Source organism: Columba livia, chromosome 1, assembly GCF_036013475.1.
Source record: "Columba livia isolate bColLiv1 breed racing homer chromosome 1, bColLiv1.pat.W.v2, whole genome shotgun sequence".
NCBI lineage: Eukaryota > Metazoa > Chordata > Aves > Columbiformes > Columbidae > Columba > Columba livia.
Window position 1 is genome coordinate 110,117,959 of NC_088602.1, and position 144,179 is coordinate 110,262,137.

General features: G+C 40.8%; 2 long non-coding RNA genes across 4 annotated transcripts; one reads left to right on the forward strand and one right to left on the reverse strand.

Annotated features, from left to right (window-relative positions):
• Window positions 1-32,133: 32,133 nt before the first annotated feature.
• Window positions 32,134-73,181, forward strand: LOC135580137 (uncharacterized). Of its 2 annotated transcripts, none has more exons than XR_010474405.1 (3): window positions 32,134-32,405; window positions 51,203-51,970; window positions 71,306-73,181. It is a non-coding gene; the product is annotated as an uncharacterized LOC135580137 (long non-coding RNA). The 2 variants fall into 2 exon arrangements; XR_010474406.1 differs by lacking the exon at window positions 71,306-73,181 and adding an exon at window positions 61,605-64,366.
• On the reverse strand, window positions 46,100-88,122 carry LOC135580135 (uncharacterized). 2 transcript variants are annotated; one of them, XR_010474402.1, is made up of 7 exons: window positions 88,006-88,122; window positions 77,879-77,993; window positions 72,901-72,957; window positions 60,801-60,943; window positions 58,899-59,531; window positions 53,741-53,856; window positions 46,100-50,662 (listed from the first exon to the last, which is right to left on the reverse strand). It is a non-coding gene; the product is annotated as an uncharacterized LOC135580135 (long non-coding RNA). The 2 variants fall into 2 exon arrangements; XR_010474403.1 differs by lacking the exon at window positions 88,006-88,122 and adding an exon at window positions 78,101-79,382.
• Window positions 88,123-144,179: the final 56,057 nt, after the last annotated feature.

Genomic DNA, 144,179 nt, shown 5'->3' on the forward strand with positions numbered 1-144,179 from the left:
AGGTATAACATAAAAATATATTGATTGTCTTAGTAGACCTGTGCCCACATTTTTCTGCTACCATTCTTTCTCCTTGCTGACAACAGTGTGACATTGTTACTGCTGGGAACTTCGGGCTCTGTAAGCAGTTTGAGATTTGAGTCATTTTGGGTATGAAGACCTTGAGGAATAATACCTTCCCTGAAGGGCATCCTTTGTGGAAAAAGGACCAAGATTGTGTAAGAAGATGTCTATTCATGCAAGAAATTCTTGAAGAAGGGATCTCCAAAGACAGATTTTTAGTCACATTGGTTCCTGTGCTAATAGGAGACCCTCTGGAAATGTGATCTGTTGTTAAGCCAAGTGTGATCCACATAGATTGTTCAAATATTTGGGATGACTTATTTTCTTTCTCTTAGATAATGCCCTTTAAGAGAAGAGTGGAAGAGAATTTCTTTCAGACATTAGCACTTGTTAATGACAATCCTCAAAGTATCCCTTTGCAATTCATCAAGAAACATTCAAAATACTCTTCAGATTTTCTGCTTTTGGGAAAACAGACCATTATGTATTTCTCAGTTGGTCCATGATTTTCTCTGCCACTGAGGCAATAAACAGGAATAATACTAATAAATAAATAATAAATACACATTGAGACTTCAAATTCAAGATTTTCATTGCAAGGTAGGAAACAAAAAGTTATAGATGAAACAAATAAATACAGTCAGAGCTGTTTCTTAACAACAGTATGTTTTTCTCAATGCTTATTTTCTCTTACCTCATAGTCCCAGGACACATCCTGGCAAAATAACTGGATGTTTTATACTAATGGCAAGTTCCTCTCCTCTGAACGCTGTCCTTATTTCTTATAAGTAATATTTCCCTGGAAGGGTATATACACTGTATATTAATGGCACAGAAGGTTGCAAGCCTTAAGAAGAACAACTGTATGCTCAAGAATTCAAGTTTTCCAATGCCAAATAGAGTTGACAAGGTAAGTTCTATTTTACAAGCAAAAGGAGAACTATACAAGCTTGGGTTATTAACTGGTGTCCTAATAAGAGACTAGAACAACCATAGAAAGAACCTGAAAATGTCTTGAAGGGTTTTCTGAAGTATAAACACAAGCTACATGGCTGTGACGTACAATAGTGGGTCATGGACTGACAAACACTAAAGCATTGTTGCTATGGTAAATGTGTTGTCAAATGGGGTTTCAGACAACTATGGAAGAGCTATCAACATGGCTCCTTTTGTGTCACATAAAAGCTAGCCTTGAGGGTGTTTTTTAAGCTATATTGAAGAGAATCATGACTGATAACTGATAGTTAATAAGTCATCATGCAAACCGTAGTTTTACAATCAATCAGCTTCATCTGTCTATTGCAGCAAGTGGGAGCAGCATCTTGAACACCCACACTTTCTCAGGTATGTGCACAATTATTCTTGACCTTAAAATACAAGTAATTAGCAAAGATGAGTGCAGTCTTCACTGGTGAAAATCTGCACTCTGCATCTGCTGACATTCAATCCATTCTCATAATATTTTATTTTTTAACCTCTGCTCCACATGCAAGAATCAAAGAAAAATGACCACTAAAAGAAGAAGCAGAAAAATTATTGCTCTATAGGGGACACCTTCTGGGTATATGCTCCTCTAAATTACCCTTCTGCTATGAGGAAAGTTTTTACATATAGGTTATGGTGAAGCAGGAATAAAGAATTTTCCTTTTTGGCCAGCTCAACACTCTCTTGCAGCCACCTCTGAGGATAAGGGTGACTTGAGCTCTCTCTTCCATCTGAGAGGATTTAAATCCTTCAACTTTATGTCTTTGGATGTATGAGCTAGTCTGTGACAGAAGAGGAGTGAAGAGAAGAAAGGGAACGTGGTTCACTTCATACCTGCTCTTCATCACAGAGACAAATGGTTAGATCTGGATGAACTAAAGTAGGATTTCAAAACATGACATTTGGCTTTTTGGTCAATAAGAAGTCAATTTTTATTGTAGGAATTAACATTCTCTTGTTAGTTGTCTCTTAAAGTATCATCTGAGAGTTGCTATTCAGATTTATTTGGAGGAAAAACACAGACATTTGGGAAAACAGAGGATCCTGGAAACACCAGCTAGGTTTTGAAGTTGATCCCCATCACTTTGGCCACTGTTTGGAAGGGAGAATGTGACTTGTAGCAGATGAATACAAGAAGTCCTGCTTGATAAAGACATACATGAATATTTTGAATTCTGAGGCATAGAAAATGCCCTGCTAAACGTTCTCATGGAACTATGATAAAATCTCTATTTAGGGAAAAGCACCAATACAGTTCTCAAGGGAAAGAGCAATTAATGGAGAAAAAAACCTAAAAAACTGGCCTCACAGTCACAGCAAGGAGGTCAATATCTTCTGAAGCAGTATGCAAAACACTGGATTCACAGTCCCACCATGTTCAAAGCGTTTATTCAAAGTGCTGCATGTTAATTAGAAGAAAGTTGAAGGGCTGTCAGATAATGCTAAGCTTCATTAAATATTGGCTGCCTGGCAAAACCTAGGAAAGAGATATGATGAATTTGTTTTCACTTCTTCATACTTTTACAGCTTCTTGGCCACCTTAAATTTCAACTGCCTACACAGATATGAATAACCAGGCATAAGGCAGAAGACAGGAGGGGAAGCTCACTCTCTTGTCAGGGGCTACACAAAGCCAAGAACATTGTTAGTGAAAGTATTTTTGTTTACATCAGACAGAGAGACAGATGATGTAACAATGAAGTATCCCCAGTACCCAATACGTCTTTCATAGAGTGAGGAAATGAGACATATGACATGTGATGAGCAGAATTAAGCAGGATGAATTTGTCCTCTAACTTGAATAAAATTAACTGATCTTACTTTCTTTAGGCTTATTGGAACTTTACTTGCTTGTTTGTTTGTTTTCTCTGTACACTCCATTCTCTGCAATCTGAATAAAACTTTGGAGAACCAAACAGGATTTGGATGACATTTGTAGTATGTGGGCAAACGTGGATGCCAGCTGAAGACTAAAGCAAGTAGCAGAAGGGTAACAGTGCATGAACTCAGAACAGTCATGGGATCAGAGAAAAGTGACTCATCGCATTGGTTTTTAGGACTTTTAGATCCATAAATCCATTCCCATGGCTATTTCTGCAGCACATAGATATGGTAATTAAGAAGAGCAAATCACTTCTCAGCGAGCTGCAGTACACAACAGAGAGGCTTACTGAAAAGCATTTAGGGCTCTGCAGATTTAAAATGGTTGCAAACCACATGTTTACTACAGGCTAACAAGAGCAGCAAGAGTGCCTGAACGTCTGGGGTCTTCTACACATTCGTGGCTGCAATTTTGAGCAGGCCGACCATATACACACATCATACTCAGCACCGATGGAGAAATATCCCCTTACTAACGTTTGATTTGATTTTCAAAATAGATCTTTGTGGGATAACATGCTTTGTTTTTAGAAAGAAAATAATTTTTAAATTGACAAAATAAGTTCTTTGTTCATTTATCTGTACAAATCATATTGAGTGTTTACTCAACGACTCCTGCGTGAAACCTCTTGACTTGGTTTCACTAAATCATCCCCTCCAGAGAGATTTGAAATATAGGGGAAAAACTTTCAAAATACAGGGAATCTGCCACATCTCTAGCTAGGTTGTTGCAATGCCTCAGTGGTGATTAATTGCACTTCAATTTCAAGTTGAATGTGCCTAGTTTTTGCTTTCAGAAGAATGTGTTTTCCCAAGGCCCTCCCTCCACCCCGGCATTTCCAGATACTGTCAATTACTTATTTTAGTAACTAATGCAAAATAGTTATTCAAGATGCTAGGATTTGGAGGGGTTAAGGAACAATTCATAATGTGTGCTTTAGGAGGAAAGTGATCTCTGACCTCAGGGATGGTGCAGCAAATTGTAACCTCAGCTCTGAAACCTTCTGAGATAAATTATACCATAGCAAAGTTACAAGTTACAGCTTTGACTTTTTTTTCCTATCCACTGCTTGGCTCAGCCTTGCCTTTATTGATAAGCTCAATAGGCATCATTGAAGACTATGTGCAAATCCTGGCATTCAGTTCGAAAGAGAACAACTTATTTGATAGAAATTATATTTAGATACAAGAGAACAAGGAAAAATACTTCCCCTTTCTGATGGTTTATGTGGAGTTTGTCTAAAGCATATAGCATTTGCTTACAAACCTCTGGTCATCTCCATCTGATTTTCCTGCCAGGTGTGGCACTGTTACTCTTTCAGGAAACACCAAGCCTACTGCTTTGAATCAGGTATCTCAGAGAGAGCTCATCCCTGATAAGCAGCATATACCTGAAAGAACCCACTGTGTCCCTCTCCCTGCAGGGACATGGGGAGAGGCCACACAACCCAGAGCACCCCAAGCAGAGCTTGCTCTGCTCACCAGTATCATCTGGTGCTGTGGGACCAGCCCGTGGCACTGCAGCTCTCCCCAGGCTGTGCCAAGGGGTCCCACAGCTGGGTCCCCTCCAGAGCACTGCTAAGTGGCAGTACAGGCAAAGCCACTGGGTTTTATGTATAAAGTCACTATTCCTTGGTCTCTGTTGGCAAAAACCACTGCCTGCATGACCATAGCGTGACAGGGTTACTCAGACTTCCCCCCACCTCTCCCAGGGAAACAGGTCATGGTCTTCTGAACATCTGACTCATTCACCCTCGGGGGCAAACAGACAAGAAAGTAGGGGAGCTTCTGGAAAGAGATTATGCCAAGGAAGACTGGATCTTACTGCACATGTAAAAAGTTAAGTTGGTAAAATTACCCTGATGCTTTTGATCTGAGTGATACATTTTGTAATTCACTACTAATTCAATGGCTAGTGTCCATCCATGTGGCAGTGTTTTATCAGAATTATGTTACCCTGGGGAATTTGGGGCCAGGGAAAAAAGGAGGGCTTGTTTTCCAAGGAAAGTCAAAGACCTCTTCATATCCCTAGTCAGCACCGAAGGATCCTGGCATCCAGAGTAGCAGGGCTATGGCAGTGCACACATTTCATGTGGATGCAGGGACATTCACACTCTTGTCAGACAAAGAGCCATCCCCTCTCTGCTTGCGCAGTGACTGGGGAGGTTCTACCCATGGGCATCTTCCCCACCAGTAACAGGATGGGTAGCTCAGGTCCCATGGCTCATGGTGACATGGAAACACCATGCATGGGGAGGGCACAACATTGGGCTTTCCACAACAAGCTTTTCATACCAGCGTTAAAAAGCCAAAGTGTATTCTGGAGGGCAAACCTGACCAGCTCTGCCATGCAGCTCCCAGTGGGGACCTGTAGTCCAACCAGAAAAGTTACCCCTACTTATTGATCTGGGGATGGCATTTTCACTCTGAGCAACTGTGAGTTTCTGACTTGCCTTGTCACGTTGCCATCATTATCAATGACAATCTGCCCTTCAATAATCCCCAGTGAAAGTGCACCAATAGCTGCTTGCTTTATTAAGTGGATGAATCCATGTGTGAGTTAATTCAGCCTCATATTAGTCAGAAAATCTTAGCAGAGAATACGGCACTTAGAATTTTTTGATTTTTTTTTTTTTTCTGTTTTGTGTTGCACTTCTCTTCCCCCTCACCAAAGAGCATTGGGTGGAACCAGATACATGCTGTGCAGTTCTTGCTTGAAGAATAAAAAGTGGTGGGTTTTTGTTTTGTTTTTTTTTTGGGGGGGGTCTGTTGTTGTTTTTTTTGGTTTGGTTTGGTTTGATTGGTTGGTTGTTTTTCAGTTTCCTAGGTGACAAGCGCCTTGTGACACACCAGGCAAGATACCATTGGCCAGGGAGACATGTGAAAGGCCTTTGCCAGTTCAGGGGAGTTATCCTGGAAACATGGAACAAGCATGGTTCTCCTGAAATTTTAGGCAGATGAGGGTTGGTGGTGCTTACACCAAATAATTTCTCTGGAGATTGAGAATCTAGGATAATAACTTCTTCTGTGTTTATTGTTTTATTCCTGAGGGTTATGTTATTTATTCAGCCTGTGGTGTCCCTCATGCTTATTGAGCGATGAAGATCTAGTAGAAAAGTGTTCTTGAAGAGTTCTGTGCATGCACACAGAAGAGATTTAAAGGTATTATATAGTAAAAGAAAAAAAAAAAAGAATAGCGTAAATTATTTGTTATCAATATGAGTCTAACAAGACAAGAATATTCTACTTCAGTGCTGAAAAATAGAGAAAAAGGATGATGTCTTGTAAAGTACCTTGTAACTGTCTCCTGTGTGGCCCTTTTCACACTTAACCTGAGTTGCCCACGTCTGCCAGGTTTCTTTCTCTGCTGCATGAATCCTGATCCAGCATGTACTGTTGCCTGTCTCGGTGCCGGTGGGTGCCCTGCCACCACTTGGCAGAAGGTGGTAGTAAGGTTCTGAATGATTTTGGCATGGGGTTTTTTCGTTTGCTTCCCTCCATCCCCACCCTGGGTAAGAGCACCCTTCTGTTCAAAATGAGAAGTTACTCCTGGGCTTTTTGTTTAAAAAGATTTAATGTCTCTAGGTGGAAAGTAGTATCCACAGAAAATTTAGCAAATTTCCCCTCCCAAACCATCCGTTTCATAGTCTGCCATGGTGGTTCCTTTGACTACAGGCACACAAAGCCATGGAAAGTCTTCAGAAGTACCTGGTGACATGTACTGAATTTTAAACTAAGTTTTGTATTTTTGTATAGTCATTTTAAAGAAGGATTATTATTTTGTTTAACTGCCACACGAAGGACAAGCTTTCTCTTAGTTTTTTTTTTTTTTCCTAACTTTATTTAGATTCAGAAAATACCTTTTATATCTTTTCCTCATATATTTAAACAATCACAGATTTGTGAGTCTGTGTTCCTTAGAGATTATTTTTTATTAGATAACCTGCAATCAAGTTGAACCCAAGGTCATGGATGAATGCAGCTTATGTCTTCATCTCAGTTTTCATCTTGTGAAAATGCCAGCAGTGGAAAACATGAGAAAATGAGGATGTCTCAGGGCAGTGTTCTCTGCTACCTGACTTTTCAGATTCCTGACCACCAGAATGGGGTCAACTACTGTGTAAAACAGAAGAGTGGAAAAACAAGGGCTCTCAGAGCAGGATATTCAGGAACAATATGTATGTTGAATAATAAGGCATTTAATGTCTCCACTAGGAAATCCAGAGAACAGAAATAGGTCTTAAATCCCAACGCGCTGTGCAAGGTAAGCATCCCCCTCTTGGCCACAAGTGCCTGCCCAGCAGTTTCACATTAAACCCACCCTTCAGATCCTCCCTTCTCCCCAGTTAAATGCTTCACCAAGATTTGCCATAAGAACTCAGCTGGATCATCAAGGCAGAATCTTTTTCTCCTATGCAGTAAGACTAAGAGTATTCAGGTTGTTGGTTTAAAGGCATACAGGCTACTCAGGGTATTGTGGGTTTTTTGTTTATTTGTTTTGAGTTTTTTTCTTTCTTCCAAACTAATAATCCTAACCTACAGGCTATTTTGTAATCTGAGTTGTGCTTTGAACATGACTGGAGATATGCCTGTCGAAATACTTCTATCTTCAGAAAGTCTGAGCCGGTACCTGCTCTAGTAGCTAGACAGCTGGTTTTGGAGGGGGAGAACATAGCCTGGGTCAGAAGAACACAGTTGTGTTGCCACATGACTGTCACCATGCTGTACTGTGATGATCCTTAGCTGACCAGGTATAAGGATATTGGGCAGATTGGGCCCCTCTGCTAGCACAGAGAGAGAGGTATCTAGCTCATGACTGCCAGAAGGATGCAAAAATGATCCAAGAGAGGGCAATCTGTGCTTTCAAGGCTTGGAAACACTATTTCTACTTGGAATACTTGACTCTACCTTGGATTCATACAGATGTTGCACTAAATTTGTATATGCACTTCCAGGCTTTCAGCACCGGATGAGATGGGTTTTAAAGGGTCGCAACTTTGGACTTAAGCAAGATTAAAGTACTAAAAGCCTTTCATGGCTCTATTCCCAAGTCATTTGAAGTAATTGGCTGACTGCTCCCCATGGAAAATGAAGAGCAGCAGAGGCTATATATAGAAGGTCAGCAGCTACCCGTTAATCATTCTCAGTATGGCTTGTAATGTAAGAAAAGCTAAGCATTATCCCCTGTCTTAATTTCTGTGAATGCTAATCTCATCTGCAGACTTCTGAAGTTTTTCTGGCACCACATCCTAGGAGAAGTTCCCTATATTTATATATCTCTTATTGCCAAGTGATTGCAGTATACTCATTGTCTGCAATAGACATATGGGACATCATCTAACACAGACATATGGCACTTTATACACAAGCCAACCAGAAAAGAACACCAATAGTAAACAAAATAAGTACTCTGGGTGTGAGTGGCCAGATAAGATGACTGTGGCATTTTATCAGTTTGATGGAAATGACCTTTGGGGCTTTTTACATTCCTAGAAATTCCACTGTTAAATGGAGGGGAGTAGGAAACTGAAGTAGTAGGAAACAGAGAAGGAAATTTTGCACTGAAACTTAAGTTTTGTCAATTGTAGAAAGGATGCAAGACATATCTTGAACACCTATATTTTCAAGACAAGTTGTTAAGTCTTGCCCACTGAGAACAGAAGCCACAAATTTCAGTGTAGGTAGCAGCCAAGAGAAAAGCCCAATGTTTGTTTATATTAATATTTTACTCTTTTCTGTTGGAACTATTCATTTAGCCTGAAAATAAAAATGATTGGATCTTTGAAATGTTTATTTGTAAGTATTATACCTATTAGCTTTCATTGTCCAGTACATCCTGAGGCCTTAACTTTTATTTAAAGATGTTGTAACATTTTAGAATTAATCAGTCAAGGCACTTCCATGTTGAGGTTTTATCAGTGGATAAACCAAGATGTCCTTTCAAAGTTGTTTTAAACAAAGTGCCCAAGACTGAATATTAATATAAATATAAATTCTGCTGTACAAGTATGACCATTATTTTATATCTCAAAGGTAATGAAATTACTTTCCAACTCCTTTCTCAGGCCTTCTGCAAGCTCAAGGTAGTAAACTCTTATGAATGCAGGTGACTGAGGAATGGGGAGAGCAAACAAATAGAAATTGCCTAAATAAAACATAAATAGGAAGCTTGCATTGTTTCATGTTATTTTAAAGGACTACTCTTCATCAAAGCACTGGAAAACATGTCAAGTAGATAAATCATGCAGCCCCAGTTGATTAGAAAGCATTTTGATGTAGTAAAAAATCATTACATACTAAAGAACATACAGCTTTTATAGACTTCTGGATTAAGATGGAAGTAAATACCATTCATTGAATCTGTTATTTAAATGATTTTGGTATAATACTCATATCATTCTAATTTATAATGTGGTGTTCCTTCAGACGTGGTAATGGCTTGCAGATATTTTAACACAATCATTTTAGGTTACTGCTTCAAACTGCCATTAATGACATTATGATGTTACTTTCGTTAAAAAGACTTTTAAGAAAGGCTTTGTAAGTTTGACAAAAGCTAAAATACATCAAGAATTATTGAGAACTCTCTTGGAAACAGCTGAATTCACAGCTGGAAGAAAAGGCTATAAATGAGTCTAGTTTTACCCCCTATGCATCTGAGGTCAACACCAACGCTTTAGTAGAGCACGTTTGCTCTATCAGTCACCACTGGAGTCCAGGGCATTGTCAAGTGCCTTGAAATGGCTACTGAAGTTGCTCTACATGGGAGATCAATAGGGTTTGTGAAAGGCAGGTCCTGTTTGGCCAACCCGATATCCTCCTATGACAAGGCAACCCATCTAGTAAATGAGGGAAGAGTTGAGGATGTTGTGTGCTAAAGCCTTGAACTCAAGTCTGCACTCAAATAAACAAACTTTAGTGGACCCTCTGTCCTTCCCCTGGAAAACCAAATATGGCAGAACACCGCTGCTCTCTTCCTTTGCTTCTGCCAGAAAAGGCTCATTTCCATCCCACATTGGCATGATAATTAAAAAGTAAAATTCTCAGTTGCATCAGCAAAACTGTGTTTCCATTAGATAAATAAATATTTTGTGGTCATTTCAAATTAGTTCAAGTTTTAAGTAAAAAAAAAGAAAAAAATGCTACAATTAATCTGTTGCCACTTTGAAAGGAAAAAAACACTTAAAACCAAACTGAGAATCATATTTTGGTAGCTTAAATTCTCCTTTTCATTGTTTTCCTGTGAAACTAAAAAGCAGCAAAAAGTGACACTTTCCTAAGAAATTTTGGTTTCCACAAGTCACAGTGGAAAGTTCAAGCAAGCTTTTCTTGAAACCTTTTAGTCTTCCCCATAGTTTGCATTGCAATGCTGGTGTCAGGACATACGTGCAACCAGAATGGTAAACTAGAACTGATCACTGGAGTTTGGTGGGGGTAGACACATGGTGAAAAGTCCTGCAGTTTTAAGGAAACAACTGCTCCCTTTTCCAGAAGTACCGAACTTAAGGCCTTCTAAATAATTTTGAAACCCTCGTTCTTAATCTCATTAAGACTTCTGTCACTAGGCCTACTTACTCCAGCAAAGTAGGTGGGTAAGTACTTTTTTTTACAGTTGCACATTTATTACTACATTACAATAGTGAAATAAAACAGAAGAATATATTCAGCTTTGTTCTTTCTATTACTTGGAATTCTCTCATTTACCACATTCAGTAGTCTAGAGGAAGGTACATGCCCCTGTTAAGAACCGGTTTCATCAGACAGCCCTTCAACTTTCATCCTTTTTGGAAAATGCATTTATGTAGACAAGGACACCACCAGGTTGATCATAAGTCCATCCTGTGCTGATAATTTTCAAGGGTTAGTGAGTCAATGGTGGGTCTTTGTGACCCAGCTCTTGGTTGTTTTTCTGTTGTGTAATGTCTGGGAGACAGGCAGCTGAAAATGATTCTTATACTATTTTTATACTGTATCCCATCAACAATTCAGCATGGACAATAGAAGGAATCAAATTCTGCCTTCTTGGTACTTACAGCTAGTATTTGGTGTACTGACAGTCAGGTCAATAAAATTATGTGATGGGCAGATTGTGACCCTTTCTCTCAAGAGTTCTTCACTCTTAATTAAAAGTCATGGCTGTTATAAATACATACAAAAGTGATAAGTGCGTATCTGTGTGCATGAGTACAAGTGCGTGCATGCATCAGTTACATTCTCTTCCCATCTTAACTGAAGCTTATTTTGCAGTTGTCAGGAATATTGACTTAAAACTTTGTGAGAAGAAAGTGGGAAAGATTTGAGCTATTATACAATGAAGGGACTACAGTAATTTAGTGACCTGGGATTCACATAGAGAGTTATATAGCTAATAAAATAGGTTATTGGAAAAATAAGCATGCTTGTATTTTATAATCACTGCACTCTGTTGTTGGAGAATAAATGAGTTTCCTGCTCCTCAAGCTGCCTCTTTGACTTCTACTATATAATGTTTTGCTCTTAATATACTCCATTCCTCTCATCACTGTCAACTAACATGAGTGCCCTGTGGCTTTTCCTGGACTGCTTTCCTAATGGAGCTTTAAAAATTAGTTTATAGCTTTCTCTTTTAATTTTTCTTCACTTCTCTGAGTGTACTTTTAATTCATCTCTGAGCAGTTTTAGAACTTGTGTGTTAAAGTAGAAAGTATAACCTTAGAAAGGATTTTTTAAAACTACTTGGTTGTATTCCCATGTAAGATATGAAATAAACTTAGAGTAATAGCACATAATAATTGTTCAAAATAGTGGTTAAGGTTCATTAGAAGATACAAAGGCACCAATAAATATACTCATAACTAGATTAACTCTGTCAGCCCCACCTGTAAGAACACACATGGCAGAATTACAAATTATAACTCATGAACACAGAGCAGAGTTACAGATTTATTTTCCAGGTTATTGGTATCTTGCTTGGACTTTAAAGACTTTTATGTCTGTAGGAAAAAACTGGAGATTAATGATCAGCAATTACAACTGATGTTACAACAGAAATTATTTTGCCACCCACAACACTTCAAAGGTTTTGGAACGTATTTGTTCTGTGCTGACTCCAAACACTAGTGAGGAATTGTCTCACCCTGCAGAGACTAGGCTTTTATGTCAGGAAAAAATATTTTTTCTGGTATGATTTGGCAAATTCAAGTACTACAACAATATACAGAAAATGTTAAAAAATAATGACCTGCCTAAAGAACAGAAATGAAAACAATTCTAAAAGGAGAAAAGTAAATTTATAAACTCAGGGACAGCCAACATTTTGAAGAAATTAAAAAGAAGAAAATAGATATGTAGGCATAAATCTTATGCCTCCTACTTAAATTCAGCAACTAATATGGGTGATGATATCTTCAGATGAGAACCCCTTCATGGAAACACATTCAAGGACAAAGGAATGAAAATGGGTTCTGGTCCTTCCTTGCTTTCATTATCTCAATCAATATTAAGAAACATTTTTATTAGGTACTTGGATATGATCAAGCCATTTCCTCTTAGTCTAAAAAGGTAAAAAACATTCTTATTGACTTTCTGGCATTCAGAACATTTCTTTTAATCTATTGCCCATAAACAACCCTGGCTCATCATTGTCTCACACCTCTATAATGCATACATCTTGTAATCACCACTTAGTTTAAGTGTAGTTAGGTTGATGTATGCATCCTCTAGAAAGTAAAGGAAAACTGTTAAACTAATCACACACTTATTTATCGACTAATGGTTCTTATACTCCATTTCCTGCATTGTCTCATATTAAATATTATCTCTTGGCCTACTGAAGGAGAAAGGCTACATTTGTTTCCCCTGAGCTCAAGCAGAATGAATCAACAGCTGTAAATTAGGGCATTTACAGTAAAGACTTCAGTCTGTCCCCTGCATCTCAGCAATGCACTGCTCAGTGGGCGGTAGACTCTGGCCCAGAGAGCTTATATATACACATATATATGTGTTAAGTCTCTCCGTGGTTTTCAGGGGGAAGGAGAGTCTGGGGAGGTGGCAAAAAGGGCAGAGAAGATACTAGTCATTGTAGGTCTCTTGATGTCCTGATGACACTCCCATGTCTGAAGGTCATTTTTGTTGGGCACACTTTGTTGGGAGCATTTTGTTGGCCAAGAAAAGCCAGCAAAACAAAACTTTGCTAGTGCCTGAGGGCTCAACCATGTTTATAGGATTAGATTCAGAAATCAGCAACTGATTCACATGCTTGAACAGGATAGACCTTTCTGCTAGAGGACGTGTCTGTTACATCAAAGGTTATTCTGGTTTCCATGTCCATGCTGCACCACTACTGGTGTCCCCTCCAGTGTAAGAGACACAGAGTGCTCCCAGACTCCTGACTTGCTTTGTCCAGTCAGTGCTGCTGCCAAGGCTGTCAACATGTTGTTATGGCCAAGGCACACTGTCAAAGCAAATACAGAATGCTTTTATTAGGTTATGAAAATGTTAGCTGACAGTGGGAGATACGATTATGGTGCATAGCACAACACAATATGTACAGGCAGAGCTTTTTATGGATGAAGGAGCTCATTTGTATTATGACCTTTGACTGAATGATTCAGGAGGTGGAATTCAGTAATGGATGAATGAGACATGCTTATATAGGAAGGGATTTCCATGCCCTGCATATCACTCTTGATGGTGCAATTCAATACAGTTACACAGATGATGGTTAGCTTTTAGAAGAAAAAGGTAGAGGGATGTGTGGTAGCCTTTCTGCAGGAAAAGGAGAGGAGCAAAACCTGGGCTTTGACAAAAGAGATGTAAACCTTTGAATATACATGCAACAGGTTTGTACTTCTTTGATTCATATAACCCAAGATAAGAGCAAGAGTATTAATTGTCTTTTAACCCGTGTTAAGGAACTCCAGCTGTTACAAATAAAAACTATGTGTGATTCCATTTCAATGCAGGACCTGTGAGATTCTTTAACTTTCAGACAAAGCTCAGTTCAGTGAACAGAAATAGAGGGTTTCTCCACCAAAGAGAATTAGAGGTAAGGCTCCTGCATACAGCATTTCCATGTATCAACATGTAGGTCTCTTCGCTGAACATGAAACTCCTGAATGAGATTCTCCCCTTCTCTTGTCAACTATATCTCAAAAGGCTTCTCAGCTAAACATTATGTTCATTTTCTAGCTTTTTTTATAAAAAGTTTCACTTGTTTGCCAAATCAAAATGTTTTCTGACGTCATTCTAGCTAAATGCTTTGCCACATCTGCCTGCCACAAACTTCCAGTTTTAAACATCTTTTTTTTGGTGATGCACACTTCAACAAAAGCAATCCACCTTCCTTTTGCTGATCTATATCAAACAGTAATAGGATTTCTCAAACACCTTACTGAACAAGATTCAGTCATGCACATTTCAATCTCCTAGTTTCACCTTGCAGTATACTAAGCCTTTTGATCCCTCTCCCTCAATCATGTCCACGCCAATTATGTCACCTGATTCTTCATCTTTATTGAGTTTTACATCACTTATCCATAAACCACTGGTTATTGTTGCACAGTTTGAATCTCTGCCCAGGTCCTTCTCAGACCATGGGCATCATTTAGTCTGAAGGTACATATGTATCCGGACAAACTCCCTCCAGACATCCACCAGTGTATCTTGGACAGGCACACTGGCAGTGAGAGAAAGAGGAGGAAGTGATGCAAAAGGAAAGAGCTGTGATGTTGTTTCGTAGATGAAATTAGTTGTAAATTGTATTGAAAACTTTCATGGAGAATTCAATCTAGTCTGAAGGTTTTTATCACCAAAATTCCAAACAATTTGTTCCATTGACTACATTAAAAGGGCAAAACGGATTATAACTGATACAATTTCAGGAGTTATTGGAGCACTGCATTTCTTCTGTTATCTTCTCCTTGCAGGATAAGTGCTAGCTTGTGGTGGCTGGAGGGAACTTTTTTCCCACAAGTCAGTAGTCAGCAGCATCAACTGTCCACCCCAGTCCTTCCTAGACTGGCAGCAAATAGCCTTCAGCTCCTACCAGGAGAGCATCTTTATTTTTATTCACTGCACACAAGGAGACAATGCTTTCTACCTTTATTAGTTTGACAATGATTCTTCTTGCCTCGTCTTTTACCCTTCACTCAACAATACAGGAAGTCTTAATGGTAAAGAAAAAAACAAGATTTATTTGACAAAACTGAAAGGCAAACTTTTTTTTTGGGGAAAAAATATATTGCGTATATAGCTGCTTTTGTGCAAGTTTGAGACTCTTGTAGCAGTGCAGGGTACTTCACTATCTCTCACCCATGGTTTCTTCAGTACATAATAACTATGAAAGTTGTGAGTGTGGGTTTGTAAAATCTCTCCAGCCTTCCAGGTGGCAGCCTGAGCCCTAAGTGCCTTCCACTTAGTGTTTCCCCACCTCATAGACCTCTGAGTTTCCTTTAAGTATCTAACACTCATTTCCTAGGATAGTTACTTAAATGGAGGAGTAAGACTGGAAGGAACACATCTAGCACCCTGAAGTGGTCGAAAGCTGCTCTCTTGGACATGCCTGTAAATGCCTTCCCTCTCCATTCCTCAGCCCTCAACTCTTACTGAGTCCTTAGTCTCAAAGGTGAAAGAAAACAATATAGAGAAAAGGTAAGCTGAATAGCAGAAGGCACATTTTTGCCAAAGATGTGAACTGCAAATCCTGTAAGTCCTGAACATTTTACCCCTTCATTGCAACAGGTGGGGTTTTTTGTGTGTGTGTTTGTTTGTTTGTTTTTAATCTTGTACAGTTTCTCTGTTATTTTCTCTGGCTTTGGAGGTAGTGGGGAGTTAGAGGCAGACAGGCAAGTAGGGGCTGTACAGTTTAAATCTACTTCAACATACTTTCCCATCTTTCCCCAGTCTAAAGTAGAGCTGTGGGTTTTGGTTTTTTTTTTTTTTTGGTTAAGAGGAGATCACCTAAGAAAGCTTTTCTTCCAAAAGTTCATGCACATTTAGTTCAATTTCACTACATTCCCATACAAATATTCTTCTTTCAGGGTGGCAGTCATCCCAATGGACTGAGTAAGTCACTTTCAAAGTGTATTATAATAAAATAAATTAATTCTACGTTAGGTCTTTCCGTACTGTAGGCAATATAGTGGTACATCAGGGTATCCAAGCTTACTTGGGTGCTGGAAGATGTGTAATCATATCTATGTGAAGTTCTGTCCCAGGTGATTAGCTTCACTGAGAAACAGCATCCATCAGCTCAGGTGAACAGGAGTGCAGCAAAATTGCTTCTGGTTCCTGAGCCTACCTGAGGCATGCTGTGCAGTGTCACTTTGGGCAAAGGGAGATGTAACCCCTTAGTTCTGAGAAAGAGTCTCAACTGGTGTTTAGTGAAGTCCTCAATCTCTGAAGATTTGCTCCTTTGCAGTAATTGCTTCATTTCCATAGTGGGGAATGAGGGCATCACCCCAGTGTGAGAATGGCTGATTACACTCAGCCAGCTTAAATTCCAATTTAATTTTACACTCACTACTAATTTGGATCAGCTTCCACAAACGTTCCTCAGTCCCACTGTGAAAAAAATGAGTTTTGTGTTCAAACAAAGCAACTCTATTTCAGACAAAGGAGCCGATGTCTCCATCATATTGATCTTCGTATGGAGTGTGAATGAATCACAGGGAGGAATGAATAGAACAACTCTGTGGAGACAGAGTACAAGACTGCCCTATATTGTATGTACCTGATGAAAATTTAATAAGAACTGACCCTTTGTTCCCACTTTACTAGAATAGGTTTGGAATGGCAAAAAACAAGGCCTCTCAGTCAGGCACCACAAGCATGTGAACACAATTAGCCTGCCTGACATCTCTAACTGGAGCTAGTTAGAAGGCAGACCTTTTGTTAACACTTTGTTCTGAACTGGAAAACAGGTTTGGGGTTTTTGTTTTGTTTTGTTTGTTTGTTTGTTTGGTGGTGTTAGTTGTGGTTTGTTGTTTGTTTGTTTTAGAAAAATTCCATTAGAAGGATACAGAAGTTAAGTCTGAGAACAAGTTTATTTTTGAATCAGACTTGATCCTAGAACATCAAAGCCATAGTGCCCAGATGCCTACCTACATGGCAAGGAAACTGGAAGGCCAGTGAACTCTGGGAACCTCAGTGCTCCTAGACCATCTGCTGGTCTGTGGGAACCTACGTCCTACCTCTCACCAGATATCTCCCCAGATGCCAGCTCAATAAGACACAGCCTGGGTGACCCAGGACTGACCATACAGAATCCCAGACACTTCAGAAACCCTGCAGGGGAGCTGGCAGAAAGGCAGGACACAACTGTCTCCCAGTCTCATGGGAATTTTTGTAGGCTATTGTTCTGGTTTTGGCTGGGATAGAGTTAATTTTCTTAACAGTACCTGATATAGTGCTATGTTTTGGTTTCGTGACAAAACCACTGCTGGTAACACAGGAATGTTTTAGTTATTGCTGAGCAGTGCTTACACAGAGTCAAGGCCTTTTCTGCTTTTCACACCACCCCACCAGTGAGGAGGCTGGGGGTGCACAAGAAACTATAGGGGACACAGCCAGGACAGCTGATCCCAACTGACCAAAGGGATATTCCATGCCATATAATATAATGCTCAGTATATGGAGCTGTGGGAAGAAGAAAGGAGTGACAGTGTTTGTCTTCTCAAGTAACCATTATGTGTGATGAAGCCAGGCTTTCCTGGAGATGGCTGGACACCTGGCTGCCCATGGGCAGTGGTGAATGAATTCCCTATTTTGCTTTGCTTGCATGCATTTTTTTTGCTTGATCTGTCAAACTGTCTTTATCTCAACCCACGAGTTTTCCTACTTTTGTCTTTCTGATTTCCTTCCCATAGAATCATTTACTTTGGAAAAGACCTTTAAGATCACCAAGTCCAACCATTAACCTAAGACTGCCAAGTCCACCACTAAACCATGTCCCTAAGAACCTCATCTACACATCTTTTAAACACCTCCAGGGATAGTGACTTAACCACTTCCCTGGGCAGCCTGTTCCAATGCCTGACAACCCTTTCCATGAAGAAATTTTTCGTAATATCCAATCTAAACCTCCCCTGGTGCAACTTGAGGGCACTTCTTCTTGTTCTGTCACTTGTTACTTGGGAAAGGAGACCGACACCCTCCATGATACAACCTCCTTTCAGGTAGTTGTAGAGAACAATAAGGTCTCCCCACAACCTCCTTTTCTTCAGGGTAAACAACATCAGATCTCTCAGCCTCTCCTCATAAGAATTGTGTTCCAGACCCTTCACCAGATTTTTGCCCTTCTCTGAACTCTCTCCATCACCTCAATGTCTTTCTTGCAGTGAGGGGCCCAAAACTGAACACAGTGTTTGAAGTGCAGTCCATCCCACTGGGGGAGAATGAGCGAGCAGCTATGTGCAGCTGAGCTGCCCACCAGTGTTAAACCATGACATCTAAGAAAATAAGAAAGCGACTGTTCAGCAAATGGACAGGTTAGATAAGACAGGAGTGGATTTTGAAGCATAAAATATAGATAACTGTGCTTACTGGACACCCAATACTTTTTCTGCAGGTGATTTGGCAGAATGATGTAACTAATTCCAGTGAAGCGAAGCCCACCATAGTTTAGGAATTATGGGGATAGAAAACAGCTTATCCTCATCAAGCTAAAGTGGGCAAACTACAGGGAGGACAAGTATACCTTAACTGCCCTGGAAATTAAGGCAGCTCCCTGACTGCAATTGGGACTCATTAAGTAACATTTATTTGCTTTTATTTTTTTGTTTTGTTTTGTTTTCTTAAGGCTGAGGTTAAAATGTCAGCTATATTGCATTCGTATAATAGTATGGGCTAGGGCATGAGGCAAGGAGATCTCAGCTGTTCCTTGCAAATCACAAAACCACAGGTTTCCTCAGGACTTTCCTCCTCCCCAACTTGGCTCTGTCACCTGGGGAGTCTTAACAGGAAGGTAAGTGGATCTCTGTCTTCTTACTTACAGAAAAAGGGCATTTGAACCACATTAAGAGGGAAGCGATCACCAACTAGTAGAAATGAAGAGAGCAGTCTTCCAAACAGCTCCAGAACCAAAAGCCCCAAAGAAAGCTACAGGCACCTGGCTCCCCTGCAGCTCAGTCTGTGTTGGTGCTGCAGGCATTTCATGATGCTTGTGGGCTATTGGGTTATGTGACAGCTACTCCCCACACCTGCAGTTCAACATATCTCTCTAACTCAGCAGCTGTATGAGCATTAAAATTGCTGCAATTCTTCTGGCTTATGCAGTATTAACACAGTGGTTCTATTTTTTTTTTTTTTTCCCTAAATTAGTCTCAAAGCTTATCTACCCAGCTAACAGGCTACTAAATTATGACATTAACAAATTGTCCTCCTACCACTCCTAGAATCAGCATTATCCACGAATTGGGCAATGGCTTTTGCACAGCTGCCTTCTGTGTGTGCATGCCAGGTTGTGCAAAAGCAGATTCCCCAGCGCAGCCGGAGGCCCAGGAGATGGCACTCTTTCATAGCTCTTGTACACACCTGGTTGCTACTACTGCTGATAATACAGCAGTCAGAGTAAATAACTTTCCTTCAGAAGTGATAATTTTCTGGTAAAATGATCAGCAAACAGAATTCTCTGAGTTCAGAAGTCTTAGTGGAAAAATACCAGATGAGTCTGAAGCTTTACTTTCTGATGCCAGCATATGAGGACTTTTCCCTGACTGACTGAATCAATTCCTTTACTAACTAGTGGTGTAGAAATAGCTTTTTTCTTTATTGGCAAATAATTTCCTCAGCTGCTAGTTTCATTCCAATACCCAAGGTTGGCTGTTACAAAAATATTCCTGCAGATAAAAGCAAAATGTAATACTTGGACTGCCACATAAGACACACCAGGAGAGATAAATAAAAATATATGTTGTCTGATTCCCATGTGCACCATTACGTGGAGCTTAGAGGGATTTAACCAGCTAATCCCCATGTTGGTTTTGTTATCATGCCATTACAGGGAGTGTGTTCAGGTAAGGCTGCCACAACAGAAGATGAGGAGGCATTCTCTGAAGGTGAGGAAGAGAGAACAGGAGCCAACCTTCTGTCCACAGGTAAGCAGGGAATTTGGGGACCAGGGGAACAAGTCCATACCTCTATCTTACTTATCTGTGCTGGTCTGGGGTATGGGTGATGCTGGGAAGAGAGACTCCTGCTGTGGTTTCAGGTAGGGTGACAGAAAATGGTATTTGTTTGGTTTGATTACTCAGAGGGTAGATGCTTGGTTTGCTAGGCCGCAGCATCCCTGCCAGCACAGCTCAGGCACCAGGCACACACCCTTCAATTTTGGGGCCAAGCACTGCAGATCTGTGTTGAAAAACTTGGTCTGGGTGTGCATGAGATCTGTCCTGTTGACCAAGGGCAGAGGCAGCTCAGGAAGGGACAGCTGGTTACACCACCCCACCTTGGTGTCTGTGGTGAGGACAGATCCTGTACATACAGCACAAGCACTGGCCTTTGTGCTTTTCAAAAGGTTTTGCCCACCTAAACCCATCAATGGCTTCTGCAAAAGCCCAGAAAACTGCCAGAACTGTGTGAGAAGCCACAGCTGAACTCACCATTCAGGGCCTGTGACCTCCCCCCACCACCACCCCTCAAGGCAGCTTGTCTGAGAAAACCAGCACACCATATAGTTGGGAGCAGTTATCCCAAATATGCACAGTGCTACAGAACAAAAGAAAACCAAACTGATCCTCCCTCCGCAGTGCTTGTGTCAATATAGAAATGAACATGATTTCTCCTTTGCTAATTGCAAATACTGGGCACAGTCTTAATAAAACCATCTGCATCTGTTACTTAATTAGACCACAGGTTTTCAAATGGAGGAAAAATAATTCACTGAGAAACAAATCTTTCCTTTGGGCCAGTTTCCTGTCTTTCAATCTTGTATGCTGTTGAGTGTTATAAAAGAGTTAGTTGTCATACTCTCTCTAGCCTCTGAACCTACTAAAATCATCCATTAAAGATAAATGTTAGATGTATTCTTTGCCCCTGTCTGCCCTTAACACAGTCATATGCAGTGTCTGCCCATGCCCTCTTTTGAAACAGAAGATGGTGGTAGAAGGTGATGGCTGGAAAATTAATTATGTGGTACAACCCTAACTCAAATTGAGTGATACAACACTTTTCTTTTTTGTTTTTAATAAATCACAGTATCATAGTATGTTTGGGATTGGAAGGGACCTCAAAAGATCATCTAGCCCAATCCCCAAAATCTTTGTTTTAGTGTGAATTTCTGAAGAAAGCTCAAAATTAAAAGATTTTTGAGGATACAAGCAGAATTCCTGACTTACACGGATTGATTTTTCCCAATTCAGCAGCAGAGGAGACATAAGCTACCAAGAATATGTTTGCAATACAATCAAACCTTATTGCTGCGCACATTGTATGTAATACTGCATTACAAGAGTGCTTTCTTAGACCTTGCCAACTTTTTCCAAGGCCACAGGAACTGAAACAGCCTCATTGCTTCCGAATTTGTGAATAAAAAATAAAAAGATAGCTGCCTTTTATTTTAGCCCCAGGATTTTTCAGTGGGCTGACACAGTTGTCAGCCCACTGTGTGTACATTTAAGAATCAGATGTTTTAACACCAGCAGAGATGGGCAGGGACTGTAACAGGTCAACAAACACATACCTTTGAGCATGTAATTAGGATATTGTGTAACAAAGGATCCTCAAGAAGGCAGGTACTAGGTCATTGTGGGTGGGACCTCTCTTCTTTGTCAATGAATGTAAGTCTACCTTTTGGGAAGTAAGTTTACCATCCATCTCTTTGGTTGCTGTCATAGCTCAGAAGTACCAGAGATACCTCTTGGGCTGTACAATCATTACCCTGTACAATCATTGCCAGTTCTGTAGTGCAAATCATGGGATCACAGGCTAGAACGGGTTGAGAGGACCTTTGTAGGCCACCTAGTCCAGCCTCTCACCCAAAACAGGTCCAGCTAGGGTAGGTTCCACAGAATCACAGAATGTTAGGGATTGGAAGGAACCTCGAAAGATCATCTAGTCCAATCCCCCTGCCAGAGCAGGAATGCCTAGATGAGGTTACACAGGAATGTGTCCAGGCAGGTTTTGAATGTCTCCAGAGGAGACTCCACAACCCCACTGGGCAGCCTGTTCCAGTGCTCTGTCACCCTCACTGAGAAGAAATATTTCTTCTCAAATTTAAATGGAACCTCCTGTGTTCCAGTTTATACCTATTGCCCCTTTACCTGTCATTGGTTGTCACAGAGAAGAGCCTGGCTCCATCCTCATGACACTCACCCTTTATATATTTATAAACATTAATGAGGTCACCCCTCAGTCTCCTCTTCTCCCAGCTAAAGAGACCCAGCTCCCTCAGCCTTTCCTCATAAGGGAGGTGGATGCTCCACTCCCTTAATCATCTTTATGGCTCTGCATGGACATGCCCAGTTGCATTTGTGTATCTCCAAGGGTGGAAATCCCATAACATCTCTAGGCTCCTATTCTGAGTTTTTCCCTCATTCCAGCTTGTATCCATCATCTTTCATCCCATTAATGTTTATCTCTAAAAAGATTTTGAACATCTTCTTTATGGGCTTCCATCAGGGAGTTGTGAGATCTCCCCTGAGCCTTTTCTTCTTAAGACTGGGCAGACCCAGCCTTCTCAGCTTCTCCTTCTGTGCCCATAAACCATATAAACCTTTTGTAAAATTTCATTAGCAGTTCCTTGTCTCTGGACCTACTGGTTTTCTTATCTTCATTCCCGATTCACTCCCCAACATTTCTTACAGAACACCTTGCTCTGATTAATCACAAACTGCAAAACAAATGTACTTTAAAAAGTAGTTATTACAATTTGAGCACAAATGCAGGCAGCCTGGGAATGGCAATACAATGGCAGTAGTAATGTGATTGTCCTGGTTTTGTTTAAAACAAGACCAGTTCTCTTTCTGTGAATTTTCCTTTCAGCTAAGTTCTTCTAAGTAACTGCACTTTTCTGAATTTGTCTGCATGTTTTTTCAGACACTGTTCATTCTGGAGCTGATAATGGCAGCAACAGTATGCAGAAGAGGCCTAGGTTTAGATTTATTGCTGTGACAGCCAAAGTTACTGATAAATTTTGCACATCCTGTAAGTGAGAGTTGCGTATTTGCAAGGAGAGGTGGACAGGTGACTAAAACTGACCAAGTGTTCCATCCCATACACATCATACACCCTATAAAAGTGGGAGATCATGAGGATCTTGCTCTCTTTGATCATGGCTGACATCTGAAGAGGACCCTGACAGTTCTGCTCGTGAGCCTAGGCCTAGTTCCAAGCCCTGCACCCTTGAATCCAGTTCCAGTTTATTGCGGAGTCCAGCTCAGGGCTTCCGGGTACTTGCCCTGTAGCCACTGGAGCAATGCCATAGAATTCAAGATTGGTTTTGTATATTATGTATTATTTTCTCTATTTATTAGTTGTATTAGTAAAGTATTTTTTAACTTTCCAACTTGTAAGCCTCCCTCTCTTTTCCTTTTATTACCTTTCCTTAGTGTGGAGGGCAAAAGGTTAACAGAGGGCACCTGCCACAGTTTATTGTTGCCCTGCAGTAAACGGTGACAGTGATCAGGGAATCCAGCCCTGTGTAGCCAAACTGTTAAAAATCTACTGGAAGTCGCTGCAGTTTTGGTATTATTTCTCTTAATAAAGCATCTAATTAAAAAACTATTAAACATGCATCCATTAATAATTTGAGTCCCTTAGATCATTTCTGCTAAAATTAACATTTCAGTTGCATCAAGGATCTTTTAATGAACCACCACTAACAGGAATATCTTTCTAATTAACTCAGTGTCTTTAAAACAACAAGGCAATTTCTGGAGTAGTTTGCTCTTATCCCTGCCTCAATTATGCTCGAAACTCTGAGATTTCATAAGAATGGTCATGCCTATTAGAAAATAAAAAAAAAAAGTCAGAAATTAAAAGAAAAATCATATTAAAACTCACTCAACTTTAATACTTTGCTGTTGTTTCTGAAATAATATGTGCTATTCGTGGGAGCAAAAGTTTTAGATAAAAATGAAAGGGATTCAGCCCAAGTTTGAAACTTATGCTTTGCCAGAAGAGCATCCAGCTAGGGAGGGCTCAAGAGGCTGTAGAATCTTAGGTTTTGGCCAGTAAAAAGGCAAGAAAAGGTGAAAGGTATACCCCTTTCTCTGAAGGACCACCAGGCATCTTCATTTTCCTCTGCAGCCTTTCTTTGGGATTCAGGCTGTTCATCACAGCATGGATGTCCCAGTATTGTAGGGTTTTTTTTAGATACAAAGACCTTGCATCAGGGAGGCATCCTCACGCAAGCACGGTGCTTAAACACACATTTTCCCCTTTCTCAAGCTGGTAGAATGGCTGCATTGCTCTTAACAAGAGGCTTTGGGAGCCTCTTCTGCTGCTCAACCTTTCCCTTCACAGCAGGGATGGACGGGCAGGCCACTCACTGGTGATGTGAGTGTCTGTGAGAAGCCCGTCCTGCTCTGCTTAGCTGACAGCATGCTAATGGGCTGGGATACTGAGGGATCTGCAGGGCCTGATGCAACCCCCAGGTGCTTCACCAGTTTAGATGAAAGGGAAATCTACCCATAATAGCAGTTTTGAGATCGCTCTTGGAAAACTCTCAGTCTTGGACTGAGACTTCAGACATGGTCCATTCCATGTCCTTTCTGGAACAGAGCTCAGCCTCATTTTGTGTCCGGATGTGCTTCTAGACTAAGACTAATTCACCAGGCTGATGATTGTAAAGTTTTAAAATTAGAGATTTAAATGAAGAATTAGGCAATGTTCAGGCAAAGAAAGAAATGGAAGCTGGCATGGAGATTTATTTTCCCACCACTACTTAATTTAAATGGAGTCGTAAGAGTTTTCTTTGAAATGAAATGGCTGTTAACAATCCTCAGCATCTCATTCCATTCTCTAGCAGGGCATTACCATTTTCAGCTTAACACCTTGATGCTTTGATCTTGAAAATATATAACTTGAGGGTTTTATACCCTCAAAGACATTTAGTCATATAAACAGAAGATTACATTGGCATTATTGATCACTTGAGCCCTAGTTTGAGTGTAATTAATAAACCCTTGAAATGACGTGTACCTCCTTTGATATCCCTTCTTTCACAGACAGGGTTTAGCTGATGCTGTGGCAGCCATGGGTCACTTGATTATGAAATCCAAGAAGATTAGCATACCGTTTCCCCACTAGCTCACACAGACAGACCCCTTCAGAGAAGAAAGAAGTCAGAAATGAAGACAGTCTAATAAAAATTCCTACTGGCACTTCTTGAATATTGCATGCATTACAGCTAGATGAAGCCTATTTCCATACAATCACCTAGTTCTTTTCAAGTTTCTTTTCAAAATCACTACAACCAATTCTTTTGTAATTCAAGGTCTGCCTATGAGCGGTCTTCCTAAAACTGCTCATCCATTATCCAAAAACGTTTAAAGGCCTGCATCTGAAAAAAAATCACTGAAATTCACAGCTTCATTTGTCTCAGAGTTTTTATCACTGCTTGGAGAGTAAGATTTTAAGGACAGAAGCTTTGTGTTTGAAGGACACATTCTAAAAGACTATCAAATACATACGTGAAAGGTGCCTCTTTTATAATTTGCTTTGTGAGTCCCAAGGGATTTACACATTTTACATGGAATAGATGACATTTTTCATACAGTTAAAATCCGTTTGTAAGCAAATGCATCAAAATATTAGACCAGCTGACTTATATGTAATGAAAAAGAGAAATAGAAAACATCCAAGCAGTTAAGGACCATGGCTGAAAGTAGAAAAAAAAAGTTATCACAGTGCACACCAGTGTCCCTATTCCATATATCCTCCTTCCCACCTGGTTTGGTACAGCTTTTTCACAGGAAAACAAATCAAAGCAACAAAGAAAGCACAAGGAAATACACAAGTAGGAAAAATCCTTGGATGCTTTGGGAAAACTCTTTCTGTTTCTGCCAGTTCCTATATGAGTGTGAGCCACCCTAATGGTTTATTTTGCTGTGTTTTTCTGCTTAAAATGAGAATATGTGCTTGAAAATTAAGAGCAAGCCACCTCCTTGAAGCCTGTCTGCCTGCGCTCAGGTCCCTGAGAACTAGACAGCCCAATCAGTCATTGATGTTTCAGGTCAACCATAACTCTTTGACCGCCACTTGTAAAGCTGCTGGCAAGCACCACTGCTGCCTGTGGAGCACAACTGAGCTGGTCTTGCTCTAGAACCTCTGATTTTATTAGCAGTCAAAGACAGTCTGAGCAAGCAGAAAAGTCCCCGTGACTGAATAATGGAGACTTTCACAGACAGTACCGCAGATAGATGTAACTGTAGTGGAAAAGTCATTGCCTAACCATGGAGTGGAGTACTGCCAAGGAATGGTGTAACTTACCTGTCAAATGCAACAGGTGTTCTGGCATAGGATCGCCTGAAAACAGTGTATTTGTACGATTACCACCCATCAGCAGAGCTGTTGCAGTTCCTAGGCTTACTTTTAAGCCACCTTGATTGTCTGAAAAAAATTGAATTACTTAACCCACTTTCACAGAACTTTAAGCCAATGTTTTTTTCTCCTCCAGAAGTGGGGGGCCCAGCACCCACATGTTTGGTAAAGACAAAGTTGCCACAGAGTTTAAAAGGACCTCTTACACCATTTACTTGCTGTGTCACAATTAGGAAACAACTGCATGGAAAGAAACAAAGGAAAAGCAATTTTCTGCATGACCAAGCAAGACAGTTCTAGGAAATACTGATCCTGTTCATTTTCAATAAAAAGTGGCAAAGCATTTAAATATATGGGAAAAAGGAAAAATAGTTCAGACATTTTCCATCATTTTACAATTAAACTTAAGGTTCTACTCTACAACATAAACTACCAGTTCTTTGCAAATAACTGTACTTCAAGAATATTAGAACTAGCTGCCGAGAAAATAATTTTAAAGCCATGGCAGAATTTCCTCATCTGTTGTGTGGGCTTGGCATTTACCTAGCTTTCATCCAAGACCTATGAGCCCCCTCTGACATGTGATGTTTATCTTAATCTTATGTTAGGAAATAGACTGCCTTAGTTTATTGAATTACTTGGTATATTGCTTCTTATAGAACTTCTTTAGAAACTGCTTATATAGAATTTGCTTAACATAAAAAAAGTTTGCTTAGAATAACTTCTGCAAGCTGTGAACTTTTGAACTTTCTGCCTTGTAAAGGAAAAAAAAGGTCTTCAATATAAGGGGAGCTGTGTCCCTGAAGAGTAGAGGAAGGAAGTAAAGGAACAGGATGGTGTCTAAAAAAGACAAAACAGAAGAATGTTTTGGTTTGCTAAGAACTTATTTTTTTCCAGCTGCAGGTGCAAAAGTGCAACTGAAGGTCAGGACTTTGATTGATGGCCCACATGATGAAAATTGGGAGATCCAATGAAGAATGGGGAGACCCCAAACTCTAATTTTGCAGTTGGCTCAGAGTGACACACAGTCGATGGGAGGCTTGGACTGTGAGAGTAAAACTGTCCAAGATATTTTGCCAAAGTCCCTCTTCAGGAGGCACCCAGCTCAAACTGCTCTATGCTATACCTTGCAAATAAATTATTTTTTTTGAAGGAATTTCTGGAATCCATGCCTGAGTCTCTGTACTGGGAAACCTATAGAAAAGAAACTTCCTTAGCATCTTTCAAACACCACTAATAAAATTGATGAAATTGATGGGTTTTTTTGCTAAGGGTGCACCAAATAAATGGAACACATCTGTCCTGTGTTCTGTCTGGACAGGGAAGACATGTTTGATGACACTGGTGTCTCGCTGTGTGAATTAAGTTTAACCAGCCTGGCTTGTGATTAGGTTTTTCATTTTTATGGCTTTCTTAAAAATGAACTCTGAAGATTGATGTGTGATACCCATCTCACTGAAAAGTGTACAAATACAACCAATTAGCTGGGCTGTCAAAGCCAAAGTTTTATGATTAAGATTCAAGAGAGTTCTTATTCACTTCTAATAAAACTATGTACCTCAGGCTATATTTAATTACCAGACCCTTTGGCTCCCACTGCAGTCAGAGTTGATGCTTCTCAATTATCTGATCTATATTTCCTTTCAGCTCTTGTGGAAGACAAGTTTTTACCATCTCCACTTGCAAAGTCCATCCCCTGAGAAACAGCATCTAAGGTGAATATGACATTTTCATGTATTCTCCTTGGAGCACTTTCCATTGATTTCTCCAGGAAGACGATCTGACCTACCAAACTGGGGTTTTCCAGAATTCTTCAATGCCATCATCAGCAGTCTGATTGTCATGTAAGCAGTGAAATGCTATTGTCACATCCCAATATGTTTAATTTTAAAGAGGTTGTTATGGACACAGTTTGAAGCATGCATGAGGAAACATTTCTAACATGAGGTTTGCAGCTTCAAGCAGTCCCACTCACATCATCTCAGGCCGCAGCCACCCACGCTGGGGCAAGGACAACAGGGGAGGTTACCCAGAGAGGTGGTAGATGCCCCATCACTGGAGACATTCCAGGCCAGGCTGGACGGGGCTCTGAGCAACCTGATCTAGTTGAAGATGTCCCTGCTCATTGCAGGAGGGTTGGACTAGATGACCTTTGAAGGTCCCTTCCAACCCAAACTCTTCTATGATTCTAAGAAGTGGTTTAGCACAGGCTGGAAGGAGATGGACAGTGGACCCTGCAGAGAGCACAGAGGAGAGAGAGGAGATGTGGGGATGATTATGATGTCCGCCAGAAAATGATCTTTTCAATACCTCTAGCAGACTCCAGCCTCAGAGGCAGTGGAAGGAGCCAGGGAAAGCTCTGATATGAGTAGGCTGACACAAATGCAGTGAACTGTGTGATGGTGTCTTAAACAGCAGTATCCAGTGCAGACCCCCAGGCTTCCAGCAAAGCAGCCTTTAAATTTGCCAAGATTAGCAGATCTGGGTGCACATTATCCCCCTGCTCTAAAGCAGTCAGAGGCCTGATGGCATCCAGCTTTCTCACAGAGGGAGAATTTCACCTGTCCTGTGTAGGGGGAGCCCCTGTGATGCTGAGCATCCCAGAAATGTAGGGATGCAGAGCTTCCCAACACGGGGCACAGGCTGCAGCTCACTCTGCAGCCCTGGCTGGGTATTTCACAGCTTCTCCAAAGTGGGCAGATGGGGCTGTGTGTGCGCTTCTGGTTCTCCTCTCACTCTCAGCTGCTGGTGTATTATAATAGCCCTATTTCTGCAAATTACCTTTAGGCCCAGAGAATCTTTTTCCTAGATGAATCAAATGTTTCCAGGTTGACCAGTCCTTTCCTACACCTGCCCTGGCAATACCAATATTCACCTATAAGCCCTCAAAAAATGCAGTGAATCTGAGTGTCTAAAATTGAATTTTAAAATTGAATGTTCGGAACATCTTGCCTATAGCTGTCATTAGCCACCTCATCATGGTACATTAAAGAATATTCCTTCATCTGTTCCTTATATGAATAGTACTGATGAAGTTTAATGCCCTTTCTACACTAAGAACCCTGCTTTTGTGTGTGCTGTTAGACTGTGTCCTTTCTGTGGCTTTAGATCTTGTGAAACTAAACTCCTGTCAAACTTCTCAAAGACATAACAGAAGCCAGGACACTCTTGGTTCTCTCTCCTCTGGTATGGATGAGGTGACAATGGGAAGTGCACATTGCAGAAGACTGGCTGAGATAAAATTTCTCTGTTTATCTGCCAAGCGTTGCAGCATCCCGTGAGCTGGGCATGTGCAGGGTCTACTCTGTTGTTCTTGCTGTGTCTACACAAACATGTAAGCTCAATTTTACATTGTCACTGGCAAATGGTGTAAGGCTAAGCATATGTATATGTAAACACACATACATTCCTTTATTTATTTTTTCTTTGTTCATGCATCACACAGTTTCTTCTCCAGCAAGAATTTTATTTCTTTGTCTCAGACTGTGAGATATATAAGGATATATGTAGATTTAGATTATTTTTTGCAGAGCAGCTTTCTGTGGAGGTAATTATGACCTACATATGTTCCTTCACTCCTATTTGTGGCAAACCTGACCTTTTTCCTTAGTGCAAGGTGTGGAAATTATCAGTTGTTTTGATTATACTTCAAACTCCAACTCTAAGTCAAAGGCTTCTGTGTGAACAGAGAACTGAACCTTGCACTGTGAAAGCAGAAGACAAAAGAAACAAGGCGCAAGCACTAACAAATGAATCAATTAGCCAACAGCACACACCACCAAGGTGAGACAGTAGCATGTACTGACTAGAATGAGATATGAACATCTGATAGTAACCTCTTCTTTTGTCTCTTCCATGTACTTTCTGTGAGGCCTTTCACAGATTAATTATTAGTACAATACAATTAATACCCTCAGCATTTCCCATGTCTAGGTCCTGCTGTGGTTTCCTCTTTGCTCTCAGGCTTTAGGTGCATGGGCTGCCGAACGCAACTCCAACCTGCATGTGGATGTGCAGAGTCCTTCTCCTGAAGAGCTCAGTTTCTCATTTTCTTGCAACAAACAAGATCATAGAGGCCCTTTTGGAAACTGTTTTAGATTCTCAATTCGTGTGATTGGAAAGTTGAAAAACATTTTATGTTACTTGTATGTTTAAGTTTTCTAAACACATATCCTGCTTAGGTTTATAAACTGTGAAATCTAAGCAAGTGTAATAAAATGCATGAAATTTCTTTCTAATCTGTGAAGAACAATTGGTTTGACATTATTTAGATTTTTATAAGCCCTCACATTTCAAAGGCTCAGCAATGTAGTATATAAATGCCAGTACAAGGAATCTAATATCTTTATATTTCTCCTATTTTTCCTTTTTCCCTGTTACTACTGTAAATGAGGTAGGACTCTAGAAAAATTAACAAAGATAGCCAGATGCAAAACTAAGAGTCAAGGAAATACTTAATTTGTTTAACTGTGAACAGGAGAATCATATAAGTGTATTGCCATTCAAGTGAAGAAGCAGCGAAGAATCCCTTCCAGCACTAGAAAGATTCTTCATATGCTTATGAAAGCTGCAAGGCAGGTTTGCTAAATCTATTCAGTCTAGAAAAAGTAGAAGACTTTAGGAAATGCTGGAATTCTCAGTCCAGCCAGCTTGCTGTGCCTGTTGGACTTTTGGGAAGGCACATGAAAATGAGGGCTTACCCCCTTGAAAAATGGAAGGGAGTGAGGGCACTTCGTTGGAGAGGATGGTCTCTGTGTCTCCACAGCCTCTGTTGATTATGACTTCGGTGTTGTTTGGGTTTGAGGCAACATGTAGGGAGAAGGGCCTGGGAGGTTTTGGCTGTGCCAGTGGATCTATGGTGGTGAGCCCTCTGCGAATTGGGAAGATGGACCAGCTCAACACAACAACAGGCTGAAGCCTGGCTAGCATGCTAAAAATGCCTGGTAACAGATCGTAGATCACACTGCACCTCTGTCCAGGATATGAAGGAACATATTTTGCAGTGTGACTTAAACACTGATTTTGAACCCTAATTATGGCAGAAGGGGCTGTTGTTTAAACCCACTGAGCTCTTGTGCATGCAGAACTGCAATAAGTCACTTCATTCTGACATGGACTTTCTTCTTAAGCTGCACAAATTAGAGTGTTTGTTGTGACTGATGTAGGTGTGTACTTACACAACTCAATGGGAGAGGGTCTCCCATTGCTGTGACAGACCAAAGGCTGAAAAATGAGCCTGAACTGTATTTTTTCAGACAAGCAGTGCTGACACTCCCTTTGTGTTCAGAAACCACAGGTTCATCTGGCATTTTTTTACGGTTTTGAGCCATGGTGTTTCTTCTGAGTCATTTTTTGAAACTTTTCTCATTAGTCGCAACAGAGAAAAACCTTACCCTTTCAAACAGAAGTGCCTTATTTAAAGAACTGGACTTTAAGAAACAAACCAGATGTCATAATATTGTGACTTAGTAGCTAGCTGGAGCTGCAACAGAGCTTGGAGGAGAGAAGCTTGCAGGAGTGGGACAAGAACTGACAGATGGTAGTTCTTACTGCTGGAAAGGGTGAGCACCCATTAAAGTCCATGTTGGTAGAGAGTAGTCTCACACCACATAAAGACACCTCAACCAGCTTTGCATGAACTAGTTTGGCTAGCAGAAGCAGCACAGCAATGGCATAATCACAATGTCTCTGTGGTCTGAAAACCAGTTAGTTAACCCAGGAAGAATACCACATGAGAAGGGCTTCTTCCAGGATCCAGGCTGCTTTCAGTCTGGCTGGGTATTGGCATGAGGCACTGTACAGCCTTAACCTTTCTCCTGAAGACCAGAAACTATACACCTAACGAGAACAGCAACGATTCACTGCCCACCCTTCTCCCTCTGTGGGTGAGGATGGAGAAAATCTTATAGTGGGATACACTTTGGCTATCAGTCCTGCTGCCTTGGGTGCCTGCCTGACACTCCTTGAAATGGTGACACAACAGAGTCCTTTTGGGTGCTGCCAAAGCCCTGCTGCAGGTAGGAACGGCTTGTGAGAGCTGAGGTTTTCTGTTATATGCCTCCCACCTCAGAGAGATGAATAGGGCTCAGGAGCTCTGGAAATCATTCTAGCCCAGAAATGGTTTTGGTGGCAATTTTAGTTTTAACTGCATAACACCTTGCCAGATGGAGAAATTACACCGGTGCAGTTCTTTGTTAAACCAGTATGAATTGTAATGCAGCCAGGTCACAGGAACAGACAAGTGTTTCAAATATGTCATGATTCTGTTACTAGATCCCTTTTTCACCTTGTGGAGAATGTAGCAATTAAGTTTGAAGTCATTAAAAAAGAAAGAGGCACAGGAACTTTTCAGTCGTTATCATCAAGTAATTACTGAAGGTTCATTACTTGCTCAAGCTACACTTCCTGTAATACAAATTTGAGCAAGCAGTGAACATTTTGAGCAGGCTTTGGATGACCCTGCACTACCTGTGGCTGGGGAGAAAAGAATGGGAGGACACAGTTTTGGCTTTTCTAGTCTACTTACTCTGCTGATAGGCTTTTTCCTTATGATGCTTAGACACTGCGATGAGGAAATCCATTCACAGAATCACAGAATCACAGAATGTCCTGAGTTGGAAGGGACCCACAAGGATCATCGAGTCCAACTCCTGTCCCTGCATATGACAACCCCACAGTTCACACCACGTGTCTGAGGGCGTTGTCCAGTCTCTTCTTGAACACTGTCAGGCTCTGGGCCGTGACACCTCCCTGGGGAGCCTGTTCCAGTGCTCCACCACCCTCTGGGGGAAGAACCTTTTCCTAATGCCAAGCCTAAGCCTCCCCCGGCACACCTTCCTGCCATTCCCTTGAGTTCTGTCATTGGTCACCAGAGAGAAGAGCTCAGTGCCTGCCCCTTTTCCTCCCCTTGTGAGGAAGCTGTAGCCACCATGAGGTCTCCCTTCAGTCTCCTCCAGGCTGAACAAACCAAGTGACTTTAGAAACAGCTATCAGGACTTCAGCTATAGCTTAGTAATATATCATAATAATAGTTGGAGATGGAATATGGTTATTAATCTACAATTATATATTCTTTCAAAATCCTTCAGAAAATATTTTATTTTGGTTAACTTCATTGCATGCATGTTATACAAGACATCAATTACTTGGAACTCAAGAGGGAAAAAGAGAAGTCCTTGCATGCTTATATTTGAGTGATCTCATGGATGTTTCTTATCCTGTTTATCTTGCTTGTGTTTGATGCTTCTTGCAGGCACAAGGTGATGGCATACGTTATTCATGTTTTAAATAAAACTTTTTTTACTTTTATGGAGTTCTACAGATGGAGATTGTCCAAAATATTTTGATATTTTTTTAATAAACTCGGCCTTTCTCCCCTGCAAACAGAACCCCTTGATTAAGAATTACACTCTATTTCAGCATTTTCAAAACTCTAATGTCTAAAGTAAGTTTCAGTTTTAGTAAATTTTAGTAAAGAAAAACCTTGAAGTTTAAACTTAGAGAAGTTAGAGAGTATTTTTAGGCCAACTGATGGCTTGCTTTTCCACTTTCACAATGTAGATGTTAGCATCCTCAGCTGACCTTCTCTAAACTATTCAGGAAAGACGTTAGCAACACCCCTATCTTTCCAAGCTGGATGCTTTTACGAGGGGTCCAGAGCCGATCCAGAACCTGCCAGTAGCTGGCTTCTGGCCTGCAATAAGCCTGTTTATTTACACCCTACTTCAGGAACCATAGATGTGCCAGAATGGACTGGAAGGTCTTCCTCCACCATGAAGGAAATCTCACCATTTAAAAACAGAAATGGTTTGGAAACAGACAGGGATTTTAGTCTTTCTATTGCTTATATGACAGCCATGCCACAGCTACAGAAGAGTGCACACATGATGGCCTTGCTTAAATGTCAATGAGGAGAAAATCCGCTCTGTTTCACAAGGTTAAGTGGAAACGTCAGTTTGATTGACCGATGTTTTTAAAAGAGAGACTCAGTAGCTGGTAAAAGGACCCAAATTGGCTTTTACACTTCATTTGTTCCCATCGTTTGGACAGCAGCAGGTCTGTGAGGGCAAAGAATTTTCCTCCCCTCCCCTCCTTGGTGCAGTTGTGATGAGTGTCTCTGAAAGACTGCAACCTTGTCATTAATGCTCTGGGGGAAAATTATCCATAGTGTTAAGCTCACTGACTTCATGAACTTACATATAGGATGAATTGAACTAATAGTTTCCATATGAAGGATTGTCAGAAGACCCGCTTACCTCATGGATCTTATAGACACACATTTTATACAGCCAGTGAACTGTGCTTGGGTCTCGGCTGTCACCAAAGCAACCAACAGGTTGCCCTGGACTGCATGCTGTAAAAAGCCCTTCCTGTGAAATAGTCTCACTTTCTTCCTTTTATATACAAAGCTGGGGAGTAGAGCATATAAATCTAATTGAAAAATGGCTCATCTACTTTTTGATTTATTGCCTTACTGTCACTGCAAATCTTTTCAATAATCCATTACAAAACAACATCTCTTATTTTTCTGCAGTGACAGTGTATAATGCACATCTGTTATCAAATTAAATGAAGGAACCAAGAGTAATTCTTGCCCAATTTATTAGATGGCTTTGGTTGTTCTTTTTTTTTCATGTTCTGGTAAATTTTCAGCCCACTAAGTCAAATTAATCTATGCACAACTATGGTACACACCCCAAGCAATAACTTGCAGTAATATGTCTGCATGCCAGTGAGAGAGAAGTGTTGAGTGAAGGCGAAACCATGGGTGCAGGAGATGAGACTTTTCTGATATAAAATACATTTCATGATGCTTTGAGATTTTCTCACAGATTTATTCTTTCCCATAAATATAAAATTTCCATCTTTCAATGTGTTTTATTTTTTTTTCAATTGAGATTGTTGATTTAAGACTGGCAGGTAGACATAGAATATAATGACATGACACTGCCATCTACTAGGTAAGGTGCTGAAACACAAGAGGTATTTATATCTCAGAAAAAAATCTGCATACTTGACCTCTAAGATAATTTTATTGGTTTGTGCCAGACTTTCACATTTTTACCTAACTCTTGAGCTTAGCAGAAAACATCACCGATCACATTAAAGGTCAAAGTAAAGTTGCTGTGTTAAGTTTAGTTGAAAGTATTGATATTTACCTTGCACAAAATATATTTTATGTTGTGTCCCTCTAATCCATACTGACACTGCTCATACACATACACAAGAACATTTTTCCTTTATCATGGAATTAGATTGTAAATAGACCCATTCTGGAATGGTAAACTATATGAGTTGCACTTATTTGTTATTTAATGTATTCTACTTGCATCCAGATATTTACTGTTTGGAGCTAGCTGTGGTAGCTGAATTTTTAACATTTAATACAAGTGGTTGAGCGCAATAAAGGTTCTCCCTGGAAAGTGATGCTTCACTTTCATATGTATTCCTACAGAAAAGCTGGCAAACAGACACACCATCATCATTACAGCCTCATAACAAATGCTTCCCATGTCTGATGATACTTCTGATACTTCTGATCATTTCTGAAGCTACCATTCTGCAGGAGGAAGTGCCCATTATCTGACATACCAAATTAATGCTCTTCATTTATAGGCTGACCCCATGTGTTGAAGAGCATTGTATAATGCATGATGCTGCATAATTGAAGCAGGAAAACTGGAGCACAAAGTATGGACGAGAACAAGTCCCTGGCAAAGGAAAAGAGCTCTTCATCTTTGCTCGTATCTCTTTTCTTATAAACGCAAGCTCAGCTAAAACAGTAATTCAAAAGCCTCATTAAAACTGCTCTGTCCATTATACTGATGTAGCAGTGACTATGTATTTCTGTGTACAAAGCTGTATGGATCTGTCAGGATTACTAAGTGATTTTTAGCCTAATAGTACCTCTAGCATTGAAAGAAGTCCCAGATCTCTTGGTGAGGAATTGACATGCAAGTTTGCAGTAATATCCTAGGTGAGGTTTGCAGTCATGGCCTAGCCACACTCTTTCTTATTCAGGTCTCTCTTGGACAAAGTATTGAGGAGCTCTGGAGCAGGCTGTGCAGAGCTGTAATCAGAAGAGTTGCATCAGTCTTTTTATAGTGTATGTGGGTTTTTCAACAGCTGACTTGGGGAGCTTCCTGGCAGGTACTTTGTACCTAAGAAGGAAAGGACATTAGCCCTTCTGCTCAGCACCTCACTTTCTAGGCAACTATAGGATGATAAACTGATAAGTCAGGATTAAAATGCGTTAGTCCATAGGAGATGTTATTCTGTCAGAAATTAATTCATAGGTGTCTTCCATGGCACTGATATGAAAATCAGCTCTTGTGCATCCAGGTTTTTGTTTAAACAGTATGATTTCATCTGTAAAAATATAATTTAGGGAAGAGTAAAATCCAGATAGTTGTGTGACCTGATGCATTTGTTGTTACCTTCAAAAGTCTAAATTTAGTCTAAATTTTCTGTCACTCTACTAAACCAAAAATATATCACAATACCACTCAACATCTTGCTGAAGTTTTGGCCAGAAGCTCAGTTGGGTTTCATGGGACTGTGAATCTCCCTCTTCCCATCCCTTTCAGTGGTCCTGAGTTCCACAGACATTCTGATCAGGCCAAGAGGGCAGGTAGTGGACTTGTAGTGCTTCTTCCTGTGGTGGACACCTCAGTATGAGGAGACTCAGGGACATGGATCTCACCTCAGTGAGCTCACCTAGACAGCCACTAGCAAGGTGGAAGAGAAAAAGTGTAGCTCTTTGGTGTCTTTCTCTCTGCACAGCTGGAGGTAATGAACAGCTGGAGCAGGGAAACTGTGTAAGACATTTGTGTCTTGGCCCCATGAAGGCTGAAGGGAGGCAACGGAGCTGAGCAGGGATGCAGAATGGTGCAGGTCAGGGCTAAGCTCTGTAGAGAGGAGTACGAGATTCATATTGCATCTTCCAGGATAACTGTGGCTCAGGATCGCTTTGGCATTCAGTGGCATTGCCAAGGTTTTAGGAGAACGATGCTGCTGTGGCATTGGTATGTGGCTGTGGAGTTTATCACTGGTCCCACTACAGCCTTTGAAGGGAGACAGGGAGTCTCAAAACTGGCTGACGCAAAGCAAGACTGGAGATTTACCATGTCTGATTGTGTACCCAGCTCTCCTCTCACTCAGAGCTTTTTTGAGATTAAAATACAACGTATATTTGTGTTACTACAAGCACTGTGGGGACTGGTAAAAGTGCCCCTGACTTGCTTGCTTTCCAAGAATCCAAATAATCTCTTGAATGAAAATTCAAGCTAAGTTTTCCTGACTGTACTGTGCCATGACCCCTAATAGCAAATGCATTTGGGAAATATAATAATTAGTACATAAAAAAACTGGTCACATAAAAAATGAATAAATAATTTATAATCAAGATAATTATGACTATGTACCTAAGTGTTAGGTTATTTTGTCAGAAATTATTTCATGCAGGTTTTCAAGCACTAACTGAAAATAGGTTGATTAATTGGATTTGATCCTCTGATGAAATAAGCCTATGTATGAAATGACCTCTTGTCTGAAATAACCTCTTGTCCCCTTTTTTTTCTCTAATGACATAAAAGAAGGACTATGTGGTTGCAAAAGTCTGCTTTCTGTCTCTGATTATACACATGTTCCAGTCTAGAGGGAAAACATTCTAGAAAATAAGAGCAGTGAATATCTATGCCCACCCAGGGAAAGAACTGTCACATCTATTAGACATTCATAAAACTCACTGAGCATATTACATCAATCATTAAAAAAAAAAATCAAAGTATCCAAACAGAGGTAATAATACAGATTGTGAAATTGTACCATCTAATTTATGTAAAAGAGAAAACCTTCACAGGATTTCCACAACAATCTGTGTCTCATTAACCAATCCCATTTCATGAATTCTCATTAAACATCTCAGGTACCACTTTTATTATGTCAGTTCAAAATGCTTCTCAGCTAATTAATAAATTAAATTTTGGTTTATTGTCACAACTTTAACATTATGGGCAGCAAGTTAAAGCAAAAGGTGAATCTCAGCGAAAGGGATGTGAGCAGTAAAAGTCTGAGAAGTTCTGGCCATTGCCTTGTGGTTTGTGTTGTTTTTTTTTTCTTGATGTATGCCCCAGTGTCACAGAATATCAGAAAATCAGGTCTGAAAGTGAATGTCAGTCTTGACAAAGTTTTATCTAGCACTGTCTCAGAAACTTCCAATAAGGAAAACCCTACACTTCTCCAGGAAATCTGTTCCAGACCAATCTTCCCTCTGTAAATTAGCTTTCAAGATAGTTTAAAGAAAGTTTCTCATCCTGTACTGTAAGCTCATGACTTTTTTTTTTCCATCCAGGTGGTACATGAAAACCAGTTCATTGCATTCCTCTCTGCAGCAGCTTTTTTAGACAGAAAGACTGACTTGGTGTTTCACTTCAATCTATTTCCCATTTACAACCTGCATTTCTCCTGACTGCCCTCAGACATCCTAAGTTGTAGAACTGAGCTTGTATTTGTTGCTTTACTCTCAGTTATGTGTTTTCTGAAGCCTAAGTCCCACAAATATTTTGGCTGGTGTGTGCCCAGTACTAACCAGAGTTACAGGATTACTTTCGTGTACTTTGCACACTGCATGCTCAGATATGTCCCCCATGAGAAAACTTACCTTTTTAGGAGGGACATGGCATTTTCAGCTCATATTTGGCTACTGGTTTACTAGAAACATCAGCTCCTTTTCTGCAGGGTGCCTTTCGCCTACACTGTTTTTGCACAGCTGATTATGCCCTCCTAAGTCAGAGTTGGATTTCATCCAGTATTTTGGGGCCATAGCTCCAACTGATCGACATTATTTTAAATTCTAATCCTGTTCTTCAAGGTCAGTTTAGAGTACTCTTAAAAGTTTAAGAAGTGTTTCTATTTCATCATTAATGCTTTCTTCTTCCATGTAATTAGTGAAAACAACAAATAGTTCACAAGAACTCTGCAAAGCCCTGCCCAATACTTCTGTTTAGTGCCATGGTGACCTGTTAATATCCATTCCCCAATTATGTTTATACTAACTGTTTTGAACCCTCTTGTATTAGCTTCATCTAGACTATATTTCTTCATTAGCTTGTGAGAAAGTCAGGCAAAACAGTGTATATAAACTTATGGGAGTCTAGTAATGTCACGTTACTGATTCCTCACTTTTCCTTTGACGTGTTATACTATCATGTAAGGAAAATTAATAGCCTGATATATGTTATTTAGAAATTTATCTTGGCTTTTTCTTAAACTCTTGCTGTTTTCCCAGCATCTACAGTTCTTTGTTGACTAACTCATTCCAAGTTTCCCTGTTTCTGAAGTTGAACACAGAATCTTCTAGCTCCTCAGTAATTCTTGTGTCTCCTGTTGGAAGATGGTACAATAATCATTCATCTTCTGATTCATGTCTGATCTGTCACCTGTCCTCAGCAGGCATTCTCAAAAACAGCCTCTAATTGTTCTGAAATTATATCAGGCCATTCTTTAAATATCTTAAAACAATCTTTAACAGGCACATCTGGGCTGAAAAAATGCAGCTGCGCTGTCTTTCCTAAACTTTTCCTTTTGTATTCTAACCTGACTCCTTGTTCTTTTGATGCTGATGTGAATTCAGCAAGTAATCTGGTGAAGTATGGAGAAAAAGAGACATTAAAAGATTTCTCCACTTTTCCTGCCATCCATCAGTAGCTTTAACTTGCTGTTGAGAGCCATTCCCCTGCAGGGAAGCTAAAGAGAAAAGGACAAGGGTCCATACAGGATATCTGCCAAAGTCTTTCTACTCACTGTAATAGACTTGTTCAAAAAATTGTGCTATTCATCCACACAGAAGTAGGGAAAGACTTTAACAAGCATAAAGGAAAATTATGGGGATTCTGAAGAAATGTCACTTTAAGGATAGAAATATGAACGCACATATATTCACTGCTCTCTTTTCTATTTAATTTTAAAAAATAGGTACCTTAGGTACCTTAAAAGGGTACCTTAAAAGGGTACCTTTTTTTTCCTCCCATATTTAAAAAGTGGCCAGGAGGAGTCTGGAAGGTTTGATTTCCATGACATTATACTTGTTGAAAATAATGGGAAAAGAAAGAGAGAAGATGAGCATCATCTTCCAGTGGTATGATCAAAGCATACAGCTTTCCTTCTGTTTGAAAGAGAAAGGAACTAAGCCTGAATCAGTGTGTACAAATGACATACTCCAAGTAATTTTAGCCCCTTAGCCCATGGCAGTGAGATGAATGCTAGAAAATTAGCCAATGTTAGGTGACAAAATTTCCCAAAAAGGAGCAAAGAAACGTGATACCTGACATGTCATTTCTTTTCAAACAGGTTGATTATTCATCTTCAAAACATCTTTTCAACTGGAAAGTAGTTTAACTATGTTACTTCAGAGTGTGCATGTAATAACCAAAGAGACTTTATGGCAACATTTCCTAATTCATTTTTCATGCCTATTTAGATCATATAATGTGTTGGTAATCCATCTTACTCATAATTTATTAGGCTGATTGAGAAGGTGGTAACAAGCATTCAGCTAACAACAATTGAACTACAACAAAGTTAACAATAATTATTCCGTGTTCCTTAAAGGTTAATAACGGTGGGCTATGCATCCTCAGGGCTCACTACCATTGCCAAAACGTATGCAGGGAGAATTTAGGCGGAACTTATTTGCTTAGTATCAGTGAAAGAATTATGAGCATGAAATGCATGTAACAAGTTGTTACTCAGAAGTGATTATACTGTGGTTTCCATTAGAAAAGCAAAGGCATAATAAATTAAAACTTCAGTTTTCTCAGTAATAATCAAACCAACATTAGGTTGTAAGAACAACACAAACATGATGATAAAACAATTAGGAAGGATATAGATTTGATGTAAATATAAGTGAATGGCATGTACAGCCAGTAAGAATTAGCCTAATGAATTTGCCAAATGCAGGTTGGAAAGTAGTGGAAAATTAGTTAAGTACTTAAAATATGAGATGAAATCATGTTTAAGGAGAGGATGATTCCAAAGTACTGTCCCAGGACACTGTTGCAGGATAGCAATTACGAATTATCTTTCTCCTTTACTGTAATTTGAGCCTTTATAAGGAAAAACTGAGATGAGTAGGAAACCTTTCCCAATGACTCAGTTTCTGCTGAGTTAAACCTGTGGGCTCCAGTACTAATTTTGAATGGACGTTTCAGAAGCAAGTCTAGCAAAAAATAGCAAGCACTTGATTATTCCTCTTTATTCCGAGACATTGGGTTGTGTGCAGGTGGTAGAGCACCCCGCGCCTAAAAGTGGGCAACTGGAGCCTCTGCTTGAGGAGCGTGCTCTGGACTCTGCTGCTCACTGTGCACCTATGGATGTCCTATCTGAAGGAGACAGCTTTTCTTATGGTGAAGTTTAAACTACAAGCCTCCTCCTGCAGAGACAGCCCACCACCCCATAGGAGCCTCCCTGGCCCAGTTCACCAGCTGCCTTAATGGAAACTTGAGTGCATATTTAAAGAAAGGACCTATTTGTGGAACTGAGATTTTAAACAAGTGTGGCAATTAATGCCAAGCTGGAGTTTGTGTATAGTAGACATGTTTCCATTGGGAAATGGATTGAGTGAGAAATTAATAATTTCACATGGGCCACCTGATGCTCAACACAGTTTCTTTTTTCTGTCAGTTGTGCAAAATTTATACATTGTAATGCAGTACATTCTTCAAGAAATCTGCAAAGAGTACCCCTCCAGAGTTGCACATTACACATACAGTCACATCCAATTAAGGAATTTGAAACTTTACAGCTTAATATTCAAAAAGTAAAAGGCTAAAAGACATTGCTGTTTATGAGATGCAATGAGAAAAAAATATTCTAATGCAAGGTGCCTAGATGGAACAGGCAGGCAGATCAGTGCGTTATCTAGCACTTGAATGGAGCAGCGGTATATTTGTTTCCTACTGTGCTGCAATCATAAAAATGAGTCAGACAATCAGACTATCCACACTTTTATGAATATTTATTATCTTGCCATATGGATCCTGCTTCTATTTATAAGATCTTTTAAATATTCAGTACTCTCTAAAGATGCCTACCAAAATGTAGAGGCAAGCTCTTTTTATATACCTCATTGTATTACATGAAATATTTTTTCCTAATAAAGTAGAAAGAAAATTATAATTATTTTTTTTAATTGAAAGGGTTATAAAGAAAAATAAATTAATAAAGGATGAACTGGTACCTTGAACAATCCTTTTATACTTAGTTGCCTCTAGTTTTATTGAAACTTCTGCAAATCTGATATGTAAATGAAAAGGGATTGCACTTCTATAGGCTGTGCTTTTGACAATTTTTTTTTGTAAAAAACTAGGAAGAAAGATTTAATCACAAAAACTTGTTCTCAGTTCAAAAGTTCAGTTACACTTTTACTGAAAACAAGACCGTTGGTTGCTCATATGTCCTAGTTTCCTTGTGAAACACCTCATAAGTATTACAGATGATGTTAAGAGCCCAAACTGTAACAGAGCACATCTGACTCACCTTGCTGTAATGCTGGTATGAAAAATTTTGCACCCTGGGAGAATCCAGACCCATAAGTCAGCCTTCTTGTTGGACTAATTTTTCACATCCCTGAGTTCCTTGAGATTTCTGGTTGCTTTAAATTCTGTCGTGTTTCACAGCAGAGGGTGGTTGTTGGACTGTGTCATGGTCTAATTGTAGTTTGGGTAATTCATCATCTGTCCCCCTAGACCTCCCATGCAACTGAAGAAGGCATTACTCCTCACTTCAGAATCCACAGATGAAACATTCAGTGGTTGCACTGGGTTCCACAGATAAGTTGCATTTCAGCAGTGGGTAAAGGGTGTCTCTTTCATACCAGATAACATTAATTTATTCAAAAAAAAAAAAAAAAAGAAGGATTTCTGTAAAGTCTTCCGTTGATTGGAGTCATACTAATGAATTAAAAAGCATAAACTGTGAATATATCAGAAGAGTCAGATTATCTAAAAGCTACTTCACAACAGTATTTATAGATATGATATTGAGAGTTAGATCTGGAGGTGGTGATATCCAGAGACTTTATGCTGATTTGTGTCAGCTTAGGGATCTTGATCTTTGGATTAATTCCACTGTACATCACAGAGGAAGGTATTCATTTTCCTAGGAGTATGCCCAGCTGAAAACTATAGATCAAACCATGCACAGTTTAAAATGCAGAACTTTTGCCTCTGGTTTCAATTCAAAAGGTAGCAGGGAGAATTTTTTTTTTCTATATTGAATTGTACCTTAGTTTAAACATCAGTAATTCACCCTAATTACAGAACACTTTAAGCCTGAATAAAATCTTTTAGGTATAGAAGCATATATTACTGCAGGTCTTTAAAGCAACTAGTTCTTGTTTTTCCAGCTATATCTAGAAGTCCAGATTAAAGAACATAAAAGGTATGTTCTGCAGATTATTTTTTTCTCTCACTTATACTATTTTATAACAACATAAATTCACTCTTTTCCCTGGAGCTGACCATCATTTACACTGATGAGAGAGTAAGGATAATCGCTGTTCATCTGCACATATATAAGGGAAGGAATGTGTGAAGAAAATGCACAACTTGGGTTACATTCAGTGCTGGACCAAAAGGAATCTGTTTTGCCAAAATATAAACCTCCATCAACCAAACTGTCATCCCAGTTGCATAATTTTATATCATCTTCTGCCTGTCAGCTTTGAATTTAACCCCACTAGCAGCTGCTGTGACTTGAATTAAAGGAGATCGGCAGAGCTGTAACTGGGAGGGAAGAGCTCAGAGGTATCACCTAGGAACAACCAGTGGGCTATAGAATATAACCTTAGGTTGAATTAAATCTGACACCTGCATTTCCATGACCGTATACAAGCCTGATGTTTCAGCTCCTCTTACAGGCAGTGAAGGCACCTGGAGTCTGCCAAACTCTTCACCTCACACCCAGTCTTGGTTCAGCTGTCCAGATGTAGGGTTTCAGTTTGGTGCCCAGTGACAGATGTGCAGGGCTACTTGTGATGCCATAGTGTATCCCCATGGGCTGGGAGGTGAGGCAAGGACGTGTGCCCTTCTGAAATGGGAGCTTCAGGGGAAGGGGATCCTGGCAACCTTTGAGTGATGCAGCTGTGGGCACCTACCTCATCCCCTGCATCTCCCCAGAGACACCAGGAAGACCTATAAGCTGTGATAAGGCACCTCCGCTTCAGTGTCCAAACTTGGAGCTGAATCCCACCCTGTTGACTGGCTGAGCAACAAAATCTTCATGCCGGGGAGGCATTTTAACTGCGTATCCTAAATCAGAGCTGAAAAAGTTGAGAGCATGAATATGGGCAGCTACTTTGTATGTGCTTATTTTCCAAGTGGCATTTTAGGGCAGTGTCTTCCTGCCATCCTGTAGATTTTGGCTCTGCATAGAGGTTCTCTGCAGGCCTATAGGGCATGATTACACAAAAGCAGTAGACTGGTTATTAAACAGCTTTAAATTCTTAAATTTGTCATTTCAAAGTCAAAGAGGAGACAGTAAATCACTTGATGCTAAGCAGGGTCTTCACTTTGATGAGTATGTCTGTAAAAAATACACAGCAAAGCAGGAAGGAAATGTAGCTCATATCAGCTTAGTACTGTGATATACTCTCTCATCTTTTAAACAAATAAAATATAAGGGTTATATTAGGACTAAACCAAAATAAAATATTAGGATTAAACAAAAATTAACAACACACAGCAACTGGGAACTTGGTAACCTCTCAAGAACTAGAACATTGTCATAGCTCTCATTATATAGTCTCTGAAGGATCCATGACAAGTTCATCCTTATCCCCGTCTTCAATAGAAGAAGCACTGTTACAGAGTCAAAAGCATTAAAGACCTCATAACAGCTTTCTGACAAGACTGTTTTAATTTCAGTTTTATGATGAGCAAGAGCTATATAAAGATGATGATAGCATTCCCCGATTCTTTTTTTTCCAAGTGGTTATTTTAAATAACAGCTTAATTAAAACAGTTGCAGACATCTTGAAAGATCCACACTGAAATCCCTCCCAGGCCAATTTCTCATTTGGATCCCCAAGACCGGCACTTTGCCAGAAGGATTGCAGAGTTTGCATGCTATTTGTTCATTCTAATTTTAACATTGGCAAAAGGAACAACACAGAGGCATATGGTTGTTAATAGCAGTGTGTCAAATCTACTTTTTAGTAAGATGAAAGATGATTTGAGTATACTTAGGTACCTTGAATGACAATGATCAGTACTCTCTTACTGAGGTACAGTATTTGTACAATGGAAGCACACATGGATATATTGAGAAGAGGAGACTGAGGGGTGACCTCATTAATGTTTACAGATATATGAAGGGTGAGTGCCATGAGGATGGAGCCAGGCTCTTCTCGGTGACAACCAATGATAGGACAAGGAGTAATGGGTACAAACTGGAACACAAAAAGTTCCACTTAAATTTGAGAAGAAACTTCTTCTCAGTGAGGGTGACAGAGCACTGGAACAGGTTGCCCAGGGGGGCTGTGGAGTCTCCTACTCTGTAGGCATTCAAGACGTGCCTGGATGCCTTCCTGTGTAACCTCATCCAGGTGTTCCTGCTCCCAGCAGGAGGATTGGACTAGATGATCTTTCGGGGTCCCTTCCAATCCCTAACATTCTGTGATTCTGTGATTCAAGAAGGAAGACTTCTCGCACTAGGAATAATATAAACTTAGGTCTTCAATTTTGCTTTGTTAATTTTAACCAAGACAAAAACTGCAGTTATCAAAACACTAGCACACACATGGTGGTGTCTTCAGCTCTGACATCCAGAGAATACTACAAAGCTTAATCCGCTGGGCCACTCAGCAAACCTGGATGTCAAGGGGAGGTGGGAAACAGAAGGATATTTTGGAGGCTCAGAGAAAATCCCTGAAGTTGTATTATGACTTTCCATACAGCAGAGTGCAGGTGATTGGTGTAGACATGCCAGATGGTGTTGCAGCCCAGTGGGAAGGAGGAAGAAAGCTAAATTCAGACATTGCTTGGCTGCCTCCTCTAGAGCTCTTTGCATTATTCCAGGCTGCTATTTAGCTCCTGGGAAAGCCTGATAATACTGCCTCATGTGACCCTTCCTGGAGTGGTGAGACCTCACTTGGAAGAGAGCAATTTAAACCTGCACAGCAAGGCTTACCACCCCAAAGGAGACAAAACATGAAAACCAGCCACTACAAAACCTTGGATATATAAAATTTATCAGAAGTAAGAAGTCAAAAATTTTCACAGGACAAATGGTTGTTTTCTGTTTGTCTGGCACACTGCTCACCCTTGTCTATAGGCATCCCATCTACACACTGTTCTGCAGAGGCTTGGTATAAATCTGAGAGCAACTGAACAGGACAAGGTTGATGTTCCTGTGCTGTTAACAACAAAGTGCCTGAGCTCAGCAGGCACTTCTGTTCTTCAGAAGAGATCACATCTTTGGTCTGCTGATAAAGAACTAGAGATGATCCAATTTTTTCTCCTCAACTTGCCTATGCAGCTGCTTCTCACCATTTTGTCCCCCCCTTTGCCTTGCAGCACAGCTGCTACCTCTGTGAGGTTCTGTGGTGTTTGAGCCTCTCCTCCTCATCCAGAGGTATTGGTTTCCACACACCCCTCCCAGGCTTATCACTCCCTGAGATCCAGCCAGGATGATGACTTTCTGTGGGAGGTGTATGGGGATGATGTCCCAGCACAGCCAGCCAAGAGCATCACAGGGCCACAACTCACATGAATCCATAACTGCTGTTACTTCTAAGGAAAGCCATCAGTAGGGTCAATAAGTATGTGCATTTCTGCTGCAACAAAAGCACACTGCCACAACCAGCTGGGCTTGCATTCAGAATGTAGATAAATACTCAGACTTCTAATCAGAAGCAGAGAGGGGCTGGGACACCATTTCACCACAATGAGGGTGAGAGAAGAAACACAATAGTGGGAATATCTAACTCTTGTGTAGGTTTCTGAACAGTAGTGTGGCACAGCAAGGACAGCTTAAGTCTGTATTTGTTTTCATGGCAACACAGTCCTCTTGGCATCCAAGATAACTATGCAGCAGACTCTGCTACTAAGTGTAGTATTTATATTCAGCCACATTGATTCAGTTCACTTGATTGCTTTTATATCAGATGAAGCCCTTAGAGCTCCAGGATGAAGAAGTATGTAGGTGCTCTTGTGAGAGCAGACAGAATGTCTCCTAAGAGAAGGCATTAGATTTGATAATAGTAGCAGAATTTTTTTTTTTTTTTTTGGTGAGGTAGTTTATAGCAATAATATAAGAAAAAAGGAAGACTTAGTACGAATAAGGGCAGATTTCCACTGCTGCAGTTTTTCTCTGTGATAGCACACTGCAGATTTTCTTATTCAGTATGCTGTTCAGTCCAGGGACTGATTTTATTGTCAGAATTTGAACTATTGATTAGAGCTGGTGAAAAAGAGTTCCTTGGTATCAGAAAAGCTTTGGAGAACATCATAATATGAATTCCAGTCATGTGCATGCCCTTTCATGGGCTGCTATAGACTTAATGATATAATAGCAGTATCTCCTAAATGTGCATTAGCATTGATCACCTATTAAATTGGTACATATCACACCTTTAATTGAGAAAAAAAGACAACATTTTCCACTTCTTTTCCTCTCCTGTGGTAATCAGGAATACTGCCATTCAGCATTCACAGATCAAACAGAAATGTGGAAGATGCCAAAGAGCAAGGACTAGTATTTTTCTTCAGATTTATTTCAAGGACATAATCAATGGCACATGTAACTATCCTTCTCTGAAATACCTCCCTCTCCTTCCCTTCATTTCCCAGACAGAGACACTCAGACGATTTCTGCAGACAGTATTAACTTAAATTCACATCCATGATTCTTCAGTGATAGGCATCTTACTACTGCGTCCCCTGATGCTTCTAGCTCTGGTGCTGAAAAGGGCATAGCCAGCCAGGATCCCAGTGTCTCCCAGTGCAGATATCACTAATTGTTAAATTCTCTATCCACATCTGTAAGGCTGAATTATTTCTATCATGTGAACAGAAATACATATTCTCATGCTAGGCTATGCTTTAAAGCACATAGTAAAAAGAGGTTAACACCATTCTGTCTCATTCTTATTAAGGTGCAGATCTGCTATCCTCTTTCTTGTTTAGCAGTGCTCTTTATGTGAAAAACATGCTGGAAGTCATCTGAAAACACTTCAACAAGCTACAGACAAGTCATTTACATCTGGGTTAGTCACTGTCAGGCTTTTAGAGGTGATCCATCTAACAGATGTGGCATCTGCTTCAGGATGTGGGGAACCAGGGTCTTGAAGTTGTAACCACATTAGCAGTAGGTATCCACATTGCAAATATCAGCAGTTGTGAGGCAAATCTCACCGTCACGTCTTCATTTGGTTATGGATAAACAGAAAGCTTGTAATAGGAAGGCACTTGTGCTCTAAGAGGCTTCATGGAGGAAACACATGGAGAAAACTGTTCCACAGAGACATTGGAGATCTTAATTATGTGAGTGGGGTACAGATGGCTAAACAAGTTACTCATGTTTGGCATTAGATTTTTATGTTCTTATTTAGCCTCAGAAATAAATCAAACTGCAATCTGTCCCACTGAAACACAAGGCGCTTCTGCAGGAGAGATATCTTTTAGGTAAAAAAAGGTTGATATCATTAAAAAAATCCTTACGCTTACTATCTATAGTTACACTTGTGAGGAACTGGAGGTAGCTGGAACATGTGCATGTCTTCTATGCACACCACCTGAAACAGGGAGGATTTGAAACCTCTTCAGTTGGGCTCTCAGAAGAAAGGCAGACTCTGCCTGGATTATGCTTCTCCTAGAATCACTGAGATGCACCAAGTCTGGGATTTATTAATAGCAGTAATGTAGCTCACCACTACTGCAATTAACTTAACAGTGAAAGATAGGCTTTGTTAGTGTTTCAAGACACAGTACGGGCTTCTGTGGATAATCAAAGAAAGCAGAGGTCATATTTCAAAAGCATAGGATTTACAGTTTTAATGATTGTTCCCTTCATTGATCCATATCATGAAAGGCCTAATGCATCAATCCTTAAATTGCTTAAGGAAGGAAGAAGACGTTTTTGCTATAACTCAGCAGCTGGCAACTTGGTCTTTACATGTGAAAAACTTTACATATTCAACACTCCTGATGAGCACCTTAGAATAGAATTAAAAGTAATGCCCTTTTTTTGGCAATCACAATTCTAAATTTATGGTTTTCACTGCAGAAGATGAATCTAACCAGAGAAATAGGATGAGAATTAATGGATTGGTCTTGCATTTCTCATTTGAATTCCTTCACTCATTCTGAGATCACTCACTCACCTTCTTGACATTTCTCTCAGTTCAGCTTGGAAAATATCGTAACTTCTTTTGCCAAGTAGACTTTAAGACCATTTCAGCCATACTTTGATAGATTTTTGCTTTTCTTTTGGACTCCTTTATTTTGGCTGGTGTTCCTTAAGTGAAGCTCATACAATTAATCTGATACACTGTGAAGTCAGAATGTCTCATTATCTTGTTGTATTTATAGGTCACTTATCCTAATAGACCATGCTGCGTTTGCAAGGATGTCTAGGTTTTCTTCAGAAATACATCCATTTTTGTTATTGAATGGTACTATTCCACTACCAATTTAAATACAATTTAAAAAAAGAGATATAGATTAAATGAATCTCCAGTCAGAGTACATTGCCAAATGAGATGCTTTCCAGCACATGGCATGTCAGATAGGAGCAGCTGAGAACAGGAATGGAGGAAGCCAGAAACCTCCAGAGAGGCAAAAGCAGTAGGTGGCTCTAAGAGAATGATTGGTTTTTTTTTCTGTCAGACATGAACTCATGAGGTTTCACTCCGCAACCAAACAAAACAGACCGTGCTGTGGCTGTGCCAGACAGATGCAACAAGCTCGTTATTTTGTGTGCAAACACACTAAGCCAGATCCTCCAGGAAAACTCACTAATAGACTGCATAAAAAGATAATAGGTTAAAGAATAGGCTGATAAATTAAAGTGAGTTATCTTAAAAATATTCAGTATCAGAGCTGCTACATTGGTTCCCACAACAGTACAATTTCCAAAAAAAATAGCCTTGTTAACTGTTCTGTGTCCTTTCTGACCTTAGTTAATAGGCTGAAGCTCAGTGGGGAGTTCTTCCCACGAGGAAGAAAGGCTGACAGTGAATTTAGGCATTGCTGATGTGATCAAAGATGTTTAGCTGAAAAAAAAAAAAAAAATAGTACTGGGACCTGTTTTCTGTAGTCACAGCAGCAATCAGAGGACAAGGTCTCTGCTCCCAGCCTCCCACAGAAATTAGCCCTTAGCTCTTTCTCAACCCCCCCTGTTAACCCTTTGGTTAATGCATCCTGTGTTTTTTGCTTCCATTTTCCTCAGCGACAGGTGCCCTTCCCTCTTTCTGTCACAGAGAGGAGGCAATCACAGTTTCAGCAATCAGTTCTAACATGCCTGCATTTGTCCTGTCCTTCTCCACAACCGAATGATTCATCTTCTCCTCAGCCTTTGCAGTGTGCAAGCCAGTGCTTGTGACAGTTTTCCTATCTTTTCTGCTACCTGGTTTCAGAGTGTTTGAATGTCCCCTTTTCACTTACCTTGAATGAAAGGCAGCTCTTACACTAAGCAACTTCAACAATATTTAGCTCAGCTCAGAAGACAGAATTAAATTTTAATACATGAAAGTTCTCCTCTGAGATGAAATGAGCTATTTTAAGGTAATTTTAAAATCTGCTTATTTAACCAGGGAATAAGTCTGAATTTTGCTGCTGGTCATTCTCTGCTGTCAGATTCTGAACCCACTGCATAAGCCTCCTGTGAAACCAGCTCTGAAACCCAGAAAACATTGAAGTGGATGGTTAAACTGGGCATCAAGAGGATAAGTATTATTATAGTTATTGCTATAGTATTGTTAAATTCTAAGTATTATTGTAGTAGTATTATATTGGACAGGTCTTTACTGAGGAGTTTTATGAAAAATTGTGTCTGGATCAGAACCTTCCCCTGCAGTAACACAGAGGGATATCTATGGTGTGTAGTAAAATTACTAATGATTTTATGAAACATGCATCAGCTATATATTTTGTATTATACTATGTTGTTATTTCTGCTTTAATCACACCAAGAGAAATGGCTAATTTAAATGTGCAGTAACAAAAGAACCTGTTTTATTTTCATCTCCAAAAGAAGCATGGCACTAGAGCCTATATTCTACATGGTGTGCAGGGTTCATTTTATCATTAAAAAAAACCAACATGCCTTTGTTGGATTCCTAAAATAATTTTTCCATGGATGAAATTGTCAGCACTGAAATTAGCTTTTAATAAATGGAAAGGTTGAGTCTTCTATTCATGAGAAGTAGTTTCAAAACTAATTGTGCTTAAAGCCTTGCAAAAAGCTAATCTGTTGTTTTGCTTTTCAGTATCAAAAATACTGCTGCTAATGATATTCATATCATTATGAAAGAACATCTTGTTAGGCAGAAAGACAGTAGGCCTCCAGCAATTGAATACAGGTACGTTTATATCTAATAAATACAGATTCATTCATGTTCCTGAAAGAACTCTATTTTTTTTAACCACCAAATCTTGCTGAACATCCTTTGTTATTGGGCTTTACGTGCACAGCTCTACAAACATGTTTTTTTAAGGTGAACCAAAACACTGTAGCTAGTTTGGTAACTAGCCCGTGGGAGCTGGTCTGTTATCTTCCATTGCTGTGAAGATAAGTTAATTGCTCAGTGAAAAGAGGGAGGCTATTTTGGACTTCACTCTGTTCACAGCCAGTGACAGCAGGGTACCAGGTGCTCTAAGATAAATCCATCGCTTCCTTCACACTGTTTGGTTTGGGTTGCTGTGCTGTAAAGCTAGATGTGACAGCTGGAAAAAGAACTGCTCGGGGGTTTTTTGTTTGTTTACTTGTTTGTTTGTTTTTTCTTTTGTACAGCAAGAAGGACAATGCTTGATCATTAGCTTGATCATTAGCTTGATCTTATCCAAATATCATGTTCTCCCTGTAAGCCAAGTATCTACCTATACATAAAGGCATCCTTCAAAGCTTCTCCATCAGCAAAACATGAATCTTTGTATACCTGCAAAGGTTGAAAAGATAATCTGCTTTCTCGTTGCTAGCTTCCTTTTTTTTTTAATTAACAATTAAACTGACAGCAGCTGCTCTCGAATTTTGAAAGTTATTGCTAATATACCTGTTGCAATGTGCTCCCTGGCAGTGACGGCTGATGAAGCCACCATTCCCATGGCTGACCTGCCAAGGCCAGTCTCTCTCTCTCTCTCTGCAGCTCTGTCTGCACTGTAAGAAAACTTTGATGCTTGCAGCCTCTATAAGAGCAAGATAGATTGGCAAGCAGCCCCCATGACATTGAAGCATTGTAGCTCAAGTCACAAATTCCCACCAGTACAGCTTTCAGATACTTCAGCCACAGGTGTTAGGATGGGAGCTGTGTACATCAATTTTGCAATGACACTTGGCTTCTAGTTAAGAAGGAACAGTGTTCTTTGTCTTCTCTGCTGCCTTTACTCCTGAATCCCTTGCCACGATGTTAATAGAAACAGGAATTTTATTTCTAGATTTCAATAGCGCAGAGGTCCTTTGATGTGGGGTCAGAAGTCTGACATGTGTTTTAGACATGTGTTGGTTTTTGGTCAGGGGGAGGTTCATTTTCCACTACTGCAAATCACCTCAGAGAGACCTCTCCCCTTTTGGTCTTGGTGAGTTGGCTGACTCAAAACCAGCTTCTATCACTTAACATATTTAACTGTACCAGAAACAAACAAGGAGCTTTCATGTTAAAATAAATGTCTTCACCACATAACAGTTCTATTCACAGATGTCCTAAAGATGGAAGACTCACACTAACTCTAGTGGCTGTCACTTCTTTCAGAGTTATTCTGTCTGAGTTGCGTACAGCTTTGTTGCTTTCATGTCACATTAGCCACACGAATTACACACTGACTCTGTCTATAACTGCTGCAACCATCACAACATATAGCCATTGCCTCTGCAACCTTGTAATCAAGTTGATCCCCAGTTTTACTGAGCAGACTTGATTTTTCAACAGCTACAGATTAAATTAACTGGTTCTTGAATATATATTGGCACCTTATTTCTCCACAATGAAGTATGATAGGCTGAATTCAGTCATATATGATCAGACAAAAGAACAGAGCAAATATACAGAATAAAGTCCATATGATTTACTCAGATTTTAATTTGATCAAGAAACTCTAAAAATCTTATTTGAAGACTTATTTTCCAAAGGACTTACCACATTCATGGAAAACTGTCCTAAAGTTCATAAAGAGGAACCATGCATGATCAAACGTCAAGATGATAGAAGCAACCACAGGAGTATCCCAAAGGTGTGTTGTGTTTCTTGCTAATCTGCAAGAGAGAGAAAACAATTTATTAATGGAATTAACTTCAAAGAAGAGTACAGTACCAGCCATATTAAGAATAATATAAAGGAAACCAGACATGTAACACTGGGCAGAAAACAACAAAATTAGATTAGACTTGACTAAGTGTAAGTTTGTATATGTGGAGAATAAAAATTCAACCCCCCCAATATGCTGTGAAGACCCTGTGGCATAATTTACATTTCTCTTTTAAAGACCTAACTGCCCAGAAGCATTAGAAAAAATAATGACATCAAGTTTCTGTCCACTCTCAATCCAGCGATTTAGTTTATGATCAGTGCTAGTACCTAGCCAAGAGCAAGGAGTGGGGCAGCTCTGATTCCCCTCTTCTCTCCACTGTCAAGCACTGTTAGCTCAGTGCTGCTCACTTTTGGCTCGGTGTGATGATCCAGAGAGGCATACAGCTGGTGTTAATTCTTTACACGAGAAAGGGATGAGCCAGGAGCCAGTTTTAGATGAACAGTGTTTCATTTCACCTAATACAAGCTGTGTAAATTCTGAACTTCTCAGCTCTCCATAACAGACCTTTGCAAAAATTGATCCAACCTATATGCATTAGTGTCCCACTCCTAATGTTAAGGTGAAATTAATCACCTTTTAGAGGTACCTGTAGTTATTTATGGATTACTGCATTTTCTTGACTGACTACTTGGTGCCTTAAGTGCATGCTATGTGCCTAATTTTATTGAAATCAAAATGTTTGAGGTAGCTAAAGATTTGTATTTCACTTAACTGAACAGGGCTCTGGTTTGTTCACAAAGCAGTAAAACTAAATTCCTCTCTTTGGCAGTGCTAGGTTAACAGTTAGACTTGATGATCTTAAAGTCTTTTCCGATGTAAACAATTCTATAATTCTATGATTTATTTGAGACTCGTGGCAAATCTGCACTTCAACATCTTGAGCAAAATAGCTCTGAATTCCTTCATCCTGTGCCATGCATTTTTTGAAAATCTCATCTGGCACTTTTATATTCAGAGCTCTGTTAGATTTTAAATATGACATACACTACATTAAAAAGACAACTGAGAATTATGGTCCCAACACTGCAAAATTTTTATATGCGTATAATATTAGTAATTTTATCTGTGTCATTGCTTAAATACTAACAAGATCTAAGCCTATATTTCAATCAAGAATACACAGCAATAATTTTTCAGAATTTGACACAGAAAATGAACACTGAAAATGTTCAGATGCATGTTTATATGCAGAAGGGATAGAAATTTATAAAGGAAAATCTAGCTAATAGTAAGACAATAGTCACTTGAGGACCCCTAGAGATACTGTGAAGAAAAGTGAGCACAGCCATAGAGAACATGTCGTGCCATGTCACTGTCTACTAAGGCGTGTGCATTGATCTATGAGAGAAGTAAATCTCGTCACCATACTCTGCACAGTGAAACCTTGTTAAGCCTAACCTCAGTAGTACAGATAGTAGGTATATGGTGCATAGTAGGTGTATGATGAATAGCAAGCTGATTAGCCAGGCACATGGTTTACATTCAGAAGTCCCACTACAGCAGAGCTAAGAATGACTTTGCTTAGCTTGTTCTTTACTGTAAACTATTAATTTGAGACTCATGACAGGCAAGTTCTGGTAAGAGTTATCTACTGCCCTCAATTATTAATTTTCATTCTGTAAAGATGGGAAGGAGAGTGAAGAAACTTTCATTAAAAGCACAAGGGCAGTATCATCAAGTTTCTCCAGGGCCTGTTGAGAACTTCAGGTTATGTTTGCTTAGTGTTCATATCCTTAATATGTAAAGCAATGATGTCTCAAAACTTTGCTAAGTAACAGTTTCTCAGTGTCATTCATATTCTAGTAAGTGGGATCAGACTTAAACATGTAAACAATATTTTAAGCACAGTTGCTCCTGGGGCTTGATCCCATAAAGCTCAAACACAGAATATTGGCCATGCAAGAGTAAAACTAAAAAAAGATAATAAGCAGGAGAAGAAGTTACAGGGAACTCAAAACCACACTAATAAATGCATTGTTTCCTGCCCCACTAAGGACCAGAAACAAGATATAAACGAAGAGTACACAGCTTATTTGCCTCATTAGAGTGAATGAGCAGGTGTAGGTACTTAATAGTAAAGACTGACTTCAGCCAGAAAGTCTGTTTTCCTTAGGTTCCCTCAATAATCACCAGGTAAATGTACCCGAGGACTAGAGAGTACATCTAACTGTAGTACATCTAACTGTACTCTCAATACCCCTTAGCTCAGGAGTCATGCTCTCCATATAGGCCACAGGGAGAACTTGGGGAATTATTTCTGCATATAACTACCAAAATTTTAAGCATCGTCATCACCTAAGGCAGTACTCCCATTTCATTTCAAGAAATGAACAAGAAGGCAGGGCAGGGTCTTGAAACTCATTACTTTTCACACTTATTGAGAAAGTTTTGAATTTGTTTTCCATAGTCTGCATGATGTATTCTAATGAATTTTGCTGGTGGAAATAAGAGGTTTAAATTCTTCGTTCAATCTTGACAGCTACAACGCTGCTGCTCAACATGGGGATTACAAAGCAGAGTGGAGCAGTAGAGAAGAAAAATAGTCATTTGTCTTGCAGGGCAAATATTTGGGATGCATGGAAAATGAATCTGCAAACATCAGTTTGTTGTGTTTTCTCAAAGGTCAGTCCATCTGCATGTGTCCACTTGGCACATGTGAGCCAGAAGCAAAAGTGAGCAAGCTCTGTGCATTCTCCAAGAGAATTGCTGTGCAAAGATACTTTTTTAGAACTGGGCCTCTGACAATGTCTTATGCTTCTCATTAAGCCTCACAGAACTGGGCTTAGCACCATACTAATCAAAATAGTACAGCTTTTGGTCAGGTTTAAACCCAGGCAAAGGGTTTAAACAGGTTACATACCTGCTGAGCATGTACCATGTAAATATATCCTGAGTGCACACCTACCTCTGGGACAAACAATCTGGTGCTTTTCAGTCCTGGCCTGCGTTGTAGATCTTTATCAAAGGAGTGTGCTTCATTATGGTTTGGTAGTTTCAAAGCCATAGTTTCAAGAAGTTTCAGTGAACGGGCATGTGGGTCAGATCCACATGCAACTCTCACTTCAGTCTTGACTACATATTAGGAAGTGCCCTACACCAGAAATCAAAGGGGGCCTTCCTATGCTGCCTCCTGCCTGACATATCTGGAAGGAAGATGAAAATAAGGTTCTGCATGTTCCCAGACACTTCTATAGGAATTTAGCAGCAGGTTTCCTATCAAAGACAAGGACACGAAGGAAGTTCCTTGTACTTCTTATTCCCTCATATGACCACGTAGTCATAAGCATGATCGCTTGTCCGTAGTAACTACAGTGACACTTGGGAAATGAGTTTGACCTTGATATTTTTCAGTGATATAGGAAATCACCTGTTCTTATTTGGTTTGCCTATGTATCTAAGTGTTTGTCTTGTCTTTGATGCTGAGTGAGAAGTTGTTTTGAACAACAGAATGTCAGAGATGATGTGCAGGCAACCCACAGAGGGCCAAGTCAGACACAACATCCTGTAACATTGTTTCTGGGCTGTGGGTTGGACCCAGGGCCGATGGCTGGGCTGGTGACAAGATGCTAGGAACCCACATGCACTCAAATTTTGAAGAAAATATGTTGTAGTCTTCCATTTGACCCTTCAAGGCTGTGCTGTAGCTTGGTCTAAGTTCATCACAAAGTCAGTCTTGGGCAACTCATAAAACAAACAAGCAAACAAAAGCCATAAATATTGGTATGTTATAAGGATCCAAATCTAATAATACTGGGAAGCTGGCCCTTGACAAGAACCACAGTGGTCCAGAGAGTGGGAGGTGTTTCTGAATGTATGTCTGTCACATGAACCACATTTAACAGCTAAATTCTTGCAAATATGTCAGACAATGTCTAGACCTAGAGAAACAAAACACTTTTGAGGCTCAATAGAATCACTCCTTTTCAGAGAATCATGTTTAATCACACTTAGGTGTGATTAATAATCAGCATGGAAATAAGTAGGCCACCAATAGCATCCAGGACATCCTGTATTAAAACCAACCTACATATTCCAGCAAGCATCACAGAATCACAAAATGTTAGAGATTGGAAGGGACCTCAAAAGACCACTTAGTCCAATCCCCCTGCCAGAGCAGGAACGCCTAGATGAGGTTACACAGGAAGGCGTCCAGGCGGGATTTGAATGTCTCCAGAGAAGGAGACTCCACAACACCCCTGGGCAGCCTGTTCCAGTGCTCTGTCACCCTCACTGAGAAGAAGTTTCTTCTCAAATTTAAGTGGAACCTCTTGTGTTCCAGTTTGTATCCATTACTCCTTGTCCTACCGTTGGCTGTCACTGAGAAGAGCCTGGCTCCATCCTCATGGCACTCACCCTTTACATATTTATAAACATTAATAAGGTCACCCCTCAGTCTCCTCCAAGCTAAAGAGACCCAGCTCCCTCAGCCTTTCCTCATAAGTGAGATGCTCCACTCCCTTAATCATCTTTGTTGCCCTACGCTGGACCCTCTCCAGCAGTTCCCTGTCCTTCTTGAACTGAGGGGCCCAGAACTGAACACAAGATTCCAGGTGTGGTCTCGTCAGAGCAAAGGAAGGAGAACATCCCTTGACCTACTAACCACCCCTCTTCTAATACACCCCAGGATGCCATTGGCCTTCTTGGCCACAAGGGCACAGTGCTGGCTCATGGTCATCCTTCTGTCCCTTTCCCAGGTCCCTTTCCCCTACGCTGCTCTCTAATAGGTCATTCCCCAACTTATACTGGAACCTGGGGTTGTTCCTTCCCAGATGTAAGACTCTACACTTTCTCTTGTTATATTTAATAAAATTTTTCCCCGCCCAACTCTCCAGCCTGTCCAGGTCCCGCTGGATGGCAGCACAGCCTTCTGGCGTGTCAGCCACACCTCCCAGCTTAGTGTCATCAGCAAACTTGCTGATAGCACACTCCATTCCCTCGTCCAAATTGTTAATGAGAATATTGAATAATACCGGGCCCAGTACTGACCCCTGAGGCACTCCACTAGATACTGGCCTTGACTAGACTCTGCACCATTGACCACGACTCTCTGGCTTCTTCCCTTCAGCCAGCTCGCAGTCCAGTTGCCGGGCGCGGTGGCGTGCGCCTGCTGTCCCAGCTGCGTCCGGAGGCAGAGTCTGTCAGATTGCTTGAGCCCAGGGTTCGAGACCAGGAGCGCGGCACTGAGGCTGCCGGTGTTGTGTTCGGTGTGAAACCCCGGAGGGGTGGGGCCAGGGGCACTGGTGTGTAATTGAGCATGTCACTAAGAAAATTCAACAGATGAGTGAACAAAGTTCAGGCCTTGGCACAGAGGTCTGCAAAATGTTCTTGGTTATTCTGCTATTCTGAACACATGTTTCACAGTGTCTGTATTACTTCTTGTGGTACTGTGCCCCCTACATCCTCAACCATGACCAGAGTCCCCATTGTGCTGGTTGCTGGAGTATCACAGGACAAGAAACCAGCCTCTGCTGCAGAAAACTCATAGTGCCAGCAGTGTGCAAGGGAGGATCAACAGGCTGCACAAGTAAATGAGACAACACTCATCCACAAAATGGCCAGCAGAATCCACGTGGCAGCAGCTTCACTGTAGCCAGAAGATTCCTAGGCTTCCACAGAGACCTGGAGAAGAAAAGAGCATTCATAGGGCATATGTTTCAAGTTTGAAGATTGAACTTGACAGGTTATTATCTTCCGTTTTGTCTCTGTTTTCAGCTCTCTGTAAAATGGATATAAGGTTAGAGCCCCTTTTCGAAGACTGTGGAAGAGTCTGACTTGTTAGTGTTTGGTTGATCAGTGAACAGAAAATTACAGAAGTTCAGAACCAGTTATGCACCTCATTTTTCAGAAGACGGAGTCTATAAACAATTCATTTAGAGCTGGCTGTGCAAATACAAGGAACATAGGCAAGCAATATCAATTCACTCTCTATGTAGGTTTTCAGGGCGCTATAATTTCAGTAGCTACATCTGGACAGAAATATGAAAAATTGGTAAAGATAATATGTCACATCGAATTATTTGAGAAATTTGTGCTATACACCTTCAGTTTAGTGATCCTTTGCACAAGTGTTCTCCATAAGCTATTGCAAATACATGTGATTTTATCAGAAGTTCATATGGTCTCAGCTTCCTGAGGTGTACATGTGTAGGAAACATTTTATTTAACTGTAGATAAAGTCACTTACCTAAAACTGAGTATGACCAGGATATCACAAGGTAACTCAAACAGTATTAGGTCCTTGTGTTTATGCACCTGAATCAAGTCCTTGCTGTCTGAAGTACCATGTGCATATTTCATATATTCCTTCCCACTTAGCAGCAGTTTCATTTCTTATATTGGATTACCCATTCTCTCCCAATCTGTATACAGATTGAGGCAGGTTCCTCTGTTCACTGCATGAACTATTTACTTGTATTGCTCATGCAAGAGAAATTTTTTTTTTGATACTTCATGTTGATTCCATAAATAGTTTCTAATTTTTCTTTATGAATTTTTCTGTAAGTTATTTATTTTAATCAATATTAATAGAAAGCAGTCTGTGTAATACTACATAGGAAGCATGTCTGGGTGTCCCATATCTTCAAATTTGGCATTAAAGGTGGCAAGTACTTCATATTATTGGCCAGGTCTGGTTCAGAATTGTGCATAAACAAGATGGACAGAAAACCAAATGTAATCACTCATAATGAGTGATGAGCACAAATATTTAAGTTATTTCCAACAGCTGGCATTTTTTTCTTTATAAATCTTTTTACATTATGACAAACATGACAGCACATTTTCACTTTACATCATTGTAAAGGGATAGAGGCAGCTGTGGTGCAGAGAGGTGAACAGTGTAATAACCAGTCCACAAAAATTCCAGCCTGCCAAATTCTGATGACAAACCTTAGAGTGCAGAAATGTGCTTCACACCAGTATGCAGGAGAGACATTGTTTCTCTGCAGGTTATCTAAGCACTTCTGCAGCTCTGCTCTGGAAATCATGACAATGAAGTTTCTTTCCAGGTGACCAGTGCTTCTTAATTTTATCTGCGGAAAAAAGGTAGAAATAACGCTGTCTTCAAACAGACACTCCTGGATGAAGTCAAAGCACACGCAAAAGTTAAATACAGTAATAAAACTCACCATTTATTTTTCTGTAAAACGGGGTGGGTTTTTTGTTTTTTTTTTTTTTGGCGGTTTTTTGGTAAATGTCAGGTAAAATTTATTTGGCTTGTAAGATAACTGAGGCTGGAACCCAGGCCTGGACAATGCCTGACACATCAACGCTGCTCCACGAGACAACACCAAGTGCCAAGGTCATTTTATGGTGTGCAAACCCATTCTTAACTAGGCTGTCAACAGGTAAATGCAGAAGAAGATGTGGTAATGCTTCAGTGGTTTTTAACTTCTTCTTTTCCCCATGCAGCTGTAAAATGTCAAGCAGATTGTAAAAACCTATCCAGTAAACTCTCCTTTCACTAAGCTGCTCTTGTTTCCATAGCAGTTGAGTTTCCCTGCTGTGTGGCAGGAGGCTGCTTATACTCTCTGCTCCCTTACACTCGCCTTGAGAACAGTTATAAAGATGTTGACGTGAAGCACATGTAGAAGAGAATCAAGTTATACCATCTCTGGACGGGGTCTGGCTGTCATGCCAGCTACTGCTTACCCAGGCAATTAAATAAGGTGCTACTTCTTTCCTTATAATTAGGTGACATATTTGAAGCTTGAACAACATCCAGGCACAGTCTCTCCATCCCTTTCGGACAGAGATAATGACATCAGCTAAATCCTGACACAGCTCTGAATATTTACTGCCTCTTCAATAACTGCTGTGAAGTCCTGCACACACTGCAGGGTGCTGAGGGCTTGAGTTTGATGGAGTTTGTTCTAAAAAGCATTTTTTAAACATTTTACCTGTCACAGAATAATAACATGTGTCCTGATTAAAATGGATTGTAAAAGTGCCTCTGAAGCAGAAAAATAATTTTCATATTTAAGCACATTTGAAGATCCAATTGACTTAAATTTGTCCTAAATTTACAGGAAACAATCAATACAGAAAGATTATTGGGAAGATAGATCATCTCCGTCAAGAGTCATACATCTTGTTGGCATCAACTCCAGTTTTAAAAAATGACACTTACAGAACCAGGAGCCAATAATTTTCATTTCAAAGATCTCCCTCACTTCTAAAATTACTTAGTGCACTAACACTGGATTATTCAACAGCACCAAGGTGCATATTCAAAGCGTCTCAATTTGTTAGTATTTATTCTAAATTACAACACGTTTTTTGTAAGGTAGATAGGTGACATAACTGGAGGAAAACAATTCTAGAACTAATGACTATTTTAGTGTCCAGCTACCTCACCAATCAAAGGAGAATAGGGAATAATATTTTTCTTCCTCCTTGTCCTTCAGAATACTTAAAACTAGAATTTGTGTCAAGATAGACTTTTTCCTCCCTGCTGCATGAAAAGATCAGTCCGTTATTTTGCAGCTCTTGAGCAGTGGGCTGCTAGCAATGACGATTTATTAAAGAAATAGGAACGCTAAAGCTATTTCTGCAGTGAAGAAAAGGGAGAGAATCAGAAATACAAGTCCAGGTATAGGAATAAACATGATAATGACAAAGTCTGGGGTTTATGGTTTTAAAATATCCTTGATTTGTAATGTAATTTTCAACAGAATTATTTAGAGTGCACTGTTCTTGTTTTCAGGTAACTTTATTAGCTTGCTGTCAAAACCAGAATTTTGCCATTTTGCACAGGAAAGTGATTATAAATATAGCTCACAGTTTGCTTTTGTGATTATAAGTCAGGCGGATGACTGCACACAAGTAACCACAATTTACCTGCAAGAATTAAGAATTATTTGACTGCTAATGGAGTTTCTGAACCCTATTGTCTGCTGTTTAACAATTTTAAACAGATCATTTCAGAGCAAAAGGCATCTATATAAAGAGAATTACAGCAGACTACAAAACCCGCCCATCAAACTCCATATTCCACTATTTTTTGCAACAGATGAAGACTTAGCTGTTGATTTTAACTGCTCTACAAGGTTTCAAAGACTTCACTACTTACTACTTTTTGGCCACAAACCTGGAGTCAGCTTTGGGAGAGTTATTTTCCAGTCTCTACCCGCAGAAAAGTTGCAAAGAAGGTTGGATTCTAAATTGTATGACTTCTGCTCTGTTTTAAGAGCAGGGAGAGCAGCACTCAGAACACATATTTTACTAAGTTATTAAGGTTCTGCTTCACCATCCCAAAACCCCCTTCCACAGATGTCCTGACAAAGGCATTTCTGTAGCCATTATCACAGTATCACAGTATCACAGTATCACAGTATGTTTGGGATTGGAAGGGACCTCAAAAGATCATCTAGTCCAATCCCCCTGCTGGAGCAGGAACACCTAGGTGAGGTCGCACAGGAACATGTCCAGGCGAGTTTTGAATGTCTCCAGAGAAGGAGACTCCACAACCTCCCTGGGCAGCCTGTTCCAGTGCTCTGTCACCCTCACTGAGAAGAAGTTTCTTCTCAAATTTAAGTGGAACCTCTTGTGTTTCAGCTTGATCCCATTGCCCCTTGTCCTATCATTGTTTGCCACCGAGAAGAGCCTGACTCCATCCTCATGGCACTCACCCTTTATATATTTATAAACATTAATAAGGTCACCCCTCAGTCTCCTCTTCTCCAAACTAAAGAGACCCAGCTCCGTCAGCCTTTCTTCATAAGGGAGATGCTCCACTCCCTTAATCATCTGTGTTGCCCTACGCTGGACCCTCTCCAGCAGCACCCTGTCCTTCTTGAACTGAGGGGCCCAGAACTGGACACAATATTCCAGATGTGGTCTCACCAGGGCGGAGTAGAGGGGAAGGAGAACCTCTCTCGATCTACTAACCACCCCCCTTCTAATACACCCCAGGATGCCATTGGCCTTCCTGGCCACAAGGGCACAGTGCTGGCTCATGGTCATCCTGCTGTCCACCAGGACCCCCAGGTCCCTTTCCCCTACGCTGCTCTCTAATATGTAATTTCCCAACCTATACTGGAACCTGGGGATAGTAGATTTTATAGTAGATTTTAATAGAAAGACAGCGTGAAGTTTCTTTCCCCAAAACTCTTCCATTGCACACTAATTCAGACAGAATCAGTTGATAACAAAAGTCATTGGACCATAAAAAACAACACCTGAGTCAGGGTAGGAGGAGCAAACAAATATGAGGTCCTCCATTAAACATGGGAGTCACATCACTCAAGGTCTAGAGTGAGCAGACAGGCTTGCCCATGCCTCTGCCAAGTCTGGCTGACACAAACATTTGATATTGGCTCAACATGCACTGGGAAGAAGATTTCCACAACTGAAGATTTAAATTAATATTAGCAAACATGTATATCTTGGTTATGTAAGCAAATCAATTCCTTCATCTGCAAGGAACTACAAATAAAATGCTCAAGAACTTGTCATTTGACTTTTGGTTTTCTTAGGAAACATTCTCTATGTGTCATGTTGTAGCAACATTACTGCATGGTACATACACAACTTGCGTAAGAATGGAGTTCTTCCTCATGAGTTGCTCCTAAAATTAAACCTCAGAATATATTTTAAGCATTTGTTTCTTGAAAAAAATAGACAGTCCATTCTCTATATCTTTTGGAGCACAAAAATGTTTCTACAATAGAAAACACAAATGAAATTTTCAAAAAGGCATAGGAGATTTAGAATAATGAAATGAGAATTGATGGGAAAATCTCATGGCACATTTTTTTCCATTAGAAGATCTGATTTTGTTGGAACAAGGACATTTGAGGGAGACACATCAAGTTTTCTCAAAAGCTTAATACATACACTGGTTTTCTCATTTCATTTCCACAATGCCATTGTGTTGCAATCAGGTAAAAATATTTCTTCAACAGGGTCATTTCATCAGCTCCATTAAAGTGCTTAGTTTTACATACAGTATTTACTATTTTATTCTTGTATTTTCAGAAGTCCCATTAACTATGTCAATACTATGTTTAGCTGTTGTATTCTGAAGTGTTCCACAGTCTCCCAAACAACTGATAGCTCATGGCTCAAATTATAACATAAGGAGGGATCATATGCAAACATGCACTGTTCTCCAGCCAATCTGCATGCTATTTGCCACCCCTGATTTATTTTCTGTGTGGACAATCAAGGGACAACAAAGAAGTGCCCACTGATTTTCTAATTGGAATAATTATCCATAGTATCCTAATATGACCTATTTAACTTGTTAACTTATAAGATGATTTGGGCCATAGGGTCTGAAGAATTCAAAGCTAGTTTGGATTATAAGACGAAAGAAATGAAATTTCAGTTCTTAAAATTGCTGTGTGAACAGTCAAATGGATATTTGATTAATCGCATCATTTTGTCTAGAAAATTCAATGTTTCTAACATGGAAGACTTTGAAATACCACAAGAGCAGCATGGGGCCAAACTAAAAAGCTGTCCTGGAGCCGGAAACCTATTTGCTTACCTAGCTTTACAATAAATTTTACAGAAATGTAAGCACTCAAGCGCCGAATTAAGGACCTGAGCTTTGTCTAGATATTCATTTAGGTTTTGTTTTTTGTAATTATGTTAGTTTATATTTGGCAGCTGTTCTGTCTTTCTGTGAATAATATGAAAGGAACAAAAGTCTTTGAGGAACTAGAGTGAGGACTGTATATCATACTATGAATGAAACACACTTATTTTGCATTCTCATTATGTCTGGATAACACAGAAACCCAGCCAATTCCTGATATGGGCACATGGCAACATTTTCTTGCTCTTTTACTCAGTTTTAGTGAGGCAGCTTCTACTCCTGATTTTTAATGCCTAAAATTGCAGAAATAGTACCTGCAGATTGGCTGAATCTTCAAGGATTCACTCTGGCAGGACAATGCTGTCTGATGGGTGCACCAGAGACTCCTGATTGTACTGAAGATGTTTGGTCTGACATGATGAGGCAATTACCCTCTAAGCTGCTTGTCCATTTACAACTATGTATGTGTACTGTCAGGGGCTTCCCACAGGGCCCAGACCTGGAGTCAACCAGTTGCATGTACCTTTGAGCAGTGACAACCTTACCCTGCCCAGAGAGGTGGCAGATGCCCCATCCCTGGAGACATTCCAGGCCAGGCTGGACGGGGCTCTGAGCAACCTGATCTAGTTGAAGATGTCCCTGCTCATTGCAGGGGGTTGGACTAGATGACCTTTGAAGGTCCCTTCTAACCCAAACTATTCTATGATTCTATGAGCAGGGCCCAGTGTGCTTTCCTTCACCCTCATGGATATTAGCCTTATGAACTGGTTGTCTCTCTTTTTGTCTGCATTAAAATCAGTTCCCATTGCTAATGAAGAACAATATATAGGTTTGGAGAATTTTTATGTTCATGTCCCAGCACTATTAAACAAAATGTATTAAAAAGACTTTCCATGATATTTCACTTGGTGTAGATATGAAAGAACAATCCTGTATATCTTGGTTGAAGCAAACGTTTCGTACAAAGTGAAAGATGATGGTAAGAAAGGACAATTGCTTCCACAGAACCAAAGGGAAAGAAAATTTTCCTCCCTTATCTGAATTCTTGAGGAAAAGAAGGTGTCAAGGAGGGTGGCAGAGTTCATCTCCCAGCCTTAAGACTTTGGAAGAGAGCCCAGTGCTCCCCTGGGCACTAGATCCTCCTCTGGGCTGCAAAGTCAGCAGTAAATCATAGACCACTGTGCATCAGCCAGTTAGTGCTGCTCAGAGAATCATTATCTGTCTCTTTTGTCTTTCAGATATCACTCGAAAGTGCAAAGGCTTATCAAGTGCTTACTTCAACTCTGTACCCCAATCTTTTCTCATTCACTTCCCTGGCAGTTTGTCAGAGCAGATGTGAAGTAGCTTCTAGTAGGAGATTACAGTCAGTCTGAAGAGTGGAGTGCCTGCAAGTGCTCCTGCACACTCAGCACCTGTTGCACCACACCTGAATGCTGAGTTATGTCACCCAGAACACGCAGAACAAATCACCATCTCTTGTTTCTGAAACAGTTGGAAAGAGCTGTTGTACTTCTGCTGCCCCTCACCTACCCTTGACCTAAACAAACACATTGCCCTTTTCAACAAGCCTCAGTTGTCACCATCACACTCTAGAGAAAGGGAAAAGGAGAGAAGGAAGTTGTCCTAGCCTAGTTTTGTCTATAACCTCTGCAAAACTAAATCAGCTCAGAATCAGTTTCTAAAAAGAGAAGACAGGGATTTTTTTTTGCACAAAATGTCAGTCTCACAAACTTGTTGTTTGGTTGCATTCTGAAAACATTTAAAGTGGCAGACCAAAAGCACGTTATTAACATTTGGTTATAGCCTGAAACACCAGATACTACTGGTAATCATGGTTTTACAAATTTCTTTGTCTAGTGACAAATAGAAAGGTATGTTAGACAGTATTGGTAGCTTGGGTTCTGTATTTTTTTAGTGCAGTGTCCCATATAGAGACTGTGACTGTTCCAGGATAATGAAGACAAGGACAGTTTGAGCTGTTTCCTGCAGTCATTTTTGAGACAGAGATGCATTCTGGAAGCATCTTTTAAATGATTTTTATTCCAGGCCTGGATTATGCAAGCAATAAAACAAAATTACACATGGAATATTCTTGATTGCATGGCTGATTTAACTTCCTCTGGGGCATCAGCCTAGCTGGCCTGAATGTCTGCAACTGCACATTAAAAACTAAGAGCAAGTGGTAAAACAGGACACACTTGTCAAGAGGAGGTGATCCATCCATCCAATAAACTGAAATATCTATTCCTTTGCTTAAAATTAGTTTAAGAACATTCATTAAATGAATCAGTCTGTTTTCAAAAGCTCATTTACAAATCCATTGTAAAAAAATCATCCACTTATATATATGCCTGCCAGTTGCAGAGGATGCTAGTATTTCAAATTAAATTAAATTAAAGGGGACTAAATTTTATGGCAATAGGTCTGTGTACATTTGTATAACTGAAAGCAACGCAAACTGAGTTTTCTTTCAGATGACATGAATTTGCCACAGCAACTACAAGACAATATACAAAAATAAGCATATTTCCAGATTCAGCATCTTGCTGAAGGTTATTCTTTTGCACTAAGGACCATATAGGCTAATACAGATTACATAGATTATGAGATGTTGTAACAAGACAAGGGAAGCTAACTAACAATTTGTAGGAGGTATCAGGTAAATGGAGCAGGAGATTGATAGTGCTGATTTATCTGAATTTCAAACTCCAGATGTTTTGGATGTATTCACAAAAGTTTTTCATGGATCTATTCATGAGAACAAATCTTGGTCTATTTCTGTACTATGCTTCTGATATTTCTGAACAGCCTATACGGAGGTTTTTACTGCCTGCACTTGACTATACTTAATGATATATGCTGAGGAGTTACTGCAGAATAATATTTTAGCTTTAGCCCTTAAAATTACAAGTCAGCTGTTTCCAGTCAGGGGTCCTGTTGGCCTTTGGCACTAGCAGTGATTTTCCATTGTGCTATCTTACGTTTCACAGCGGCAGGTATTATGTACAATTGACTTTTGTCATAGGATCACTGTGATTCTTACAACACGGAAAGACATTTTAAATGTTTTTAGTGTATTGTTGCTGGTGTGGCAAGTTTGTGTGGACTGCACTAACAATCCTCACAGTGAAGAAAATTGTTTCCCACTGACATTTCTCTTCACAGACGCTGAGAAGTGTTTCTTATTGACTGTTTCTCCAGTCCCACAGTTAGTCCACGCTTACAGGAGAATGAAGTAAGAAAAGTCCTTTAAATTCAGCTTTTTGATGTTTATAGAACCCCCCCTGAGTTGCAACACTGAGAACAAAGTGAGTTGCCACTCTGCTGCAGGACACGCTGCGGGGCTCGGCTCATCCTGCCCCAAGCTCACCCTGTGTGGCTGCTCACAGCACGCAAGGGAGCATGGGGAGAGCCGCCACATTCTGGACAGGAGTACATGACTGTATGAGACACAGAGTGACCATCAAGTCAGGATGTTAGTTTACTTAGAGAAGAAAGTCCCAACACATATCTTTAGCCATGGGGTAGCTATTGAGTAAGACAGACCATGCCACGCACTGAAAGTTGTAAAAGTCTTCTAATAAATTAAGGAGAGAGATTTTTGTCTTCTTTCACCCTACTGTTCCCTCCAACAGTGTCCCTGAGTTGCTCCTAGGCATAGCTTGCTGCTCCAGCTGACCTTCCCCTCTGTCTCCAGCTCTCCCCATCTCCCACTCTCACCGTGACTTCTGCTCAGCCACATAGGTGAAACACAATGGAGTGAGCCCAGCCACTGAGCTCCTCCTGAACTGCTGCAGCTGGTGCAAATGTACTCACAGGCAGCAGGCAGATGATCACTGAGTGGCAGCTGTAGTTGATTAAGTTTTGGTCACATCACCTCTCCATGTATTTCCTGCTGTTCCTCTGCCTGAGGTTAATGTTTCAGTAACAGAGCTGCTTTAGTGTGTAGCTTGGTGGGAGGGTTTACATCTGGCATGTACTTCTGTTGTGTAGATAAATATTTCCACATAATCCATAGCCTCACACCTGAGAAACTGGTTTGTCTTCTTCCTACCGGGCTTGTGCTAGGGGAGATGGGATTAGAAACTCCAGTTATCTGCTTTTGAGTTTACATAATTTTCTTTGAGGCCCTGGGGACATTTAAGGAAGGGGTTTTCTACTTTTTGGCTTCCTCCAAAAGTGAGTAATTACTCTATTTAGTGCAGATTTGCTACTACCATACTCAGCTTTGGCAGGTTTGCCTCTGCAGCTGTTTTCCATTAAGGCAGAAAACACTCCTCAGCTAGGCTCCCAACATGTAACTGACCTCCTAAGGCTCAGCCGATGAGAAACACCAGTGTAATTTATCAGTAGGTACCAGACTTCTTGTTCATAAGTTTACACAGAAAACCTGGCCAATTCAGGCAGAGGAGAGATTGCACAAGTGTGTGCTTCTTGAACCCCTGTTTTATATGGGCCCACTGATTTCCATAAAATCCCACAACAAATTCCAGTTTTGCTCCAAATTTTGCTCCCATCCCTGTTTTCCCATGCTAACGGGATTCTTATTAAAACCAAGGAGGAAAAGGTGGTTGGTAGGCAAAGGAGGTAACGTCATGTGTAAGAGCAGATTTTAGCCTCACTGGTTCCAGTTTCAAACCTACATACATATTTTTTTCTGTTAATTGCACATTGGCAGTGTTGGCATACTGAAATATCTTCTTTGTATGATCATACTGCACAAGCAATGTCTGAAATCCAAATTGCACATGAAATCACATGCCCATACCTTTAGATATTTGTCATCAAGCATCTAAATAGAATAGCAAAAATCTCTAATTATAGCTGCTTCTTTGGTAGAACACACAGAGATCTCAGTTGTCCACCAGGCCGCACAAATGAAGCAGAAATTTGAAGCCAATTAGACTTGTAAACTGAGGAAGCCAGAGCCCTCTATTTCTCAGAAATTAAAAGGAAGAGGAGTCTCAGCATTTGAAGAGGCCATTTCTGTACTTTGTGCTGAGCAGTGTCCCTGCATAAGTTTACACTGACAGTGAGATACATCTTATGACTAGTTAAAAGAAAATACCATATATAAATGGAAACATATTTCCTAAACTAGAGAGGGAAAAAAATATTAATAAATTCTAGTTCCTGACATGATCTGACCATAAAAATATGATAGTAAATGATATGGCTATGTGGGTATGGCATATAGGTAAAGCAGTGAGCCTTACAAAGCACTGCTTTATACAGTGCTGCTTCGGTGGAAATGTAGTTAAAATTTCTCCTGTCATCAGACCTACCAGCAGTCCTGTCTCAGCCTGAGCAGCCACCAGGCACCATCTCCCTAGTACCTTGCACAGAGTTTGCCAGTATCCAGCCACATCTAATCACTGTAATTAGGCCAGGTTAAATACGAAATAAATTACAGCATCTCCCATTAGCCTCTTCCTGACTGTGTACAGTACTGTTTTCTTCAGACAGATCCTCTCTAACAGCTGTACTTTGTGTTTCAAGTTCCTCAAAGGGGTCAGCTGTGAGGAGAGGGAAGGCAGAGGCAGAGCCCAGTGGGCCATGGCACAGCAGCCATTTCCATGGTGACTGGGCAGGCTGCCACTGCCTGACTGGTGGGCTGGAGAGTGGGGTCATGCCGCCCTCAGCAACTTTTTTCTGCAAATTGGTGTTTCAAGTGGAAAAAAAAAAACAACAACTCATTGGGCTTTCACTGCTGGGTGCTAGGGAAGGCTTGTCCTGGCTGTGCAGCTTGCGGACCCCAGGCAGTGGGGTATAGCCATTTTACCATATGAGGGGGAAAAGGCAAACTGGAGTGAGGCCCATAGTGACCAATTCCCTTCTTATTTTCTTCCAGTGGTGAAAGGGTAGGTCAAAGGGCCTGCAACTGTCCTTCTTACAATACCAATGGAAAGCAGTGCTGTGAGCCTTTCAGTGCCCTGCTGATGTGTGCCTTGTTGAAGCTCCCTTCTGGCATCAGAACTGACATGGAAGCAAATGGAGTATTCGCTGCACCCTGGCACAGTGTGATCCCTGACCCTGCACTCTCAAACTGCGCCTCACCTTGCAGCTGAAAACAGAGTGGGGCAGGAACAATTTTAATTATATCTCAACACTGTGAGGTGGCCATACAGTCCTGCATTGTCTGGCTGTAACCACCCCAACGTGTCCAGATTCAGAGTGTGTCTAATGCATGGTTTCCCCAGCAGCATACTAGTAAAGTACCAAGGGCGGTGGTGGTTGATCGACACACGAAACACCTGAAAGTGAAGTACAAAATGCGAAGGACTGCTTAAGAAAACTTTGCCTGAGAAACGAGATAGCTCATGACTCCTCAGATGGTGTTCTGCATTTTATGTCTAATTAGTGGCCTTACCAGCCCAGCCAGAAGAGTGGGAAGAAGTCAGCTAGTCCTTTTTCTGTAGAAGACCACACATCTGGCATGTGTACTCACAATATGGGGTTTTCAAGCCCTGAAAAGTTTGCCACTGCTTTCTTGAAGTGGACGAGTGACGTTATATTTCTTTGCAGCGTGATCAAACAGCATCTTTATTTACATACACTTCTAAGATGGATGCTGGAAGCTTTTTGTAAAGATCTAAACTTAGAAATACTTCAATTCCGTGTTTATGACAGGTAAATAAGTCAACATGACAATATAAATGATCTCAAAGCTATTTCATCCTGTCAGATGTAATATCCTTAAGGTTCTGTGGCATCCTCAAAGCTGTCGTTTGCACTTTTCCCTAAACAGTTCACGCAAGGTTCAGAATTCATTAAAACTGTGTAAACTGAGGGAAACTACAACTCTACTTAGAAAAGAGGTGCCTCTGCTCCTGATTTTGGTGCTTCAGGTGTCATCCTTATGAGTTTTCATAAGAGCTGGTCCTTGTGGGACAAGGCATGAGCCTTGTAGCCAGACAAGCCCAGAAAGGTTCCAGTTCCCAGTACACCTACCCCAGCTATGCACTTCACATAATTACTTAAGCTAATGCTTTCCAGACAGAAAAGTGGGGAGGAAGCATTAGGAAAATGTGGAACCTATTCCAAATGATACAGAACAAAATACCTAATTTGGCAGAGTCCTTCTTTTTTCTTTTTTTTTTTTTTTTTTTTTTTTTTTAAATGGCAAATGTGAAAATGCAAGCAATTCTTTTTTATCAAATGGTGAACACATGCAGAGTTTGGCTGACATGTAATACTTTGCTGCTTCTACCCCTGCAGTTGTCTCCCAGACTCTTCCATTTGCAATAGTGTGGCACCATGGTGGAGTTAACCTCATGTATGTGACACCAATAAGCACAGCTAGGCATCTTTGGCTCCCTTTACAGTCTGTGGAAAGCAAGAGGTGCCTGTTTCTCTCTGTTGATTGTTAAAGGAGCCTAACATTACCACCTGAAATTCAGGCACCTATGCTTGCTCAAAGCAAGGACTAGGTTAGTCAATACTTACCCAAAATGCAGGGCAGCAGTTCTTAAGTTAGCAGTCCACACAGCCACAGCAAACTGCCTGCAGACCAACAGCAGGGTAATATGAAACAGTAAAATGTACTAGTTAATGTAATTACAGTGAAGTTACATGCAATGACTGTTGAGGGTCAGCAGCAACTACATGTTTTGAAACTTTCTAGACTGCTATCCAAAAAGACTATATGGTAGTAACCATCAGTGTAATTTTGCAATATTGAACATGCTACTGGTAGACTGTGAAATAAAAAATGTCTTTGCATGCTAGTTGACTGGAATACATTTCTGAGCATGTGTTTTTGTCTGTATTATGCAGATACCCAGAGCATTACAGAGCATTGCATCCTCCTACAACAGACCACACACCAGGAAATTAATAGAGCTCTGATGCAAACCTGGTGTGAAGAAGTTCTGTATTCAGAGATGACCTTAACACACTTTGTCTAAGTTCTGTTCCCTGCACAGTGAATATTACAGAAGGGTGTTTTCCTATTTTCAGAAGGATATTTTCCTATTTCAAGCTCAGTTTCTTAGCAGTGAGGACAAGACCTGGGTACTGCGCTACAACACTGGACAATTACAAAATAAAAGGAAAAAGTGATTACTCCGCTGCTTTAGTTGTGCTTTCATGATTCTATGACTTTTTACATAACCACAGGTAGATAAGACAAAGCTGTCAAAGATTACTTGTCTCATTTTGAGATATTTAAGGATATTTTCTTGGATGTTCAGCCATTCCCTGTTTTCTCTCTGACCCAGATGTTGCCTAACCTTTTCAGTTATATGCAATGTATACGCTGCTTACCCTGATATAGGCTGGCATGTCCAAGGCAATTTGTGAGACTCTGTCAAATTCAAGAAGAGATGTAGCTACTAATGTGAGTCCACCATAAATTTAGAAGCAAGATTAACTCAAGAGCTTATCAACACACCATTTCTCCCAGCCTTATGTCAAATCACTCTACCTTTAACCCCTGTCCGCTAAAGCAGGACATCACAGTAGATCAGTAAAACGCAGCATACATTAATTCCCTGTTCCTTCTCTGTCACTCGCTAATGCTAGTTCCAGTCTCTTCTTTTCATGGGAGGAACATCTTGCAGACATCAATAAAATATTGAACACAGTAGCTGTGAAAGTGAGGAAGGTATATTTCCCACAGTCTTAAAGTGACACAACTGAGACACAAGATAAGTATCCAATGGGCATAAGTTCATTCCTTGAGATGAGGAAGTAACATATATGTCTAGACTTTTATTTCTATAATTTAGTACACCTATTGTTTTATTCACATCCTTACTGCAAGGTGTCACCTAAAAATTAGAGTAGTCTCATTGAGAATCTAAAGGGATGGTAGATGCCCTCACCCCTAAGTGGGGAAAATCCGTGAAATCTGCTGTATCACACAAGGGAGAAGGTTGTGAGCAGCTCCTCTGTTCCTCCCTCCGTTGTTTCTGCACCCACCTGTGGTCTGCAAAGCTGCTTTGGCTGTGAAGTGCAAAGTGCTTGCAGACTCAAAAGTTTTCCATGTGTATAAGTAATGTGTCATTTACATAGAAAGTTCTGTGAGTAGGAATAAATTGAGTGGGATGGCATTCGTGTTTTCTGTTGCCGAGAGACTGAGGATTGCAGACATATTCATCAATAAGACAAAGGCCCTTAGTCATGCCTCTGCTACTGAAGAGGCAACTCTGCTCTGCAGTTGTCATGACAACACTGGTTATATAAAGAGACATATCAGAAGAAAGATCATTTGCTCTGTGCCCTATATTTCAGTGCAGCAATATATCCTCTCTACAACACATATGTTTTGTTATAGACAAAACTGTTGTTTCTGGAAAGATAAGTAACTCACCAGAAAGGTGACTGCTGGAATGAAACAGTTTATGGTGCAAAAAAAGCTTCCAAACAAATAAAACACTTCACATGAAGACTACTTCCATAATTTGGGGATCATTGGGACTATGTTCTAGTGAATGTGGGGGTGATTTAAAAGCTTCAAATAAATTTCCATTGCAAAAATACAGTTTTTGTGGATAAACACAGGCTCTGACTCAGTAGCATCACAGAATTTTGTAAAATGCAAGGAAATTGTTAGACTTAAAATGCCTAAAAAATGTTCCAGTACAACCATGTATGTGGTCTGAAGTTGAGAAACACAGACCATATCTACTGTTCAGCTAGAAACTTAAAGAAAATCAGCCTGTGACTGCAACGTACTCACCTGGCTAAAAGCTAAAACTGGCAGGACAGTTCCATTACTGTTTCTGATCTTGTGTTATTATGTTAAATGTCATTTTCAAAGCAAAGAAACCTGGGGAAAAAACAGTAAGCAACCCCACTAATTTGAGAAATCTCTTCCTGGAATGATATTCTTCATTATTGAAGAAACCTTTGTAGTCCTCAGAGAGGCCAACAGTGATGCGATGTGACGAACTGCAAATCTGTAAAGTCCCACATGAGCCAACAGAATAGGAAATGAATTGAGATCATTACAGGTCCTCCAAAAAAGGTGAAGCCTTACAGCTTACAGTCTCTTCAGATGCACACTGTTCTTCTGAAATTCATCTAGCCAAGTTGTGTAGCAAAGAACATTTCACTAAATTTTTCATTGGAAACAATGCCTTTAACAACTGAATCTGTACAAGATCTCTTGTCTCACTTGTAACTCAAATGGAAGGTATCTGGGACTCTGGAGTGTTGTGAATGAAAACCTTATGCCCACTCCTACTTCTGTTGGTAGGAGTCATTTCATCCCTCAGCAGAAACCTATTTCTCCTTTAAAGCCCATTTTTGGTATGCCTTTTTCTTCTCTATTCCCAGAAGGTTGGCATAACAGAAGGGAGAGTCAGAGCAGGGTTTGATTCTCTGTGAAAAGCCAAAATACTACCACAGTCACTGTCTCAGCTGATAGAAAATGAAGGAGGAATAACTTTGGTTTCGAACAGAAGTAAATAAATGACTGCTTTTAACTTGATTGCATCAATTTAACTCTTAAAATAAAAAATCCCCAGCAGATTGCAGAAGGCAAATTATTAGAGACTCAGTAGAGCAAATTCTATGTTTGAAGAATGAACTTCACGTCTCTGTCACGTATACTGTGCTCAGCAAACAAAGGGAGATTTTACTTCCAGAGCTTTAACGTACACAACAATAAGATCTCTGGAATTAATTTAAAAATTGATGGACTGAAGTGACTCCAGTGTTTTTTCTTTTTGCCTACCTGCAGTAACTCTCCTTGTCATATTAAGTCATTAACTGCCCAGCATTCCTGTGGAAGTGAGCCTATGCAAACCTCAAGAAGGTCAACAAGGCCAATTGCAAGGTCCTGCACATGGGTCAGGGCAATCCCAAGCATAGATACAGGGTGGGCAGAGAACAGATTGAGAGCAGCCCTAAGGAGAAATATTTGAGGATATTGGTTTATGAGAAGCTCAACATGAACCAGCAATGTGCGCTTGCAGCCCAGAAAGCCAACTGTATCCTTGGCTGCATCAAAGGAAGCGTGACCAGGTCAAGGGAGGTGATTCTCCCTCTCTGCTCTGCTCTGGTGAGGCCCCACCTGGAGTGCTGTGTCCAGCTGTGGAGCCCTCAGTACAGGAAAGACATGGACCTGTTGGAGGGAGTCCAGAGGAGGGTCACAAACCTCTCCTATGAAAACAGGCTGAGAGAGTTGGTGGTCTTCAGTCTGGAGAAGAAAAAGCTCCAGGGAGACCTTATAGCAGCCTTCAGGTACCTAAAGGGGGCCTACAAGAAAGCTGGAGAGGGACTTTTTACAAGGGCATGTAGTGACAGGAAAAGAGGTAATGACTCTAAACTGAAAGAGGGTAGATTTAGCTTAGACAGAAGGTGGTGAAGCACTAGAACAGGTTGCTCAGAAAAACTGTGAATGCCCCGTGCCTGGGAGTATTCAGGGCCAGGTTGGATGGGGCTTTGAGCAACCTGGTCTAGTGGAAGGTGTTCCTGCCCGTGGCAGGGGGATTGGAACTAAGTGATCTGAAATGTCCCTTCCAACCCAAACCATTCTATGATTCTTTGATTCTATGATTAGCTGCTCCCAATTTGATAGACATGGAAAATTAATCACAAAGAATAAATGCCCTTTCCAAAGGTTCCTTTGAATTCAGGTCCTCATATTGAATGAGAAAGTAGGAATCTAAACACAGTGTGGACCTGCCATCTTTTCTCCCTTTGTATCTTGCAGGCATGGAAATTGAGATAAAATAGCTTATGTTTCTGTTGTGATGAGGAAGAAGGATGTTGGAAGAATTCCAACCTATAACCTATATTGGGAGTCCTCTCTGCTTTGATAACCATGGGCTAAAATTTACAAAAAACACTAAATCTTCAACCAAAAGGTAAGGCTTGCCAGAAGCATTGCACACAACTCTCACCATGAGGAGTTTAACAGTTCATCAGAGAATAACACCAGACAAGTGTGTGGAGAGGTGTCAGTATCTAACTTCCTGTCTCATTCACCTTCAGTGTAACTCACTGTATTATCATACACTATGCCCTCAGATTTATGTTAAAATGCATGCAGGAAATGTCTTAATCTAGCAAGAAATGTGGAGCTTAACAGTTTCATCCACCTGTATCGATCTGGCGTATCTCTGTAGTCAAAATTAGTAGAAAATGGGAGTGGAAGAACGGGATACAACAACTCTTTCATGCTGCAGTTAATGTATTTTATCTCTCTTGTACAAAAAAAATAAACTTAGATATAATACAGTTTAATATATGACAGCCATAAATGTAAACTTCATTTTCAAGACAGGCAAAGTTAGATATGGGTGGGGAAAGGAAAAAGAAAAGAGGAAGAGGAAGAGGAAGGGAAAGGGAGGAAGAGGAAGAAAAAGGGAAAAAAGAAAAAGAAAATAAAAGGAAAAGAAAATAAGAGAAAAAGAAAAAAACAAACAAAACAAAACAAAACAAAAAACCGAACAAAACCAAAAAGAACTCTTACCAGAATGTCCTAAAGACATGAAAAAAAAACTCAGTCTCTCTGGAAAGAAATTGTATCCTGGATTCCAGTGTGCTTTGTTCTCATTTCCTTGAACCTTTCATCTTCCATTAGACTTCTGCAAAGTGAAAGAAGAGTTTGAACGAACCTTTTAAATCAAAGTGGTAACCTTTTACATCCATTTGAAATAGCTGTGAACACCTGTTAAATTACTGCAGACAGTACCTTATTATTGCCACTGAGAAAATCTAAGCAGTTTCCTGCATACGCAAATCAATTCAGCAATTATATTAGGAAATTAAATCCTGTTATTTTCATGAATTTCCACACATATTAAAGCATCAATTTCATTGCTTTCTAGACATTTCCAGGAGACATAAAAGAGAGGACTCAGGCAGGTAATCCTTTTTGCATCGTTCTTGAAGTGAATTACAGCACAATTTAGTGAGTTAAGCAATAATAAAAAAAAAAACCAGAAGTGCTGGAATGCTGTGGAAGTCCTCGCAGGTCATCTCTGCTGTCTATGCTGTCTCTAAGCCCCTTGCCTCGCAAAGCCCCATGACTTTCTAGGATACAAGGAACTCTAGCAGCCATGACCATGTCAGCAACTAACCAGCTATACTGCTTGCTGCCCCTGCTAGTGTGTGGGTGAAACCTGTATCAGGCTCTCTGAACACATGTGATAGCACTATGTGATGACAGGATTGCTCATGCGATGACTTCTGAGATACAGAACAAAATTGCAGTCTGTCCTGCTCTTCCCCACATGTACCATGCCTCACAGATTGGTGCCATCTGAATAGTTAGTAAGCGTAATATCTTTCATCATCCAGACCATTAGTGAAAATACTAAATAGTACCAGATCCAAGACAGACCAAGTTAAACCACTGCTGCCCTGTAATTAGTTTTGTACCACTGAGAATTACTCATTAAGTAGGGTTTTGTACCCATGCAACAGAAACTTCTTCTTAGCCATGGCTTCCTAGACTCCCCCTGAGAAGACATATGACACTGACGACCTGCTTTCCGTCTAAAGGGCCTACAGATGTCTCCAGGTGTCATGTCTGGCACATGTGATTTACATGCCTTCTGTTGCTGTTGCAATGCACATGTCCTACCAGTGTCCTATCCCTGAATAAATTTTACAAGCCCTGCCAAAGTGCCACTGTGACTTTGCATCCTCTTCCATGGATTGGCATTTCCTGAAATTCCAGAGTAGCTCTTTTTGTATTTCTGAAATTTTTGCTATTTAATGCCAATTCATTAACGGCCTTGGAAACTCACACTTTTCTAACTCCATATTCAGTGGATGTCTGTGTTGCAGTACCAGCTGCTTGTGTACATAAGGATTAATCCATGGTGCAAAGACATGTCCAGGGCTCATCAGAATCCCATTTCACATGTCCATCCACCTTTGTTCTCCAACTGTCTCCTCCTTGCACCTACATTTCCATGAAAAAGATATCCTGGCAAAGAGGCCAGAAGCATGTTAAAATGAGCTCTAATAGTTCTTTGACCTGGAAAATCAGAGTACTAGGATCCCACAGAGCTTCCCAGCACATAAGTCCGGATGGAACCTATGAAAATATATCACAGATTAAACTCTACTGTGCCAGTTATACACAAAAACAAAATAAAAAGATAATCTCTTCCCCAACAGTGTGTAAACAATCTTCCATTACTATATTCTGTAACAAACTGGCAGGAGAGGAAGCTTTACATCTATAGTCTTCTTTTCTTGCTGTAATTGAGTCACAGGTTTTGCTTTGATGTTTTTTCTGATATTGAAAGTTTTTTCAACTCAGAGCTTGTAACTTAGTGCCAAATATTTTTTGCTTTCTATAAGCACATCGTCTGGAAGACAACTGACAGGCATCCCTTAGGATGAAAACTGCCACAAATGGCCTGATTTGTTCCAAACATTTTCCTGCAAGTCATCTATTTCAGACAATTCACTTTTCATCTCTTATAAAGCAGAGGCAGTCTCTGCATTTAAGAGTCAGCCAAAATAATGTTAAATTGGGTTTTTCAGCATTTTTTGCTGTGTAATGTAGTAGACAAATGACTCCACTAGTCTCTGTTGGAAGTGGATGCCCTTGAGATACTTATGCAAATGTATGTAATGGCCCTAATGACAACTGAACAGTGAAGCTGCAAATATATCATGGGCCAACTATGGAAAGGAGGGCACTGAATAGATAAAAACAAGTGTGGAGAGGGAATTAAACCTCAACTTGAACAGGCAGAGTTTCTATACCAATCAGAACAGATACTGAGCTAGCTGACAGAGAACTGGGTTTCTTTTGTTGTTTGTTTGTTTCTTTTCCTGGAAGACTTGTGAATTGAAACTTCCTTGTTTCATGGAAGGAGGTTAGGTGCAGCTTCCACTAGGAAGATCCCAGAGTCTAGGTTTGGGTCCCCACTCACATGGACAGGGCTGGACCACTGTGACAGATCTCTGAAGTAGTGGTGAATGATCTGGCTCTGCAGCTAGAAGCTGTATGAACCCACTAGATAGGGACAGGGGCCACAGAAGTCCTCTTGTGTATGGGAGCTGAGATAGCACCTGTGTGTGGTGTTGTGCTGTGCAGATGTCCCCACTTGGAAAACACGAATGCGTCTCTTCACTGCACGGCCAGGACTTTGCCTCATCCCAAGACAGGGAAGTCAAATGGAGCTTCAAAAGTCCAGGTTCAAGGGCTTTCAAATTACCTCTCAATTCCTCTGCCATATTTGCTCTACTTTTTAAAGATTATTTTGTGTACTCAGACCCAAGAGAAGACAGGCCTTCAGGCATTCTCTGAAGTCGAGAATGTTCCTGGGAGATCCATGATTCTCCCTAAACCTATGTCCAACTTACTGTTACTATTATGGGCCCATACTTGCATTTCTTACTATCATAAACGTATTTGTTTTGCTCTGAGAAAACAGATAACATATTGATAGGCAATTAGCAGATCTACACTTTCCAGTGAAGATGTATGGAAGAAAAGACAATAGAAAAATCAGATTAATGAAAAAGCTGTTTATCTTTTGTCTGTTGTATGCTGCCATACTGAGATTATTCCCTCAAGCAAACTATCTAATGGAAGAATGGCAGGAAACTATTTGAAGATGTGAGATGTTAACACATATACATGTATGTTGCATTTAACTCTCTAGATACAGAGAAAGCATCCAGCAGAGCTAAGTCATAAACCTGAGTTATTATTGTGCTACTTGATACAAAATGAGTTCCCTTCTTGTAGTTTTCATTTTTCCATATATTCATTTTATTAGCTGTCCAAGGAAAGATGGTTCAAATAGTTCCCTAAAACTTTTTCTGATTTTCTGAAATCCACATTCACACAATGCAGCAACACGTAGTTGCTATACACAACCAAGTGCAGCACACTGATGCACAATCATGAATGAAAAACCTGCCAAGTCTGTATGATGGACAAAGCAATAAGTACCTTTTTTGCAGTTCCCTGTACCTAAAGAGCTGGAGATGCACAAATTAATAGGCTTTGCATTGGTAAATACTTGTTAACATGTTAGGCAGGCTCAGTCTCAAGAATACTTTTTATATTGATGACTACAAATGGAATTGATCTTGTTGGCTTTTCTACAACAGAGGATTACTGCAGTAAGTCAGTAACAAGTTACCATAGTGACCCATTACACACAGGGAAAACAAATTTCTCTACATTTATTTTTGGACCTTTCTGTAAGGCTATATTTTAAAACAAAACACCAGCCTTAAAACTAGTGTATGCTTCTCTCTTCTCCGTTGTGCAATGGAGAAAGACTAGCACGTTTAGGATGTAACACACCAGGCATCTGAGCAAGGCAATTGCATTTTTGTGTTTAACTGAGTGTGTTATTAGTACCAAGCAAGCTGCAACTCACTTTCAGAGCTTCAGTATCACAAATTATGTACCTAAATGCTTGTAAAAATGTTGTTCTGGTTTCTCCTTCCTTTGCCTCACATCAAATAAAATCATAATATCTCACATTTTTCAAACACAGTTTCTTCTTTGAGTAGGTTTTAGTATCAGTTAATAAGACTGCAATCTTCCATCTCTCTTTCCTGTACTTGATATTTCAGTCCACACTGAGTTCCAGCATCCACGTAGCTTTCCTTCACAGTACCAAAATCTTTCCCTTCATTCACTGAACATTTTCTTTCTTCCCTCCACATACACACCCAGTTTTGGCTGTGGCAGGAAAGTCAAGTACATGAAATCAAGAGGTGCTTCTGGATGTCTGAGCACTCAGCATGCCCCTGTGCCCAAGCAGTCCCTACTCCCCAGCACCCTCAGAGCAGCCCCCCACATCCTACCCCTGAGAGACAGCTGGTGTGCTGGGATGAAGCCAGCGCATCATCACTGCTAACACACTGTGCTGAGCTCCTGGCTGCTCACCCACAGGCCTGGCTGCTCCAGCATGGAGGGAGAGGCTGCCTGTGTACCACGGGAGTCCTAGGAAAGAGGAGGGCTGGATCCTGGCTTTTTTCCCCTCTCCTCTTTCCTCTGCAGCCTGCGGATCTCACTTCTGTTACTGTGGCTCAGTACCTCCACCCTGTGCAGGCTGAACGGACAAGGAGAAAGAGGAGCAGAGCTCAGTTGTGGACATTCATCTCAGAGGTTCAAGTGTTTCCTGAAGAGCTCAGGTGCATGATGTTTGGCAGTGGGACATAGAATCATAGAAACACAGAATGTCCTGAGTTGGAAGGGACCCACAAAGGTCATAGAGTACAACTGCTGTCCCTGCATATGACAACCCCACAGTTCACACCATGTGTCTGAGGGTGTTGTCCAGTCTCTTCTTGAACACTGTCAGGCTTGGGGCCGTGACACCTCCCTGGGGAGCCTGTTCCAGTGCTCCACCACCCTCTGGGGGAAGAACCTTTTCCTCATGTCCAACCTAATCCTCCCCTGGCACATCTTCCTGATGTTCTCTCGGGTTCTGTCATTGGTTGCAAAAATAAAACAGTTAATTCATCCCTCATCCCCGAGGCAGCAACATCCAGGTTTTCTGCTGGAAAAGTTTGAATCAGCCTCTTTTCAGTCATCTTAGCCCTTGTTGCTGCTCCCGAACAAGACCTGCCAAATCCAGGCTGCTTTTATATCCTCCTCCGTATCTGGTTACCACTTAGATGCTGTCAGCCTGACACAACTGCAGTGTCATTCACTTCATCAGACAATATAAAAGAAATCAGGCAGTAGTGAGCCACTACCCATGCCTTTCCCCATCTGATTCTCAGAGGGCTAACTTATCCTGCAAAAAATGGTGAAGAAACAAAGAATCCAGTTCAATGAGAACATCTTTCCATTAAATGTTATGGAATTTCAGAAACATTTAATTCCTGTTCCATATACATGTAAAGTGTACTCTAAAACTGAAATGACTTGAAATTTTCACACAGTAGAAACAAGAAGACATTTATGGCATATTTCATGTACACACAAAGAAGTGGAGATTAAAATAACCGGAGGGCAGCAATTATTCTCTTTGAAGCATATCTAACTGATCATCTGAAATTCTTGTCTGTAGCAAACACTGGTGCCATTCTGGATGTCTTGTTACAATGATATGTAATAACAGTGCCACGTTAATGAAGGGCAGTTAACTTAGACACTCCAAGTGAGTTGCTGGTGTATGACTCATTATATTGTGACTAGAGAAGCCTGTGAACATCTTGTATTAATTTGAGTAATTTAGAATTTGTCTTTACAAAAAAAAAAAAAAAAATCTGAATACAGATACGGACTAATAACTCACTAATTTCTGGATTTGCTCAGAAGCCTTGATCAGCTCCTCTGTATTTCAAAGGTTACATGTGTTCAGTTGAAAGTGAAGCTGACAGCAAGACCTTCGAAGAAATGTTGGCTTTGATGTTCAACTGAAACAAAATACAACCCAGTGAAATTATTTCTCATTTACACCTGTTTTAATGTGCTCAGATTTAGGCCCAATGTCCTTAAAAGTTAACATAGGAAAGTAAAAGAAGTCAGGTTCTGGAAAACAGTATTTTTCATTGGAAAGATTAAGGCTGTACCTTAAATTTTACTTTCCCATCAGTAACAGCTCCCTGATCATGCATTTCTGTATGCTTCCCTTGTCATGTGATGTATGTATAACCAGGCATCATCCACCCTTAAATGAACACAACAGGCTAAAATTAATAATCATCAATAAGAATAGTGTCTTACCTGCCAGTTCTGGGGGTTGTTTTGGATCGAGTTCAAGCGCGCTCTGATTTACAGGTCAGAAGATTGTACAGCACCTATGCCTCTGTTTGGGTACCCTGTCTCCCAACGAAACTCACAGCTCCAAGTCAAATACTTAGGAGTGAAACTTACGAAAATTGGTGCCAAAGTCTGAGACAAGGCTGTTTCCTTCCTCGTCCCAATGAAGAACTTACGTCCGTTCTTATTTATAACCTAACTTCTCTCATGTTATTACACAACTACAACATTCCAGACTTGGAAGACAAGAGGTTATTCTTCAATTACCTCAACACAGGCCTCAGTGCCATTTAATATGTCTAGTGATATCTGAGACATCCACATGGCACCAAATTTGACAAAGGATCTCTGGGAGACCTGGACCTTTCTGTGTGCTACTCAAGAAGCATGTAGAATAACCCTGGACATTTGGTATAGCACCAGAAACTGATGTGGAGGAAACTGAATCTCATCCAGAGTAACAGTGTGGCCACATTGCCTCTAGTTTCTTTTTCATAATGCTGCAGAAAGTTTATTGGGAATTTCTGAGCAATATGGGTAGAATTACTCTTTTACTAGAGGGATTCAAAATCATTTTTCACATACCTTAAGCATTAGGATACATCATGGTCCAAGCATGATGTATCTCTGAATTCCTCCAACCAAAGTTACTGCATTTTATGTATTGGGCCAATAACAGATTGTTAGTGTGATTGTTCGTCCAGCACAGTATCTCTCAGTAGTACACGTCTCATTGCAGTCAAGCCTTCTATGCCTTCTTGTAGTCTGGCTTTCTGTTAGAGGAAACTTACTATGACCTGCCTCTTCTTCAAAAAAACACATTGGTTGAAGTGAGGGATTAGTGTACACGACACCTGAAGAAGAAACGAAAAGTGAAGGTAGTTTACCTTATCTTATCTAATACAAATTTAATATAAAATGCTTGAAATCCCTTTGAAGAAGAGAGTGGAGTAATGATGAGTAAGATAGGTTGATAAAAGCCTCACTTCTGGGTTGCTCAAGTCAGGTAAGTAGGTCACAACACATGTTCAAATCCCTGAAGAAGTTGGACAGGAACTTCTGTGTATCAGTGGAAGAGTGAATACCCTCATTTCTCAGCTGCAAAATATCATTTTGTGGAGTCTCATCATTTTGGCCTTACCCTAAGATTACCTAGGAGCACAAACACATGTAAAACCATCAGTAAGAGATGATTCAGGAAGCTGTTGCCTGGTGGAAACAGTGGGAGTCATCTACATGTGTGCTATCCTGCTATATGTGACATACTGCCAAGTACTCCATGAATGCACTGACTGATGTATCTCACCTTGCATATGTTTACATGCTTATGGATTTGTGGTGATTTTAGCTTTCCAGGTTATGGCTATATAAAAGGCTGAGATTATCAGTTTCGAGTTTACCACCTGAAAACAGAAGTGAGGCAGGTCTCTGTTACCGAAGTGATTTTACTTCTTGATCAGGGCAGAGATGTGTTTGTGTTTTGCTCCAATTTTCTGTGTTATCTGATGTCACCAAACTACTGAAAAAAACTGAAACCTAGGTCAAATTAGCAGCAGCTAGGGTTGATCAAATTACAACGAGGCTCATGGTTTATGATCTATTCTGTTTTGCTGCTTCTTTGCAGATTATCTCCCTTTGCAATGTAAACATGTAAATTTTAAATTTCCTTCATTTGATTTTTAATGAAATCCATCTTTTCAACAACGTGGAGACACAACCATTTTAGCAGGCTTACTCTATGGTATCTGCTCATGTGGAAGAATTGCCAGATGGCTATGAATTCTGTCTACTGTTCCCATATCCTCAGTAGCCTTTCCCTATCCATAGGCTGAAACAAGACCCTTTACATGTTTGAGCAAAAGAAAATGTCAAAGTAAAAAATTCAGTCCATGGGATTATTCAGTGGGATATGTTCTTGGCCTTTGGTTTCAATTCAGTGATAACTTTTTTGTTTTGCATACATAGTCTCTTGATCAGTCAAAACCTGTTTCTTTACAAGAACTCAGAGGCAGTAATGTAACAAAAAGTGTGAGTTCTAGAATAGAAATCTGAATCTAGAATGGAAATCTAAATCTAATAAATTCCTTAAAGTACAATATGTACCTGAACATACAAAAAGTCTTCTTGAAATCCTGTGTTGGTCTGGGGCCAAGGGACTTGACCCAAAGTCCATTGAAGTCAACAGGACTCATTCCAACAGCCTCATTATAGCATTTCCACTCTAACTTTGTGTGAAAATAAAAAGTGTGCTCTGGTTTTGAGTGGTGGAACCACTGATTTGCAGTACCAGGAAATTATATATACATATATATATATATATATATATATCTTCCTTGTCTAAGGACTGCCTATCCAGTCTTGGATAAGGCACTTGTCATGTTATTTTGCAATTAGTTACTTATAGTCAGGGTTTATGCCACTGTGATTTCAACAAAATTAAAATACTTTTTTATGAACATCCAAGTAATTGTTATACTTCTTCTTAGAAAAACCACCTGCATTTGCAGAGAATTCCTGTAGAGAGAACTTTACAAAATATACCTGATGAATGTGACAATAAATCTAAATCACAAGCTCGTCTTCTATTAGCAGAAGTGCTTGTACTGATCAATATACTGAAAGAAGTTTGAGCCTCCAGTATAAGACACATAACTGTTTTGACAAATCATACTGAAAGGAAAGATTATATTGTTTTTTTATACACACCACATCACTTATAAATTGCAAATTTATTCGAAGTAGTGTGATTTAGATATATGTGGCGAGTATAATATGCGTGTGGGTGTGGATAGAAGAGCATGTAATGAGAAGTTAGGAAGATGATCTTGCATTTCAGTGGTGGGAAACATTTTGAAATTGTCACAAATGATGTCTAAGACAGTGTGCCATATATAACCCAAAAGACATTTCAAAAATTATATGTGGTAAGTTTATGTCAGCATTTGTATGTATTCCTGTTATCTGTGCTACCACAGCACTTCCAAACCTCCCTCCAGTCTTGCACAGTGTTTAAATAAGTTGTTAGGCATAGCTCAATCAAACAACAGACTGTGCTCTTTCCCAATCTGTATATGTAATGTGTGCCCTATATTCATCCCCTTTAACTTTAAGCACAAAGACCAATCTCCTTGGGCTTCTTCTATCTAGTTTGAAAAGACTAACACAACAGAAGACAAAGAATCATAGTCACATGCAAATAAGCAAACTCCAGCCAGAGTTTCCAGCAAACCAACAACTCTATTAGTATAGGATTAGTATCTGACTCCACAAAGCAGGTACAGGCTTTTCCTGAGAAGATGGGTGTGCTGCTAGCAGGGTTATTGCCTGCCTGATGTGCCGCTTTGGGGCTTTTTTTTCAGTGTACATCTTTTATTCATTCTAACATGGAATTAAATGAATGCTGATTTTTTTTTTTTCATTAAATTGAACTATTCCTTTTTGTCTGTGTCTAGGGGAAGGCAAGAAAAGGCTGATTTGAAAATCTAGTGCCCTTGAGAAAGGAGATGAATTGGCATTTTACTGGTTTGGACAGATAGGGAAAGGATGGATTTCAGGGGGTGGAAAGGAAAGAGCTGGAAGATGACAAATGACAGGGAAGTAAAAAACCTTTGCAGTATTTTTTTTGTGCCAAGAAAGAACAGAAGTAGACAGTAGGGTTTTCCACAGCACGAATCTGCAAGACATAAGGTCAGCAATAACACTGGGTGGCTCCAGAGGTTAAATATAAATATATTTTATCCTTAGTCCTGTCATAATTTGAGCACAGTCCTCAGAGAAAAATCCTTTTTTTTTTTTTTTTTGAGTAGAGCTAATGTGAACCATTTTAAACAATAGAAACCATGAGCTGAAACTCATAACTCATAACTGCAAAAATGAAGAAAAAAACCAAATCTTACTCTTCTCATGCCAAACAGCAAGACCTGTGGTTGCTCCTGGTTTCCCAAGCAGTGGTGTGCTTGTTAGTGCACATCTTCTGCACTGTGTGGAGTCTTACAGGTGTCGGTGTCTCTTGTACAGGAGTGAAGCCTGCTATCAATCTGCACAGCAGACATAAAGCCCTGAAGTGTTTTCTGAAAAACAGGTTTCTGACATGGAGAGGCCATCATGGCATCCAGAGTAAATTATAGCTGTAGTACTAAAACTGAGCTCCAAGCATTTCCATTTTAAAATATCGATGTAAAATGAATCTAAATTAAAAGCAAGATTTATTTTAAAAGGAACAAAAAAAAGGATAGGTAGTTAATGACATTTTGCATTTGGTGATGTAAACTGTTTCACAGTTAAAGTAGAGTTTCAAAGCACAGAGTAAATTATCAGAGATGGCAATTTCTTAGATTAAAATATCACTATACCAGTTTTAACCAAAATATAGGGCCTTTTTCTTCAAAATACAGCTTTAGATACCACCTAAGTAGACTAAAAGGCACCTGTTCTCATTTCATTAGGTTAGGACAAGAGTGCCTGGAAGTGAAAATGAGAGGTAGCAAATAATATACTGTAGATGAAACAGAGACAGCTAGAAGGGAAGGGGTAAGACATGACATCACTGATTTCTACATTCATGGTTTGGACTCCGAGATGTTCGTTTACTGAATTTTCTGCCTGGTCCACAGAACCGCACCTCACTTGTATATGTCTTTTCCAAAGACATGCAACTGAAAAAAAAAAAGAAACGAACAAGTCTCCAACACACTGAGGAGCATGACTTGATTGTACCAGTGTGGCATGGGAGGCTGCAGGGGAGTACTCTGCCCCTAAGAGCAAGGCTCTGCATCCATGTCCCCCCACATACCTCTCCTGTGGGCCAACTCTTTTTTATTTAATCTTTTTTTTTAATTATTTTGCTTTTTACCGTCAGTCCCAGATTTCGTTTGAGTGCCTGGCAGCACAGAAACACTCATTATCCATGTGCTCACTCATGAGGCATTTATAAGAAAACACCAGGCCTTTCCACAGTTCCAGAGTGCATGTTTTTTTCATCTGGAAATTCATAGCAACTTATACCATAAATACACAAGTTTGCTCTGCTCTCTGTTCTCTCTTTCCCAGAAGGTCTCCAGCCAGCTGGTGGGGAATAGAAAAAGCTAACTGTAACCAAGTGACATAGGACAAGAACCAAAGCAAAGATTTTGCACGTGCTCTGGAGGGTGACACACGTTCATGCAAATAGTACCTGTAGAGACACCACTAACTGTAGAAGGATTGTAGTAGAAAAAAACAAAGAAACAAAAAAACAAACAAACAAAAAACCCAGCACATAAATTTCATTGTGCAACCAACAGTGTGCTTGCCAATAGCACTGTCTCCCTAGGAGTAATACTGGGAATAGGATCCTGTCCTACACACATTTGAGATGCCCTAGCGTAGCCCAGCTGAGCTACAGCTGCCCTTCTAGGGAAGCATGGATCTTCCATAGGTCCTGTGATTAGCCTGCCAGTCTGTGAAGTGTTTCAAATACCTGAGGACATCTCACATGGCACCAGATCTTGTTGGTGTGCTGCTGATTCACCTCTCTAGTCCTGCCAAGCATCACAAACCACCCTTCAGTAGACATTTAACTGACTCAGCTCCACGTGTCTCTTGACTCCTGCCGCGGCCTGCACCCAGGAAGCAACCCAGCTGCCCAAACATAGCCATCCAATGCCACCAGAGGTGGTCTAGCGTGTCACAGGCAGGTAGGTATGATGTTCTACCTGAAGAGGCAGCAGGAGTTTCTGCAGGAAGTGTCCTCATGGCAGTCCTATCTGTTGCCACTCTTCCTCCTGGCTTCCCCTTCCTCTATTCATCCCTGTGTATGACTAATACAGTTGCCTTGAGCAATCTGCAGAAACAAAGCTATTCACAGCTACACTTTCAGGACTGTACTGTGAGCATTTATTCAACTAAAGTTTGCCTTGATGCAAATGTGAATCATATGTGTAGCAGCATGCACCCATCCATATGAGGACCCTGTTGAGGTTGCTGGGAGAGTGTATTCCTAGTTTTATTGCACTTCTGTAAGAGAGCGCCCCGTGTCAGATTTTTTTTTTTTTTTTCTGAAAAGCTACAGGATGCTTATTTCTAATTTGCCATAGAACAACATGTTGAGAAGAAGGAACAGAAACTTGGGGACTGGAAAAATTTAAGACATCACTGATATGCTTTACACTATCTCATATAAAAAGGGGTGTTGTGGAATAAACTCATGTTTTTTCCTTATGCACAAGAGAACAGATGATATTAATTCAAAGAAAACACATTAGCAGTGAAGGAAAAAGTCCCTTTGCAAAACTGCATATGTGCATTTGTTTCTGGTTTTGGAAAGCTACAGCTTTATATTAGATTATTATTCTCTTTCCTAAAACAGTTTTACTAGAGGACACTTCAAGGAAATTATCAACCATGAGCACCATAGCAAATATTTCGCTAGATGTGGTGTGTTTGGCATAGTGGACTTCCCTTCTTTTGGTAAATTAAGCAGAGTCTGGGAAGATGATGTAAGACATGTAATTCTCTACAGCAAAATTCTTGCACAGGTGCATTACCAGCTCATGGTCAGTCTGATCTCCACCAGGACCTCAGAGCCTTTTTCTGGAAAGCTGTACTGCAGCTTATGAGACCCCAGCATGTAGTAGTGCTTGGGGTATTTCTTGCCATTTGCCATTGTTGAACTTCATGCAATTCCTTGATGGCCAGTTCTACAGCCTGTCAAGGTCGCTTTGAATGGCAGCACACAAATCTGGTGCAATGACCACTCCTCCTGATTTTTTATCATCTGCAGACTTTATGAGATGCACTTTGTCCCTTCATCCAAGTCATTAGTGAAGTTGTTAAACAGTATTGATCCCAATGTTGACCCCTGGGAGGCACCAGTAGTGGCTGGTCTCTGCTTGGACTTTGTGCCACTGATCAAAAAACACTGAGCCCAGCAGTTCAGCCAGTTTTCAGTCCACCTCACTGTCCATGCATCTAGCCTGTACTTCAGTAGTTTGCATGTGAGGCTTTTTCAGAAAACAGTGTTGAAAGCCTTGCTACAGTCAAGTTAAGCAACATACACTGCTCTCCTCTCATCCACCAAGCTAGTCAGTTTTCATAGAAGGCAAGCAGGTTTGTCAGGAGTGATTTTTGCCTTCATAAAAGCAAACTAGCCACTGCCTTCTACACCTTGATGCTTTTGGAAATAGTTTCAAAATTTGCTTAGGGTTGAAATTGTTGCAGAATGAAATGGTTCTGTAGCTAGCAATACTGCCTCGAAAAAGGGGATCAATGAAATAAGGGTCACAAACCCATTTTGGTTAAGAGCACCACAATGACTATGGAGTTACCAGGATTCAGGGACATGCCCTATATAAAGTCCAAAGCTCCAAAGCCAATTGTCAACACTTGAAACAGCATTGTATGTTTGCTGTTATAAAACCATCAAATAAACCCTGAAAACTAGCCAGAAAACCTCACAGGAGTGGGTACTTCTGAGTTTCTTTGTGCACCCTGGGATATACTAGTGGTCAGAGTACTTTTAATCCAAAAGCTTATCAAGGCCAACCTAAGCAGTAAGGTAGCAGCCAGCACTCCAACAGCCAAGGCAACACGGGAAGCCAATGCAAGAGGAGCAGCAGTACTTGCTAGGCAGGCTTCTTGCTAACCACAGCAACAGTCAAACCATACCTGCCTTCCACACCCTCCAGAGTGCTCTTTTATCTTCCATAGCTAACTCGGGATAACTTTTAATTATGTGGATTCTTAGTTTCCTCATATAAGTGTGGTGCAGACTGTAGGCAGGCAAACCTGCCTTCAGCTTAAGAGAGTGTGATTTTCAGTGTTTAAATGGGCATGAATAAATAGTATGAGCTGGGCCTTGAGTGATAACACATAAACAAGAATGCACAGATTTTCTTTCTATTGTGTTTATTTTTGATCAGAGGAACAGCACTGACAATTTAACCTATCATGTCAGAACTATTTAATGTCAATACAGAAAGAATAGTAATTTAAATCTGTCACAAACAACTGCCCATTTTCAGCTCTATCCAACATGCAGCTCAGGAAAGAAGGAGCTATATTGACATGAAAGGAGACATCTTTTGTAAACTCAAGGTAACCATCTGCCTCTCACTAGAAATGACTAGTATTTGATTTCAGACACAAGTGTCCACCTCTCCAGTGACTAATGTGGATTTAATTTCATCACTTTCCTTAATAGCAAACAGTAGTATTTTCCTTCCATCAATAACACTATTGAGTTTATTCAATAATAGGAAAGACAAAATGGACTGACTTGAAACAGTTTTTAGGTGTAAATGGCTTGAGTTTGTTAAAGGAAGAGCCTGTAAGAAACTGCTGCTTTCACTAGGTAAAAGCTAAACTGTGTTGGTTAAGGTCTATCTGTTTGGCAATCAGGTCTGTGAATACAAGCAGAGCTAATAATTAGCTAGATACAGTCAGCTAAAGCCATCAATGTGGCTGTGTAGATCCTGGTATGGTCTAACGGCCCAAGTGTTTGCTCAGGATTTACTTAGTATTCACGAAATCACTGCAGGTCCCTGGGCACTACCATTCCAGGCAGCTAGCGTAAGCTAACTCAGATGTGTTTGTCTGATGTACAGTCACAGCAGGGGTGAGAGCACAGCCTGACGTAAACATTTGCCAGCCTGTTGCAGATGAGTGGAATGCACCTCACTCAAAAGAGAGAAGCAGCAATATGTTTTATTGAGGTAAAACAGTAATTTGACAGAGTTATATGAATTCGATGGAATTTAACCAAGTTAACAGTGGTTTGACAAGGTTCAACAAATTTGATGGCAAGGGTCACCTTTTTAATTACTGCATGGAGAAAATATACAGAGGAAAACTGAATTAGCCTCAAGTTAGAATATTTCACACAGAGACTGGAGGTGCAAAGGGTAAGGAAAACCCTCCTATTGAGCCACATGGTTCAGAATGGATTCTCTTGCTTTCTAAACTCCTCAGAGGAGTCTAGGTGCAGCTGGATCCAGACTTAGTCTCAGACTTGGTCAATGGTTTATGCATAAGGGTAGAGATATGAGGAATAAGGGTAAGGAATGAAGAGGTTATAATGGCTGATACTGAATAGCCACATGGACTAGTAATGTTTCATTAGTATCAATTCAGCATGCAATCAAAGTTACCAAGGCAAAATCATAGTTACTACACTGTAAGGTTATGTACAATATTGGTCGCTTACCAAAGATCTGCATTGGTAAAAGGTTTCTCCACTTCGAGGAGCAACCTGGAGAGGTGTCCCAGTACAAAGGGAGAACACTGCCATGCAGCCATGCTGCCGAGCTGGGAGAGCTCAAAAAAGGCTCACTGAGGCTGTCATATTTATGGAATCAAGTGACTGACTTGCAGTCAAATCACATGTGGTGGGAAAGGTATGAATGAGACTCCTTCTACCCACAACTTGCTTCGCTCCTTGATAAATGAGTCTTGGAAAAGCCATCCTCTATTCATACATTTCTCACATGATCAGTGTTCCAAGCTCATAGGCATCCGTGCTCACTGTACCACTCTGCTCCTCTGCGAGTGAGCTGGAGGAGTTCATGGCCTTTGCCTCCTTTGGAGCTTGCACCAAACCATCACCAGTCTGGTCAAGGAGGTTGAGCGCACCCATCTAATAGCCTCATAGTCAGCATAAGTCTAACATTAGCATTCCACAAAGCACATGAATACAGATTGTAGCTGTTTGGTTCAACAGTAGAGACCTTTGACTTGAAAAAAGATTAACTTTCTTAACACAGAAATCATGCAAGAATTATTGCCAGGATACAGTAGTACTGGGAGCCACACAGCTTACCTTCTGGTCTGGGAGTTGGGATGGTTTTTCCAAGACCTCCATTCCCACATGTGCAAAGGAGGAGTGGAATTTACTGCCACATGCCAGCTTTTGTATGACTTAATTCCCTTGAGAACTGTGAGCCCTAGAAATGCTTTGTGAAAGCACCACAGAAATGTGCAGAGTTTTGTTTATATGTGGAGTATCTGAATGAAATAGTCATTCAGGGAGACATTACTGTTTCTAGTCTGAATGTGAAGATGACAGTGCAAGACCCTATAGCAAATACTGATTTAGCAACAGGAAGTACTGTATGCTATCGAAAATCTGGCAGAATATTCAGAATGCATTAGTGTGATGGAACCAATAGTATGCTACCCTAATTTGTAGAGAACTACATCATGGTAGAAAATCAGCCACTAACTGGCTCTGTACTTACTTGAAGAAAGCACCTTTTAAATATGTTTTCTTGTAGTTACATCACCCAAAATAATTTCCCTACAGAGAAGATCTCCAAGCAGCAGGGCTTACTTTCATGTCTTTTATACTTTCATGACTCTGAAGAGAGTTTAAACAGTGTTTTTTCCAGAGTTACCTCTACCCCAAGCAACAGAGGCAGGCATGCAGAGCGTGATCAAAACTACTAATTCTGGGTGCCAAATTGAAATGGTACAACATTTACAAGGTATTTATATTTGGCAAAATGTTTTACACAACTGTGCTGAGTTGACCTTGGCTGGACACCAGGTGCCCACCAAAGCTTCTCTATCATTCCCCTCCTTAGTTGGACAGGGGAGAGAAAATATAATGAAAGGCTCTTGGGTTGAGATAAGGACAGGGAGAGATCACTCAGCAATTACCATCATGCGCAAAACAGACTCAACTTGGGGAAATTAGTTTCGTTTATTAATAATAAACATCAGAGTAGGATAACGAGAAAATAAAAACTAAATCTTGAAACACCTTCCCCCACCACTCCCTTCTTCCTAGGCTCAACTTCACTCCTGAATTTTCTACCTCCTCTCACCAAGCAGTGCAGGGGGACAGAGAATGGGGGTTATGGTCAGTTCATCACACATTGTCTCTGCTGCTTCTTCCTCCTGACAACCTTCCCCTGCTCCAGTGTGGGGTCCCTTCCAGAGACTGCAGTCCTTCAGGATCAGACTGCTCCAGCCTGGGTCCCCCATGGTGCCACAGGTCCTGCCAGCACACCTGTTCCAGCATGGGTTTCTCCCTCTCCATGGAGACACAGGTCCTGCCGGGAGCTTGCTTCAGTGTGGGTTTCCCATGGGGCCACAGCCTCTTTTAGGAATCTGCCTGCTCCAGCATGGGGTCCTCCCCAGGCTGCAGGTGGAGATCTGCTTTAGTGCTTGGAGCACCTCTTCCCTCTCCTTCTTCCCTGAACTTAGTGTCTGCAGAGTTGTTTTCTCACATATTCTCACTACTCTCTCTTCTGACTGCTGCTGGTGTTATGAAAGTCTTAGGAGTTTTTCCCCCTTCTTCACTATGTTATCCCAGAGGCACTACTACTATTGCTGATGGGCTCAACCTTGGCCAGCAGCAGGTCACTCTTGGAGCCGTCTGGAACTGGGTCTATCACACATGGGGCAATCTTCTAGTGGTTTCTCACAGAGGCCACCCTGTAGCCCCCTGCTACCAAACCCTTGCCACACAAACCCAACACAACTTACATTAAGCAACTCTGTTACCCTACTGTCCTTCAAAGCAAGAAGGGACCTAGGTGCAGGCAATAAGAGATGTCATGCTGAGGAATATTGCTCTACCTCTCACCTTTTGCAGCTGACTTAGGGATGTCCATGTTGGGTCAAAATGCTGACCCTGGAGTCCTCTTAAAGGGAGAAACACCCTAATAATGAGTAACTGATCACATATTAAACAGAGATATTTCATGTTGCAGAAACAGGAACAGAGATGTTTCTCAGTTTAAATGTGTGTGAGTTATCACACTTGGTGTTCTCAATCTTGTACCTTTTAAGTCCTTCTATTTTTAGATTGCTTAATACCGAAAACATAGTTTTCACAGAGCTTTGAGGTATATCCTCAGTCTGCAGCTGGCATCTTTAATCTGACTGTAAAGGTAGAAAGTGCAAGCTGGGCTAGACGAGTACTGAAAATGAAAAAAGAAAAGGAGCACATTATTTAGACAGGCTTTTAAGTCTTGTTCTAGAAACATCTGCTAACCTGCATGGATACTCAGTTCTGTCCTCATGGGGTAAATTGCTACAGCCTTACTGAAATTTGAACGAGTTTCGTAGGGTGATTCATGAATTATTTATGACTCAAACTTACTTTAAGATGACTACAGACTCTCAACAAAAGTAGTTTTGACTTACCATCATGTTGCAGAACTCTTCTGAGATGCTTATACTACCCCTGTGAAAAGCTTTTCTGAGCCCCATAGTAGCCTATCACCAACACAGTCCTGAGATGGTATCAAAAAAGCACATATCAACACTGTATGCACGTAGCAGTTACTGGGTGTAAGAAATACGTTATTCCCTCGAGGACTGACATATGCTTCATTTTTTATATGCAAGACACAATATGCTGCTGCAATGTCATGTTCACTGAAACCTGCCAGGTCTTTCCAGGTAATAGAATACATGGAGTAAAGTGAGCACTCGTACACCAGGTGGTGCTGCTGAGCTGACACTGTGAATCTGCTACTAACTCACTGCACAGCCCATTTCGTGCGAGAAAATCTCACCCATTAAAATCTGTATTTTTTTTTATTTTCCACTTTCTGAATACTCCACCCTCCACATTTTAGCTGGCTAGAAAATAGTGGTCTTATTTCACAGAGATAGTGCAAGTCTGACTCTTGTCTTTGTTTGGGTCTTCAGTATTTTTGACACTTTTCTATTCTATCCCACACACCTTTTTCACTAGAGTGCAAATACCACGCAGCTCTGTCAGCAGAATATAAGAATGACCTAAGGTAAAATTTTCAAAGTGTCTACACGAATGTCACAGGATGCATCCCAAAGGTGCAAATAAATATATATATATATATTTATATGTATTTATATATATATAAATACATATATTTATATATATATTTATATATGTGTATATATATATATATATATATATATATGTATTTTTTCTTTAAGTAAGTGAGGTGTAAATTGCCGAGCCATCCAGGCACCTTTACAAATTTTATTTAAAGCCTCTAACTTAACTCCTTGGAATCAAAGTGGGAGACACCTTAAACCACTACTTTCGTTGAGAGTGAAGTTCACGCATGCATTTTTAATGAGGATTTCCATAATACACACTGAGATTTAAATATAATAAAAGATTGAACAAGCAATACATTTATTTGATACAAAAAAATTATACAAGTAAATAATGAAATGTAAGGTCTGACAATCCAAACGTGTATGTGGGCATATTCCTGAATTCATCAATTCCATTAAGTAATAGCAGTTGATGCCAGCTGAATTACTTGCCATAAATTTTCTGATGTTAAGGGTTGAAGTTTGTATGTTTATGTTGATGTGAGCTGGAATAATTCTGGAATTTCCTAAGGCTCATACCAGTAATACAGAGAAGACAGCCAAATTTTTTCACTAGCCATTAAAAATAAAACAAAATCAAGAATTAGAATACCAATGGATATGTGCAGAATAGCTCATTTCCTGCAAGACATTTCTTAGTAAAAAAGTAAAGAGGGAATCCTGAAACACTGATTGTATTCTCTCAAGTATAGGGTTTCCTACATCACGATGTCCTCTGCACTGACTATTCTGGCTCTGTTGTTCAGTAGTCAGTCTGCCCAGAGAAACATTTAAGGTCTCTTAAGGATAGTTCGTTTTCAGATAACCACAAAGTAATTAAAGTTTGCTGTGTTTTGCTTAACCATCAAATGAGTGCAAGTCATTTATTGTTCTTTGAAGACAAGGAACTTGCTGTACTTACAGAAAGATTGCATACACTGGCAAAACTAAATAGGCTTTGCTAGAGAACAAGCTCTGTGTTGTCTGTGATCAACTTGACACAACTTGTTTAAAAATTTTATCACAAGGGCTCTCTTCCTTAATCAGCACAGTGTGGCTGGGCAGGACACTTACTGTGATTGTGAAGAGAACCAAGGCCTCTCCTGTTTCTAAAGATTTTAACAGGAGTGGTCAATTTGTGATCTCAGTAGCCGTGGCACAAAAATCTGCAGTAACTCTTTAATGTCACCAGGATTTATCATTGAAACCACTGTTGTTATTCTTAACTTACATTGTTGATAATGAGATCAAAATCTGGTTCCTAGCAACTGTATCTTTAATTTTGGTTGATTGATTTGTTTTCTTCAAAATATATTTCCCTCTTTCCCTGTTTCTCTCCCAAAACAGACTTTCCCTGTGACAATTCCTTTTTTCATTTATACTCACGAGGTTTCTTGCATTACCCAGCCAAATCTGGTCTAATGCTTCAAGCTCTTCATGTGTATAAACTCCCACACCCAGACAATGTGTAATAAAAACAAACTACTATAGCACCTGGTGAAGCAGTGTGTAGTATTATAAGAAAGACAAAAATTCCTGCTGCTTTTTTTAAGCTGCAGTCACTCTTGCTTTGTGGACTGCGTACTTTACAGAGATATTGCACAGTAACTTACTCACTTCTCTGAATAGTGTCTGCCCTTTCTTTTTTTGTTGTGCTTTGACACCATGTGGGTTTTTTTATGGTGTGCTGAGTGCTAAATTGCCTGTTGATTCTCATTTTGCAATATTGCACCTCCTTATTATTCTTGGAGAAAAAAAAATAGTAATAACAAAAAACCCCTCTTTTATTCCCCCCAGCCTGTGCATTTTTCCTCTGCCAGTGAGCCTTTTTCTACAATTCCTGCTGTAAATTTCCATTGTAAAATGGAACGTATACTGTAGATGGAGCTGTAAGTTTTTTCCAGGAAGAAGTCCATTCACGTAAACTGTGGAGATGCCCCAGTGATAAGAGAAGTGGGGAAGACCCACACAAGACAGGTCAGAGAGTGGGATGATGCCAGGAGCATTTGTGATTTGGATTTTTTCTCTTTGTATTTGTCTCTAACAGAGCAGCACACAGAAAACACAGACTCATGAAAATCTTGTCTCTAGACTCTCTGTAATCCTCAGAAAAGAATGAAAGATTGATTGGGGCCTCCTTTAGAGCAGGGAACGGAAGTATATTGCATAGAAAGGAAAGAGAACTTTTCGGCTGGTTTATTGAAAGGAATGGTGCAGCCACCACTAAGCAGAAGAATTATAATGAAATAAGTGAAAAAGGTTCCTGTAAGCCATAGTCTATGTGAAAATGAAAGGTCAATGCAAATTCTAATTAGCATAACATTTTAAATGGGATTAATCCTACCCATGTGTATCAGCAGCAGATGCAGGCTTACTGAAGGAAAACTGAAGTGGGAAAGAGGTTAATTATGTAGGTAGACATCACAGGACTGCTTTTAGCAATATCCAGAAAAAAACTGCTGTGAAAGAGTAAAATTGTCCCCTTTCCTCTCTATCCCCCCACACACAAGTGTCCATCTCCACTTGCCCGGTATCTAGAAGCCTTACCCCGTAACACAGACTCATAAACTAGTTCAGTTTGGAAGGGACCTTCAAAGGTCATCTGGTCCAACCCCCAGCAATGAGCAGAGACATCTTCAACTAGATCAGGTTGCTCAGAGCCCTGTCCACCCCGGCCAGGAATGTGTCCAGGGATGGGGCATCTACCACCTCTCTGGGAAACCCGGGCCAGTGTTTCACCACCCTCATTGTAAAAAATTTCTTCATGTCTAGCCTGAGTTTCCTCTCTTTTAGTTGTAAACTGTTACCCCTTGTCCTATGATACACTTTGAGACAAAGGGTACTGGATTTAATGTAGGGAGGTGATTTCACATAAAGAAGCACTACTGCCGACCTGATACTGTGGGTATTGCAAGATGGAGATCCAGAGCAGTCAGGTGGGCAGGAAGGATTGCATGATGCTAATTTTTAAGATGTGGCTGAAAATACTTTGAAATATTAGTCTTCTCTATCAAGGAGGTACAAAGAAGACAGTAAGCCTATACTCAAAATGTCTCCCAGAGCAAATTAAAACTGAATAAGTCTTCGATCTGCTTTTTGAAAAAAAACAAACAGTGCCAGCCTTTTACAAATGGCCTGTGAGGTAAGGTGTCTTTGCATACACCAGAAAAATGGGATTCAGTTTTGCCCTCACTCTCAGGCAGGCACATTGATATCTCTTATCTGCAAAGGCGGAAGAAGTCAGAGACTGTTTTGAAGTGAGCTCATACTCCCTGTCCCCTTTTGTACCACCCTGTGCATTACCTTGGTCAGTCAGAAAGAAGAAGAACATGTTTGTACCATAGTGTCACAGGGACTTACTGAAGTCACACAGTATCACAGTATGTTAGGGATTGGAAGGGACCTCAGAAGATCATCTAGTCCAATCCCCTGCCAGAGCAGGAACGCCTAGATGAGGTCACACAGGAACATGTCCAGGCGGGTTTTGAATGTCTCCAGGGAAGGAGACTCCACAACCTCCCTGGACAGCCTGTTCCAGTGCTCTGTCACCCTCACTGAGAAGGAGTTTCTTCTCAAATTTAAGCGGAACCTCTTGTGTTCCAGCTTGATCCCATTACCCCTTGTCCTATCATTGTTTGCCACCAAGAAGAGCCTGGCTCCATCCTCATAGCACTCACCTTTTATATACTTACAGACATTAATAAGGTCCCCTCTTAGTCTCCTCTTCTCCAAGCTAAAGAGACCCAGCTCCCTCAGCCTTTCTTCATAAGGGAGGTTCTCCACTCCCTTAATCATCTTTGTTGCCCTACGCTGGACTCTCTCCAGCAGTTCCCTGTCCTTCTTGAACAGAGTGGCCCAGAACTGGACACAATACTCCAGATGGGGTCTCACCAGGGCGGAGTAGAGGGGAAGGAGAACCTCTCTCGATCTACTAACCACCCCCCTTCTAATACACCCAAGGATGCCGTTGGCCTTCCTGGCCACAGGGGCACAGTGCTGGCTCATGGTCATCCCGTTGTCCACCAAGACCCCCAGGTCCCTTTCCCCTACACTGCTCTCTAATAGGTCATTCCATAGCCTATACAGGAACCTGGGGTTGTTCCTGCCCAGATGCAGGACTCTACACTTTCCCTTGTTAAATTTCATCAGGTTATTCCACACCCAACTCTCCAGCCTGTCCAGGTCCCGCTGGATGGCAGCACAGCCTTCTGGCGTGTCAGCCACTCCTCCCAGCTTAGTGTCATCAGCAAACTTGCTGATAGTACACTCTATTCCCTCGTCTAAATCGTTAATGAATATATTGAATATTGGCCCCAGCACTGACCCCTGAGGCACTCCACTAGATACTGGCCTCCAACTAGACTCCGCACCATTGACTACCACTCTCTGGCTTCTCTCCTTAAGCCAGTTTGCAACCCACCTCACTAGTCTATTGTCTAGACCACACCTCCTCAGCTTAGCAACTAGGATGCTATGGAAGACTGTGTCAAACGCTTTGCTGAAGTCAAGGTAGACCACATCCGCCACTGTGCCATCATCCATCCACCTTGTTACATTCTCATAAAAGGCTATGAGGTTGGTCAAGCATGACTTACCCTTGGTAAAGCCACGCTGACTGCCCCTAATAACCCTCTTATCCTTGATATGCCTTGAGATGGCACCAAGGATAAGCTGTTCCATTACTTTCCCAGGGACAGAGGTGAGGCTGACCGGTCTATAATTACCCAGGTCCTCCCTCCTGCCCTTATTTGAAGACTGGAGTGACATTTGCTTTCCTCCAGTCCTCGGGCATCTCTCCCATTTCCCAAGACTTGGCAAAGATGATGGAGAGCAGTCTAGCAATGACTTCAGCCAGCTCCCTCAGCACCCGTGGATGCATCCCATCTGGACCCATGGATTTATGGATGTCCAGACTACTTAATTGCTCCCTAACCCAGTCCTCATCAACTAAAGCAAACTCCTCCATTGACCTGGCTTCATCCGGGGTCTCAGGGGTACAGGGCTCCCCAGGACAGCCTCCGTCAGAGTAGACAGAGACAAAGAAGGCATTCAGTAACTCTGCCTTCTCTGTATCTTCTGTCACCAGGGCACCCACCCCATTCATCAGTGGGCTTACATTGCCTCTGGTATTAGTTTTATCTGCTATGTATTTGAAAAAGCTCTTTTTGCTGTCCTTGACCCATTTCACCAGGTTTAATTCTAAGGAGGCCTTGGCTATCCTAGCTGCCTTCCTACATCCTCTAACAGCAGCCTTATATTCTTCCCAAGTGGCCAGCCCCTGCTTCCATGACCTGTAAACTCTCCTCTTCTGCTTGAGCATACCCAACAGATCCCTATTCAACCACACAGGCCTCCTGGCTCCCTTCCTTGACTTCCTACATGTGGGGATGCTCTGATCCTGAGCGTGGAAGAAACAATCTCTGAATGCAATCCAGCTATCTTGGGCCCCTTTTCCTTCAAGCAGCCTTGCCCATGGGATTTCCCCCAGCAATTGCTTGAAAAGGCCAAAGTTAGCCTTGCTAAAGTCCAGGGTTGCAATTCTACTTATTGCCCTGGTCTTACCACACAAGATGCTGAACTCCACCATCTCGTGGTCACTGCAACCCAGGCAGCCCTCAACCTTTACTGCTTCGACCAGACCCTCCTTGTTAGTGAGGATGAGATCCAGCAGTGCACCTCTCCTAGTTGGCTCCTCCACCATTTGCATGAGAAGGTTATCATCAATGCACTGGAGGAATCTTCTGGACTGTGGCTGACTGGCTGAATGGTCCTTCCAACAACCATCAGGGAATTTAAAATCCCCCACAACAACCAGGGCCTGTGACTGCGAGGCCGCTCTCAACTGCCCATAGAAGGCCTCATCAACTTCCTCAGCCTGATCTGGTGGCCTGTAACAGACGCTCACAACAGTGTCACCCCTGCCAGCCTGCCCCTTGATCCTGACCCATACACTCTCAACTCGCTCCTCATCCACACCTGGGCAGAATTTAGTACATTGTAGCTGCTCTCTCACATAGAGAGCAACTCCACCACCTTGCCTGGCTGGCCTGTCTTTCCTGAAAAGGACATAGCCATCCATGACCACATTCCAGTCATGTGAGCTGTCCCACCATGTTTCTGTAATTGCCACTAGATCGTAACCTTCTGATCGAACACAGGATTCTAACTCCTCCTGTTTATTCCCCATGCTGTGTGCATTGGTGTACAGACATTTCAGGGACCATGCCGAGCACACCGATTTCTCCCTAGGGGTACAGGAGGCCACCTGGTCCTCATCTGCTCTAGAATGCTGCCCCACTGGGACAAGCCCAGCTTCAACCCCATCCCCCTTCGAGCCTAGTTTAAAGCTCTCCAAATGAGCCCAGCTAATTCCTGTCCCAGCCTTCTTTTGCCTCTGCAAGATAAACCTTTCCCGCTTGACACTGTCCGGACTGGAGTCTTATAAAACCAGCCATTGCTACTTGCCTGTAGCACCAGCCTTGGAGCCAATCATTTACAGTGTGAATTTTCCTATTCCATCCCACATCGTCATTCGAAGATGGAAGGAGTGAAGAGAAGATCACTTGGGCCCCAGAGTCCTCCACCATCCTTCCCAAGGCTTTGAAATCTTTCTTCATTCCCCTCAGACTACGGGAAGCAGCTTCCTCCCCATCTGTCTGGAAGACCAGCAGTGGGTAGTAGTCTGTCGGGTGCACCAGTTTGGAGAGCTCTCTAGCGATATCCTTGATCCGGACACCAGGCACACTGCAAACTTTTATTATCTAAAATACTGCACCAGTCCAGAGACAGAAGCCAGTGCTGCTCCACAGTCTCACTTCAGATGAAGACACTGAAATACATTTGTGTTGATTCAGCTGGGCTCTTACAACCCATTTCTCCAGCAAGACACCAGCACTTGCCCTCTGCTTTTACAGAAGCAGCCCTGTCAGCCCTGTCAGGGGACCTGACTTTTTCTCCGAACTCATTCTGCAGTGATACAAACATACACCCAAACCTCTGTAGGGAATGCTCTAGTCACCTGGAGTATATAAATTTAGATAACATCTATCTACATTATTAATAGACACCTTAATATATTGCTGTAGCCAGCTGGAGTAAGTCCATCAGGTGAATAGGCTGTCTAAAACAATAGTTCATCCCCACCTACTGCCTTCTGTTGAGGTGCATGTATCTATTTATTTATGTCTGTAACATGCTGGTACCATTAATTAACCCTCCATAAACTATTTATAGGAGTTCCTTTTATATAAAAGTGTCATCTGAAATGCAAACACAGGTTTATCACCCTCCACCCATGCTCCTAGCTTGCGACAGCCCATGCCTCAAAGTTTAGATTGACAGCTGGCCTCCTTGTAAGCATACCAGCACATGAACCCCCACTTTCTTTCAAAATTATTTAAGAGACTCAGAGGTAGATTTTCAAACCAATTCCATGCTGCTCAACATCAAAGTGATGGTTTTTGTGAGCAATAGGTGCATTCGTTAAGTGTGTCAGTACATAATGAAGTTAAGATGTCAGCAGGAGTGCTGCACTAGGAAAAGAATCTGTATAATTACAGCCAGTGCATTCTTGTAAATGCACTTTTGTCTGGAAAACCCCTACTCTTCTCAAATCATGTAATGTCATTAGTAGTAGCTACTGCATCTTTAATCACAATTATCACTACCTTTTTAACTCCCACTCTTCAGGAACAGGAAAAAAAAATCCCACAAATTAGATGAATCACACTTTCCTACAGTGAAATGTAGTCTCTGTCTTGCTGTTACCTGTAGAATCCATGATGAAAATAGATGTTTTCCTCAGAGCCCAAATGAGATGCACAATCAACTTGTTTCTATCTATTAGATGTGAACATTGTGTAGTATCTTACAAATGATCCTCTTTAAATCACTCTTGTCTTCCGAAATCCTCTTTATTTAGATTACTTACCAAGCCTGACAGAAAATAGAAGAAAGTCATTCTGAAATCCTTCTTTGATCTACTTTCAAAACCAATTTGCAGTAAGTTAGCTTCAAATTGATTTCAGGAGTTAATCATCAAATAGACAAACAGCATCAATCAATACTATATATTAGGAAAACTTCTCAGTCTAAAAGCTGAAGAGATTAATAGTTCAAAAGCTCCCTCATTTCTTTAGCATTTGATATTTTGAATCATAAATCATAATTATAAGTAAATTATAAAACCTAGTTTCCCACTATAAATAGGAAACTTCTGTAAAAAGATTTTTAAGAGAGAGTTTGCACAGCATTCTGTGTACATCAGAAGACTGCCAGTTCCCTTTAAAAATGTTGCTTCTGGTTCTGCTTTCCATTTTTGTCCTGTAGCGCTAATTCAAATAAGTCAACTTTTACTCTTGACGACACACAGAGTCAGCCTGTTATATATCATTACCTGGTTAGTTGTCCAAAAGGATGCAAATGTAATGAGACCAGCTACCACCGGATTGTTTTGTTCTGATTTTGAGAACGCTTGATATATGTTTAGATTATGCATGTTTGCATGAGCATTTTCTGTGACACTCTGGTGTTTTAATATACCAGTAGCATCTGCAACTGCAGCATTATTTAAAAAAGAAAAAAAAAAAAAAGCAGCTCACATAATGGAGAGTTATCTTAACAACAACAGATTGTGTACTAGCGTAATGTGACATTATGTTAAGATACTGAGACGTCAGAAGCTCCAGCCAGACACCTTAGCATTGTACCAGTGAACTCAGAGCTTTAAGCGTCAGTCAAGATTTCAGCATCCATTTGTGAGGCTATTTCTTTGGCTCAGTTTTAAGTAGGATAAGGGTTTTTTCTTCCACCTGTGGTTTGTATTTTTCAATCTGCTTAGCTGATAGGCCAGAGTTGCTCTGTTTGAAGTCTAGAGAGTTGCTCCTTGAAAGGGGATTGTCTACCCAAATGAGAAAGTTTTGCATTATCATGACATCATGCAGAAGGATTTACAACGGATTATGCAATAAGAGGTGAAGCAGAAGTTGTATGTTAGAATCACACCCCAAGTACAGACTGAACTCCATTGTGCCACATGTCTGTGTGGTTCTTAATAAGAAAATCAAGAGGTGGCTCCATCATGGCTACAGATATTTCATACTTTTTAATGCTGATATAGTGCGTTCACAGCAATCCCTTATGCTTGGTCTGCCAGATGACATGCACATGGCAGTGCTCAGCTCTGCAGTGCCTGGCACTGCTTGTTTCAGTATCTCAAGGAGCCCTCAGCCCCGCTCTGGGTGTCCAGAGTTCACAGCCAAACCATGAGTGTATCTGGTGTCCTACAGGTAGGATTAGTCTTAGCTAGCAGATAACAAAATTAATAAGAAAAATGGCTGAAACGAGAAAAGCTGCAGGGTGGGATGTGGCTCCACAGGGCTCAGGGACCAACTACAGGGTCTTGTGGATTTGCAATCCAACAGGAGTCTGCACATGATGAAGTCCCAATACACAAAACACAGCTGAAAGACAAGAAGATGTGACAACACTAACCCAAGATGGAAGGGGTGCAGAAGGATGTCTAGAAGATAATGAGCATGATCAGAGCTTCACCCACAAGGGAGCCCAGGGTTCCATGGCTGCAACTTTTCTAATGAATAAAATTGTCCAAAACCTGGCAAAGTACAGCTAATGAGGTCACAGCTGCTCTCTCCAACATTTCCAAAGACAAGAGTGTTACATCCAAACGGCTCATGGAAAAGATTCTTGGAAGACTCCTGGCCCTGTTTAATTTGTCAGGTTAGTTCCAGTCCAGGTGGCCAGGCATTTGGGATGAGCTAGTCCAAAACTTAGCCCGCTAATTCTAATCTGCTGCTGCAGAAATGGTTACCTGTTGTATGGATCAGAAAGAAGAAACATGCAGATCCCAAAGCCTGGCTGCTATAAGACTCACATAGGAGACCTGGTTTACAGTCCCTCTCTCTAAAGATAAAATGGTTAAGAAATGTATATTAAAAGTGACTATCGTATACTAAACATTTATCTTAGCCAAGGCTGGACCCCAAATCTCACCTTTCCTAGGAGGGCGCTCTGACTACTCTCACTTTATGTCTTGTTAATAAAACAGAAGAGACAAAACACAGGCAATACCATGCATTAAACATGCAAGTTATAAATAGGGCTGCTGAATATATACACAGTGCTTTTGAGGCAACTGTGAGTCTCAGGTGGGAGAATGAAAGTTTAAGTCACATAAATAAATAAGAGAATGGGCATTAATAGAATTTACTAGTACTGCAGTTTGTGTAATAAAGTGGCTAATGAACAGTCTTGTGTCACAGCGAAGGTGAATGTATTTTTGTGACCTCTAAAACAGTCTCAGCATTTCAAGGGATTAATGTATACTATTTATGAATGCTTTCTCTGTGTCACATGTTCCTTTCAGATCCTTATCATTGCTAATATGTAAGCAAAATACACTCACTATCCAGTAGGAATGTTCATTCTTGCCAATATATTTTTACATACTCCAAAAGCACCCATCTATGCCCAAATCACTTATTCTGGATGAAGGAAAAGCAACAAAACATGGAAGGCAAGAGTCAAGTCTCCAAGACAGAGCACTGTTTGTTTTCTCTACACGCTAGTGATTTTGTGCAACCAAAATGTGAAATGATTGCTATCTCAAATTATTTCAGACCCAGAAAATGTAAAGGTGCAGAACACAGAGAACTATCTATTTCTTACTTTCTTAGCACACTCACATATGGCATATTTGCCAATTTCTAAATTTTATTGCAGTGATTTATGGAACAAGAAGAAACTGTATGTCTTCTTTATAGTTCCCTATCTTTAATATAGATCTCTTCTAGAACAGTTTTTTCCCAAAGGCAGCTTACCAGAGAGAGGTACAGAGCTTGGATAATCATTCATGGCTATCGTCTACTTCTTACTGCATACACAGTATGGTGTCAAAGCCTACGATGGCATTTGATTTGTAAAGTAAATGACTCGCTGATGAGCAGTAGCACCTCAGCTGCAGCACAAGCAAGTCACACGGCAGCTGAGAGAGAATTTCCAAATAAAAGCTGTCACCTTGCTGGTTAGTGAGAAGAAGGGTCCCTTCCTTTTTTGAAAGGGAGAAAACATCTCATCCCATGTTTCTCTGGAGAAAGAGTTGGCATCCTCTCAACTTACCTCTGTAGCAGGAAGGTCAGGCTGGGGTGTCTGGGCTGGGATGTGGAGCAGGCTGACAAGAATTTGTCTTCAGGTGTTTTGTTTTGGTCTGGGTTTCCTGAGAAAAATTAGTCAGGCAATGTGCCCGTACCTTATATGTGGGATTCCATACCTCCATGAAACCCTGTTTCAGGACCTGGTAATGGCAAAAAGTTGTGAAATCTGCTCTTCCAGGGAACTTGATAGGATGAGCCTGGGTGACAGGACTGGTTTTAGTCTCCTGTCTGTGGCTGTTCATTCCCTGCACAGTTTGGGGGACCAGAGGTCAAGGGGCTGATCACAACCACATGGAAAACAAGGAAATTGTATGTCTTACTGCTTTGTATGCTGTGGGCCTCAAACACTTTAAACCTACAATTCACAAGTTTTCTGCTCTTGTGTTGCAGGCAGTATTTCTCAGTGAACATTCTACTGAACTTTCTGAGCCTACGAGCATTTAGTAGCTGCTTTGTTAGAAGCTTTCTTTCCTTATCTTTAAACACAGAGTGAGGACTCCAGTTATTAAAAAATAAGCACCTCCTTGCAAAAGCGTAAATTACAGCAGCATCGGTAACAATACACAGTGTTCCCAACACACCAGTCCTGCCACATTTCCTATCTGGTGGCTGTTGTCTGGCTGATAATATTACTGGGGCCATCCTCATGTTTATAACACAATGCCCCCTAACATGGGCATGTTCTTGTAAGCTTATTCTAACTACAATTAGAAATGCTACTCTTTTTCATTTCACTTTTATAAACAAAGTACTTGAAAAGTTCTCCAATCAAATACTTGTCATTTCACCCAGAATTTTAGGGACATGTTCATCTCTGTTAATTTATAATATTATTATTAAATTACAATAGCTTATTCCTTAGTGCCAATTTAAATACCTTTATGCTGTCTTTGCCTCAAAAATGAATCAGTAGCAATCTAGACCACTTCTGAAGCTGTGAGGTGGATTTCATCAAAAGAGCTACTCCTACCTGTGGAAGTATTGTATTTCATGGCATCTATCTAACCTTCATTTCTGGACAGGAAAGTTCATACTACACAAAAATCCATGAGATTTATATTCATATGCTCAGCTTATTCAGCTGAATGGATGTTCTAGCACATTTCGAGTAGCAGTTGTAGGATATAATGCAACAATAATGTGCTGGTTTGTAGGCATCTTACAAGGTCCCTAATTGCTTCTATTTTAAGTTCTTCAGAAAAATGCAGATATAAGCATTCTTTAGGGTCTTTCTGTTGTGACTAAATATGAAGAAAAAGGATAAGACAAGTTTGCTAATAGAACCCAGTAAATGTGATGTTGGGTTCATAGTTACCAAGGAAATTAACTAGAAGAAATAAGTATGTTCTTTTCTAGTGTGCTTTCTGACACACGTTCAATACCTCTGTGAAAAACCAGAAGTTCCACAGAAGATATTTCTGCTGTAAGCTCCATTACTTTAACCAGGGATTGGAAAATGAAATAGGAATCCACTACTTTTGTATATTTATGGATCTGATTTATGGACCTGGGTATTTTGAGAGTAGTGTGTGGAGGCGAAGGGAAAATACATGTCCTATGGTGTAGAATAAGACACTTAAGAAACCATTCACAGAGATTTTCTTCCTTTCAAATTTCTCCAACATCTAAGGCCAAAGCTGTTCCCATTCTCAGTCACCTCCCACAAACCCATTTCCTACAGGTGCTCTGACTTGTTACCATAGAAAGAGAAGTGCCAGTAATTTAGGCATTGTGAGGACTGTCACACAGAGCAAGTGTGAGTAATGGCCATTACCTTGATAGCTGTGACAGTCAGGACTGCCAGTGACCTGTCACTCTTAACAGCATTGCTAGATTTGAGGCTGTTCTTAGAAACAGAACTTTGGGTAGACTTGACCTTGAAAAGCCACATTAGGGGCCTTCCTTGATAAGCTGATGCCATGCAAAAGACAATTTCAGATACCTGTTCCTCAGGCTTAGTTGATATTGGGACATTGATATAATGATTAAATGCAAACTTGAAGCGTGTAAAAGATTTCAGATGTCATTTTTGAATGACATTCATCTACTGTGGTATCCATGAGCAATCAGCTAGGTTTATACAGTGCACTGTTCCTGAAATTCTCTGTGACTCAGTGTGCTTATTCAGCCTGAATAATTACGAACATCAACCTTTGTCCAGTCTATGCCAGGTTAACTCAAAATAGCACTTAAAAACACATTTCCTTAATTAAAATATTTCCTAATTAAACTCTAAATATTTGCAGGTCTTATCAGACTCCAATATAAATATTAATGAGGTGTAGCTTGTGAATGCACAGTATTTCAGAAAGTAGTTGTGACTTTCAAATTACCCAGTGCACTATCCGGTACGCAATATCCATGTATTAATTTGCAGACCTCCTGAATCCCTTCTGGGTTTGCAAAGTTATTTCTATCACTGTTCAAATTTTAAGGGCTTAGACAATATGTACTCTGCAGCTTATGTTATATACATCTTGCCTCCTATTGTTCAGCCTCACCCTAAGCCTATTACTACAATGCAAGGTTACTGCACTGTCTCGAGATTAATTTTCATGATCTATTCAAATTAAATTGTAAAATTCTGAAGCCAAAAATTTCCTAATTATGTCTGGGAGAACCTAGAAGCATTTGACTTAAAAATACTCAAAACCATAAAATCATTAAATTCTCTGAATTCATTAACTTGTCAAGTTCCTAAGGTGCATTATATCAGTCACCTGTTTTCCTGCTGTTTCAAAGATGACACAGGAAAATAAAATCTATAACATGGAAAGCACATTGTAGAAAAAATTACTTTGGTTGATGAGAAAGCCATTCTGCCTGAATTCTCTGTTTGTTTGCTATTGGTTTCATTTATTAATTTGTTTGTTTGGTGGTGGGTTGGGTTGTTTTGTTTTGTTTTCCCAAGCCCCAAGAGAAAAGAGGAGAAACTGCAGTAGCAATCTAGTGGATGCTGCCAACTCATCCGATATTTTTTCCACCATCTGAAGGAAATAAAAATGAATTAAAAAAATACAAACCTGATAACCTGATTCTGTGTAGTAGGGATCATATTTGTACAAATTTTTCATTCCAGAGGTAACCCTTTGAAGGACTATGCAGTTCACACCGGCTCTCCACGGTGTGATGTTAGCTCATGTTTTGTCATGAGGCAATTATTTTCCCATGAGATTCCACATTACTAGATGCACATATTTAGATGCTGAGCATCATGTGCCGCTGAAAATATGCTTTGTACTTTTCTTAGGTTCAGAACGGGTTAAGTCCAACCTAGATATAAAGACTCAACAACGCCTATGATGCACAAATGGAGCTACAGTAGGATATTTGGCATTCAATGGCAGACACCCTACTCCCCATCTCAACTCTACTATGTCAGACATGTGGCCCCTCTCTGAGAGGAAGCAGCGCTTTCCTGTGGGGAAGTCCTTCTGAGCCTCCCTGCCATCCCAGAGAAATTATTAAATAACTTTTTCAAAAGGTAAATTTGGTTTTATCCCTAGTACGAAGAGATTAAGACTTTAAATTTCTAGTTAGGTTGTCCTAGCAGTCCATTGACTGGGGATTCCTTTGGGCTGTCAGATCACAGCAAGGCACCTGAAGTTTGATCTTTGGACATTTTGTGGGGGAACAAAAAAACAAAACCAAAACCACATACAAATGGAAAGAAGTAAGTGGAAATTGTGGAGATGAACAAGTATGGTGAACAAGATAGAAATAAATATGAATATGTGCAATACTCTGCTTTATTTCACATTGTTTAGTACCCTTCCAACAAAAGATTTAAACCTGCTTTAGAGAACAGGATGAAGCCAGTCCTGTATGGTATATGCTGGCCACAGTCAACTGTTCAACTCTGTGAGAATAAAAATTACTTTTCAAGCAACTTAACCTGCCATGTCTACAACTTCCAGCCTCTAGCAGTACAACAGTGCCATGGAAATTTATCTAAAAAAAGTAAACCACTTTAAAAGTCTACCTTAAAATTCAGCGCTCTAAAAGTCTCATCAAGGTATGAATATTGGCCTCAGACTCACAAACCATATGCTTGTCACATATGCGTGTGAGCTGCAATAATGCTTGTTCACTCTCCATACTCAAAGCCATTGCGTGGTTACTTGGTGTAGTTTAGGCTCCAGTGAAAGGTTTGCCCTTCAGTTATTGTACATTTTCCGTAAGATGTGCACAGAGAGGCATGCAGTGGTTCAGCACATGTGCAGAAACTGCATATATGGAAGCCGGAAAATACACAGTTATTTTTTCCTGGCAGTGGTGTAACTCCAGGTGAAGCTCTCACAGCTCCCAGTAGTGGCTGGTTGCAAAATGTCTTGCAAGTCAGAGGTGATGGTGACAAATATGTCACTGAAAGGGTATCTTGAGAAACCACACCTGACAAGTTAAAAAGCATTTGCCTGTATAAAAGTTCCCTCAGTGATATCTTGGACACTCATCCAAAATGTATCTGTGCCTGTACAGCTTTATTAGAAGAGCTTATTGTCTTCCCTTTTGCATCTTGAAAAGCAGGGCTGATCATCATTGCCTGAATAAACACACAGAAGATTGTAAGGAAAGATTCATGGGATCACTTATGTTGGGAGGGACTCTGAAGTCCGTGTAGTCCAACCCTCTGCTCTGCTCAGAATGTCAGGTTGATGAGGGGTTTGTCCAGTCAAGTTTTGACAACCTCTGTGGGTGGACATCTCTGCAAACTATCTGGGCAACCTATGCCAGTGTCCAGCAAGCCTTCTGGTGCAAAATGCTTCTTTCTACCAAATCAGAATTTCCCTTACTGAAACTTATGCTCATTGTTTCTTGTTCCACCACCTCCCACCCCCAAGTAGAGTCTAGCTCAGACTTCTCTGTAACCTCCCATTAGATGGTTGAAGACAGCAATAATACCTTTCCACACCCCTTCCCCTTCTCTAAATAAGATTGAGCAAATCCAGCTCTCCTAGCTCCTCTGATAATCACAGATTTTCACTGTCTAAAACCAAAAACCTGCACTGAAATAACATGTTAGCTGCAATCAGCAGCTGGGCGCAGTAGCACACAGTTCCCCACAGCAGATGTGATTTCTGCTCAGCACCGCCTCCCTTTAAGCAAGATGTCATTGCTATCAATGGATATTTCTCCAGAGGATGGAAAGTGGAAATAATTCAGCCAAGTAAAAAACAAGCAACAAACAAGATAAAAAGCAGGTATAAATATAAAAAAGATACATCAAGCTGCCATTTGACATAGTCTAATTCCAGCTGAGGTCTCTATCAGATCAATGCTTCAGGCTCAAGTCTGCCCAAGTGGTTACAACTTAGATGTATATGTCTTGTAGTGAAGGTGGGGCATGGAATAAAAGATTTTGCCTCCCACACCAGGTGCATCCACAGCCCAGCTGTGAATAGTTTATCAGTGCATTCACTGCTGTGCAGGGAAAAGTGATAAAGCACTGTTGAGTGCAGGGAGATGTTTAGCTTTCCCATTCAAACCTATACCTTATTTTTTTGTACAGACACAGCAAAGGCAAGGAGTTGAGGCAGTCAGAAACCCAGAAATGATTTATAGGTACTTAGGCTGAGTTTATGTTTATACCTGTGGACACAGATGATGGCTGCTCTGTGCCCCAGCTCTGCCTGGAGTCTGAGGCTTCTGGAGAAGGAAAATGAGGGGTTGGCACAGCAGCCAGTTAAACCAGTGCCTACTGACCTCAGAAAGCCCAGGCAGCGGAAATGCAGTCACCTCCCTTCTGTTTTGCATCATTAGTAGTTGCTGCCTTTAATGCAGAGAAAACTGTCTGTCAGGGTATCAATACCATTTTCCAGTCTTATACAGCTGGAAAAGGAGGGCTTTGCCTCTTTACATGGCTGGAAGAAGGAGCCTGCAACATTTATTTGACATTCAGAAACAAGAAACAGCTATTTTAATAGTGATAGCAATAAGAACGTTTTAGTACTAATAATCCAGTGAGTTAACTCAATGCTAAAAGCTCTCAAGTGATGCCCAGAGGAAGCATTATGAAAATCCTCCACCCTCCTTGGTGACCACGTGTGGTCCAAGTCTGGTGGCAGCCTGTTGATCTCCAGCTGTCCCTTTCAGCCCCGGCAGCACTGGTGGCCTCTGCCCCATGGCCAGGAGCCTGCGGGCTCTGCTGCTCACTCAGGGGCTGGGCAGGCATGAAAGCCCCCAGCAGCCATCAGCAAGAAGTCCAGCTGGCTGGGAGCCAGGCGACTTCCATTTTAAATTTTAGCAAGGGTGTCACCTTTCTCTTGAAGGTTTTTTTTCTACAGGGCCTTAATCTGAGATGGGAGACATAGATTTTAGGCTTTTTTCATTTTCTAGCCCTTATTCAGGTCTAAATTCATATCAAGCAATGAATAAAAGAGTAAGACAATGTGTTTTGCTGACATTTTCATACACTCAGCAGCAGAGTATCTGAAGACCTTAAATGCTAGTGCATTCTCCAGATCTTCAAATCTGATTTTCCCCTAAAATTTGCATCACTTCCTTAATCAAACATGTAATCCTTTATTGTATTATTCTAAACTAGGTACTATAATAAATACTAGATTTAAAGAGTATAAAGTGAGCAAAAAGCCACAAGACAATTCCCTTACACGAGAGAGTATGAAATTACTTTTAACAGCAAAGATCTCCCATCACTGCACTGCTCTGCTACAGCACACATCTAGGTTTTATGCCACAAGGAACAGCAAAGTCAATTGAGTGTATAATTATCAGGACAGAATTATCATCAGATACTGTGGGTTAACGCAGACAGGAATGGACCCGTGTCCCATCCAAGTGCAGGAACACCAGTATCTGTTTTCCAGGCTAATCTTCCATGCCCAACAAACATGTAGTCCTGGTCAGTAGAGATCAGCAATTCTCAGATACGTCTTTTTGTGACCAGTGACACTGATCTCTGAATGGCTGTGCAAAATAATCCTGACAGTCACCCTCTGTATTGTTGTGTTGTGTTTTGTTTTGTTTTGTTTTATCTCTTTCAGACTATAAAGAAATTTAGGGAGAACTGTAATAGCAATTCTGAGTGAAGGCTGTCTAGCAAAGGGCTAAGTTTTTAAGTAGGCATCTAACAAGATTTTCAATAGTGCCTACACTCCAAACTCTCCAAGATGTCCATGGAAGTCTGGCATCCAAGGTCCTGTACATTTAGAAAGTGAGACTTCAGTTTCTTTCAACTTTTAAACACTTTGAATACTTTCAAACATATTCTTCTAAACATTTTTCCTCCATTACAGCAACTCCAACTTCCAGCCTCCAAATTGCTCCTGGGCATCCCTTGGCATGAGGTATTTGGAAACTTAGCTTTTCTAATTAGGTTCCAAAAGGGCAGCTGATGTAATCCTCTTTTCAGTCACACCTGTAGCTAAATCATCCTTCCCTTCTGCAGTTTTTCATGACATTGCCAGTTTGAATTTCTGTGTGTGGAATCTTGGTTTCACTGTAGTCCAATATAATTTTTTTGACTTGCAGACATCAGGATTTCAGTGCATGTATCTATTTGACACTTGAGCCCATCTCAGCTGGGCTTTCCAGGTCTTATCAATATTTTCAGCTACTGATGCATGATCATCAGATTGGAAGAGAAGTAGCACTAAGAGGTGTATTAATCTCCACAGTCACATTGCTTTGAAGAATCACAAGCATTCCACCAATGCCTGAGCATAACCTTCTCAAAATGGGAAACCTGACAGTAAGAACTGGATCACTGAGAAAGACTTGCCTGTATTTCATGCCTGGCTTTCATTCAAAGAGCTACTTTGCTAGCATTTTCAATAAAACATCATTATTTATGTAGCCCAAATGTTCAGGAACATTGATCATGGAGGACTCTACCATGATAAATGTGATACAAAGATAGGAATGAGCTTAGATCTAGCCCAAGGACTTTGTAACATGGGACAAGTGATAATATAGAAATGCAGACAGTCTAGAGGATACTAAGATAAAACAGATCAATATTGGTCAGCATATCAGACAGTGATGCTAGCACATTTTTAGTCTAACATCCGTTAAGCATTTCTGTATAGTTCAGGGCTCAAAAGAGAATTAAGGAGGGATTTCTAGGAGGACATGGTGTATTTGGTAAAGAGAGAGCATCCTGCATCTGTAGAGTTACGTAGGTAAAAGGAAGAATTATTATTATTATTATTTTTAATGTAATAATACACACCACCCAAGTCACAGAAGGCAAAGGCAAAGGGACTGGAAGGATGAAGAATCACCCACTGTAGGAGAAGATCAGGTTCTAGACCATCTAAGGAACCTTGATGTACACAGATCCATGTGACCTGATGAGATGCATCCGCATGTCCTGAGGGAAGTGGCAGATGAAGTTGTTGAGCCATTATGCATCATATTTGAGAAGTCTTGGCAGTCCAGTGGAGTTCCCACTGGCTGGAAAAGGGGAAACATAACCCCTATTTTTAAAAAGGCAATAAAAGGAAGACCTGGTGAACTGGAGGCCAGTCAGTCTCCCCTCTATGCCTGACAAGATCATGGAGCATGTCTTCCTGAAAACTGTCAAGGCACATGGAAAATAAGGAGGTGATTGGTGATGGCCAACACGGCTTCATTAAGAGCAAATCGTGTCTGACAACTTGGGTGGCCTTCTACAACAGGGTGCAGCACTGCTTGATACATGAAGAGCAACTGACGTCATCTACCTGGACTTGTGCAAAGCATTTGACACTGTCCCACATGACATCCTTGTCTCTAAATTGGAGACACATGGATTTGATGGATGGACCACTCAGTGGATAAGGAACTGACTGGATGGTCACACTCAAAGAGTTGCAGTCAATGGCTCAGTGTCCAAGTGGAGACCAGTGATGAGTGGCATTCGTCAGGGATCAGCATTTGGACTGGTGTTGTTTAACATCTTTGTGAGTGATGTGAGCAGTGAGATTGAGTGCACCCTCAGCAAGTTTTCTGATGACGCCAAGCTGTGTTGTGTGGTTGACACATGGGAGGGAAGAGATGCTATCCAGAGACCTTGACAGGTTTGAGAGGTGGGTCTGTGTGAACTTCATGAAGTTCAACACTGCCAAGTGCAAGACCCTGCACATGGGTCAGGGAAATCCCAAGCATAAATACAGGCTGGGCAGGGAACGGATTGAGAGCAGCCCTGAGGAAAAGGACTTGGGGTGTAGGTTGATGAGAAGCTCAGCAAGAACCAGCAATGTGTGTTCACAGCCCAGAAAGCCAACCATATCCTTGGCTGTATCAAAAGAAGTATCAACAGCAGGTCAAGAGAGGTTATTCTGCCCCTCTACTCTGCTCTCATGAGACCCCACCTGGAGTACTGTGTTCAGATCTGGGGTAGCTAACATAAGAAGGACATGGACCTGTTGGAGGGAGTCCAGAGGAGGGCCATGAAGATAAACAGAGGGCTGGAGCACCTCTCCTGTGAAGACAGGCTGAGAGACTTGCGGTTGTTCAGTCTGGAGAAGGGAAGGCTTCAGGAAGACCTCATAGCAGTCTTCCGGTACCAAAAAGAGATCTACAAGAAAGCTGGAGAGGGACCTTTTACAAGGGCATGTAGTGGTAGGACAAGAGGCTTTAAACTGAAAGAGGGTAGATTTAGATTAGATATAAGGCAGAAATTCTTCCCCATGAGGGTGGTGAGACAGTGGAACAGATTGCCTGGAGAAGCTGTGGATGCCCCATACCCGGGAGTGTTTAAAGCCAGGCTGGATGGGGCTTTGAGCAACCTGGCTTAGTGGAAGGTGTCCCTGCCAATGGCAAGGGAGTTGGAAGTACATGATCTTTAAGGTCCTTTCCAACCCAATTCATTCTATGATTCTATGAATAATAATAATCGAATTATAGAAGTTCAGGTATGGAAATCAGCTTCTTAACTCTCAGTGAGAGACAATACAGAAGTGAGGTAGGCCAGAAGGAACCTTGAGCTTTCACACAAAAAAAAACTGTTCTCTGTCTGAGAAAAAGCTGCAGGCATGGCCCCTTGTGCAGGAACTGTGATTTGGTTCTCCCCCTTGGCTGGGTCCTGCCTTAGCCTGGCAGCCCCAACCTCATGCCTAATGTCACGTCCTGACCCCCAGTCCAAAGTCTCAACCCCAGCTCAGTCCTCTGCACTCTGGCAGATACAAATGTTTGAGCAACAAGTTGAAAACATGGGGTAAAATTATTTTTTCAACAGCATTTCTGTGTGCATAGAGACAGAGCAAGGCTGAGATTGCAGGAGTGAGCAGAGCGTATTGCAGATGCTGAAAAGGGAGAGCAGCATTATCTGTGTGGATGGGTGGGAGCATCCATATTCAGATATGTGCTGCAACAAGAGCCCATGATGCCAAAATAAAGCTGTGAGTGAGATCTTCTAGAGAGATTGGGCTTGGAGAGGCTTGTAAGTAACAGGAGTATCTGTTGTTCATATAGTAACTGAGAAAAGGAATTGTGGAGGAGGACTTAGGAAGAAGATGACAGAGGATGGTTTTAGCTATGTTGAGCAAGAGCTAATAATTGAACCTCCAAAGGACCAGAGGAACCTCCAAAGGATTGGAGAGACAAACACTGGAGACATTATTTGGGCATGTGAAGGTGTGTCTAAGGTTGCGGACTAGTGATCAGACTATCAGTAAGCTACAAATCATGATTTATATCCAGGAAAAGTTCTTGAAAAATTAATTATGTTTCTTCACTAGAAATTCAATAATTTCATTATTCCCTGGAAGTAAATTATCTTGCTGGAATTAATTTTCTGTATTGACTATTCTTTCTTTCTGAGAATAGAAATACACTTATTTAAGCAGTTTTATTCCAATGAAAATGCATCACCTACATCAAAATGAGGTTCTATACTCAAGTGTCCTGCTGTTACCAATTTCTATCTCAACAGTTGCTCATCTGATCCTCAATTTTTTATTTTTCTAAGTTCAGGGAGCAGAGAGGATCAAATACCTTGTGTTTGATCAACAGAATATTGCTCACTAGAATAAAGTCAGATTCTGCCTTGTTTACTAGACTTAAGCTTCAAGGTGAAGAGTGTATTTTAGTATCCTTAGCCTCAGTAGGTACACAATTCTGATGATTTAATTTCCTTTGAGTTAGTAGAATCACAGAACAGCCCAGGTTGGAAGGGACCTCAAAATATTATCTAGTCCAACCTTTCATAGGAAAGGGAGCCTAGATGAGCACCCTGTCCAATCACATCTTAAAAACCTCTAGTGATGAGGACTCTGCCGTGTCCCTGGGGAGGTTGTTCCAGACAATGATTATTCTCAGGGTAAAAAATTTCTTCCTGATATCAAGGTGAAACCTCTCCCTGTGCAACTTGTAACTGTTGCCACTTGTCCTCTCCATGGAGCTCCTTGTGTAGACAAAGACTCCATCCTCTTTGTAGCCTACCTTTAAGTACTGGAATACTGTAGCTGTACTTTGTATTAATCCATTTTGCAAAGAAGCAAGCTGTGGCTAGTACTTTCCTCTTTATTTTTAGGAATTTTAATATATTTAACTTACACATTTTATACTGAACAAATTTATTCAGAAAAAAATATTTTTGAAAATCACTGTATGACTGTCTAGACTATTTTGCTTCACATTCTCAAGTGGGTGAACCAACATTTGAGCTGTGAGCTGTTGTTCCTGTTGAGTGTTTTACTTGGATCCATGCAGTTGCCGCAGAAGTAGCCGTAGGAATTTTCTTTGAAACATTTATTTAATATTTGTTGATAATATCATACTCCAGATTTTTAATGTTTAGTATCTGCTGGTATACAATCTTCTTGAATTTTCATTATTGGCATACAAAGCATGTATGAAATTGTCCTGTCCTCTTCTTTCAACCACCCAAAACACAAAGTAAATAGATATTTTATAGGTAACAATTCACACATGAGGAGATGCCAAAATCTATCTCAGCTAACAAGCAAAGGTCAAAGGGCAAGTCTTCCATAAGTATTTCACCACTTGAGCATTGCAGTCACCATGAGGTATTACTGAAGGTGAATGGCAGGTCTCATGATGCGTGTATCCATCCAGAACAGCTGATTGAGCCTATTTCAGCTGCTTGTTCGTGTTTTATGTCTGCATACGCTGATCACAAAGTAAATATGTAATGAATAACAGGGAGTCTGTTTGCTGCCACTGCTCAGCTGGGCTGATTATTACGGAGCAGTGCTGGATACTGCTGATGCTGAAAGGCTAAGAAAAACACAAAGCCTATCATTCAGATGAATCAAGTCCACTCTGCAGATATATTTATTTTTGCAATTTATCAGAAAGACCAGAGATCATCTGGAAACTGGTATAGCTCTGGGAATGGCAAACACATGATGAGGATATGGGCGGTTATACAGGTACGCGGATACTTGAGGCATTACTATGTATTAAATACTCACTCAGTGAAATCATTTTTAATACATGTAACCATTTCATTGAATGTATGTGTGGGTGTGCATAAATAGAAAATAATGTTACAGAGATATTAATTTTGGAAGGAACCTCTGGAGATGAACAAGTCCAGCCACCTGCTTAAAGCAGGGCCAACTTCAAAGTTATGTCAGGTTGCTCAGGGCCTTGTCCAGTGAAGTATGCAAATCTTCAGGGATGGAGATGACAGAATCCCTCTGTGTAAGCTGTTCCAGTACTAAGTCACTGTAAACGCTTTACTTCTTATATCCACACAGGGTTTTCTCTTGCTGCAACCTGTGACTGTTACCTCTGGACCGTTCACTACAATCTTTCCCCTACAAGAGGTAGAAGAGTGCAGCCAGTTCTGCCCTCAGCCTGCCCTTTTGCAGGCTGCACAAGCCGGTTTCTTCTCCTCCAGCCTCTTCTCACTCACATCACATGCTCCAGCTCCTGACCAGCTTCCTGTGGGACTCCATCCAGTTTGACAATATACAGATATTGCATAGAAAGACACTGTGGTGAGGGCACCTCAAGTTCCTGCTGCTGCTGTTTCTGACTTGTGGTCAAGAGTATGGTTGTATAAACACCTTTTTCTTTGCCCAGCTGCCTGGATCAAGCGAACCTGGGTGGTGAGTGAGGCACTAGGTTGTGTTTCTGGCTAGAACAGTCGGAGGTCTGCAGTGATGAGCTGGCACGTGGCACGTGTAGTGTTCGTGTTTGCTCCACAGCCATCATGGGGCCACTGTAAAAAGCATGTCCCTCATCCCCAAAGGCTGTCCTAATCACAGTGTATGTTAAGCACAGCATCCAGCCTACTGGGAATTTCAGAGCCTATCATTTGTTCAAAACAACAGGTGGCTGATTTGTGACAGCCTAGGGTCTATCTGATGAGACATCCTCTTTCAGCTAAAGCTAAATCTGATGCTGTTAATACCAAACAGATTAATTCAGTTTGGTTATATTCTGAATTTCTTACCTCCTCAAGGGAGCATAAAGTGAATCCAATTATATTTCCTATATGGGCCAGCTGTCATGACACAGGGTGACTCCTGGTGTAGGTATTTATTTAGAATTTGTAGTTTTGTAAGGAGAGGAAGAGAGGGAAAACTATTAATTGCCAATAGAACAACATACAGAGAGCCATAATATTATGAACATATTTCAGGTCTTTGTACAAACTAGAGTGTTTTGTTTTTTTTTTTAACTCTGTTAGTCAGAATTTAAACATTAAACTAGACTGATGACAATATGCATCCATCTGCCAGACTTATTCTCAAAATAGACTCCCTCCACACAAACTTAGCACAGGAATTAACCTACAGTAAGATCTAGTTCTGACCTTTGGTATATCACGGATATAGAAAAGCTTAAAAATTTCCTGACACATCATCTTTGGCTGTTTTTCAAGGCTTGTTGTTCTTCTCTGCAACTCCTGGAAAATGTGCCCCTTTCTGTGTTCCAAGAGTGAACTAGGTGATAACTGCTATACAGTTGGAGAAGGTGATCCTTTATGGGTCAGTTCAGTCTCTGTACATGACACCTGCCTCACAGATGTCACCCATCCCATCCTGTCTTTAGATCAGATAAAGCATGTCCTAGAAATTGCTGCAGAGCACAAAGGATCCCAGAGTAACTAGCATAGATAGAGGGGAATAGATCAGCTACCCACACTGTGGCATCTAATTCAAGCACTCTGTGGCATTTGAAACACTTCTGCTAGGCTAGTAGATACGGCACAGGACCTACAGGGTGCCTGTGATCTCCTGGAGCAGCAGCCAGAGGCTAGGCAGGACATGCTACAGCATCCCAGGTGGCATTGGATACCTTTCTATAGGCAGCTGAATCTCATCCTGGGTGCCACACAACTCACAGACTGCAGCATTTACACAGGTGTCACATGTGAGTGGGTACCAGCAGTGGTACATAGAGGCACCCAACACCTCCTCAGAAGTGCCCAAACTGAGCTCTGGGTGTCTGACATTTGGACAGCTGATGGCAGGCAAGGGGAGCCTCATGCTCTGTCAATACTGGCCATTCTAGGGAGGTGTCAGTCCTGGCGCAGCATCTCACTGACCATCTCCAGTCCCTTCCAGGAGGCAAGCAGCCACTGCCTCCTGCATCAGGGCCTAGAAGAGTGAGTTACCCAGAAGGTGGTGTTTGCATCTCTGTGCCAGTGGACATTTGTCAGAGATGACAGGAAAGCTCAGACTTGTGCAAAACAAATCTCAGTTGAAAGACAGAAAGAAGAAAAACAGCCATTGCCGCTGGTGTGGATTTTCCGTGACTCCTGATCCTCATAGATAGCTTCAAAACCTGACGCCTCCTGAACGCGTCTGCTCTGTTGCCAATATTGAATTGACAGTTCTTGACCTTCTTTAATCCTTTAGGTTTAACTTTATTTACACTTCATTTAAATTTAATGGCTTCAGGCAGCCATGGGCGGTCGTGCCTTACTCTCTTTACAGTTTTTGTTATGTGCAAGGACTCTCTGTCTCCCACTGTCGCCAGCCTTCCAGTCCCAAAGGCTCCTCAGAAGGATGACAAGTTTTGACTTCAGTCAGAGCTGCTCATTGTAGCCACAGTCTGGGAAAACACAAAGTAGCTCCAACCAATTTAGCTTGCTAAATATCAAGCTTGACTACTCATCCTTCTCATTGACTATACATTAATAATACATCTTGCTTGAACTAGGTGAGATGAATTCCCAGCTGCATTCAGTCATCATCTACCTGCTTCATGCCTGTGGAATACAAAACATGCCCATCTATTTTTAACTGTTGAAGACCAGGAATGATAATACATTCACACGGAGACTTGTGATTCATTAGCCATGATTCCTTATGTTAATGGAGCAGGGCTGCCACTGCTAAATAAAGTATTCTTGGGTGAGAGGGCAGTCAATTCCAAGAGCAACTTGCATTGATAGCACATGAAATACTGCTACAAGTCCTTTGATCCTTCAGCACATAAGAGCTGGTGTGCAGAATCTCCAGCCTGAGCCTTCCTGGGATGGCAGAGCCTTCAGCAGCACCAGAGTCCAGCTCCTGAGAGGCAATCCCTTGGGCCACTCCCCAGACTTATCTGATTTTGAATATTCTGAGTATTCCATGTTGTATACCATATGGTATATGTGTTTCTATATGCTATATTGCCATGTGTTGGTATATTCAGTCAGTTTGTGAGGATCCACATGTTTCCATGGCAGAGACAGGGTATTGAAGGGAGTGCAAGAGGAATACTAGAAATTAATCTCCTCTGACAGACAGAAAAGGGTGAGGTAGTGCTTCTGTCCTTCAGGGGTACATTGGGAGGTGTGATGGAAATCCAGAAATCACCTGTCCTTTTGGTTCCTCTGCAGCTTTCAGCTTGTCTGTCTTTGTTACAGATCAACAAGGGTGTTTTCAGGACAAGAAGGCCCTTGCCTTTATAAGTCTTCTGCACTTTTCCATTACTTTTCTGGACTGCTAACATTAGGTTAATACTATATTTCATTTGCCAGTAGATTGGCTGGAGACAGTAAAAGTATTGTAAAAATCATCTGATTTATCCCAGGGAATACTCTTCCAGTGCAGCAACTGCAAAGAATACCAGCAAAGCTGCCATTTCAGGCCCTCCTTACAAACCCTGCCTTAAGTGGGGTTTGGAACCTCCAGCATGTTAGAGAAAAGGTGCAGCATCTCACAGGACTCTGGGGATTGTTGAAATAACATCAAAAGAAAAGCTATAGTCTTCAAATGGTAGGTCACGAATCTGGCTAAAAGCTCCCTCTTTTTGCCCATATTCATGAACTGTAGTTTCTGTGCTGGACATCTCAGAAGAAAATAAAAATATCATAAATAAAGGATTTTGATGATGGAGGAGGAATAAAGAAGAGGAATGTATGAATTCTTAAGCAAAATGTTTCTTATCAGGATGTGATAAAAACCTGCAGTGGGTACAAACTCTTTCATGGCATCTGGCTCTCCCAGGACTTTCTACTCAAACAACTGCAAAGAAGAGGAAAACCATAATTGTTTCATTAAATAGTAAATAGTTTCCAGTTCACAGCACCACTTCAAACAGCAGGAGAAACTATGGGAGAGCCTGTGCTCCAGGCTGTGCAGCCCGGGGAGCGCAGCAGGCCCGGGCACGATGGCAGAGGCAGGGTGAGCCATGCCATGCCCCAGCCTGGTGAGCTTGGCAGCAGTGTTCTTCTGCCACTGTACAGCTGCTCATGACGATGTTCATTTGTATCAGTACTCCATTCCCTAGCCAGCGTCCCTGCCTCACTAACAAGATCCCCTCACCAAGAGGTGTAATGTGGAAGAACAGTTGCATGCCAAACAGAGATGTTTTCCAGATGGCTGTGCTATTTAGAAGATCACCAAGTTGAAGGCCTAACTACCTTAATACTATTGCAAAGCAGACATTTCCAGGTTATCAATAAATGAGGAGGTAAAACCTGGAAGCATATTGTCTTAAATCCCCTGTGGGTAGCCACTTTAGCTTTCTGCTCCCCTTCTCACCAGTGTCCTGTTGACTCAAAAGCACCCACCAAGTCAAACTGATAGTGGACAGTTTAGAGGAGTCCCTTCTACCCACCCTTTGTGAACACCTTTCTCCATTTTCTCAAAAGATTCTTCACATTGTAAATCACAGATGTCATTAGAGGGATTTGTGTGAATTTTATAGATACTATTATTCACTAACTGCAATCTTCAAGTCCGTTTTCTGTAGCTAAATGCAAGTGATCATTATTTTCACAAGCTCTGCTAGTTATCTAACAGCAGAGAGGTCTTTCATCTTCGAGGATCTCATTTTATTGTATGATCAAAGGTATTTCAACTTCAAATTAAGAACATTCATTATGAACACTCTCTAACTCTAGTAATGTAGGTTCAGGAAAGCTTTTCCAGCAAAAATAAATTGACTGATTTATGCACTGTGTTGCCACACAAGAGGATTCACCCAATGTTAACATGCTTCTAAAAGCTCTGAATCTATCTGAATCTAGTTTTACAAATAGAATAATGTTGCTGTTTGTTGTTAAGTTTGCAGGGAATTTTCTTATTATTGCTGTTGGTATAATCTGCTTGGTGCTGGGAAGTTCTGGCTCTACAAGAGCCTAAATTTCAACATAAATTAATATGATTTCTGTAATAAGAGCTAATGAGATTTGACAAAGCAAAACCAAAACACACAGGGAAAGGCAGATGACAGGAGAAAGTGTGTCTGAAATAAACTTCGGTGTGACCTAGTCATACTCACTCAGACTTTCAGTGGAGTAAATTTGTGTAGCATTGTTTTTTTCCAGTGGCTAGACTGCTGTATGGGGCACAGCTGACAGAAAACTAGTCTAGCTATCTGTACACCTGTCCTGTCCTACTCAGTGGATGACATCAGAGTTAACTTTCCAATACTCTGTGTGTGGTAAACAGGAGTAATGACAATTACTCAAGAGGTTCAATTAAATAACAAATTTACTAAAACCTCGGTGCAATTACAGAGGATAGTGGCTTGGCAAAAGTTTGTAACTATACCATAAAACTTAACAAGACTTCAACAACAAAACTCACAATGATATTACCCTTATGTGCCCAGAATAAAGTTAGAAAGGGAGAGAGAGAAAAGAGCGATAGATTGAGATATCAGAAGAAAGATAAGATTTCACCACTCCAAGGATCCATTTGTCCAGTGATCTCTGTAGCTCTTTTGGTGGTGGGTGCAATGAAACTTCATTTTGCGTGTAAGACTGGAGAGGTCAGCTCATCTCCTCTCTGATTGATCCTCATGCTAATTAAAGAGATTGTTCCAGTTCGTGGTCCCAAAAGTGCCCAGAAATGAGCTGCTTGGCCCCTTAGGGGTAGCTGGTGATTCATTATTTCCCCTACATGGTCAGTATTGGCTTTATGACCCTGCCTTTGTTTCAGCCCAATTAATGAGGGCTCAAGGAAGAGATACTATTGTGCGTTCTTTTTGCAAAGAATAGGTAGGCCTCAAGGAAGAGATAAGTCATGTCTCCACAGCACTCATATCTGCCAGTAGCTGCAAGGAACAGCTGTATGAGATGCACACTATGTCCATCACAACACCATACTGAAGTGTGAAAGATGAATGCATACAAAGGAAGAAATTAACTTACATAAAATTAAATTGAATTTATGGACACCCCAGCTGAAAAAGTATTCATAGGAGACAAAAAAAGAAAAAAGAAAAAAAAAAGCTTAGTTTATGAGAAAGACACAAGTGCTTCAAAGTCTATTTTTCTCATGCCATGGAAGATTATGTATGCAGTCTACAGAAATTAGGCATTTGGGTTAAAAGGGGATGAGTGTCACTGCTGTAGAGTTCTCCAAGTTGAAACACACAAGCTCTGAGGATGTGCTCCCAGGTCTTTCACTTGGCCTCAGTTAGGTCACAAATCACCCAAGTTTCACATTTGTCTGAAGCCATTACCCAAACACTGCTGATTTTTCCTGACATGTAATAAATGATGAACCACTAGATTTAAACACATTGTTAAATAATAATTAATTTCTTTATCTAAAAGTGAGGTTTTGAGGATAAAAAGAAGAACTACAGAGAAGAGACACAAATTCCTACTGCTAGCCAGTAGGTTGCTGGGAGCTCAGCAATGAAGCCCCAATCTTTCCCTTGTACTCTTGTTAGACCACCCAGTCTCTATATCCTCAGGCATATGCATACGCAAAAGTAAAAATTGTTATTAAAAGGGGGTCAAGGAGCATATGAGATTTCTGTCCTCTTTTGAGACAACATAGCACAAGTGATAAAATGTATTTTGGATTATTGCAAACACTTATTAGGCCTGTGGGGGGAAAAAAAATAAGGGCAAAAGAGAAACAAGAAGTCTTTTTGAGGCTTCTTTGAAATTGCAAATATTCTCCTAATTTCCTCAGTTCTTCTGGCAGAATAGTGATGTGTCAGTTCCTGGCTCTGGTTGTCACAGGAACAGAATAAAAATGTGTCTTCTTTGCTTTTAAGTCAGCAGATAATTATTTTGTCAGTGTGCTACTTGTTATGGTACAAGCAATTAATATTTCTAAAGCTATCCAGTGTTTTAGGGGAAGAAGAGGCAAACCACTGGTGTCCATTTCATGCTGCAACGTTGTGTGTCTGGAAGAGGCACAAGAGGAAAGCTGAGTATTTACCCTAGTGAATGGGGACAAGAATTCAGGTCACTCGAGCACTAGTCCAGACTGTGCCACGTACTCACTTCTCTCCCCCATCCTGCCCTTTGCCTCTCACAGTCTCTCATTTGTTCACGTCCAGTGGGAATTTCCTCTGGGTAGGAATCAACTCTAACATGTCAGTTCAGTATTCAGTAAAATAAACCTTTCAGTCTCAGGGACCCAGAGCTATTGCCATGTTACAAAAGCACAACAACACATCTCAGTGCTGAGGGACATCTCCATGCCTGCAGCCACCTGTCTGACAGCCCTCAGGACCAGGACCTGCAGAGGGACAACTGCACCCTTCTGCAGCCCCCTCACAGGCACAAACTTGGGCTGGTGGATCTGTTTCCTTTTCTCCTTCTGTACAGGAATCAGTAAGACATTATCACACAAGTTTTTAGTATCTGCTCGTCAGTGTTGGAGAACTGAGAAGCTCCTGTGCTATCTGATTTGGACACAGCAGAAATGCGGACACTATTTTCACAGTTTCAGAAAAACCCATGTGCAGACAGAACCTTTTTTACTGGAGGCCACCCTTTGTTCCTGGCATACTAGAAGTTTAATACTAGACTCAGTTAAGCAGGCTTAATAGCTGCTGTCAGTGATAGGAATTTGGAGAAGCTGGATATGACATTTAATTGAAGTTATCCAGAGAAGGAACACACCTCTGTAAGTGCTTCTTTCTCTTTAAGGTGAGGAATCAAGCATTGTTTATGGATACCTCATCATTTTTTATAAACATGGTTTGAGAATAGTCAGCTTAATTTATGACATTTCCACAGCTGCCATATTAGGAGGCTGTGGATTCATATCTGTATTCATCTTGAAGTAAAGACTCCTTTATCTCCGTCCTTCGTTAGCCTCAGGATTAATGCCACTGAAGTCAATTGAATTGCAGCTGCGTAAAACCAGCATAAGCAAAACCAAGCGCAGAATGCAAAACAGCATGACTCATGAGCTGAGGGAGAAGGCGGATGTGTCAGGTGTAGAAACTAATAAGGGATGAAGTACAATGCAAAGATATCCAAACCAGTTTGGGTGGTGGGAGCAGCTTACTCTAGCAGAGCAAATTGGCCAGAAGGGATTCCCGAGCTACGCTGGCTGGGCTGCTTCTGCTGCTTTGTGACCTTGCTTGGAGCAGGTTGGTGCATCCCTGCACCAGCCACTGCCATGGACATCCCACAACAGGAGAGTGTGAGGGGAAGTAAGCTGGTCTCCAAGCTGGTATTCGGTACTTGTCTCTTTTTTCATTTTTATAAATGTATCCAGAAGGAATAGGACAAAGCATATTCCAGTCTTCGGGGCATCTGTTTTAAAGCATCTGCCAGAGTTTCTTCTGACCTAAAAAGTGAAAAAGAATAAAATAGGACTAACAATCCCTACTGGACAAGACTATTGTTGGGTTGAAAGTATCTATGTCTCAGGCATTCAGATGAGGATGATAATATATCAAGTAAGAGAAATAGGGAGAGAACACAGCTTCTTACATATATCACTGTATGAAGCTCTGATATTTTCCACTGTGTTTTTAGTTATCTGTTTCTGAAATATTTGTGTGTACCTTTAGTGCCTGATCTGGATTTTGGAAAAGCTTATTTTCAAATGAGACTGGATTTACTTCATAAAATAAATAGTGATATAATACAAATTCTACATCTCCTTGGAAGGTTTTATAATTTCAGAGGAAAAAAAACATGTTTTCTTGAAAAATTTATTTGCTTTTGGAATGGAGAGTTCCTCTCTACTTATTATGGCACCTTGTAGAAACACTTTGACAGTGTATGTGTTCCAGTGATGGATTATGCCATGACACCAGGGCATTATCAGTTCTACGGCATTCTGATAATGGATTAGTACTGTAAGGTACTGGTGCTTAAGTGCAGAATTTCCTTTATGAAAATGAAGATGTGATATATTGCTCCAAAATACAGTACCAGGAAGGATGTGTTAGTTAAAATCAAAAGTATGGGAGGAGGAAAGCCCCTTGCTCCATGTTAATATTTTCTGATGTTTAAAGCAAGTTCCTGTTTTTAGCAAGCCTCCAGAAGCTGCCAGTTTCCCTGAAGATATAATAATCAGATAACAGAGCCAAGTCAGGAAGAAAACATGTTATTGCTCTTAGCTGGCATTGTTTATATATTTTACAGCAAAGCAAGTACTTTTAAGCACTAGCGCATTCCTATATAAGACAAAATTTCATTGATTTGCATACAATCAGTTCACAATCAATACACCTAGATCGTGTGTTTAACAGAAAACATTGTTGAACAACAAGACAAAATTACTGCCATGACTGTCTTTCAGTTTGCCCACACTGAGCAGCTGCCTTTCGGGTTGCACGCAATGATCCACTGCCTTTTATCCATGAGGTGGATGTCTTTTACTTGTCTGGAGTGCTGGGATATGATGGCTTCAGCAGCATCACCTTATCCTGCCACCAGCTTTTGTCCTAGGTTAACAAACCTTCCTTCTGCATTTTTTGCTCTCTGTACCAAAGACTTTAGCTTCAGAGACGTTCATCTCTAGGCAGACTTCAGCAGCTAAGTTTCCTGACCAGTTCATTTAATTTGCATTCAGTGTTAAAATCTACCAGCCGCCATATAGCAAAAAGGTCAGTGGGATAGAGTAACAAACTGTTGAACTAAGTGATTTCATGGGAGGCTTCCCCCTGAAGACTTAGCACACACAGACAAAAAAGAAGGTATGAAGGAGATGGAGGCTTGTTTTAATGGCTAAGACACATAATGAGTAGCTAGGAAATTGTAATCTCATTCTGAAATAACCCGTATTGGACTATATGCTGATCTCACACTGCTGAGGCATAACCTGATGAAATGCATAGGAACCAGACTCAGATCTACTTTCTCAAAAAGATAAAAATACATCTCTGTGAGATTCAACTCTGGCACTCTTCCTTCAAGCTGAAGGTGGGTTTGAAGGCACATTTTCCCCAATACTGAGGAAATGGCAAATGTCTTTTGTTAGGAAGAACCAAAGCAGAAAATGTCGGGACCTCGCGTGTTGGAGCGAAAGGACTCTGTACTCCAATTCAATGTGAATCACGCTAGAGTCATTTATTACAGAAACAAGCCTCTTTATATATGCAACTATTCTCTGATTATGCGTCCACACCCCAAGCATGCATTCACTAATTGGATATCATCTATGTTCACGAGCTGTCCACGCATTGGAGTCTCACTGCTGATGGGTCCGTTGATTTACGTCATGTTGAGGCCCTGTTATTGTAGAACTGTCTCCCTCCCACGGCAGGTCCTGTTTTCAGCTTTCTGAGGTGGCCTTGAAACTCCTTTGGGCCTTGCTAGTTCAATAACAAATCTCCATCTAATAGAAACCCATCCACACTCATGCATGTGTGCAGGAGCTGCCTGGCCAAAAGCTGGCACATGGCTTTTTACCAGAGGGAGGAGAGAACAATTTCATCACTAGCCCCATTTAACACCAAGTGATAACTGGTTGCTGATATGTTGGGACAATATGAAGCAGCTGTGGATTCAGAATCCAGTTTAACCAACCATTATGCTTGGAGGCAAACTCCAAATCTGCAGCCAGCCGAGGTGTCTTTATTATTGGATAAAATAAGTGAGATGGCGTGTTTATAGAGATGGGTGAAGTGCAAGCAGGGAAATGTACTCTACCGTGAACACCGCAACGTTGCTCAAGTAAACCAGCACTGTGGTCCTGAAAGATTTAGCTGTAGACAGTTAGTGTGTCTTCATCCCTGGGCTATAACAAGCCTTAGACATCAGCTGATGGAAGCGAGAGCTTTCCTTCTGACTGAACTAAGAAGAAATTAAGTACTTTTTCCCTTAAGGAGGCTGAATTGAAGAACAGTACTGCAGCCATGAGGGTCTGTGCACAAAGTGTCTCCAGGAAAAGAGCAGGAACCTTCCCAAGAAATGTCTGCAAATGAAGGAATTGGGAACCATGTGGCTGCGACCATATGCAGGGAAGCAGAGGGGTCACCGAGAGAGGATGGACAAAGCACTGGGAGAGGACCCAACACAGATGGCACAACGGAGCTCATCCAGGCACTAGCAGCAGAGGGTGTCTCAGACCTGAGCAGCAAGGAAACTGTCCCTGCTTAGTTCTGTCATACCCAGGGGCAAGGATATTTTTTGCTAACTCATGTACTTTCTCAAGAAATACCTGACCGCTGTTACCTTTCCAAGATAATCAGCCGGGACATATATACTGCATAAAACAAAGTTAATAAGCTACAGAATCATAAAACTTGGCAAAGTTTGTAAATTTTATCAACCCTTACAATATTAGCTTCTGTGTTTTCTAAGCATGTCTTTGATGCCAGAGCTTCTAAAACTACCTGAGCACTGGCTGCCACGATAATAGACAGACTGTTAGTCAGCTAGAAAAGAAAAAAAAAAAAGAGTCATGGTGTCAGATTTTAGTTTGTATAAATTGACATCTTTGTATTAATATTAATGGAGCTGCACAGCTTTGCACCAGTTGAAGATCTAGACCATTAGTTTCAGTTTCTAAACAGAAAGAAGAGCACTGTGGTACAAAAATTAAAAAAAAGAAAAAAAAAAAAAGCTAGCCATGGGTTTTTTACTTGTTGCTTTCTAATATTTTAGAATAATATGGTAAGAAAAAGTGTGTTTTATAGGCTAGCCAACATTGTTTTTCTGCTCAAGCATTAAATATTAAATATTAAAAATTCTCAGACAGTGTCTGAGAATGCAATTTTTTCTATACTAACCAGAATAGGTGTCTAAGTCTTGAGGAAGAAAAAAACATTAAAGAAGACATGAAAGTCCCACTGTACAATGAAGTCCTTCCATTTGCAATAATAGATGAATTTTTAAAATTATCTGTTTGCAAGGGTGCTTTTTAGCAGTGCAAGGAGCTAAACAGAGAAACCAGAGAAACCATAGGGTCTCCTTCTCAGTGATTTTCTTATTGAAGAGTTATATTTGCAGAACCATGTTTTTTTCAAACTCTCTTTGGCGTTGTACCGAAGAGAAATATGGTCCACAAAGAGGAACACTATTTTATAGTGTGCAGCTCATCAATACCATTGTTGTCCATATCTTACAGACTGTATCCAAAACCTTCTTTTTGAAAACTTGCTATGTTCCTCACATGTATTTTTGTTGTGGTATAGCCGCAGTCATAAACTAAACACTACACAGCCACTCACTCACTCCCTGCCTGTGTAAACACAGTTTAACAGGTAAAGCATAAACCATGCACACAAGCAAAGCAAAATATGGAATTCATCCACCACTTCCCATCGACAGGTAGCTGTTCATCCATCCACAGGAAAGTGGGGCTCCATCACATGTAGTGGTTACTTGAGAAGACAAATGTCATCACTCTGAACATCTTGAACATTTCTGCCTTCCTTCTTCTTCCCCCAGCTTTCTGTTGCTGAGCATGATGTCATATGGTATGGAATATCCGTTTGGTCAGTTAGGGTCAGTTGTCCTGACTTCCTGTCCCCTTCCAATTTCTTGTGCACCCTCAGACCACTCGCTGCTGGGGTGGTGTGAGAAGCAGAAAAGGCCTTGACTCTGTGTAAGTGCTGCTCAGCAATAACTAAAACATCCCTCTGTTACCTACACTGTTTTCATCACAAATCCAAAACATAGCCCCATACTAGCTACTATGAAGAAAGTTAACTCTATCCCAGCCAAAACCAGAACATTCTCCATATATCAAGAATCAAGAAGTTCTGAAACTATGCTCCAATAAAGAAAAAAAAAGAAGGTATACAAACCCTGAGAACCAATTAATACGGGCCTTATGAATAAGATTGTGAAATGCATGTTTCATATTTCATGGATTTGTGTGTGGAAAGTTTAGCTGATGAATAATTAAGCTAAAATACTATATGCAAGACAATTTTGCTCCCCATGATACAAAAATATAACGGATAAGGGAATATATATATCATAGGTCTTTCTACCCTACTAGTTCAGGATTATTTTTCTATGTACATTTTAGGATGGTGTATAAAAGAGTAGTTATCCACCTGCCACCGCTCTACCCTTATTTCAAAGTCATCAGATACAATGCCCTAGAAAAACACTCCATCATACCTATATTTCACAGAAGATAACCTGGCAGGGTGGTATAAATTAGAAACAAGACCCCTTTGAAATGTCAGTGCACTGTTCTTTTGATCCAGATCAGTAGAAGAGTCTAATTAAATTGGCAGAAATCTTGGGTCCTCGATTACAACATCTGCTCTGCTGTGGAATGATCCAGCACAACCATCTGTCTTTCACCATGCAAAGCAAGTGGTTGAGGGAAGATTTAATATTTTTCGACAGCAAAGGATAGAAACGAACACGATATCAAATTTAAAGCCATGTTCTTCAGACCGTCAAGGTTAACTACTGGAGTTATGCATAGACCAGCATATTGGATTGGGGAGACGTGGTTTGTGCCAGAACAGAATTAGGGAAGCACAGGCAGCAAATACACTCAATTGGAGCACACAGGGTTCATTACAATTTTTGTCTCGACTAGCTAATCAACATCAATCCCAATATTATGCCTGAGGCATTCCTTTTTGAGGCTCTCTCATGCAAAGCATAATATTGCTATCCTAAATGTGGTCTTCACTGTGAAATTTGCCAACCACTCAATATCAATGGTGGAAAATAGTGGAAAAAAAATCTTCCTTCTCCCCACCATGACAGCCATGACAGCAACCCCCCCACAATGTGTATCTTATCATGCTGCCAGAAGGGCACTTCTGTCAGCTTAAATAACTTTATCCTGAAAGACAGATCTAACTCTATCAGTTTAGGATGCTTCTCCTGTGGCTGCCATGGTTGCACTACCCAGCAGAGCTGCATGTCCAATGGAGAGGATACACCTCAGAGATGAACCTGCACCATTCATAGGCAGATCCAGCAAGTGGATCCATTCATTTCACTAATAAAAAATGTTGACTGTTCAAAGGGCAACAGTATCACAGACGGGTATTCCACAATCATTTCATGACTTGCAGCTCCAGTCTGGCACTGGATAACACACATAAGATGCATTAGTCATATGGAAGCTGCATCTCATTCAGCCTGTCTGCTGAAGGTGAATAGTGGCTTTAGCAATAGTGTCTGACACTAATAATGGTGTCTTCTTACCATGCAAGACTGATGACAGCCAACAGTCAAGACACCATGCTGAGACAAGAGGTAAAGTTATGTTTAAGATGAGGGAAAGTAATCCAGCATTGCTCACTGGTGTATCAGTAGCTACCATAAGGTACTGATGTGGAAGAATAGCTTGTGGCTTGTTTTGCCCATAGATTCAGTATTGCAACAAATTCCACAGAAATATAAGTCCCATATCCTGTTTGACCTTTCTCCTTTCACATTTAATTTGCAGTAAAGTTTTGTCTATGTAGTTAATTGATCTTTTTTCCACACATCAGTTTTCCTTTCCTCTTCTCGTTTCATGGTTGTGTCTAGCTGTATTTTACTCCCTTATGCTGTGAGATTTCTTTGGTTTTGTTGTGCTTGTTGCAGATTTTCCTTCTTTGTTTGGCTTTTCAAGAATGCTAGCAGCTTTTCTCAGTGGCTGGAGGGGAAAGGAACAAGAGAAGATGAGAGCAGCAGCCTGTCACGATGTATTCGCCAAAAGCCATTGGGGTTTTTTTGCTATCTGGACACCCACTTTCTTGAATCTTAGCTCCAAAACAGCAGTTCTAGCAGCCAGTTGCTGCTGCACAGACCAAAGCGGGAGATGTTAACTGCCATGTACTGCACTTTTCTGATCGCATCCAAAGCCCACTGAAATCAGCTCCTACTATAATTTCGTTGGTCTTTAGGGCACACAGCAAGGTTTTCACACCCAACAGCAAGAGATGGTGTTTGTATGCCCCCTGCATACTCAGCCTCACCTTTCCCCTCCCCTTCCCAAAATGAGGGAGACTCTGCAGTCCTTGCTGTTTGTTAAAATGCTGGGTTAACATTCTGTGGTAATTTGTTTGGCCTGAAATGCAACTACAGTAAATGTGTCAGTAAGAACATTCTGCGTTTATTCCCTCCCTCCCTAATGCCTCCATAAAGCTGTGGTTTGCACAGACTTTAATTAGAAAAGAGGAATTTTGCATGCTTTCCAGCTGAGCTTTCTTGGATTTAATTGTCATTTTAGATTTTATTTTTATTGATTTTGTAGTAAAACAAATTGGTGTAATCCTCCAAGCCAAAATAGATATAATCCTCCAAGCCATCAGGGAATGTACTAATGGAAAGAAAGTTATGATAAAAATAACCCACTTCACCCTGGCAAATATCTCCATCGTTCAACAGAAGATACCTGCTGTCATGAAGACCAAAATCCTTTATTTCCACAGTGCTATTTTGATTTCATGAGTTTCAGACTTTTCTAAAGCTGATTGAATGACACATTGTAGTTTTTTGGTTTTTTTAAATGTAATCACACTAGTTTCACTCTAGACTCTAGGGTCATTGCTGACTGCCACAGACTTCAGCAAGAAGCTTTTTCCTTCATTCTCAGATATTAAAAATCCCCCTTCTCCCAGATGATCTCTGGTCTCGAACATAAAGCTGATGTTTGCCTCAGTGGACCATCTGGTAAGAATGAATTGGCTTCATTAAGGAACATCATCTGACAGGTGACATGCCAAAACCATGACACATAGATTACTTGGGCCCAACGTCAACTCTCTACACTGCCAGTTCAAATACATTTCCTCTTCAGGACGGGGGTGACGCACATTGACGTCTGGCATATGGCAACAAAGCTTCTGCGGTCCCAAGGAAGGAAAGGTGAAAACGCATGTGTCAGCTATGGTGAAGGTAAATCAAAACTATACAGAGAAAACATTGTAGCACTGCCAAAAAGGAAATAAACCTGCTTTTATAGTGTAGATGACAGACATATCTTTAGGCAAAGTGGGTAAGACCTTGCTTAACAAAATTTCCACCTGTAGTGAGGCTCATGCAGAATTTAGGTGCCTTGGCCACACGCAGCTTTTCAAGCCTCCCAAAGTCCATTACTCCAACCACTGTGTTTGAGTCACGGGTGTACACACGCATACACTCACACACAGAGCCATCTATCTGTTGGTCTTCTAGCCCCAGTGTTCTTGCAGCCCTGGGCGCCTGATGGCCCAAGTTCATGTGAGAGTGCCCACTGTCCCAACTGACCAAAGCCTGGAGACTGATCTTCTGGGTATGCTTTCTGAGCCTGCTTTAGTTAGGGATGACCCTGGTCATAGTATTGCATGCCTGGACAGCTCCTGTAATCATTAGGGTATTTTGCAAGAGAGCACTGCTAACACAGATTCCCTCTCAGGTAGTCAGTTGTTTCAACAGTTCTGAACACTGAGGACCTGTCACAGATGGTGACCTGGGAATACATGCACACTTACATACAGATATGGAAGACTTCAGTGTCACCTTAGAGACGTACCAGGTCTCCCAACTGATGGGTTGATCACTTGGTTGATGGTTGGATGGTAGGTGTCTGGATCACCTACATAAGCCTAGATTCTAAATTCTAGGTATTGTACTACCTGTCGCTGCTACCAAGTCGGGAAACAATGAGACCTGAGTTTGCATTCAGGAGTGTCATAGTTTAACCCCAGCCAGGAACTAAGCCACACACAGCCACTTGCTCACTCTCTTATGGTGGGATGGGGAAGAGAATTAGAAGAATAGCAGTGAGAAAACTCAGGGGTTGAGACAAAGACAGTTTAATAGGTAAAGCGAAAGCTGTGCATGCAAGCAAAGAAAAACACGGAATTCATTCATTACTCACAGTTGTCAGGCAAGTGTTCCGTCATCTCCAGGAAAGCAGAGCTCCATCATGTTTAACGGTTACTTGGGAAGACAAGCTCCATCACTCTGAACATCGTGCTCTTCCTTCTTCTTCACCCAGCTTTTTTATTGCTGACCTTGATGTCATAAGGTATGGAACATCTCTTTGGTCAGCTGGGGTCAGCTGTCCTGGCTCTGCCACCTCCCAGTTTCTTGTGCAGGTGGCACAGTGTGAGTAGCTGAAAAGTCCTTGATTGCTACTTAGCAACAACTAAAACATCAGTGTATTTATCAATATTATTCTCATTTTAAATCCAGAACACAGCACTATACCAGCTACTAGGAAGAAAATTAACTCTACCCCAGACAAAACAGGACGAGAAGGGCTATGTTTCCTTTATATTCCCACAGAACACGTAGGAACCAAAGGACCGTACTATTGGTGCTAGCATTGGCTAGGGCTTACACATCACAGGTAGGGAAATTCAGCTCATTGTTAGAGCTTGAAAGACATAGTGTTGGAAATGGTGAACAGATTCTGGCCTTTGGCCAGGGCTAGAGCATCTGAGGGGCTCTGCATCATTGTTACACGCACTGTAAAGGTTTGGAATAGGATGAGGATGATGGACAGAAGAAGATGGAAGTGTAATACTGATACCGGACCCTTTATGGCCTGTAGGCTTACTACAAGAGCTGCTGCCAGCAGTGTAAATGATGAGTTCAGCCTTAGGAAGGGATTGAAGTTAATGCAGTGACAGATGACAAAATCAAGGTTTAAGCTACCATGAACTGATGGCACAAGTTTATTGATCAATCATAAAAAAGCTTAGTATGACTGGAAGGGATTATTTCCAGGAACAGCAAATTACTTTTAGATAGCTGGCAGAGAAGTCACACCTAATGCTGGAGTCAGATGATGTTTGAATTAGAGCTTAGACTGGTTCAGCATTATGGGTGACAGGGCCAGAAAACTTTCTGATAGATTTTGCAAGACCTGGAGAGTTAAGATGATGTCAGATGGTGACAAATACTAATAATTTTTGCTTAATTCCAAGGTGTGTTATGGTTAAGACTGTAGCTAGAGCTACACCATCATCGCCACTGAGCTTCTGGGCAGCAAAAGTCTGAGAAGGAGGCTTTTTGGCAGGTCGTGTTAACATGATTGAATGACGGATTTTTGGAAATGGCTGTCACTGCTCTCTAACACTAAAGGCAGACTTTGATGTGGGAGTAGATTAGACTCTGTTACAGAAACTTAAAAGCTAGGTGAGCAGGTTGATTAGCATGGGAAATGGAAGGTTAACAAAGCTAGGATGATGTTTGGTGTGAGCTAACTAAATTATGTTAACAGGAGTCACTGGAGTGTTAATGATCAGGGCAAAGGATGCATTTAAAGGCACAAGGGGTGATAAAATGGCTGAAGAGGTAGGTTTGTCACTGGGTTTTCCAGTGACAGATGAAGGAATTTTGTGTTGGGTTAGTTTAATGAAAGGTTAGCCTCATATCTTTACGTTTCAAGTTGGGACTAGAGGCAGTGGCAAAGGCAGAGGATGCATGGTTATTTTTGGACTCTACATTGACCATCAGAATGTCTTGTTGTGATAAAATTTTATGACACAATGTTACTTTTTTTTTTTTTTTGCAAGGATTGCTAGACTCCGACATTAAACGAAAGGTTAGATTCAGATTTAACTTTAAAAGTAAAGGTTTAGGACAGCAGAAATTGAAGAAAACTCTTTATAGCTTGGACTCAGGAGAAATGATGGAGTATAATGAAATTCTTTCAAGGAAGTCACTGCAGGGTGGTGTTAGGTTTTGGGAGAGCAAGGGTCAAACAGCAAGATATGCTATTTTTACCTGGTATGGCAGACACTGGCAGGGAAAAATGGCATCTGCTTAGCACAGAGGATAGTCACCAGAGTACAGTGTTACGGATATGTTTGGTTTGGGGTGAACACTTGCCAGAAGAGGGTTGCTGTCATTAGGTGAATTGTGAAATGCTTCCAGTCCCATGCAGCCAAAATGAGGGTGAGGTTAGCAAGGAGTAAAGGGAAGGTGGACCAAAGATGCTGCTCTATAGTGCTAAAGAGTGTGTTAAAGAAGAGCTTAGGGTGTGGGAAAGAAGAAAATGAAGATCCTGTGTTGCTCTTTGGACTGGTAAAAAATGCTGATAAAAGGGAGAATGAGATTTTTTTTAATTTTTTTTTTCATTGTGCCAAAGGCGTGTTATGCTAATATTAGAGCTGGTTAGGCTGAGAAGATTTTATCGATGAGCTTTATTGCTGTATCTGACAAAATACATGGCTAGGAGGAAGAACATAGTTAAGAATTGTTCAGAAATCAAGATTTATGGATAATTTTGTGGTTATTAATGATCATGTGTTTATGAGGTTAGCCTAGGTTTCAGTTCTGGGACTAAATTGTCTGAAGAGGCAGATTCATTGCCTGTCCTGCAGGAATAGTCAGGGCAAAAAGGCTGACGGTTGTTTGGGACTTTTTAATTGTCTTTTACGATATTATGGACAAGCTTAGTTTTCCATCCACAATGCAGCAAGCACCATGGGGCAAAGCTGGGTGCTGAATGTTGATGACAATGGGACAAATAAACATCCAAAGTCTTACAAAGGCCACTGAACTGTGATATAAGGGTCAATGGTATAAAATAAAGACTAATTGCAGCAGGATCTACTGGTGTAGGAATAATTTTGCTGCTGTTGGAGCCACTAAACCACAGTTTCAAAATAAATCTTAACATCTGTAAAAAATTTAGGCTTCAGTTTTATTGTTGGTAAGGGTCCCTAGAGCGTTCATTTGGGTCAGGAATGGGCTCATTACAATAAGTTGAAAAGTAAGGTGTTTTATATTGTGCTGAGTCCCTCAGACTACACAGAGGCTATGATCCCAAACAGTATCTCCCCTAAATCTGACTGTGAGACCCTGTTAACTAACCTAGTTGATCCCTCCCACCCCCTATCCTGGCTCTGACTGGAGTATAAAGACTCATTGAATGCTTACCCAGGGTGTTCAGCCACTTACTGTAAGCCTTAAAGTATTGAGACTTTTGAAAAGATCTTGGATCAACAAGTTGGAGATTTTTTTTAATTTATTTTTTGTTGTATTCTGGATGGCTGTTTGTGGTTTTTTAATAGTGTTTCAAAGACACTAGGGATTATGCCTTCAGAGATTTATGGCTACATTTCTCATTTCAGTCCATGGAGACTGTAGCACTCCTTTTTTATGGGATCATCTGCAACTAGCATTGCTGTCACTAGGCGTGGGAAATATGTCTGGATTTTTGTGGGATTTAGGTCAGGATTTGGCATAAGAGCACTTGAAGAACAATTTCCTTGGTGATTCCTCATAAATTTTGGAAACATAACAAATGAAATAGTATTAGGTTTTTTAGGTAAAACAAAACAGTAAAGTTGCAATATTAGAAAATGGGAAAACAGGGTTAAATAATATGGTACTTAGCTAGGGACTATAGCTGAAGGCTGTGGTTAAGGGTGTGTTTTGAAAGGGTATACACAGAAAAGCAATTCTGACTGTTCAGAGTTGTTCAAGAGGGCTGGGGGATTAGTTTCTTATTGCTCACAACAGAAACACTGTTTTAGGATAAAGCAGAGTTTAGATTCACATTCAGACTTGGTTTGGTTTAAATAGGATACAGCAAAATTTTTTGTGGAGTTATTCGGTCTCATAGGCTAAGATGAAGGGCTATCAGTGGCAAGGATGAACAATGTTTTAGTACTTGCCATTGACTATAATCTGTGGTTTAGCAGTGTGGTTTTGATTTGGAGCTTATGTTTGAGATATCTTGAAGGACAAGCTCTTGAACGCTACCCCAAATTCTAATGTTAACTACTGTCCAGTGGAACTGCAGGCCTGGGCTGTTACATCAGTACAATTTACTCTTCAAATTTCTCTTACCCCGATAGCTCACTCCCTCCCCTCCTGCAAAGTCTAAAAATCAGGCTAGCTTTTACACCTCACTGCCCTAAACTTAGTCCTAATCCCAAAAATGGTTTAGTCACAAGATCCCTACAGATCCTAATCTGCTGCAGAGCCACCCACTAGCCATTCTTTCCTTCTAGAAGGCCCCAAACTTCCCTGTGGCTTTACAGGACTTCCTGAAACCATTAATTGTCTGGTATTCCTAATCTCAATACTAAACCCAACCCTAAACCTAAACCTAATTCACCTCACACATGCAATATATCCATGTGTTCTGTGCTGGGCATGCTAGAATTTCATATCAAAGCTAGATTTTGATATGCACTTATTCCCTCTTTTTTTCCTTCCCCAACTGTGGTAAGGTGGGATAGGCAGTCAGAAACAGATTGTTGCCAAACCCTGGATATAGATGAACAGGGGTCCATGATGTCCTGATCTGTAACAAAAAGAAACCCAAAAACCAAAACCAACCAACCAACCCAGTTCAGAAATAGCCTCAGAGCGTTCTACCTTTCTTACAAATTAGAAGTCAGTAAAAGCTCTGCCCCTGTTTAAGCTCCAGTGACATTTTAGGGTCTAGTTCTTTTAGAAACTTCTCTGATATGTTCTTTCTGCCTCTCAGCCTGTGAGGAACAACTCAGCAGCCACCTGGATGCAAATGTGGTGTATGGTGCAGAAGCCCCAACATCCTATATTATAATAGTTCCAGGTGATATAGTGAATGGCAGGACAGGAAGAAGAAAGGTGAAGGATGAGGAGAAGCAGAAACCTTCTGAATCTCATTGGTTCATTGACACTTGGATGTTTGAGTTCAGTTCCGTGTTGGGCTCATATCCAAAAATGTGATGTGAAGCACTTCCACAGTGCAACAGCTCAAATAAGGCAGGCCACTTTATTTTAGAAACATTTTTTCTCTCATAATGGAAAGTGGAGAAAAGCTTTGAAAGAGAAGCTACATAAACCTTGCTGCACATCTTGCTCAGATGTATTATTCCAGCCAGTGTTAGATGGCTGCAATTAACAGCTTGCTGTACACAAGTTAATTCTTGTTTGGGAAGTGCAGGGGATGAAGAGAGACAAAATTATGCTAAACCGCATTAAAGATGAGAGGATTTTAGATGAGGGTTGGTGCAAAGCCTGGCTTAGGTTCCCTAAAACAAATTGTCTTTCCAAAGAGAATACATGAAAATTTTCTATCCATCCCCTCTCAGTAACAGCTTGAACAGCAACAATCTTGAACCCTACGCAAGTCTGTTGGCTTCTTTGTATTACACCACTTCGAAAATCCTTACTTCCTTATTCTGCATGTATAACCAACAGCAAAACTTTCCTTTCAATACTCCTTCCCCAACACATAATTTGCATCTATCTGTCATCAGTCATTTAAGACCAAAGCAGGAATAGATTTGAGGATCCTTCTGTAAGCATCCTGTGAGTTAATGTTCTTTGACTTTCAACTGAAGGGAAACCACTTCAAGGACGTAAATGAAGTTGTGGTGGGTTTGTGCCAATGATAATATTTAAACTAGGTGCCTGTTTCCCAGGTGAATAAGAACTTGAATCACTGTTGATATGGCCTAATGACAGCTAGGAAAAAGGCCTAGGGCTTGAAACATCTCTTAAAACAAGGAACAGGTTCCTGCAACCCCAATGTGAAGAGAGAGCTCAGCAATGGTAAGGCAACTCACTGACTCATGTGAAAGTTGCTTCCAACAGAAGTGATCTGGACTAGAGAAGGAAAAAAGCCCTGTACTGGATATTTCATTGTTGAACATTTCCCAAATATGATAAATGTATGGGTTAGTAAAACAAGATTTCCATTTTCATCTTTCTTATGTAATTGTTTGGGATGACTGCTGCATAGCTAACATGAAGAATGTTCAAGAAAAATCTGCTGAAGTACTCTCACTCTGGACTGATGTAGAACTTTTAAAATCCCAGTGAGAGGCCCTGAGGATTAGTGACCAGGTAGATGGCACTGGCTGGAGTGCATGGTACCCTTTGGGTACTGAAAGAATAAGTGTGGTACTAGAAGGAGACTGCTTTTTTGTGTACTCTATCTTTCAAATGAAAACCATCACTGCACACTGGAAATGTAATACAAGATAAATACCACTTCTCACTCAGTTCGTATGCAGAAGGGTTCCAGGTGGATAGCATCTTTCCCTAGAGATGCTTTGCACCTTATTTTTGTTTGCCAACTTTGTGACTTTGAAACAAAAGCTGTGTTTTGTTCTGCACATCTAAAATGGGCGATAATATTGCTTGTGAAATCCAGAATCAGAGGAAATCTCTTTGGATGACATTGTGGTATAGCGTGTATATATGTCCTCTCCATAGTGGACTCTCTGTGTTAATGCATATGGATCGTAAGGGATGCTACTGTACTGGCTGTTGTTTCAGTGATAAACTGTACATGCACACAGTTCATAGAGTCATAGAACCATAGAAGAGTTTGGGTTGGAAGGGACCTTCAAAGGTCATCTAGTCCAACCCGCTGCACTGAGCAGGGACATCTTCAACTAGATCAGTTCACTCAGAGCCCTGTCCATCCTGGCCTGGAATGTTTCCAGGGATGGGGCATCTACCACCTCTCTGGGCAAGTTCACATATACCTGGTTCATGGAAGTGTGAGCCTTCCTCAAGGAAACTGGGAGGCACAAGCCGTACGCCCCCCACACACCAACAACTCTGTGCTACCTAAGACAAAAGCAGTTTATAGACAAATTGTTGTGACTTTTTCTACTGTTGGTTTTAGACTGTTGCACACCACCTCAGCTAGTACGTGGTGGGAAGGAAGCCAAATAAATCA